This window comes from Microcebus murinus, chromosome 27 (assembly GCF_040939455.1).
Source record: "Microcebus murinus isolate Inina chromosome 27, M.murinus_Inina_mat1.0, whole genome shotgun sequence".
Taxonomy (NCBI): Eukaryota; Metazoa; Chordata; class Mammalia; order Primates; family Cheirogaleidae; genus Microcebus; species Microcebus murinus.
The window spans coordinates 7,449,272-7,554,283 of record NC_134130.1 but is presented as its reverse complement, the minus strand read 5'-3'; the positions used below and the strand labels follow the sequence as shown (position 1 = coordinate 7,554,283).

At 56.0% G+C, this 105,012-nt stretch overlaps 5 protein-coding genes, 2 non-coding genes and 1 pseudogene across 18 annotated transcripts; 5 read left to right on the top strand and 3 right to left on the bottom strand.

The window, feature by feature from the left end:
* The first annotated feature begins 29,159 nt into the window (after positions 1–29,159).
* Positions 29,160–48,158, top strand: PWWP3A (PWWP domain containing 3A, DNA repair factor). 5 transcript variants are annotated; one of them, XM_075998349.1, is made up of 14 exons: positions 29,160–29,236; positions 30,698–30,824; positions 31,379–31,464; positions 32,824–32,894; positions 34,496–35,359; positions 36,411–36,512; positions 38,626–38,696; positions 40,462–40,538; positions 40,975–41,035; positions 43,514–43,589; positions 43,996–44,046; positions 44,617–45,053; positions 46,245–46,333; positions 47,784–48,158. In XM_075998349.1, the coding sequence occupies exons 2-14, from the start codon at positions 30,768–30,770 to the stop codon at positions 47,842–47,844; spliced, it is 2,103 nt and encodes a 700-aa protein (XP_075854464.1). In that variant the 5' UTR covers positions 29,160–29,236; positions 30,698–30,767; the 3' UTR covers positions 47,845–48,158. The 5 variants fall into 5 exon arrangements, 4 of the variants coding, with proteins under 4 accessions (XP_075854464.1, XP_075854465.1, XP_020139497.2 ...); XM_020283908.2 differs by lacking the exon at positions 29,160–29,236 and adding an exon at positions 29,328–29,347; XM_012745810.2 differs by lacking the exon at positions 29,160–29,236 and adding an exon at positions 29,585–29,712.
* A 2,271-nt stretch (positions 48,159–50,429) lies between these two features.
* On the bottom strand, positions 50,430–50,502 carry TRNAF-GAA (transfer RNA phenylalanine (anticodon GAA)). Its single transcript has one exon. It is a non-coding gene; the product is annotated as a tRNA-Phe (tRNA).
* A 130-nt stretch (positions 50,503–50,632) lies between these two features.
* TRNAN-GUU (transfer RNA asparagine (anticodon GUU)) lies at positions 50,633–50,706 on the top strand. The gene has a single exon. It is a non-coding gene; the product is annotated as a tRNA-Asn (tRNA).
* Positions 50,707–50,910: 204 nt separating this feature from the next.
* On the top strand, positions 50,911–60,175 carry NDUFS7 (NADH:ubiquinone oxidoreductase core subunit S7). 2 transcript variants are annotated; one of them, XM_012745804.2, is made up of 8 exons: positions 50,911–51,016; positions 54,227–54,263; positions 54,822–54,890; positions 55,268–55,385; positions 56,501–56,680; positions 56,759–56,805; positions 58,059–58,147; positions 59,991–60,175. In XM_012745804.2, the coding sequence occupies exons 1-8, from the start codon at positions 51,001–51,003 to the stop codon at positions 60,086–60,088; spliced, it is 654 nt and encodes a 217-aa protein (XP_012601258.1). In that variant the 5' UTR covers positions 50,911–51,000; the 3' UTR covers positions 60,089–60,175. The 2 variants fall into 2 exon arrangements, with proteins under 2 accessions (XP_012601258.1, XP_012601257.1); XM_012745803.2 differs by having other exon boundaries at positions 50,915–51,016; positions 54,819–54,890.
* An 821-nt stretch (positions 60,176–60,996) lies between these two features.
* Positions 60,997–64,147, bottom strand: GAMT (guanidinoacetate N-methyltransferase). Its single transcript, XM_012745805.3, has 6 exons — positions 63,883–64,147; positions 62,829–62,974; positions 62,584–62,647; positions 62,187–62,254; positions 61,920–62,030; positions 60,997–61,331 (listed from the first exon to the last, which is right to left on the bottom strand). The coding sequence occupies exons 1-6, from the start codon at positions 64,061–64,063 to the stop codon at positions 61,191–61,193; spliced, it is 711 nt and encodes a 236-aa protein (XP_012601259.2). The 5' UTR covers positions 64,064–64,147; the 3' UTR covers positions 60,997–61,190.
* A 6,084-nt stretch (positions 64,148–70,231) lies between these two features.
* DAZAP1 (DAZ associated protein 1) lies at positions 70,232–97,520 on the top strand. Of its 7 annotated transcripts, none has more exons than XM_020284045.2 (12): positions 70,232–70,499; positions 80,335–80,375; positions 81,391–81,557; positions 81,815–81,880; positions 83,618–83,725; positions 84,973–85,021; positions 88,337–88,419; positions 91,138–91,291; positions 92,714–92,743; positions 93,084–93,224; positions 94,525–94,701; positions 96,577–97,520. In XM_020284045.2, exons 1-12 carry the CDS (start codon positions 70,471–70,473, stop codon positions 96,750–96,752), a joined length of 1,221 nt encoding a protein of 406 aa, XP_020139634.1. In that variant the 5' UTR covers positions 70,232–70,470; the 3' UTR covers positions 96,753–97,520. The 7 variants fall into 7 exon arrangements, with proteins under 7 accessions (XP_020139634.1, XP_075854250.1, XP_012601178.1 ...); XM_075998135.1 differs by having other exon boundaries at positions 70,233–70,499; positions 83,615–83,725; positions 96,580–97,520; XM_012745724.2 differs by having other exon boundaries at positions 70,234–70,499; positions 83,615–83,725.
* LOC105860766 (histone H3.3A-like) lies at positions 77,588–78,368 on the bottom strand (annotated as a pseudogene).
* Positions 97,521–100,184: 2,664 nt separating the features above from the next.
* Positions 100,185–102,160, top strand: RPS15 (ribosomal protein S15). The gene is made up of 4 exons (XM_012745725.3): positions 100,185–100,292; positions 100,621–100,706; positions 101,676–101,910; positions 102,015–102,160. The coding sequence occupies exons 1-4, from the start codon at positions 100,290–100,292 to the stop codon at positions 102,126–102,128; spliced, it is 438 nt and encodes a 145-aa protein (XP_012601179.1). The 5' UTR covers positions 100,185–100,289; the 3' UTR covers positions 102,129–102,160.
* The last annotated feature ends 2,852 nt before the right edge of the window (positions 102,161–105,012 follow it).

The window sequence follows — 105,012 nt, the reverse complement described above, 5'->3', positions numbered from 1 at the left end:
TTGGGGCGTAACAGAGAAACAGGTTCTAGGCGTGGACCCTGCGTCTCCAAGCCGGCCCCGCCACTTGCGGCACCATCAGGTGGTTACGGGGACCAAGGAGCTAATCTTTGCAAAGCGCTTGGAAGGGTGTCTGGCACAGAGTTGGTGCACATTGCGTCTGAGAATAGAATAGAATAAAATAAAATAAAGACAGAGCTGGTGCCTGTCCTCAGGGACTTGAAGTTAATCAACACGAAAGAGCCAACAGTCTCCTCGTCTGTCTGTCTCTCTCCGTGTTGGACATTTCCAAGGGAGCAGGCGAGAGGGCTTCTTGGAAGAGGTGCCGTTTGAGCTGCAATCAGCACGAAGGAGCTATGCTCCTTGTGTGGAGCAGGTGCAAAGGCCCTGAGGCAGCTGGGACAGGGAGGCTACTGAGGGCTTCACAGGCTGCTGGGGGAGCTCGGTTTTCCTCCTGAGGGCAATGGGGAGGCCACAGCAGGGTTTAGAGCAGGGGAGGGATGTGACCCCTGTGGAGAGGCAGGCAGGAAGAGCTGCCTGGAGGCAGGGACGGAGTCAGGGCAGAAATTGTACCAAAGGGAAGCTTCGGAAGAAATCTTTCTCCCTTTTTTTTTTTTCTTTCTATTTTCCCGTGACTGGCTGAGAAATCGGAAGGAAGGGCATTGACAGCTGTGTCCTGAGCCGGGCATGGGGGTCCCGGGGGCCCACAGCCCACCTCAAGTGAGTTGAGCCTGGCCGAGGGTCCAGCAATGGCCCCCGCAGGGGCAGACGCCCTGGGTTTTCCTGCCCCGTCCTGGACGTCCCCCGGGTGGGTGGGCACTGCCCTTTACGGACCCAGCCCAGCCTCGTCCTTGGGACTCAGGCCTTCTTTGGTCCCACTTTACAGATGGAGAAACTGAGGCAGGGGTCCTCATCTCCCCGTGGCCTGAGCCGGGGTGCCGGCTGGTTCCCAGGCCTTGCCCGCTCCACCACCTACATGTGGGACGCCCTGTCCCTGGACGCCGCCTCCAGGGTAGCAGAGGCTGAGCCACCGGGATTGAAATTCTCAGCCCGTGCGCTGGCGGAGAAATCCATAATGCATTGTTTAGACAGACGCCTTTAAACCAGCCGCGGCAGGGGGGGCGGCGGCGGGGAGGGGGCTGCCTTGGGAAGGTCACCCTTTTTTTCTGCACAAAGGTCAGCTGCAGAGCGTTGCCAAGGCAACGGCCGGCTTAAAGATGGAGGCTTAAGGAGAGGAGACAATTCTTCCTCCCGAAGATGCCCCATGCATCCGAGGGGCCGGCCGCAGGCACGGGGGCCGCTAGGGACTCGGGGGTGTGGAGGATATGGGGGTGCCGGGGACTCTGGAGTGGGGGTGTTCTGGTGGGGCACAGAGGGGCATGAGGGAGCATGGGGACTTGGGGTGCGAGAGGACGCGGGGGTTTGGGGGGTATGAGGGGATCAGGGTGGCAGGGGCCTCGAGGAGCTTGAGAGCACTGTGGGGGGCTCCAAGGGGCTCAGAGGGGCTGGGGGACTGGGGGGCACGAAGGGGTGCAGGGAGGGGTCTCAGGGGGCATTGGGGACTTGGGGACATGGGGGTGCAAGGGTCTTGGGGAGCTCAAAGGAAGCTTCCAAGACTGAGAGCTACAGCAGAAGGGGTGGGGAGTCAGCCCTAATTGCTTTGGGGGTCCCTGGGAGGGAATGTGGGGGGCTGGGGGGCTGATCTTGGCCCCGCCCCTGCCGGGTCTGTGGCCCTGGTGAGACCACTGTTTGCCTCTGTGTTCTTGGCTGTGAAATGGGAGGAATCTGGGACCGGACTGGTGTGTGAACCGCAGCATTAAGCATGCAAATTCCTGGGCCCTCCCAGGGGCTCAGGCTCCGCAGAGAGGGGTGGGGGTTCAGCTGATGACCCAGGTCTCACCTGACCCCAGCAAGTCCGGGCGCTGTCCCCGGAGGATGAGCTGGGACTTGGAGGAGACTGGGCTTTTCCTGCCCCCTCCTCCAGCCTGGCTGGGACCCCCTCGGCCCCTCCAAGCAGGAGGCTCAGATGTGCAGGCCCGAGGGTGGAGGTCCCCGTGGAGAGGGGACTGTCCCGGTCAGCTGGGAGCTGGACACACGCTGGCCTCGGCTCTGCGGACCGAAGCCCTTTGCTGCCGGAGCTTGTTGGTAGTTACAAAAACACGGCATCATTCCCCACATCCCGGGAGGTGGCTTTTAGGGCTGGCGAGTTCTCCGTGGAGAGCCGCACTCTCTGATCATCACTGTGCTCAGCGGCGCCGCCGCCTGCCCTCTGCAGCGCCGGGAACGGCGTTGGGAAGGTGACTTTTTCACTGAGGAGAAATTCACGCGACAGAAAACTAAACGTTTTAACGTGTACGACTCAGGGGCATCTGCATTCGCAGTGTTGGGCAGACACCACCTCTAACTCGCTGAAGAACATCCTGTCACCCCAAAAGGAGGGCCCGTCCCCATCAGCAGTCACTCCCAGCCCCTGGCGCCCAGAATCCACGTCCCGTCTCTGTGGCCCTGCCTGTTCTGGACATTTCATATAAGCAGAGTCTCACACTGTGTGTCCTTCTGTGTCTGATCTCTCACTGAGCACGACGTCCCCAAGGTCCCTCCACGCTGTGGCCTGTGTCGGAGCCTCGTCCCTGTTCATGGATGAGTGATAGTCCATGTGTGGATGGACCAGGCTGGGTTTATGTGTTCACCTGTCCACGGACACTTGGGTTGTGTCCACCTTTTGGCTGCTGTGAACATGGGTGCAAAGGCATCTAGAAGTGGAATTGCTGGGTCCTACGGTAATTCAATGGTTCTTTTCTTTTATTAGAGACAGGGTCTCTCTCTGTCACCCAGGCTGGAGGGCAGTGGTGTCATCACAGCTCACTGCAGCCTCCAACTACCGGGCTCAAGGGATCCTCCTGCCTCAGCCTCCCTAGTAGCTGGGACTAAAGGCACGGACCATCATGCCTGGCTAAGTTTTCTAATTTTTGTAGAGATGGGATCTTGCTGTGTTGCCCAGGCTGGTCTCAAACTCCTGGCTTTAAGTGATCCTCCCAACGCAGCCTCCCAAAGTGCTGGGATTACAGGCGTGAGCCACCATGCCTAGCTTCCATCATTCATTTTTTTGAGGAGCCACCAAACCGTTCTCCGCAGCAGCCACGCCATTTCCCATCCCCCCAGCAGTGCACAGGGCCCGGCTTCCCCGCCGAGCACCAGCTTCTGAGCCCAGCGTTGCCCACGTGGGGCTTGCTGAACCTTCACGTTATATTATTTTTATAACCAATGAAGAGATGGCAAACTGGCCCCTAAGGAGTGTCCCCCTGCAGGACAGCCAATTTCACAGACACTTGTCACACCTTCCAAGGGACTCCTTTTCAGGGGAGCTGCAAAGGGCCTTTTGGGAAGACGCCTCCCCTGCAGTTCGGCCAGTTTGCCCTCGTCCCTGGGCCCAGAGGCCTTCCTGGCACCCAGACTGCTCGTCTCCTGGCGCTGCCGTAGCCAACGGCCACGAACGGGGAGGCTGCGAGCAACAGCAATTCATGCCGTCAAAGTTCCCGGAGCCAGAAGCCCAGCGTCAAGGCGTGGCAGGGCTGCGCGCCCTCCACAGGCTCCAGGGCAGGGTCCCTCCTGCCGGCGGCGGCTCCTCGCGGCACCGATGGTCCTCAGCTGTGGCCGCCTCCTGCTTCCGTCCTCCTGCGGCCATGTCTCTGTATCCACACTTCCCTCTCTCTTTAGAAGGACACGCGTCACCGCATTAGCACCCACGCCACTCTGCAATGGCCTCGTCTTAACTGAGTACATCTGCAAAGATTTCCAAATAAGGTCACGTTCCCAGGTTTGAGGAGTCAGGACTTTGGAGAGGTCTTTTTATTTTTATTTATTTATTTTTTTGTGAGGAGGCACAAAATTCAAGCCACAGCACTGAGGGATGAGAAAACCTTTTAAAGATGACAAATGATTTGTGTACGTGCCACAGGGAAAAAACACCAAGCACATGCGTAGGTGACAGTAAGTTCTGGCCAGGGCAGCCGGGGGAGATGTGATAACTCAATGCCATGCGGGGGTCTGGACTGGGTCCAGGGACAGAAAGAAGACATTGGTGGAAACATGAAGTCCAGATAATGACTGAATGTTGGCCACGCGCCACGGCAGTCTCTCAGTGGCAGGGTCGGATATTAACAATAGAGGAAGCTCAGCGTTTGGGACACTTTGTGCTGTCTTTGCAACTTTTCTGTAAATCTAACACGACTCAGAAATGAAAAGCTTATTTTACAAAATGCATTCTGACGTCATTAATTGAATGATTAAAGTCCCAGAAGAAATTTCAGATACATATGTTTTTGTTTTTGTTTTTTGTTTTTGAGACAGAGTCTCACTCTGTTGCCTGGGCTAGAGTGAGTGCCGTGGCGTCAGCCTAGCTCACAGCAACCTCAAACTCCTGGGCTCAAGTGATCCTCCCGCCTCAGCCTCCCGAGTAGCTGGGACTACCGGGGCCACCACATCCGGCTAATTTTTTAAAAACAATTTTTGTAGATATGGGGTCTTGATATGTTGCCCAGGCTGCTGGTCTCAAACTCTTGGCCTTAAGCGATCATCCTGCCTTAGCCTCCCAGAGTGCTGGGACTATAGGTGTGCCCCACGAGTGGCTGATACAACGTATTTAAAAGATTTATTTATTGATTGATTCATTTGAGACAGAGTCTTGCTCTGTTGCCTGGGCTACATTGAGTGCCGTGGCATCAGCCTAGTTCACAGCAACCTCAAACTCTTGGGCTCAAGTGATCCTCCTGCCTCAGCCCCGAGTTGCTGGGACTACAGGTGTCAGCCACCACGCCTGGGTGATTTTTTGTTTCTGTTTTAAGTTAACTGGCTGATTTTTTTTTTCTATTTTCAGTAGAGATGGGGGCGGGGGGGATGTCTCACTTTTGCTCAGGCTGGTCTCGAACTCCTGAGCTCAAGTGATCCTCCTACCTCGGCCTCCCAGAGCACTGGGATTACAGGCATGAGCCACAGCGCCCGGCCTATTATCTATTTTTAAAAGTTTAAGCACACTGGAGTGGCTGTGGCCATATGCAGCTATGTGAATGTGTGTGTGTGTGTGTGTGCACGTGTTCCAGGGACCAGTGACTGCACTTCTAAGAATATATATGGTCTGAGGCCGGGTGGGGTGGCTCACGCCTGTAATCCTAGCACTCTGGGAGGCCGAGGCGGGCGGATTGCTCGAGGTCAGGAGTTCGAAACCAGCCTGAGCAAGAGCGAGACCCCGTCTCTACTATAAATAGAAAGAAATTAATTGCCCAACTAATATATATGGAAAAAATTAGCCGGGCATGGTGGCGCATGCCTGTAGTCCCAGCTACTCGGGAGGCTGAGACAGGAGGATCGCTTGAGCCCAGGAGTCTGAGGTTGCTGTGAGCTAGGCTGACGCCACGGCACTCACTCTAGCCTGGACAACAAAGCGAGACTCTGTCTCAAAAAAAAAAAAAAAAAAAGAATATATATGGCCCAAAGGTCACAGAGTTCACAGGTCCAGTCTAACGTCCCAGGAGCTGCACGCCCCTCCGGCAGGCAGCGCAGCCTGCGTCCACCCAGGGGGATGCGGAGGCAGCGAGCCCAGGAGGCCCTGAGTAGCCACTATAAATGTTAATGCATGTGCGTACCCCTGCCGGGCACGCGCTCCTAGATAAGTCAAGGGGAAAAACAGCTCGAATAACAGCGTGTAACATGCTTAGGACACGACCCCGCCACTGCCGTATTTATCCCTGGCATTTCTCCTAGAGAAATGAACACGTTTCACGTTTGCACAAAACTGGCGCACACATGTCTGTAGGGGCTTTGTGTGCGATAGCCCCAAACTGGAAACAACCCAAACGCCCCTCGGTAGGTGAACGACCGGCCAGAAATATTTTTCTGATTAGAGAGGTCAACAGGCCAGGCGTGGTGGCTCACACCTGTAGTCCCAGCATTCTGGGAGACCGACAAGGGAGGATCACTTGAGGTCAGGAGTTTGAGACCAGCCTGAGCAAGAGTGAGACCCCGTCTCTACTAAAAATAGAAAAATTAGCCGGGCAAGGTGGTGGCCCCTATAGTCCGAGCTACTGGGGAGGCTGAGGCAGGAGGATCACTTGAGCCCAGGAGTTGGAGGCTGCAGTGAGATCACACCCCCTTGCACTCCAGCCTGGGCCACAGAGAAAGACCCATCTCTAGGAAAAAAAATAAAATAAAATAAAATAAAGCAGCGTGTAAAACACCATCCCATTTGGAACTCCCTGGCAGGATGTTCACGGAACAATAATTTTGGGAAGGTCTTTCACTTTAATGTTTACCCATGCTCTAAATTAAAAAAAATTTTTTTTTTTTCCGTACAAGGATATATTTTCACAATGACAAAAAGCAGTCTTTTTTTTCTTTTTTTAAAGCAGTCTTTAATGTTTCTAAAAGAGGTGCCTACGTTTGGGGACGCGTCTGGCTGTGCCCGTGCGCGGGTGCTGCCGCCGCTTCAGTGCCCCGAGTTAATTAACCGCCGCGTCCTCGTCTCGGATTCCCTGCAGACCCCGAGGTCTGATTCCGCAGAAGTCGCAGCTGCACAGAGGAGGGTCGCGGAGGGTGGGCGCTGACCACGGTCCCGCAGGGAATTAGTGTCAGAGCCGCCCGGGGTGGCGGGCCCGGCTTGGACACCTGCCCCTTCGCCCCTCCGTGCCGACTCTGGCGACGTGCCTGCTGTCTGCCCGGCCGCTTCGGGAAGAATGTGTCGCGTTTGGCCGACCAGGACAAGGGACGTCGGGAGCCTGGAAACCTTGACAAACACCGAAAAGCACCGGAACGGAACCGACCAAGAAAGCTGTGAGTTTAAGTGTCTTCTCCCAGAACCAACACCGTTGACAAGATTCGAGGTTTTTTCTGAGTCTCATCCGTGTGTGCGTCTGTCCGTGTGTGTCCCTGTCCACACGCACCCCCATACGCTTTCTTCTCCCAAACAGATGTTTCGGCTGCTAATTTGTGATCGTTTGTTTCTTAACAATGCATTCATATCACGGCCCTTTTCCCTCGTAAACTGTGCTCAGGGGACAGACTTTTCTTTTTTCTTTCTTTCTTTCTTTTTTTTTTTTTTTTTGAGACAGAGTCACTCTCTGTTGCCCAGGCTGGAGTGCCGTGGTGTCGTCACAGCTCACACCAGCCTCAAACTCCTGGGCTCAAGCGATCCTCCTGCCTCAGCCTCCTGAGTAGCTGGGAGTATAGGGGCCACCACCATGCCCAGCTATTTTTTTTCTATTTTTGTAGAGACGGGGTCTCACTCCTGCTCAGGCTGGTCTAGAACTCCTGAGCTCAAGTGATCCTCCCACCTTGGCCTCCCAGAGTGCTGGGATCACAGGTGTGAGGCACTGTGCCTGGCCCAGGGAACAGAATTTTTGGCAACGGTCTGTCCGCTTCCTCACAAGGGCCATGGTTTAATGCCTGCAGTGGGCGCTGGCTCCTTCCCCATCTGGCTCATGTTAACCCTTCTTCCGGGAACTCCAGGTCCTCAGGATGACTCCTCCGTGGGGCAGAGTCCCCAGGGGGTAGGCTTTGGACAATTGTCCCCACGCTGCCCCTCCAGGGGAGCCACGGGCAAAAGCAAGCCCTGCACTTGACAAAGCTGGGTGTTGCTTTTGTTTTTCATCTTGTCTCACTTCAAAGGGTCCAGTGGTTGAGACCGGCCTGGGCAACATAGGGAGACTCCCGTCTCTACAAAAAGTAGAAAAATTAGCCAGGTGTGGCGGCACCTGTAGTCCCAGCTACCTGGGAGGCTGAGGCAGGAGGATCGCTTGAGCCCAGGAGCTGGAGGCTGCAGTGAGCTGTGACAATGACACTGCACTCCAGACTGGGCAACAGAGCGAGACCCTGTCTCTAAAAAATAAATGAGTAAATAAGTAAAAGGGCCCAAAGGTAGGTCATTGTTTTAACTTGCGTGTGATTATCGGCAAACGTTGTATTTTTTTCCCTCCAGGTGTTTTACTTGTTTGGGTTTCTTCCGTGGTGCCCTGTCGCCTGGTCTGTTTCTATTGTACCCGAGGTCTGGGTCTCTGTTCTCCTGGTGCGGCTCACCTGGTGCACACAGCGTGGTTCAGGCGTGCCATCTTTCCCAGTGGCTCTAGGCCCTGCCAGGTGGAGAGGGGACATCTTTGGAGAGGGAAGGGACACCTGGTCGGGGGCAGGCACAAGTCGGCAGCCTACCCGTGCCCTGCCCGGTGAGTCCCACCCAGGCTGGAGACCCCCGGCTCCTCCTCCTTCTGGCAGGAAACATGCATCTCGTTCTGAGTTTTTGTCTTTGGCTTCAAACAAGGTGCCACTTTCCTTTGCCCTTCCGGAACATTCCCCCATGGAAACAATATTAAAGTCTCCAAAAACAAAACAAAACAAAACGAAAACCTCCGAACAGTTGTCCACGGGCAGCAGGCAGAGCCGTTCCGAGTCTGCTGACGGGAGGCAGGCCCTGGTGCGTGCTGCGGGGGGAGCGGGCCGGGGCTGGGGAGGGGGCACCCGCAGGGGAGGCCGAGGCCTGCTCGTCTCCACCCATCTCTGCGCCCGGAGACGCCTTCTGGCCCCCCAGGTCTGGCCCTGTCCCAGCTGCGGGACCTTTCCCGAGACAACCGCGCATGGGGCTCGGGTGGGGGCTGGGAGGGGCCCGAAGGGAGGAGGCTGACAATGGCCGGGGCTGAACCCCCGCGCCCTCCCCCTGGTTCCGGTTCTCCCGAAATCGGGTGGACACGGCTGGGGAGAGCCCAGGCCTCTCACGAGCCCGGGAGCGGCAGGCACAATGCTGGCTGTCGGCCTGCGTTTCTGCCGGCGCAGCCTCTGTTGCCTGCCGTCCCCTGGGCGACTGTGGAAACGGGGCACTGAGCTCTCTTCCAGGAGGGCGTCTTTGTGGCCGCTCTATGCGTCCTCTTCGGGAGACAGTCGGGGACACCTTGCTTTCCACACTGTCCACAAGGCGGGTGACAGCTCTCGGCCGCCAGTGTCACGCTCCAGCCCACGGGCTCCCGCATTTGAGGGCTTCCTGGGAGGGAGGAGGGCCCGAAGGCTGGTCCCTGGTGCCCGGAAAAGGGCTGTGGACCCCCGGTGCAGCTCAGCCCTCGGAGCCGGGTGTCCTGCACTTCCAAAGCGGTGTGCAGTAGAAGCAAGGGCGGCCTCAACTTTTTTTTTTTTTTTTCTTTGAGACAGTCTCACTTTGTTGTCCAGGCTAGAGTGAGTACTGTGGCGTCAGCCTAGCTCACAGCAACCTCAAACTCCTGGGCTGAAGCGATCCTCCTGCCCCAGCCTCCCGAGTAGCTGGGACTACAGGCATGCGCCACCATGCCCGGCTAATTTTTTTTCCATATATATTAGTTGGCCAATTAATTTCTTTCTATTTATATTAGAGACGGGGGTCTTGCTCTTGCTCAGGCTGGTTTCGAACTCCTGACCTCGAGCAATCTGCCCGCCTCGGCCTCCCAGAGCGCTGGGATTACAGGCGTGAGCCACCGCGCCCGGCCGGCCTCAACTTTTGTGACTGTTCCCAGCAAAGACTCACAGGCAGCTCAATGACTTTCAAGGATTATTCAGTTGTTTTTAATAAAAATAAGAAACCTACTGCTCACTCCCATCAGCCAGTTTCTGGAAATCCCCAGGGTTTGTACATGTTTGTACAGAGTCTCATTCTCGGTGGCAGAACCGACGGCAGGGGTAGTGCCCCAGACTTGCCGATGTCAAGAAACATCTTCCTTCCTCTGACCCCCAAAGAAAGGCCTGTGCCAGACATGGTGGCTTCTGTAGTCCCAACACTTGGGGACTCAGGCAGGAGGATCACTTGAGCTTAGGAGTTGGAGACCAGTCTGGGCAACATAGCGAGATCCCATCTCTACAAAAAAATTTTAAAAATTAGCCGGGCGTGGTGCACAACTGTAGTCCCAGGTACTCGGGAGGCTGAGGTAGGAGGATCCCTTGAGCCCAGGAGTTGGAGGCTGCAGTGAGCTGTGATGATGCCACTACACTCCAGCCTGGGCAACATAGCAAGATCTCGTCTCTAAAAAAAATTGAAAAACTAAAAAGAAGGAAAGGCGAGGAGACCCCGAGCAACCTCTTGCACCTGTCAGCCACAGCTTCCCCGCTAAAACCTTGTAGTGGTTATGTGGAGGCCGGATCCGAGAATAAAACAGGAGGCCCTGCGTTAGCATCTCTTGTCCTGCCGAGAATGCGTAATCGGCGCCAAACTGTGGCGATGGGCGGTGCGTCGCGTCATGTCGGGGGTGGCCGCGCCTTAGCAGCGATCAATGATTCACGGCTCGATCTGCTAATTGCTTCTCCAGCCGGAGTCTGTGGATGCGTCCGACGGGATGAGGGGTCCCAGATGTGCATTAGGTGCCCGGCTGCCCTGCACCTCCCGGGGCGGGGGGAGTGGCGAGGCTGCTTCCCCTTCCCCGGGGGTGATCCGTCATTTGTTCTGCTAGGGGAGCAGGGCTGGGGGGCAGCAGAGATGCCTGACACGTGGCCCAGCTTGCAAACAGCATCGATTTTTGAGCTGGGGGGGGATGGCGGTGGCAGTGGGGCCAGGAGCAGGGCCGTGTTCACATCATGGCTGTGCCTGTTCCCCGCCACCTGCCTGCCAAACCGCCCGTGGCCTGGACCTCAGATGGCCCCTTCTATGCACGGCATCTTCCAGCCGGGCACAGCGGCCACTGTCCTATCTGTCACGTGGGGGCAGAGCAGGACCTGGGGACACGGCTGGTGCCCAGATTCCGCCGCAGCCTGGAGGGCCTTGGTCCTGGTGGACACTCGAGCTTCTCCCTAGAGCTCCTCCTCTGTGGACGGAGCCTGGAGCGTTTTCTGAATTGAGGTGACATTGACGAAGCACGATTGTAATCACTGCAGAGTGTACAATTCACAGGCATGTGCTGCATTCATAACGGTGCACAAGCATCATCAGCTTCTAGTTCCAGAACATTCCCACCACCCAAAAGGAAGCCCTGCCCATAGCAGCAGTCACTCCCCACCCCCTCCCCAGCCCCTGACAACCACAAATCCATGTCCTGTCTCTGTGGATCTGCCTGTTCTGGACATTTCATATAAATGGAGTCTCACACTGTGTGTCCTTCTGTGTCTGGCGTCTCTCACTGAGCACGATGTCCTCAAAGTCCCTCCACACTGTGGCCTGTGTCAGAGCCTTGTCCCTTTTCATGGCTGCGTGATACTCCACTTGTGGATGCACCACGTTGTGTTTATCCAACATCCACTGATGGACAATTGTGTTGCTTCCATCTGTTGGCTGCTGTGGACATTCGTGTGCACACTTTTATGTGGATGAAGGTTTATAATTCCTATGAGCATCTGCAGAGGAGTAGAAATGCTGGGTCTCATGTTAACTCCAGGTTTACCTTTCTTTCTTTTTTTTTTTTTTTTGAGACAGAGTCTCACTCTGTTGCCCAGGCTAGAGTGCCGTGGCGTCAGCCTAGCTCACAGCAACCTCAAACTCCTGGGCTCAAGCGATCCTCCTGCCTCAGCCTCCCAAGTAGCTGGGACTACAGGCATGAGCCACCATGCCCGGCTAATTTTGTTTCCTATATATTATTAGTTGGCCAATTAATTTCTTTCTATTTTTAGTAGAGATGGGGTCTCACTCTTGCTCAGGCTGGTCTTGTCTCGAACTCCTGACCTTGAGCGATCCTCCCACCTTGTCCTCCCAGAGTGCTAGGATTACAGGCGTGAGTCACTGTGCCCGGCCTCAGGTTTACCTTTCTAGGGTCTCCAGCCCAGTTTGCTGTAGCGGCTGCCCCGGTGCCGTCCCGCCAGGCCCAAGAGCGCTCTGCCCCTTGCTTCGCTGGGAGGTCGGTGTCTGTCCTTGCCGTGGTCCCAAGTGCAACCTCATTCCGGAGGCGCCTTCCTTGCGCAGCTGGGCTTGGCTCTCAGAGAGGTCCTGGGCTGTCTGCGCTTCCTTGTGAAGTGTCCTGGTGGCTGGGTTGGCTGTTGGGTAAGAATCCAGCTGTCGCCTGCCTACCTGCTGCCCTGGCCGCAGAGAGAGCCTCTAATGGGGGCCGAGTCCTTTCCCGGCTGGGCACCCGCCGACCACTCTGCCCGTGGGTCTGTCCAGCATCCTTGGCCTCTTGGATGTGGGGTTCGGGCAGCCCCTTCTCTGCCCCTTGTCCACACCTCCCTCCTCTCCAACGGCCCTTGTTCCTGCCTCCCATGCCCCGCTGCCTGTTTCTTCCTTGGCCGAGGTTTCTGGTGGTCCGTGGGACAGATGCAGACAGCAAACCCGGTGCCCCCGGGCACTGCCTGCCCCTCTCCCAGCCTCAGTTTCCCCGTCTGTGAAATCAGGGTGGTAGCACAACCCGATGAGCAGGGATGTTGTGAAGATAAAATGATCCAATAAAGCACATTAACGCTTGGCTTGGGGCATTTCCAGATAGATCCATGTGTGGTCCAGGCCGGTGCCAGGTCATGGCAGACCTCGGCTCTAAGCCACGCAGCCCCGCTGCCTGTTTTTGTACAGCTCGGAGCCATTTAGCATTTTTAAATGATTGGGGAGGAAACTATAAAACAGGAAGAATTTTTAAAAATAGATTGCTCCTTTTCAACCAAGGAAGAACAGTTTTTGATGTGAAAATGATATGAAAGTCAAATGTCTGTGTCCTTAAATGTGTTTTAGGTTTTGTCGGGACACAGCCACACGCATCTGTTTATGGGGTGACAGACCCGCTTGTCTGTCCAGCTGAGGACACTGGTTATCTGGCCCTTTGCAGAACAGCCTGGTGGCCATCAGTGCACAACAAGCTGTTGCTTTAACGTCTGGACATAGGGGCCAGGCGCGGTGGCCCACGCCTGTGATCCCAGCACTCTGGGAGGCTGAGGCAGGAGGATCGCTTGAGGCCAGGAGTTGGAGACCAGCCTGAGCAAAAGCTAGACCCCGTCTCTACCCAAAATAGAAAAATCAGCCAAGTGTGGTGGTGGTGCCTGTTGTCCCAGCTACTTGGGAGGCCGAGGCAGGAGGTTTGTTTGAGTTGGAGACTGCAGTGAGTTGTGATGACACCAGTGTACTCCAGCCTGGGTGACAGAGCGAGAACTTGTCTCTTTTAAAAAGAAAGCAAAAGCAGTGATAGAGGCCCCAGAGGAAAGGCTGAACCAACAGCACCCTGGAGTCACGAAACAGAAGTTCAATCGTTGGGTGGGAGGAGGTGCTGACCACGTCTGCCTGGGCCCCACCGAGCCGGAGAGATAGAGTGGGGGGTGCGGCCCAGCAAGACACCCCGACGCCCCGTGGGAGGTGCCTCGTCCACCGGTGAGACGTCACGTGGTCTCACAGAGCTGCAGGGAGAGCTGGTGCCTGGAGCCACGTGCCGGGAGTGAAGGGGAGAATGTCTCGGGTGGGGGGAGAACTGACAGCCTGCCGGGCACCTACTGTATACATGCTTGTGTCCTTGAGTTATGTCTCCATAAATTTGTATAGTGAAGCCCTGACCCCGAGGCCTGACCCCAGAATGTGAGTTTATTTGGGTTCCCAGGGTGGGTGCGGGTGGGATTAGCTAAGAGGAGGTAGCGCTGGAATCGCGATCCTAGTACCACATTCAAACTTCCGGAGACAAGGTGAGAGCTCCCGAAGTCCCCACTGCTGGCCGCACGAGGAGATGCGCTGGCCCTGGACGAGGCCAGACACACAGACGACAGAACGCACACACCACTGGGCACGGGGGACGCGGCCCCGAGAGGCCTCACCACGCAGAGCCACGGTCTCTGTCTCCACCGGTGCCCTCCGGGTGGGGCGTCCCCCTGCCCTCTGCAACGTAAACAGAAGTCCCTTCCTTATAGGGACTGAGGAAAGAAAGAGTATTCCAGTCCTCGGTCCCTTGGACATCACTCGAAGCAGCCTCACTATTTTTTGTTGCTTTTATTTTTTTGAGACAGGGTCTCGCCCTGTTGCCCAGGCTGGAGTGCGGTGGCATCATTGTAGCTCACTGCGGCCTCCAACCCCTGGGCTCAAGTGATCCTCCTGCCTCGGCCTCCCGAGTAGCTGAGACTACAGGTGTGCGCCACCACGCTGGGCTAATTCTTTTTATCTTTAGGCTGTTCTCAAACACCTGAGCTCAAGCAATCCTTCTGCCTCGGCCTCCCAGAGTGCTACGATTGCAGGCGTGGAGCCACCACACCTGGCTTTATGTACTTTTTAACTGGAAAAGGTAGAATACCAGGTGAGACACTTTTTACAGAGATCACCTGAACACAATCAGTTTGTTCCTTCCCAAATTTATTACAGCAGGGGTCATTCTATCCCCAGCGGACACTGGGCCATGTCTGGGGACATCTGTGGCTGTCATGACTGGGGGAGGGAGCTCCTGGCATGGGGCAGGTGGAGGCAGAGACACTGCTCAGCACCTGCAGTGCCAAAGATGGCCCCACCCCAGGGAAGGACCCGGCCCCAGTGTCCACAGTGCCCTGGGGGCAAACTCTCCCCTATGCCACCTGGGCACCAATGCTGCCCGGTGCCACCTGCTGCAAGCTTGGCACGGAATAGCTGGGGCAGGGCTGCTCTGAGGCATCCTGTGTTCTCGGTGAGTCCACACTGGGTCCTCCAGGGCCCTGATGCCTCATGAGCATCCCTCCACCCTGTCCCTGCGGTGGTGTCCGGGGCTGTTGTAACAGAACATCACAGACCCGGCGGCTCGGACAACAGAAACTTACCCTCTCTTGGTTGGAGGTGGCAAGTCCATGTCAAGGTGTGAGCAGGGGTGGGTCCACCTGAGGCCATGAGGGAGGTCTGTCCCAGGCCTCCCCCAGCTTCTGGGGGTGGCCACATCCCTGGCATTGCTTGGCGTGTAGAAGGATCACCCCAGTGTCTGCCTCCATCCTCCCTGTGTACTTATCTGTGACCCCATTTCCCCTTTCATTAAAGACCCCAGTCAGGGGACAAGGCCCCCCACCTCCCATACGACCTCATCTTAGCTGATCCCACCTGCAGAGACCCTATTTCCACATGAGCTCACATTCTGAGGTCCTGGGAGGTACAACCACAGCATGTGAATTTGGCAGGGAGGGGACATGGTCCCCCCAACCCTGCAGTCTCTCTGTACGTTTGAGCCCCGGGGCGCCCCTGCCATCCACCCTTGAACTTGGCAAGGTCGCCCTGGCTTTGAATCCGTCCTCCAAGGTGCGTCTGTGCATATTTACATATTACCATAGAACCATTGACCTCCAGTGGCCACAGACCAGCGGTGCTTAAAAGCTTCCTTCCCACAGGCCCCCTCTGTCCCACATTCTGACACCCGTTTTAGGAGCCGGGAAGGGCTGAGTCCCCAGAGGGCAATGTCCTGCCTGCCAGGGCTCTGAGCCACCACCTTTCATCTCCTAGAGGAGCCGAGAGCAGCGTCCTGCCTGTTCTCTGGCCCCTGCCCTGATTTTAAATAGAAGGTGTCCTGGTCGGGCAGGTGGTGTCTGGGGACAGGAGACGCTGCATCCAGCCAGATCCTTTAAAACTCCCAGACGTGGCGGCCAGCGTGGGAATGGTGGCAGCCACAGGACGCAGGTTTCCTCGCGTCTGTGCTTGCACAACCCAGTTTCTCCCTGTTGTTGCTGGCAGCCCTGGCTGCACAGTGGGATATTAATGCCCTCCTTCATGACCACAGAGGACGCCTGGCAGCGCCCTGGTAGGTGAGCCCAGCCCCGACACGGGTTTGCAAAAGACAACATGCTGGGGGGATTTTCACAAAGAGGGTGGGTTTTAAACATGTCGGACGTTCCCTTTTGGGAGGCTCTGTCCCCGCCAAGCTAGTGCCCGTGGGTCTCATGGTTCCCCAGTGACTGCCACAGTCTGGGTTTTCCCCTCACGGGTCCCTGCAGTGTCTGGTGGAGGCACATGTCCCGGGAAGGACCCGCAGGGGTGCGGCTGCTGGACATAGGGGAGCTGGTCCTGGCTTGAGTCGGGGGAGACCCAGGGTCAGGAGCGACCCGGCTTTCCTGGTGGGATGGACCTGGGGTCCCTGCCATGTCTCAGTGGCCCAAAGGCTTCCACGTAGTGCGGCCACACAGCCAGCCCATTCCCTCTGTCCACGTTACAGCCTGCTGGCTCTGGGAGAGAGCTGGTATTTACATATTGATTGATTGAGACAGGGTCTCTCTCTGTCACCCAGGCTGGAGTGCAGTGGGGTCATCACAGCTCACTGCAGCCTCCAACTCCTGGGCTCCAGTGATCCTCCTGCCTCAGCCTCCTCAGTAGCTGAAACTACAGGTGCCACCACTAGGCCCGGCTAATTTTTTTTCTTATTTTTTGTAAAGGTGGGATCTCATTATGTTGCCCAGGCTGGTCTTGAACTCCTGACCTCAAGCGATCCTCCCGCCTCAGCCTCCCAAAGTGCTGAGATCACAGGCATGAGCCACCATGCTTAGCTCTTTTAGTTTTTTTTAAATGTATATTTAAACTTTTAATTTCAAAATATTATAGAATCAAAGAAAGGTGTAAAGGAACAAACAGGGAGGGTCCACGTACCCCTCACCCAGCCTCCCGTCGTGTAACACCTTGCTAGAGCAAGTAGATCCTAGATACTCTACCAGGGTAACCAGATACTAGAGTACCCAGATGCTAGGCACTAGGGTAATTAGATACCAGAGTACCTAGATGCCAGGGTTAACTAGATAATAGTGCAATTATATACTAGAGTACCTAGAGTACCTAAACTGTATGATACTGGAGCCCCCAGATACTAAAGTAACTAGCTACTAGAGTAACCAGATATTAAAGTGCCTAGATACCAGAGTAATTAGATACCAGAGCTAAATAGATGCTAAAGTGACCATAGCGACCTTTTTGGCACGAGGGACTGGTGTCACGGAAGACAATTTTTCCACGGATGGGGTTGGGGCAAGGCGGGGCTCAGATGGTGATGCCAGCGCTGGGGAGCGGCTGTAAATACCAGGAAGCTTCTCCCGCTCACTAGCCGCTCACCTCCTGCTGTGCGGCCCCGGTTCCTCATTTTCCCCAGACAGGTGAGGGGCGTGTGTGTGGCAGAGCTCTGCGGCCTGGTCCCTAACAGGCCACAGATCTGTACCTGTCCACGGCCTGGGGGTTGGGGACCGCAGCGCTAGAGTAGCCAACCCAGGACGCCAGTACAACGCACAGAGCTCATCCAGGTGCCATTTCCCCACGCACGCATTTGTCTGGGTCTCCACTCCATCTTATCACACGTGCAGGTGTGCATCAACCCCGAGAGGGGTGACAGCAGGGCTGTGCTCGCCACCACCAAGCTCACCCTCATCCCAGGGCAACCTCTGATTGTGCAGAGACCCGGAAACCCCCTCCCGCCACGGGCGCTCAGGCGGCCGGGGGCCGCGGGGAGAGCAGACGGCGTCAGCACGGCCGTGGGTTTGGGACAGAGCGAGTGTGCCCCGCGCTGCGGAAAACACGAAGTCGGCTTTTATTATTTTCCCTTCTGTTTCCCTCTCCCCTCTCTCTTCCGATGTTCGGTGTTGTTGAAAACATGTGTCAGAGTCGGAGGTTTTCATACGAGGGAGAAAAAAAGGAGAGGTGTTTACGGAAACGTTTGCAGCTATGTTGTACCCACGGATGCTTCCGGCGTGTAAGCGGTGACTTGCAGGCAGCCCGGGCAGCCAGGCAGAAGAGCATCGGCGTTTGATGTGCTGAACTCCCTAAGGAGGACAAGAATCCCTAATGATGGGGTGTCGGCAAACCGATCAGACGGGCGGCGGGGGAGAGGCGTAGGGTGCAGACGCCTGCCTGCGCCAAGGGGTCCCCACTGTACTCGGAGGAAAACGACCAGCTCCGGCTCTTCCTGACACAGTCGCGCACGTTTGGAAACTTGCCTTGTCTCTGCAGCTTTTATCACTTTGACGTGTGGCATCTCTGTTTTCCTTTTACGGATGAATTTCATATTCATAGGATGAAATTCTGGATGGGGAGAGAGACTGATATTGCATCCTCATGTTGAATTCCACATCATTCTAGGAGGATTGTAGAGTTCATGCATCGGGTCCTCAGGAAAGTAACATAAAAGTCCAAACACATGGCGGTTTGTGGCATGGGCTGACCTGTTGACCGCAGTAGATATAAAACAGGAGTCAGCTGAAATAAGCACTTAATGTTTTAGGTGTTTTTATTTTTTATTTCATTTTATTTTATTTTTATTTATTTTTTTGAGATAGAGTCTCACTTTGTTGCACAGGCTAGAGTGAGTGCCGTGGCATCAGGCTAGCTCACAGCAACCTCAAACTCCTGGGCTCAAGCAATCCTGCTGCCTCAGCCTCCTGAGTAGCTGGGACTACAGGAATGTGCCACCATGCCCAGCTAATATATATATATATATATATATATATATATATATATATATATATTAGTTGGCCAATTAATTTCTTTCTATTTATAGTAGAGACGAGGTCTCACTCTTGCTCAGGCTGGTTTCGAACTCCTGACCTCGAGCAAGCCACCTGCCTCGGCCTCCCAGAGTGCTAGGATTACAGGCGCGAGCCACCACGCCTGGCCTTATGTTATGTATATTCTAAAAAAATTTTTAAGAGATAGGGTCTTGCTCTGTCACCCAGGCTGGAGTGCAGTGGTGTCATCACAGCTCACTGCAGCCTTCAACTCCTGAGCTCAAGCGATCCTCCTGCCTCAGCCTCCCAAGTAGCTGGGACTACAGGTGCCACCACTATGCCTGGCTCTATGTTATGTGTATTTCACCCCAATTTTAGAAAACCGTATATCCAGACAGTATCATTCAGCACTAAAAAGAAATGAACTGGCTGAGTACGGTGGCTCACGCCTGTAATCCTAGCACTCTGGGAGGCCAAGGTGGGTGGATTGCTCGAGGTCAGGAGTTCAAAACCAGCCTGAGCAAGAGCGAGACCCTGTGTCTACTATAAAAAAAAGAAATTAATTGGCCAACTAATATATAGAGAAAAAATTAGCTGGGTATGATGGCACATGCCTGTAGTCCCAGCTACTCAGGAGGCTGAGGCAGCAGGATTGCTTGAGCCCAGGAGTTTGAGGTTGCTGTAAGCTAGGCTGACACCACGGCACTCTTGCCTGGGCAACAAAGGGAGACTCTGTCTCAAAAAAAAAAAAAAAAAAAAAAGAAATGAACTATAAGAAGCCGTGACAGGGCATGGAGGAGCTGTAAATGAGTATTTCTAAGCAAAAGAAGTCAACTTGAAAAGGCCACAGACTGTATGATTCCAAATATATGACATTCTGCAAAAGACAAAACCGTAAAAAGGTCAGAGGTTGCCAGGGGTTGGGGGCAGGAAGGATGAACAGGCAGAGTGCAGGGGAGTTTTCAGGCAGCAAAACCATCCGTGTGACACGGCAAGGGTGGGTGGGTGACGTGGTGCATTTGTCAAACCCACAGAACCTGTGACACCAAAGGGACCCTCATGTAAACCGTGGACTCAGCGTGATCCACGGACTGTAACCGGCAGAGCTGTTGACGGCAGGGCAAGCTCTGTGGGCAGGGTTGGGGTCTGCACGGAACTCTGCACTTTCCCCTCGATTTTGCCATGCACCTAAAACTTCTGTAAAAAAAAAAAAAATGTCTTCAAAAGAAACAAAGAAAATTGCCCATGCGTGAGAATTAAACCTCGAAATAAGCAAGGTCCCTCTGATACACTGTTGCGATGGACGCTTTTAGGTTGCCACGTGCGCAGGGCCACCAGCACCTGCCCCAGTGAGGTGAGGACGAAGGAACATCGGTCCGTGTCATCACGGCACAGACAGTCGCAAAAGCGAAAGGAAGGGGAATTGGGCTCGGGACAGATCTGCCACCAGGGTGCCCCCCCCCAAGGGTGAGGGCTGCCGGGCTCTGTGCACACGCCTCGCAGGGTTCCCACGGGGATTTGTCCTGGAGCTGCTGGTGTCAGGCAAAGTGCTTATTGGAAGTCAGTGTGTCTTGGGGTAGAAGCAAAACAGGGTTGGGGTGACCCCGAGAGAATGTGAGGTTCCCCAGGCCAGATGCAGGGGCGGCTTGGAGACCGGGCGGCTTTTTGGGAATGGGAGGCTGTGACCGTCCGTCTGTCCGTCCGTCCGTCAGTAGGTGGGAGTTTCAGACAAAGAAGAAACTTACTGCCCGAGAACAACGTGAGATAATATGCTACAGGACCTTGCTGAAAACAAACAAAAGGCGTTGTAGATTACCCACGTCTGGGAGAAGAACAAGGAAGGAGAAAAAAGAAAGAAAACAAATCCTCGCAGGCCTGGCGCTTTTTTGAAATGCAGATGACACCGTGTAGCCTGCCCTGAAATGCCTAATAGTCAAAATGAAAGGCTTTTTTTAAAAAAAGAAAAATCAAAGGCAAATAGGGTGGAAGCCCAACTGGGGCCTAATCCTTGACTCTTTGTTGAACGGAGACTGGAGACTCCGGCGGTGCAAGGCAAGCCGTTTGTGGGGCTGGGGACAGGGTAGCACTGGGTGGACAGGGACGTTGCGGAGTCATGTTCCGAGCCAGCTCGTCCCGAACCCTCTGCCCCTTCAATCCTCCACCCATGAGCACCGCCACTGCGTTGGGAAACATCCCTCACCTCGTGGAAAATTCTAGGCTTATGGCGATGTGTTTCTGAACCGTTCCTAACAACACCAAGATGCTCAATATTTTTAGTACTAGATCAGACATTTAGTACAAATGAGGTCAGAAATACATAAAATTAGGGATTAGAAAGCGTGAATGTTTTCTTTCTTTTCCCCTCGTCCATACGGATAATTTTTTTTTAATGGCTTAAAGCGACACACACTGATTCTCTCACGGTCCCAGAGGTCAGAAGCCCACGGAGGGCCTCCCTGGGCTCACGGCCCGGTGTGGGCGGGGGTGGGGGGATCCGTGTCCTGCCTTGGCCAAGCGTCCCGAGGCCACCACATCCGCGGTCACCCCCCTTCAAGGCCAACGAGGCCTGGTGGAGACACCAGCAGGGTTTATGTATTAATGGTGCCACATTTTAAAATGTCGCAGTAAAACACACCTCATGTAGAATCGGGCGTCACTGACCATGTTTACGTGTCCGGGGCAGCAGCATTAAGGACGTTCACACTGTCGTGCAAGGAGGCCTGCCTCTGGGGGTGTTTCATCTCGTAAATCGGAAACTCCGTCGACAGGTGCGTTTTAAGGTCAGGTTTGTTTCTGCATCTGTCGTTTGCCTGGTGCAGGATCCCCTCTGGGACGCCGCTGGGGGTGCTCCCTGGGGAGGCTCATCCCCTCACCCTCAGCTCCCACCTGCCACCGTCGCCCACAGGTGTCGCGACGGGGGTGGGGGTCTCTCCCTGGGAACAAGCCCTGAGTGTTTTGTGGCCATGTGCACTTGGGGGCACCTGCTCCGCCCCGCCGTACTCGGCGTGTCTCGGGTTGGCTGCCACATAACGTCGGGGGAGTTGCGAGCAACAGAGTGAGGCTGGGTCGTTCCCTATTTTTCTTGCCCTAGCCAGACACGGGCAGAAACGACCTTGAAGGAGAGAGACATAGACACCAGCAAGAACAAAGCGGGCCTTTTGGGGAAGCTGCCAGGCTGGGGGAGGTGGCCCAGGGGGAGGCAGGGAGGCCCCTCTGTTGCCCCCAGCGGGGGTGTCCTGGGCCGGGAGCCCGAGGCCCCAGATCCAGCCGAGGGTGGACCCCGGGTCTGGCGAGCGTGTGCCGGTCCCCAGAGACCAGGGCTGTGTTCTCCGGACAACCGAGGGGGACTGATGAGGAATGAGGACCCAGGCACGAGACAGGCCTGCAGGCTGGAAGCCTGAGAGCAAGGTGCCCGCAGGGCGGGCTCCTTCCGGGGCCTCGCTCCTGGCCTTGTAGACGCCTCCTCCTCCCAGTGTCCGCAAACGGCCCCCCACAGTGTGTGTCTGTGTCCTGACACCAGGACCACCAGATTAGGGCCCACCCAAATGACCCTATTTCCCCAAAATGACCTCTGTAGAGGGCCTGTGTCAAAATACAGTCACGTTCTCAGGTACGGGCGGTGAGGCCGTCTACGTATGAATCTGAGGTCACACGACTCAGCCCGTAATAGCCGCTGTCACAAATGGCCACAAGCTGGTGATGAGGACAACAGAAATCCGTCCTCTCACAGTCTGGAGGCCAGAAGTCCGGAATCCAGGCGCCCCGACCTCCAGAGGCTCCAGGGCAGGGTCCTTCCTGCCCACTGTGGACGCTTCTATGCCTGCTTGGGGGGCAGGAAGCGAAATTAGTCTGTGGTTATCAATTAGGGAACATTATGTCCCTAGGGACCTTTAGTCACACTCAGTCACACACACATTTACATGTGTGCAGCCTCCTGGGACTGCAGCAGGCCGGGTGATCCTGGGACACAGAAACTTTTGGGCAGGGGTCCTCAAACTTTTTAAACACGGGGCCAGTTCACTGTCCCTCAGACCGTTGGAGGGCCAGACTATAGCTCACACCTGTAATCCTAGCTCTCTGGGAGGCCGAGGCGGGCGGATTGCTCAAGGTCAGGAGTCCGAAACCAGGCTGAGCAAGAGCAAGACCCCGTCTCTACTATAAATAGAAAGAAATTAATTGGCCAACTAATATATATAGAAAAAATTAGCCGGGCATGGTGGCGCATGCCTGTAGTCCCAGCTACTCGGGAGGCTGAGGCAGGAGGATTGCTTGAGCCCAGGAGTTTGAGGTTGCTGTGAGCTAGGCTGATGCCACGGCATTCACTGTAGCCTGGGCAACAAAAGTGAGACTCTGTCTCAAAACAAACAAACAAACAAAAACTATGAACAAATTCCTATGTTCACCGCACATATCATATTTTGAAATGAAAAAACAAACGGGCAAAAAACGCCCACATGTGGCCCGAGGGCCGTAGTTTGAGGACACCTGCTCTTGGGGGTCAGAGGAATCCTCCTAACCCGGGGGGTCTCACCCTGGGTGATTCTATCCCCAGGGGACACTGGGTGATGTCTGGGGACATTTGTGTTTTTCACAGCTGGGGAGGGGGATGCTCTTGACCTGGGATGGTTGGGGGCAGGGATGCTGCTCAGCACCTGCAGTGCCCAGGACGCCCCGCCCCAGAGAATGACCCGGCCCCAGTGTCCACAGCGCCCAGGGAAGGCCCCGGTCTGTGGCTTGAAAGGCCATAATGCCATGGTGGATAAATGCAGGCAGGAGGGGCCCCGGCTCCCCTGGGCCATCAGTGGGGCCCCTCCACGGTGCCCCGAGTCAAGCAGCCGCCAGGAAGAGGCGTTGGCAGGGGCAGGCCTGGGTCAGCGGCTCTGGCCCCTGGGCCCGGAGGGGTCCCTCCTAGATTAGGCAGGGGCCAGCACTGCGTAGGGGGTTGTAAATAGTTGATCTTTTTCCATTGTTTTGTACAATAACAGACGAAATGCAGGCGCCAGGAAACCTGTCAAGCCAAGCTACGGAGCATGGTGGGAGACGCACTGACCTGCCCCGACCCCAGACGGCCCCAGCACAGACCTGGACCGACACTCAGGGCACGCACAGGTGGGGTCGGGTTTTATCCTTTTAGTTTCCAGCCTGGCTCTCGCTGGGTTTCTCATGAATTCTCGGGTTTGTCCAGAATGTCTCTCCATTCCTGTGTCGCACCCCCGGACCCACAGACTCGATGCTGGAGCCGCCCCATCTGTTCTGCCCTGTCTCCCAGCTGTCTGGGTCCCAGGGGGCCCCATCTCCCAGAACCTCTCTCCCTCAGCCCTGTTTTCTCCTGCAGAGGAGACTCTCGGTCCCCTCGTGGGCCCTTTTCAGCTCCTGTCCGCCCTGCCTGTCCCCCAGCACTAATTAAGGTATTTTCCCAAACAAGCCCAGTTGCGTATCCAAGACGCATCGTGGAGCCAGCTGGTAAAATTAATTTTTTCCATCCTCTACAATGTAAGAAAGAAAGACGCGCAGTTGCTCATCTGCAGGACGCCAGCGTCCGGGGAAAGGACAGCATGCGGACCAATTACCGCAGGACAACGCACAGTGTCAAGATCAGGGCAGCCAAGCGGAGCCTCGCGGCTGCGACAAGCATCTCCCGGCCCAGGGAGGCGGAGTGGCGAAGGGCGGTTTCACGCCGGCTGCACCGGGTTAGACCGTGTCTCCGGGTTAGACCGCGTCTCCCCGAAACTCTCGTCCGCCCACAACCTCAGAATGTGACCTTATTTGGAAACAGGGTCTTTGCAGATGTCGTCAGTTAAGAGGGGGTCACACTGGTGTAGGGTGGGCCTAGTCCCACGTCCGGGGTCCCCAGAAGAAGAGGCGGCAGCAGAGACCCACAGGGAGGTGCCCCGAGAAGGTGGACACAGCCCTGGAGCAACGTGTCTACAATCCGAGGAACACAAGGAACGTTAGGGCCACCGGTGGCCAGGGCAGAGGCCGGGGATGGCTTCTCTCTCAGAGCCTCCCGAGGGAACCAGCCCTGCCCACGCCTTGATTTCAAACTTCTGGCTTCCAAACCCATGAGAAAATACTCGTCTGTGGCGTTAGGCTCTCTGCTCAGTCCCGGTTTGTGGGCTCCGCAGGGGCAGTTTAGGAATCAGGGCGGCCTTTTCCTTAGGGGTTTGTCCTCAGCCCCCCGCCTCATGGTGCCGGTCTGCCTGGCTGTTACATGTGCTACGAGCGAGCACGTCAGCATGTCACGTACTAACGTCCTGCTCTGCTCTGGCTTGCACGGGGCTTTCCAGCACGACCCGCACTGGGCAGCCCTTCAGGGAGGGATCTGACCCCTCACCTGCCTTCGGGAGCTGGCCATGGGCCCCACACACCACAGATGGCGTGGAAGGCTCCCCGCAGATGCCCCCCAGACTCCTGTGACACTCTGAGGATGGCTCCGGGGGAGATACAGTGGGGCACACGGGTGGGGAGGAATTCAGGAAATGCCTGGTGCTGTCGTCCCGGTGACAGCAGGTAAACTGAGGCATAGGTGATGTCCCCAAGGAGGAGGGCCACACTGAATGCTCAGGTCTCCTGCGCCCTGAAATCCACCCCGCAGCGACCACAAGAGCCACAGGCTCCACGACAGACGCTGCCAGGTGCGGGCTCGGTGGGTCCTCACAAACACCCGCCAGGCAGGGTGCCGGTACGTTCCGCTGCCACCGGTTTGCTAGCTGCCCTCTGACGTCCCTTCTGCCCTTTTCGGGGCAGGGAAGCCCCCTTATGAGCAGGCACGTGGCCCCGGAATAAGGACAACTTTCCCGGCCTGCCTGCAACCAGGGCTGGCTGTGTGGACACGCGTGACCCGTGGGATACAGGGCAGAAGCGATGTGTCTGGCTTCCACGTCACACCCGCATTCCCCAGGGCCCCTGTGGTGGGCAGAATGGCCCCCAAAGATGATCACACCCCAGCTCCCAGAGACTTTGTGTCTGTCTGTTCCACAGCAAAAGGGACTCTGCAGACAGAATTGGATGAGCGATTGTGGTGCCACCTGTGGCTATAACTTCGTGGTGATGGAAACGTTCTGAAATGGCCTTGGCTGTCTGCCGGTGACACGAATCTGCACATTGGATAGAAAGCACAGAGCTCTACGCCACCAGTCTGCTCTTAGCTCCTGAGGAGTTGGTCCTTCAGCTACCGCAGGGCCTTTGCACAGCTCCCTAAGCTCTGGAAGTTCTCTCTCAGCCGCCACCCCATTCAGACTCCAGGTTTCAAGGTTAAAAGTCACATCCTCGATCCCTCTCCTTCCAGATGAAGGTGTCTGTCTGTTATTCTCCCCGTTCGCCCCACTTCTCCTGTGCTGACTTATTCAGAACTTGTATGTATTTTACCGTGTAGTGGTTAGCAGCATGGGCCCCGAAGCCTGACTTCCTGTTTCAGATCTCCTCTGCCTTGGACAAGGGACTGAACCTTCTTGAGTCTCAGTTTCCTTGTCTGTAAAATGGGCGTGGCTGTCTGTGGGTGATGGCCAAGAATCACATCTCCGATATCACCCTCGCCCCTGAAATCAGCGCTGACCCTGCGACTCGCTTTAACCAAGAGGAAGCAGCAGATGCGCTCCGATGCCAGGGCTCCGCCTGAAGGGCGGCCCCGCAGTTCCCGCTGTTGGTTCCTGGGAACCTCCAGCAGCGACCCTTGACAGTCCGGGAAGACAGACACAGGCCCAGCTGTCCCACTCTTCACTGAGCCACCAGTTAAACAGGCGCATGTGACTACGCCCAAGCCCGGCAGGAGAACCACGCTGCTCAACCAAGTCCAGACTACACAATTGTGAGCAAATAAACTTTGTGGCCCTCAAAGGCGCTGGGGTGGTTAGTTATGCAGGAACAGCCAGACAACAGTGCTAATTATTAGGCCAACATTTCTGCCTTCAATAAATTAATATTTATAAAATATTTATACCCGTGCCAACGGGAGGTGCTTAAACGTTATTATTTTATTAAACATCTACTCTGTCAGTCTGCCAGTTCCCCGACAGCTATTTTTCTCACCATCGTACACCCAGTCCCTGCCACCAAGCAGCCACTCAAATATGGTTTAAAGAAAGAACGTAGATGCTCAACCACCGAGATTCGCCGTTGCCATGAAGGGTGCCCTTCTAAGGCAGCACAAAGGACTGGCAGGTCGCTGTGAGAACAGCCTTCCGTAGGATCCATCCCGCTTGCAAGCCAGTTACGGCTTTAATTAAAACATGTCCCTGTCTGCTGGAAACCTGTCACATGCATTTCTCTCTTGTTACCCAAGACGCTGCCAAAAACTGTTCCCATCACATTTTAGTTCACGAAATCGCAATGGTTGGACATTGAGGGGGCTCCTGATTTTTCCATATTAACGTAAATACAGATGCAGTTTCCAGTCCTGCATGTAAACGTTGGTGCCCATCTGATTATTATCCTTATGATAAACTCCTAGGAGTGGAAATTGCTGGGTCTGAGTATTTTCAAGGCCTCGGAAAGATAACGGCAAGTCACTTTTCGGTTCACAGCCCCCAGCGGCCCCGCATTACTCCCTTCGCCTCTCTGACGCCCTGCACGGGGGCCAAGCTTTTGTTTCTCTCATCTTCGTTAATTTGGTGATGGGTGAAAAATGTATTAAGTTTGTTCCTAAACCACGAACTAAATCAAAGATTAAAACGTAGAGACACACACCCAGTGAGCTGGCCTGAACTGGGACTGAATCTGTATTTTCTAAAGTGATTGAACTGTAACATCAAAATAGCCTCTGAACTGAAACTCTACCTGTGTTCCAACCCATTCAAGTCCCTAATTAGGCCATAAGGGGACCACACTAGAAACCCTGACCATCCTCTGACCTTGTTAACACTCGTCTACAATCAGCAGCTTAAGCTGGGCCCCACTTCTGGCCGTGTCCCCAGAAGGAGTTTTACAGACATTCAATTACCACCCCCCTTCCTTTGGCCAGGTTGACATAAGAAGCTCAGAACACAAGAGGAAGGGCTGTCTCTGGTTCCTGGAGGCCTCAGGACACCGTGGAAGAGTCCAGTATGTCTTGGTCAGCCCCAATTCCAAGCTGATAAATTGGTAGAGGCATCTCACTTTGAGGAGCTGCTTCTTCCCTCCCTCCCTGCCTGCGACTCAGTCAGCCCCAGGGCCAGGATGACAGGAACCTCCTAGGCCCCAAACTCTGGAAAGATGTAACACCCGCCCTCAGTTTTATTTTTCGGTCTGATACACCATTTCCATGCAGGGCTGGTGACATGCCTGGCTGGGCCACGCACACACCGTAAAACCACAGGGGCCTTGTTTGAATGAAAACCCCTTACAGGAACTGTTTCCATAGCAGGGGACCTGTGTTTAGGTCCAGGTCGAGGGCCACGAAACCCACCCTTCCACGTGTTGACACGGGATACTCTCCCTCTGGGTTATGTAACAAATAGCAGGGGCAGGAGTCCCCCCTTATTGGCAGGTTAGCTTCCATCAGTTTCAGTTACCCATGGTCTGAAATTATTAAATGGAAAATATTAAATGGAAAATTCCAGAAATAAGTATTTCTTAATTTTTAAATTGTACACTGCTCTGAGCCATGTGATGAAATCTCGAGATGCCTAGCATCTCAAGTAACCTTTATTTCACTTAATAATGGTCCCCAAGCCCAAAAGGAGGCTGGCAAAGTTTGGATATGCTACTGACAAGCCAGGAAGCGCTTCCTTTAAAGTGAGAAAGTGAGAAAGTTCTCAACTTAAAAAAAGAAAGGGGGGAAAAAAAAACATCGTATGCTGAGGTTGCTAAGAGCTACGGGAGAAAGGCGTCTTCCACCTGTGAAATCGTGAAGAAGCTACAAGCATCCTGGGCTTGTTTTGCTGCCACACCTCCAACTGGAAAAGTCCGGGCCCCAGCCAGACACCGGGCTCCTTGAGGTGGAGAAGGTGGACTTTAGTCTTAAAAAAGGACAGCATCAGGCAGCCGTAGTGGCTCACACCTGTGATCCCAGCACTCAGGGAGGCTGAGGCGGGAGGACGGCTTGAGGTCAGGAGTTTGAGACCAGCCTGGACAACACAGCCAGATTCCATCTCTACAAAAAAATAGAAAAATTAGCCGGGTGTCCTGACACACACCTGTAGTCCCACCTACTCCGGAGGCTGAGGCGGGAGGATCACTTGAGCCCAGGAGTTGGAGGCTGCAGTGAGCTATGATGACGCCACTGCACTGCAGCCTGGGTGACAGAGCGAGCCCATTTTAAACAGAAAAATACAAAAAAAGAAGATGGAAGAGGCATTACATCTGCGGAGGAAGAAGTGAAGGGAAGGGGCTCCGCCCGCGCACTCCCTTGGGGTCTGGGTCAGCGTTAGGGTCGCGGCGGGCCCCTCCGCGGTTCTAGGCACCGGCGGGGCGCCGGGGGATCTGGCTCCCTGAGGAGGAGAGGAACTGCAGTAACTCTCCACAGTAACATCCACAGACGGGGGCGGGAAACTCGCCCCCGTCTGTGGATGCGAGCGGGCGCCTGGCTTTGGGGCGGAAATGGGGTCATCTCCGTGAAGGGCCAGGAGACATCCCCGGAACTGAAAGGTTCTGGAAGGTTCTCTGAGTGTGTTTGTGGGTTGGGGAAGAGGGGAGTCTCAGCGAGAGAAACCAGCCCGGCCGGGTGTCTGCCCTCCCACTCGGACCCGCGGGGCTGGCGTCCGGGGCCTGACCGCAGACAAAGGGCTAAGGGCCAGGAGAAACCAGCCCGAACGCCGACTCCCCTCCGCGGGAAGACCCGGGAGGGCGGAGCCGGCGCGCGGCGGAAGGGGCGGTGCCTGGACGGTGGGCGGGACCCGCGCAAGCGAGGATGCCGTCGGGGGCGGGGCCGGCACGCGGTGGGGAGGGGCCTGGCGGCGCCGCGAGGCAGGCCCCGCCCCCGGCCCCGCGGGGAGCGGCGGCGGCGGCGGAGGCGGTGAGCGCGGGCGGCGCGGGCGGCGGTTGGCGGGCGGGCCTCTGCCGTTGGGGCCGCCGCGGACTCCTCGCCTGGGCTAGGGGCGCCGCGCTGGGCAGGGCTGGGCGCTGGGTGAGCCCGGCGGGCTGCGGCCCTCGGAGCCACCGGGCGGGGGCTGAGGCGGCCCGGCCGGGCCGGGCGGGGCCTGGGGGGAGGGGCGGCCCCGCCGCGGAGCCTCCTGCCCGGACCGCGGGCCCCGGCCCGGCCGCCTGGATCCGGGCCCGCCGCTGCCTGGGCCGCCCTGCGGCCTGGCCCAGGCCCCGGGCCCCCCCACCCCCTATGCCTGAACCCTCCGGGCACCGCAGCCGGAACCCTCCGGGCACGCAGCCTGAATCCCCACCTCTGCTGTGACCCCCATGGTGAAATCCCGTGTCCCTGCGCCCGAACCCCCACCTGTGCTGCTGTGATCTCCTCCCGTGTTGCCTGGATCCCCCATGGTGAAATGCCGGGTCTCTGAGCCTCAACCCCCATCTCTGCTGCTGTGATCCCCTTCTCTGTTGCCTGGCCCCCTCCCCCATGGTGAAATCCCCTTTCCCTGCACCTCAGTCTTCCCCTCTGCTGCTGTGACCCCCCCCCAACCCATGGTGAAATCCCCTGTCCCTGTGCCTCAAGCCCCCTTCTGCTTCTGTGACCCTGCCTCTGTTGCCTGGTCCCCTCCCCGTGGTGAAATCCCCTGTCCCTGTGCCTCAAGCCCCCTTCTGCTGCTGTGACCCTGCCTCTGTTGCCTGGAGCCCTCCCCATGGTGAAATCCCCTGTTTCTGCTGCCTGAACCCCCACTTCTGTTGTGTCCCCCTCCTCTGTTGCCTGGCCCCTCCCCCATGGTGAAATCCCCCCCCATCTCTGCCACAAAAACCCTCTTCCCAGCTGCAGTGACACCTTCTGCTATGAGCCCCCTTATTCTGCCTGAACTCCCCCACTTCCCCTGCTGCTCTCGTTAACCCCCCCATTGCCATGACCACCGGTCTGCAGCTGTCCCTGTCCTTTCAGGGGCATGGCAGCCGAGAGAGCAGTCATTTTCCTCTCTTAGTTTTCTGTGCCATAGTCAACTGTTAACTCCCCAAATAGGGGAGGGTTGTAAGCTTTGATTGTTTAAAATGTCTCTCCTGCCGAGGTCGCAGGCAGGCCTTCAGCGCAGAGATGATTTATTCAGGAGCCTTTTAAAAATAATCCAGACGGAACCTTTGGGAGGGACTCCGCTGTATTTTATTTATGAAAAAAAACGCAGGCCCCTCCCTGGGTGCTGCGGCCAGTCACTTCTGTTTGTCAGTCTGCTTTTTGGGCGATGGGCATCTCAGTGCAACATTGCAGAATTGAACCATCTACTTGAGGATGAGCCGGGCTAACCTTTGCCCGTGAGGGTTGCGTCTGTGTGAACGCGGCAAGCGAGCAATTTTATAAACCACCGTGCAAATTTTGTTGCAGGGCACATCGGCCGTCAGACCTTGAAGTACTTTGTGCCAAATCATTACCACTTGCCACATGAGTCTAAATCATGGAGGATGCCAAGTACGTCCTCTGCAGATGGGAAAAGCGATTATGGCCTGCAAAGGTGACAGCCGTTATTCTGTAATTTCAGGAATTAGAAATGACTTTCCGGTGACAAGTAAAATCTTTATCAGGAGATACCTAGGAGTTGGCTTCAGTGAAATAATTGAGCTGGAATGGTTGGCACTGATTCTCAGTCCCCGCGTAATGGGGTTTTGGTCTAGTGCTTACAAGGTTACACTTCCGGAAGTGCCTTTTTTTTCACACTAAAAAAAAAAAAATTAACAGTCTTAGCTATAAAAAGGCATGTCGGGCTTTAACTCAAGGAAATATCTGGCAGAGAGCCCTGGGATAGTAAATAATGGTAGTATTTCGGGGAATCTTTCCAGCAATTGGGTAGAAAGTGCACTGCAAGGCAGAAGCCCAGGTCCTTGTCTTGCACTGTCTTGTGCCTCGGTTTCCCCATCTGTGCAGTGAGGGGGTTGGACTGAGTAGCTATGAAATCCCGTGGTTGGATACCTTAAGAATTATTTGCTGCGTTTGCATTTATATATTGCCACTGATTCGGTTCTTGTCAACTGTTGTATCTTAATAACAAGGATTTTTTTTTAAACATAGGTGTTGGCCAGAACTGAGACTTCAACAAAAAATAAGAGAAAAAAGGAATTTTTTCTGGATGTTCAAATACTCTCCCTAGAGGAAAAGTTAAGTGTTATTTTTTTTGATACTGTTTTTTTTTCTGTGTGGATTTCTGATACTAAGCTCCCTATACCCCCCCCCAAGCAAAGCCCACTCTCAAGGGCTTATTACCTGCTTAGTTATTCTAACTCAGGAGTCCTCAAACTTTTTAAACAGGGGGCCAGTTCACTGTCCCTCAGACCGTTGGAGGGCTGGATTATAATTTTAAAAAAACTATGAACAAATTCCTATGCACGCTGCACATATCTTATTTTGAAGTAAAAAAACAAACGGGCAAAAACACCCGCATGTGGCCCGTGGGCCGTAGTTTGAGGATGCCTGTTCTAGCTCATTAGTGGTCATAATAACTTTAGGAGGGAAACCATTGATTTAATTTTATGTGAGTTTGGAAATTGAAGATCTAAACAAGGTATTCTGTGCTACAGAGAGATCTGTGCCAAAACTGAGAACACATGTAAATTATACACAGGGTGAACTCTCTTTGGGGTTAAAATAGGGATATTTCCTTCCCAGGGACATGTGTGTCTTTGTTAGGGAAACCTGTGTGACAGGTCCATCCATTGTGAAATATTTGGATTTCAAACCTGTCAAATTATTGAGCATTCAGAAGGCAGATAATCGATCATCAGGCAGCGAGTTATTGTTCTCCTGGCGAGTATCTGGTGGTGGGAAGGTGTAGATCATCCGGGGTGGTGGTGGCGGCGATTGGAAGGCGCTGACCGGGTGCGGTGTGGCAGGGGCAGGTCTGGTGGGATAACTCCCAGTTCTGGAGGGAGCCGTGGGTAGGAGCCGCCTGGTGGGTAGGAGCCGCCTGGCTCCCTTGCGGCTCTTCCTTGGGAGCTCTTTGAGCCCCACTCCTTCCTGCTCGGGATCTTCAGAGCTGCCTCCTAAGCTTGCTTGGCCCCAGCTCACACTTTCCCTGCGGCTGGGAAGGTAATTGAATACTCGAGTTTAAAAGGAAAGCACATCCTTTTAAACTAAAACACACCTGCTGGGCTGTAAACAGCTTTTAGTGACATTATCATCTACTCTGAAAATCTAACAAAGGAGTTATTTGTGCAGTTGAAAGTCGGATTTGCCTCATAAAAGTCACAATTTGAATTCATTTTTACTCTTAAATCCAGCCAACCTTTTCTGTCTTAAAAGGAAAAAGGAAAAAAAAAAAAAAGCCACATTCACCAGGGTCCTTGCTGCCTATAACCTCAGGCGTGTGAATTCCTAGTTGGCTGTGACTTTTGGTTTAAGTGGAAGGTTGAGGAGGAAAATGAATTTAATTCTTTTGTCATCTAAAGAAAAACATGTTTGAAAACGTCTCGGTGGTGGTGCTGGCTGGTGGCGTGTAACAGTCGATTCTGTCTCTGCAGAATTAAGGTGAAAAGCACAGACGTAGAGGTCCTGAGGAAGTCTCAGATTGAAGCCATTGCCGCCTCGTTAGGTAAGGGCACGTTTCCAGGTGACCATTGGGTTTCACAAGGTGAGAGTTTGGGAGAGTGGAGAGACTCAGCTTTCTAGGTGAAAATTCTCCGTGTTCACCACTTTTTTTCCATACAAGGGAACGTGAACCCCCTGAGCGGAAGGAGAAGAAAAAAGGGATCTGCTTCCTTAAACCTTCCCACAATCTGCCCCTAGAACCAGTCCTGTTCTTGGCCCCCAGCGTGGTCAGAGTGAGCATCGAGGTCATGTCCTCGCGTCCGTGGTCTCCAGTGTGCGCAGGAAGTGGGCCACACTGGCTCTGTGAGCAGGGGCAGTCTTTCCTTTTTTCTTTGCCATCCTACAGTGAGACTTCTAGGTGGTTCTTTTGCTGCCTGGCCAGTCTGGGCTCAGCCTGAGCTTTAAGAAGCAGCTGATTGTGTTTTTGCCATTCGAGAGTGGAGCCCAGGGGAGGAGGGGTTGGTGGCCCTGGAGTTGGTGGCTGCCTGTGGTGTGTAGGTCCTGTCATAGGTGGGCACCAGGCAGAGCCTATGTGGGACTCTCTGCTTCCCACGCCCTCTGCATTTTGTGGGTGGACAGACCTTGCTGAAATCAGGCTGGGGACGTGCCACCCCCATGCCCTGGGAGCAGCAGCGACTACACCCACCTATTCACAGTTTAGCAAACCCAGATGTAGCCATTCCTTCCCCTTCTCAAAGTGGGAGCATTTATTCCAATTGCCAAGAATTATTTGTCTTGTGAAAAGGTGGACCAGAACTCTTCCCGATGGTGCTTATAAAATAAGGCCTATTTTCCCATGCCTCTGAGAAAAGCAGTTCTTTAGGGTGGGTTGCCCCTCTGCACACCTCAGACCAGGCTGACTGTCCTCTTGCTTGGCGTCTTCCTCGTTGGCCCAGGTGGTGTTGGGGGGGCTGGTTGTTCGTGGGTGCCTTTAATATTAAGCAGGGGATACTGTTTGCGGTATTGTGCCTGCTGAGTCGTGATACTGCATCCATCATCTTGTTCAAATAAATAGCTCCATATCTACGTGTCGGAATGAATAAATAAAACTATTGCATCAGGGAGGTTGGGCTGCAAACCAAGGGCCCACGATGCTCTTTTCTGGCTTTGAAATGCCCTTGCAAAGAAGTATTGAAAACTTACCAGCCCACAATGAGTCTTTTTAATCGGCTATTCCTTGCCACCCTCCCCCCAGACCAGGAATACATTGCCGGCAGAGTTCTTTATGTAGTTGGCATTGGTTTTTATTGACCCTGATTGAATTTGAAATTGTAAGGCGGAGAGAGGATTTGCAAAACATTTGAATACATTTTGCTCATGGTATTGTTTTGTAACTTGGAGGAATTTATCTTTTTAGCCAATCAGGTTAAGGTCAGTAAATTTGTGTTTTAAAAAAAATGAAGCCTTGAAGGCCTGAGTGAATAGCTGCTGTTTTGTGGCCTTGTCTCCTTTCTGGGGAAATGTAGGTGAGAAATGTGAGTCTCCCCCTCACCCATCCAAGCTCAAAATCCAGGGGTCAAAGTTAGACAAGCGTGCTGTCAAAGCCATGCCGTGACAGCGACACCCGCGCGTATCTGGACGTAACCGGGCATTATTTATTTTCAGTCTGTGCGGCCTCACAGAACGAGGTTCCCGCCGCGCCTCTGGAGGAGCTGACCTACAGACGGTCACTTCGGGTGGCTCTGGACGTTCTGAGCGAGAGAGCCAGTTTGAGCCAAGAAGGCTCTTCGAGGACAGGAGGAACGGCCCCGTCTCAGTGGAGGAAGCCGCCCACAGAGCCGGCCCCCTCGCTCTGCGATGCGGACTGTCCCCCACCTCAGGGGAGGAGGGAGTGTGCACTACAAAGCCTGTCAGGTCCGTCCCCTTGTAAAAAGGACCCCCAGTGCAGCGCGAACCACAAGAAGGGGCTCGGGAAAAGTGCACACCCCGGAGGCCTGCCGGCCCCTGCAGCCCGAGATGGGTCTCGGGCCGGCAGCGGGGCCAGAGTGCACGGCAGAGACCGGACTCTCGCAAGTAAGAGGGGAAGAAATACTGTGCAGAAGCCCAGCCTGTGCCAGAAGGTACCTTCGCCGTCAGAGGGAGAAAATGGCAAAGAGAGTGAGAGAAAGGCGGGCAGCTGGACAGCCCCGTCCCCGCCCTGCAGGGTCAGGGAGGACGATCCCTGTGCCAGGGCCGAGGGCCGGGACCCCGGCCTGCCGTCGGGCAGCCTCACGGTGCCCCCAGCCCCTGCTCGCTCGGCCTGCTCCGAGACAGAACATCCCGCCAAGAGGCCGTGCCTGGATGGCAGCCAGAGGCCGCCCGCCACTCCGCTGGAGATGGGGACCACAGGGCCTGAGCTGTCCCCCAGGCAGGGGCCGAGGGAGCGCATGACCCTGCGCAGCGCCGCCAGGCCCGGCCAGCCTGCCCCACACGCTCCCGCTGAGGACGCGAGAAGTCTCCGTCTCCCGGATTCCAGGAAGCTGGAGGAAGGTAAAGTTTGTTGGGGGAGGCCGAGGCGCGCTGGGAGAGCCGGCGGGGTGGAGTCGTGGTCCCCCCACGGCCACGTTCCAGCAGGCGCTTGTGTATTTTTAACCAGGTCTTGATGAGATCGTTACCAGAATAGACTCAGAGCAGAGATTTCCTCATTCCTTCTTGTTCGTCTCCCCACTGGGCTATAATTACTTCAACTTCTCCCAAATATTTGTGTTTTTATTTTTGTTGGAAGCACAGGGCGGGGTGGGGAGGCTGGGGTGGAGGGTGGCAGCCGACTGCTGGCGCCGGCAGGGAAGCGTGCGGCTGTGTCTGCGCCCCGGGGATTAACTCTTTCATTCTTAACTCTTGCTGAAGCAGTAGCGCATTCCCTCTAAATGGGGCAGGAATCTCAAAAGTGATTAACTCATTTAAAAGGCTCCTGACGTTTTAGGATTCCTGTGTTGATGTGTTTTTGTGTGGTGGCCGTCACGCACCGAGCTAGCACTGTAGCGTCCCACTATTTCTGAAATGCTGGCTCGGAAATGTTAATGCCCGCACGGTCAGCCGTCCCGGGGTCTGTTCTCGGCAAACTCGTGATTAGATCTGTCTTCAGCGCACACCCCTCTCCTGAGGCCACCTCCTTAGCGGGACTGAAGGCTGCAGAGACTGTCTTTTCGCGCCTGTGAAGACGCAGCGGCTGCACCCCTGCCCTGCCCTGCCCTGCCCTGCCCTGCCCTGCCCTGCCTGCCCTGCTCCCAGCATCCATGGAGCGCTGCAGACCGGAGGAGTAAGCCGTGGGGACAAAAGGAAGCCCACCCAGAATGCACGCAGCGTCCAGGCCTCTAGCCTGCCTCCTGCGCTTTCTTTCACTTGCGACATGAAAGGCGCCCTCCCTCTCCCCTGTCGCGCATCTTTCTCTGAAGCGACTTTCGCGAAGTGCCCTGTTTGAATTTGGCAGTGTGGGATCTTTTCTTTATGCGTTGGTGATCATGTGTCACGGAGAGTTTTCTTGGAATGAGTCATTGAGACTGTGCGGTGACAGTGAGAGTCTCCCATGACATTGTTGCAGACCTTCAGTCTTCCGAGGAGTCCATGGAGTTCAGTTCCATCAATTCCATCCTGGAGGAAGATGAGGAAGATGAGGAGCCGCCGAGAATCCTTTTATATCATGGTAAGGAGTGACCACGGAGCGGCCTTCGTCGGTAGCGCTGCAGTCAGCAGCAGCGTGGCTAGTGTTCTGAGACCGTCCCCGACACCTGCCACCGCAGGTCTCTTGCTATTTAATTTTTCTCCTATTGAACTGAGACCTGGAAGGGACCTTAAGAAGTGCCACATTGTCGGTCCTCTGCTCAGGAGTAAGGCACACAAAGGGGGAGTGCAGGGCTCCTGAGAAGAGACGGCCCGGCCCTCCCTGTTAGACGCTGCTCCTCTGCTGCCCTCAGCCCCGTCCTCACGTCCCCACGGTGGGAAGAAGGGATGGCTGGTGGGGAGACGGTTGTCGCCATTGCTGGGGTGTGGCCGCCGTCGGCCTCCTTTGGCCATGGCGTCCAGGCATCTGACCAGGGAGGCAGGGTCTCCAGCCCCTCCCACAAGCAGCTGTCTGCAGCAGAGGGAAACCCGCCTTTAGGTGCCACGAGCCTCTGTGGAAGGGGTTTGAAATGAGACCCAAAGGTCCCGACCAGCAATGAGCAGAAAGTCAGTTTCCTTCATGAGTGAAGTAATTTAAAACCAGTGACATTTTTAGACTTGCCCATTACCCATCTATCTTAACCTAGTCTAGCCTTCTTTTTTGTTTGAACTTTTTTGTTAAAAATTATAGATTCCCAGGCTGTTGCAGACATAGTGCAGGGGGTCTGGAGGGCCTTGCACCTGCTTCCCCCACGACAGCACTCGATGAGACTGCAGGGCAGTCACACAGCCGGGAAGCAGCCTGCTCCACGCACGCTCCTGTGCCGTGTGCGTGCACGCGCGTGTGCGTGCAGTCTTGCTATGTAGTTCTTTTTTTGTCCAAAGTGCTTGAATGGTTTTCCATCATTGAGTGAACTTAGTTACAATTTTGCATTTTCCCTTTTTTCACCTGATCTTCTAATCCTTGTTATTATTTTCTAAGGGTGGCAAGTTGTCACTCAGAGTCCTGCCCCACCCGTTGGGTGTGTCCGGGCTCCTGGACCACGGGTGCTGCAGGGCCCCCGTCCTGGGCTCCAGGAGACCATTTCTGTGGAATCTGTTCCCAGAGTGGGGTTTGGCCGCAGGGGAGGGCACAGTGCCTTCCCCAGGGCCTTTCCGTCCCCACTGCCCCCAGCTGGGGTCCGGTCGTCACAGCCCAGGTGTTTGCTCTTTTGTCTGTCGGTGGCTTGGGCTGGTTTGCATCTGGCCTTGTTTTTCACCTGGCAGCCGAGCATGGTCTGAGGAGTCACAGATGGGCCTCTGACTTGGCCGTCTGTCTGCACGGCCCCGCTCGGTGGAGCCCACTCGGGTCATGTGGGTAGCAGGCGTCTTCCCCAGTCTGTCTCCCCTTTTATTTGGTCTTATTTTTTTACCTTATAGGCCTTTTGATTTTTATAGACTTAAATATTGCAGCGTTTCCTTTCTCCTGCAGTGTCAGCCGGGAACCTTTGTTCCGTGTGTTTAACAACAGCCTCTTTTCTACTAGCGTTTCTGCTACTTGATTTTTTATAATTTAATTCATTCATTTTGGGTTTTTTTTTTTTGGCATAGAAAATGTAGTTAAATTTCATTCATAAATAGTTTTGTAGTTATCTCATGATTTAAATAATTTTTTCCCTATTTTTCAAACTAGTTTTTCAGATAAGCCTCATAGAAACTTGGAAATTAAGTTCATAGGTTTGGATGTTTATTGTGTGCCGTTACCTCATTTCTGTTTAGTACACGCTCTTTCTTGACAGTGTCTTATTTCGGAATAATTTTAGATTTACAGAGCTGCACATAGAGGACAGAGAGTCCCGCCTGCCCTGGCAGCTTCCCTCCTGCTACCCCATACGTTTGTCCCAGCTGAGAAGCCAGTACCGCACCACACTCCAAACTGTTGTCGTTCTGTTTTGTGGTCTTGGAATTGGCAGCTGGTCTTAAGAGACACGAGTTACAAATCTGCCTTTCAGATTCTCTTGATCTTTTAAGTGAATTATGTTAAAATCAGATCTAAATAATATCACAATAATCGTGTTTTCTCAAGCTGTTGCACTTGGTGCTTGATGTGGATCTGACTTGTCTATTCTATCTTTTTTCTTTTTTCTTTCTTTCTTTCTTTCTTTTTTTAATTCTAGAACCACGTTCGTTTGAAGTAGGAATGCTAGTCTGGCTTAAATACCAAAAATACCCCTTCTGGCCAGCAGTGGTAAGAACAATCTCCTCCGTCTTTTAAGAGCAGTTAGTCAAATCCCATGAATTTTATTCCACTCATCCTCAATTCTTGATAATTTGACCTGAGCGAATGTTTTCATTAATTTGTCATTGCTGGGGAAAACGGTGGGTTTATAAAAAAGATTTCTAGGGACGTATTTACCTAAAAAAGGAATCTGGTCACTTTGGCACGATCTCGTGTAGGACATGCAGGTCACATTTCTGCCAGGCAGGCTTAGAGAAACCTGCCTGAGAAAAGTGTTAGCGATTTGTTCATCTTAATACTGTACGTTTCAATTTTTTTTCCCCATGAAAGCTCAATTAATTTAGATTTTATGGTTGGGATGGGTGGGATGGATAGAAACGGATATCCGGCACCCCGTCACGGTTCCCGGTGCGGCTGGTGAGGTTGGGTGTGGGCAGCCCTCGGCTGCACTGCCTGCGCGCCTAGCTGTGGTTTGAGTGGTGCCATAGGGAGGCGCCTCCCGGCCCTGCCTCCCCTCCGGCATGGACAGGGTTCTGATCGTTGTAGCTAGAGTTCTTTAATTTTCTTTTAGAAACAATGCCAAAAGGCATCTGCTCTGTGATAATGAAGAGATGCTTTTGCTGTTTTAAAGACACTTACCTCACCAGAGCCACCAACGCTTTCGTATGACTCTGGTCACAGAAAACAGACTTGAACTTGGTACAGTGTTTGCCGGACACGATAGGGGGGCTAAACACATTCACAGCAGAACCAGGCACCTCCTGGCCGAGTCCATGGGAGCCCATTTGTCTGTGCTCAGCACCCACACGGCCTCCCTCCTGCACCTTTCTAGCCTTTCCTTATTTCTGTCAGTTCACTGGGTCCCTGCCAGGCAAATAGGTCACTAATGTGACAGGTTCCTGGGGTATGAGAGCAGGAGGGCTGGAGGGCCCAAGACCCGGCACTCCATGGCCTTGTTTTCCCACGTAGCCCTGGGAGGCCACGGGAGGCTGGACCCATGGCCCCTCCTGTGTGGCCTGGGCTTCTTCCTGGGCCTGAGTTCACTTCACTCCTCCAAAAAATGAGGAGAGGCGTGCATGGTGGCTCATGCCTGTAATCCTAGCTCTCTGAGAGGCCGAGGCAGGCAGATTGCTTGAGGTCAGGAGTTCAAAACCAGCCTGAGCAAGACCCCATCCCTACTAAAAATAGAAACAAATTAATTGACCAACTTAAAAAAAATATATATATATATATATATACACACACACACACACACAAAATAAAATTAGCCGGGCATGGTGGCGCATGCCTATAGTCCCAGCTACTCGGTAGGCTGAGGCAGGAGGATCTCTTGAGCCCAGGAGTTTGAGGTTGCTGTGAGCTAGGTGACACCACGGCACTCACTCTAGCCTGGGCAACAAAGTGAGACTCTGTCTCAAAAAAAAAAAAAAAAAAATTAGAATCAACCTGCCTTGCTGAGCCGCTGGGAGAATCAGTGGGGACGTTATTTAAGGAGGCAGCTGGCAGTGGCAGGTGTGGTTCCTTTCACTGAGAAACCAGAACAGACCGAGCCGGCTGTGCGCAGAAGTGGAAGCACTTAGAGTGAGGCGTGCACAGAGCTTGGGGTGTTTCCTTGCTGTGGCCTATGCCGGGGTCGCCCCGGATGCCGTGGCATTGCTTGTGGCTGCATTTCAGCCACTTACCACGAAGCCCCGTGAGATGATGTCAGAGAAACAGTCACAGCCCACCAACTCTTCTTTGTGTTGACACTTTGTTTCCTTGGATTTGCCCACAGGTCAAGAGCGTCAGGCGGCGAGACAAGAAAGCCAGCGTGCTTTTCATTGAAGGAGACATGGACCCAAAGGGGCGGGGGTAAGGCCACTGCTCCTTGCTCCCTGTGGTGGTCCCCGGCGGGGCCTCGTGGCTCTCGGGGCAGCAGACGGGCCTCAGCCCCCGTCCCGAGCCCGGGCAGGTGCCTTCCTGCGACCTCCCCCTTGCCTGGCAGGGAAGCCCGCAGAGGCAGTGTGCGCGGGACCCGGCCAACGCTCCGGTTCCAACTGGGACCCAACACCTGCAGCAAACCTGCTCTGTGCGGGGGCTGTGAAGACAGCGTCCCTGTCCCCTCAGTTTGGCCGTTTTGTTAGTTGGTGGGTCATTTGCCAGTCGTTCCCTGCTCGGTCCGTGATGCTGGGACGTGCAGCCGGCGTAGGGATGCGCCCTCACAGCTGAGGGACCGTCACCCTCGACAAAGAAGCACATTGGGTGAAGTCCCTGCCCGTTAACGTTTCTCTCTCTCTGCCTCCTCGAGGATCACGGTGTCTCTGAGAAGACTGAAGCACTTCGACTGTAAAGAGAAACAGGCGCTTCTGGTAGGTGGATTACTGCTTGCGCTTGCCTCTTTGAGTGGTTTATTTTGTGACCGGTGAATGTGGACAGTCGGGAGTGGCACTTGGAGCTGGTGCTGCACCCACTCTGGCAGCGACTTTGGGCATGGGTCACGACCCCCTGGGAAGTTCCTGCCCCATTTCCCCGTTTACAGGGAAGGAAACTGAGGCCTGGGATGGCGGGCGAGGCTGCAGTGGAGAGGTGGGTGCGAGGCCAGCTCCTCCTTCAGCTGGTTGTCCCCAGCGTGCCCAGGCGGGAGCCCCTTGAGGCAGGGGCGCAGGAGGCCCAGGCGCTGGATATGAGCCTGACGGTCTGCGGGTGTCATGTGGCAGGCGGTTCCCCAGAGTGACTTCCCGCGCCTGTGCGTCTGTGCTCTGCTTTTTTCATGCACCCTGCTGACAAGCTACACAGTTTGTCCAAGTCAAAATAGTCTGTTTCAAGTTTGGAAACATTGATTTTGTTGTAGCAGCTTTAAAAAAACAACAAAAACCTGAACACTGGGGCAGGTGGATGAGGGGTTCATCCCCCAGCAGCTCTGTGCAGTTATTTTCGATTTTCGGGACTCGGGGTTTGGCCTCCGGTGGGCCTGTGGGTGGGGGTCTGTCCTGCTCTGCTGACTGACTGCAGCCCCAGGCCACCCTGGGGGTGGTGGGTGTAGGTGGGCTTTTCCCCTCCTGACGCGCGCCCCTGCAGGAGGCTGGCGCCCACGTCACATCCCGCCAAGCCTGTGCCTCCAAGGGAACCCGGCTCCCTGCCGGCTGCTGGTTTGTTCCCTGTAGCTGAGACACTGACCAGTGGCCTGGCCATGCTGAGGCCTCTCTAGAAAGTGTCCCTTTTTCTCTCGGGGCACTGAGATGCGTCCAAGACTGGAGGGACAGGTGGGGCGGGAGGAGAGCAGGCTCCTTGTCGTAGCTGTGTGTGTCTGAACACGTGGAGGGTGGGTCGTCTCACAACAGGGTGCGGGTCACCAGGACACAGGATTGTCCTTGGTGCCCCAGGACGCCAGCAGGGTGCCCGCGGCTACTGGAGCAGTCAGGCATGTAGGTCCCAAAGACTGGTTCATGTCAGTGGTATTAGTGTGGCCCCCAAGGACTGGTTTGGGGAAAGCAGTTTGGTAGGTAAGCGCTGGGGGCTGCCTGGCCGGCAGAGATCTTGGGGTGCCAATAGGGTGCCCCTGAGCCCCTGGGATCCATGGGCCGGTTACCCACCTGGGAATCTGTGGGGCTGCTCTGTCGCCTTCCCTAAGGAGCCACCCGGCTGCCGTCCCAGGTGCCAGCCTGAGCCTGGCCAGAGCCACAGCTGCTCGCAGCCGCCTGCTGAGGGATGGGTGCCCCAAGCGCCCTGGCGCCGCAGGTGGTGTTGGGAAAGCCGGGCTGGGGCAGCTGTCTCGATGGCGGGCGGGGTTGACCCAGATGCATCATTCTGTCCTGGCTCCCTGATTTCACTTCCACCCCCTGCCCTTTGGCTGATGGTATCTTGGGTCCAAGTCACAGCTGCCAGTGGTGGATGGACAGGGGTGTCATCCTCATTTTGCTGGTGAAGATGGGGAGGACTGGGTGCGTCCTTGTGCTGACACCTGTCCTTGCCCCAGGCTGGCCCTCCTTGTTCCAGGCGGTGCAAGCAGGCACAGGCACCTCTTAGGACAAGGTGTTTCATAACATGTTTTATTTTTATTTCTTTCTTTCTTATTTATTTAGAGACAGGGCATCCACTCTGCCACCCAGGGTAGAGTGCAGTGGCATCATCACACTGACCGCAGCCTCCAACTCCTGGCTCAAGTGATCTTCCTGCCTTGGCCTCCTGAGTACCTGAGACCATAGGCGTGAGCCACTGCACCCTGCCCATAAGACTTTTTTTATTTCTTTTGAGACAGAGTCTCATTTTGTTGCTCAGGTAGAGTGAGTGCTGTGGCGTCAGCCTAGCTCACAGCAACCTCAAACTCCTGGGCTTGATCAATCCTACTGCCTCAGCCCCCGAATAGCTGGGACTACAGGCATGCGCCACCATGCCCGGCTTATTTTTTCTATGTATATTAGTTGGCCAATTTATTTCTATTTATAGTAGAGATGGGGTCTTGCTCTTGCTCAGGCTGGTTTCGGACTCCTGACCTTGAGCAATCTGCCCGCCTTGGCCTCCCAGAGTGCTAGGATTACAGGCGTGAGCCACCGCGCCCGGCCTCATAAGACTTTTTATGTCTTCTCTGTCTGATAACATGTTGGCCACATCTGAGGTGTTTTCTGCCGTCCACGCCTTAGGACTGGCCCGGCGCAATGGGCCACTGGTGGCCATATTTTGAGCAGTTTGGGGCCAAGACCTGAGTCTGGTGCGTTTCTGCTGGGCCCTTAACAAGAGAGGAAACGGGGGCTCTGAAGTCAGGGCCAGGGCTCTGCGAGCGGCCTCTGGAGCAGGCGCCTGTTGCCCTGCACCGCCGCACTGATGCCTGCTGTGGGCTCTCGTTGCAGAACAAGGCCAGGGAGGACTTCGACCAGGCCATCGGCTGGTGCGTGTCCCTCATCACCGACTACAGGGTCCGGTTAGGTGCGTGGGGGCTCCTCAGGGCCCGGAGCAGGGGGGTGTCCATTCCCCGTGGCGGGCAGAGGGCAGGCCCCTGGGCGAAGTGGACGCGGCTGGCAGACACAGAAGACGGGGCTTCTTTTCAGTGAGAGTGGGTGTCCGTCCGCTGCAGGTCTGCGGCCGGGAATTTACAAAACGTGGCCTTGTTAGTAAAATATGTTGGCGGCCTCTGGTCCTCCTGGGAGACTCGTGCTGCCAATCTTTCCTGGGGTGGTGGGAGCAGCGACCATGACCCTGACACCCTCGTGGGAAGAGGTGTCTGGGTCAGGCTTAGCCTGAAAGTCCTCCAAGGAGGCGTTTTGGTCCCAGAGCCTGGAGGACGTCTCCGGAGTCTCCTCTGTGTCTGAACGCGGCCCCTCCTCCCCCGCAGGCTGTGGGTCCTTCGCCGGCTCTTTCCTGGAGTATTACGCCGCCCACATAAGTAAGTCGCGGCCGTCTGTGGAAGTACGAGCTGCTTCTCAGCCCCAGAGAAGACGGTTTCGGCATCCCGGGCTGTGGCAGGGGTGTAGTGGGCCTTGGGCCGTCCACATCCACACAGAACTGGGCCCCCCAGGATGCGGCGGGGCTGCTCCCCGAGTCACTGAACACTAAAGCTTTGACCCTCACTTCTCCTTGCCTGCGCCACGTGTGTGTGACTGTGCACAGGGTTGTCCCCCACCCCTCCACCGCCCGTTAGAGGAGCGGAAATAACGGCGTTGATTCCTCGTCATTGGGGGGGTTGGTGCTCTTCAGGGTTAAACTTGGCTGAAGGGCCCAGTTATCGGGGAGATACCAGGATCTTCCCAAAGGCAGAGCCTTCAGGACGTGGAAATTCCTCTCCAGCGGCTCTCTGGGGAACCTGAGGCCCTCAGGGCCACCCCTGGGTCCTGGATCCCCAGCCTCGGGCAATCCGAGTGTGGCTGGGGAGGGTGTGACGTTTGCTCAGTGGCGGCAGAAAGGTGGCAGAGACCCGTCTGCCCAGTGCCGGCCCCCAGTGGTGCGTCCTTTGCAGGCTACCCTGTGCGGAAGTCCATCCAGCAGGATGCCCTGGGGACCAGGTTCCCGCAGCTGAGCCGAGGGGACCCCAAGGAGCCGGAGGTGGACAGCGCCCTGGGGTGGAGGCAGCCCTGCAGAAAAGTGCTTCCCGACCGCTCTCGGGCCGCCCGCGACCGGGCCAACCAGAAGCTGGTGGAGTACATCGTGAAGGCCCGGGGCGCCGAGAGCCACCTGCGCGCTGTGCTTAAGAGCAGGCGGCCGTCGCGCTGGCTGGAGACCTTCCTGAGCTCCAGCCAGCCCGTGACCTGCGTGGAGACGTACCTGGAGGACGAGGAGCAGCTGGACCTGGTGGTGAAGTACCTGCAGGGCGTCTGCCAGGAGATGGGTAGCACCGTGCTGACACGCACCCATGGCGACAGGATCCGGTTCGTCCTGGACGTGCTTCTGCCCGAGGTGACTGCTGGGCGCGTGGGGGGGGGCTCGGGGAGCACGTGCCGAGTGTGAGGATGGGAGCTGTGTGGGGTACAGGTGACTCGGGCTGGAGGAGCCTTGGTTTTGTCAGCATACACAGGGCACTAGGGCAGTGTCCTGCGACACCTGGTGAAAGCTGCAAAGCCATGGTTAGGATGGTCCGTGGTCTTGGACTTCAGCCGGGCTGAGGATGGCCAGGTTCACGGCTGGAGTGTCAGGGAGGCCCCGTTGGGCGTCTGCATGAGAGAGACATTATCAGACTCAAAACCATTCACTTCCATAACCGGAAACTTCCACGCAGATACAGAAAGAAAACGCACAGTCAGCCCTCGTGAGCGCATGGCCCCCCTGGGATGACTTCTCTGGGCAAAAAAAACCTCAAACATGTTTCACCCACAAACACTGTAGTGTGTTTCTTTAAAATGGGGCATTTCTCCCCTGAAGGGATCCTGGGTGAGGTCTGGGGACATTTGTGGTTATGACTGGGGTGGTGGAGGCACCTGCAGGGCCCAAGACGGCCCACCCCAGAGAATGCCCCGGGAGCGCCGGCTCTGCACCGGGGCACAGCACCGTTACTCACCCTCAAGGTTAGCAGCGACTCCCTCACGTCAGGAATCTGTCGTGTACTCGGTTCTTTTCCTCGTGTCTTCTTTTTCTTTTGAGACAGGGTCTCACTCTGTGGCACAGGCTGGAGTGCAGTGGTGGCATCACAGCTCACTGCAGCCTCCAACTCCAGGGCTCAATCGATCCTCCTGCCTCAGCCTTCTGAGTAGCTGGGACTACAGGTGCCAACACTATGCCCGGCTAATTTTTACTTTTTTTGTACAGACAGGATCTTATTCAGGCTGGTCTTGAGCTCCTGGCCTCAAGTGATCCTCCTGCTTTGGCCTCCCAGAATGCTAGACATGACCGCTGCACCCGGCCTTAAATTTTTTTTTTGCAGTAACCTTACAGATTTTTAAAAATGCACTTGTGTATTCGGGTCTTACGTTTTATTCTCTGGTTTTAGTGAGTGAACACGTCTCTAGCCCACATGGTAGCATTGTGGGTTTTGATTCAGAGCCTTCATCACGAGCAGAGGCCGAGCTGGCCCCTCGCGGTGTCCCAGGCACGTGCACCCCACGGACCGGCTGGGCATCGCCAGCCACAGCTGAGCTGCTGCCCCTCTTGCAGGCCATCATCTGCGCCATCTCTGCGGTGGACGCGGTGGACTACAAGACGGCCGAGGAGAAGTACATAAAGGGACCTTCGCTGAGCTACCGGTAGGCCGCTCCGAGCGCCGCTCCCAGACTGCTGTCAGTTCCCGTCTTCAGGGCTTTTGTTTCTGTGCCGCTGGCAGTTCTGGCAGCACTCATCCTCAAAATGCACGTTAGCGCGGGGCCAGGGAACAGCCACAGGACCCGCAGAGGCAGTGCTGGGCATTCCTGTCCTGCAGATGGGTTTGGCAGTGGCCCAGAGTCCCCGAGCTGGTCAGTGGTGGGCAGAGTTGGACACACATCCAAGGCCTGCAGCTCGGCCACGGCCTTCCCTGGGGTTGCTGGCTTCGGGGTGATCCTGCAGCAGCCGCACATGCGGAGCGTTGGTCGCGTGCCCGGGCGTGTCTGCCCTAATCTCTCTGCAGGGCCGATGTTTGTATTTTGAACTTTTTTCACTCCTGATCCAGCCCATGGCTGCGAGGGCCGTGCAGCAAGATTAGGAGGCAGCAGTCACCCCGGACGGTGTCTGGCCAGGCAGAAGAATGCTGTGATCAAGATGTTTATCTCACATCGGTGTGTTTAGCCGCCTTGGCTGTTTGGCCCCAGAGCCCCTAATCCCCTCTGGGCTCAGTGCCAGGCCCTGCGGAGCCAGGCGGGGCCTGCGGGCAGCGGCAGGCCGAGGGTCTCGGTCCAGGCCAGCGGGGCCAGGACTCCTGCCATTGCGGGCACACAGTCACAGGGGCTCCTGGGAGAGCTGTGAGTCCCCCGTGCGGCAGGAGGAGGTGTGGCCTCAGGGCCACTTGCGGAACCATCCAGAGAAGAGCAGAGCAGCAAGTGGCGTCCACTGTTTACCTGGGGCCTCAGTCAGCTTCTGGGAGCATGTCAGCGTCCTGGCACTGGGATTGGTGGCTCCAGCAGCCAGATGGAACATGACCCACACGATGGCGTCGTGGAGGGAGGTCCCCTCCCTGCTGGTGTCCTTTTCACCTGGGAGTCACGGCTAAGGAGTCGTGCCCAGGCCGGCTGTGTAACCGTGCGGCCAAGGTCGTGGTGTGGACGGTCCTCACTCCTCCTGCCGTCTCCATGGCTGCTCTTTCCAGCTGCTGACGTGGCTCCCGGTGGAACATTGAAACCAATGTCCCGGTTTCCCAGTGTCCTGCACAGCCTGTTCCTGCGGGGCTGCTGGGCACGGGTGATCGTCAATGTGATTTTTCTTTACAAGGAAGTCACATAGTAGTAACAATTTGATGTTTCATACGCTTCCTGAAAATACCTTTTCAAAAAATTGTACTAAAATACACATAACAAAATTTGCCATCCTAACTCTTTTTAAGTGCACAGCTCGGTGGCATTGGGCACATGCGCGTAGCTGTGCAGCGGTCCCCAGCCTCCATCTCCAGAACTTTCTCATCGTCCCAGACTGAAGCTCTGTCCCCATAAACAAGAACCTCCCTGTTTTGTACTCTTTAAAACACAATGATGAATGACTAAATGAAGTATCTTTTGTTTTCTGAAGGGAAAAAGAAATATTTGACAACCAGCTCTTAGAAGAACGGAGCCGGCGCTGTCGGTGGTGAGGAGGCGGCTCCGCGGCGGAGGGTCCTGGCCAGCCGCGCCGTCGGGCCCGACGTGGGGCCCGGGGCTTGCGTTTGTGCCGAATCTGTCTGGGTTGTCCTGGTTTCCATGCTTCGGAAAAGTGTGTTCGTTAACGTACCGAAAGCTGGTTCTGTTTTCCTGGCACTTTGTGCAAGATGCATTTCCTGAAAGGTTTTAAAAGGACAAAAATAGATGGATGGCGTTTCCGTTCTCGTGACTGTACTGTGTGATTAACACGAAGTGGCGTTTGTTTTCTATGCATCTGGTCTGATAGTAAATGACAGTTTTAAAAAGGTGTCTGGTGTGAATACATTGCTGCAGAAACGTCAGCGTGTTTCTCTGGTTTTTTTTTTTCCCCCTTTGTGTGATTTCCACTTACCGTGGCTCCTGAACGTGCTCCTGTGTTTCTGAGGAAACGGCTTTGTTGGAGGGGGAGCGAGGCGGGCAGCTTCCCCGAGTGTCGCTGTGGCTTGCTCGGGAGAAGAAGCCGGACAGGCGCCTTTCCAGCGGCCTCTGCGCCCGGCCCCGGGTGGGGAGGGAACCAGGCTGGAGGGTCACGGTGCAGGCAAACTAGCTGTGTCCTGTCCTCTGTCGGAGGCGATGGCTTTGCTGGTTCCAGCCCCAGGCAGTGCTCCAGAGAATCCCATTTCCCGAGTGAAGTAGCCACTCCCACGGGTGGAGGCCTCCCCGAGGCACTGTGGCACCTCTTCAAAGCGTCACTTAAAAAAGACGTGCACAGGGTGAGAATTCAAAAACACAGAAAATCGAGTTGGTGTGGCCAGAGTCCACCTTTCCCGGCCTCCTCCCCGCCTCCCTGTGTGCCCCTTGCCCTCCGGCCAGCCTCACCCAGCCCACTCGCCCCACAGACCTGGCCCTGTGGTCCCCATTTCAGGGGTGTCTTAGGGCCCTGAGTGCTGGAGCCCATCTCTGCCTTCCATGCAGTCAGTCCACCCACCAGCCCTACATGCTGGTCACACTTGGCCTTGGAACGTAGCCCTAAACCTAGTGGCGGAAATGTTCTCTCTCACGGCCTATGCGGGTCAGGACTCCCCGAGGCAGCTGGGCCAGGTGGTCCAGGTGTCCCGTGAGGCTGCAGTCGCCTGCTGGCTGGAGCTGTGTCATCTGAAGGCTTGACCAGGTCTGGGCCTCCCAGGAGCCTCCCTCAGGGCACCATGTTGGTGGAGGCCCCTCCTCGTGCCACCAGCATGTCCCTGACCCTAGTGGCTGGCTCCCCTGACAGCAACACTGTCTGCCGCTGGTCACATGGGGCAGTCCTGCTGGAACATGAATTGATGTGTGGGCGGCAGAGGTGAGACCAGGAGGCCCTGTCGGCCCCAGCCCTCCCTCCACACCAGCCACAGCCAGGGACCAAGCACCCTGCCACCCCAGCCACCAGCGCTAAGGCTGAGAGCCCCCCAAACCCTCGATGGCCAGGCTCCTGTTCCTTCAGGAAAGAGACCATGGAGCTGGCCGGCGTGATCTAAACGTGGCAAGCCAGGAACACAGCACATTGCTGTCCCCGACCCTGTAAAAAAAAAAGAAATCTAACCAAAAATCCACAAGAAACAAATCCCAATGGAGAGCGCTCCACTTGGCCAGAGATCCTGGCCAGCCCAGGCCTTCCAGGACATCGGGAACAACGTCCTGCAGGGGCCCAGATGGTGCCCTGGGGCAGGAGAGGACATTAGGGGAAACTGAGGAAACCTGAAAAAAGTGTGGATTTCAGCTAATAACAATGTACCAACATTGGTGTGTTAATGGTGGCAAACATACTGCACTCACATGGAATGTTAATAATGGGAAACTGGGTGCGGGGTAAACCAAACTCTCGGAACTATCTGTAACTTTTCTGTACATCTAAAGTTACCCTGATATAAAAAGGCTACGTAAATATATTTAAAAGCCACACAGCCGGGGCAGCTGCGTGAACCGCAGAGGGAGAGGGCTTTGTGCACCCGACAGCTCTTCAGATTCTGTCAACTCTCCAGTCCTCTCCCTGCAGGTTTCCCAGCCCAGATCTGACATCCTCCCCTCTCCTGGCAGATGCCCCCTCGGGTGTAGCGGCCTTGGGTCCCAGCCTCCTTCCTGCCTCATTCCTCTGGAGGCAGATGAGAGATTCCTGAGGACAGGGCCCTGGTTTGGCCTGGCCCAGCACCCCACGTGGTCCTGTGTTTGTCTACTTGGCCTCAGTTTACCAGTCTTTAAAATGAGTGGATTGTCCAAGTCAAAGGACCTGCAAGCAAAAAGCATTCTGCAAACTCTATTGTGCTAATTTGGGTGTTTAGTGTTAGTGTTTATCCTGAACACTGGCTCTAACTCACCAGTTTAGAAAAGATTGAAAATCAGGGTTTGTGGTGGGGGTACATGGAGGTAGATCCTAACATCTTTGGGGCGGGAAGAGGGGTTTGGGGTTGCCTGTCATGTCTGAGCCCTCCCTGGTTTGAGTCAGCCAACATCCTGGTCCCTCACGTGCAGCGTGACTTTCAGGGAAAGGGACTCCGGGGCCCAGAGGAACTGGACCAGCCCCGCGCAAAGGAATGATGCTCATTCGGGGCGCCAAAACTCCTGCCGAAACCCGGGATCGAACCAGGGACCTTTAGATCTTCAGTCTAACGCTCTCCCAACTGAGCTATTTCGGCGGGGTGGCAGGGGTCGCTCTCGCCCGGACTCCGCCCCGCGTCGCGCCGCTGGCGCGCAGGTGCGGCTCGCTCCCCTGCCGTGGGGCGCGCATGCCTCGTAGGGCCGCGCGGGGAACCCAGCTACAGCGCCGTCTCTGTGGCGCAATCGGTTAGCGCGTTCGGCTGTTAACCGAAAGGTTGGTGGTTCGAGCCCACCCAGGGACGTGCCAGTGTTTTTGCCATACCGCGGGGATGAGGAAGCGGACGTAGCCTCTGATTTTGCCCAGGCGCCGCAACCTTCACGCGCACCGGGATGTCACGCTTTACACCCCTTGACTGGAGTAGGGGCCCCGGGGCCGCGCGGCGCGGGTGCGAGCACTGGGGCCGAAATGCGGCGGAACGTCATGGGCGTGGGTTCCGGTTTCCGCACGCGCTCCAGGCCTCTTTGGAAGACGGCCTGGAGGACTCGGAGGGTTTAAGGGGACGGACCGCAGAGGTTGTCTGAAGGCCGAGGCCAAGATGGCGGCGCTAGCGGGTGAGCGAGGCTTGCGGGTTCGGGGGACGCTGGGGTCAGGGGGTCGCGGGACGCCGGGGTCGGGGGCATGGGACGTCGGGGTCTGGGCCCGGTCGCCGCAGCGGTTCGCTCTCCATGCCGGCCGCTCCTCAGGCTCCAGCCCTGCCTGCTGCGAATGGTCTCTGTTACTGCGTCCATGTTACAGCCGGGGAAACTGAGGTTCGGCGGGTCGAGACGCAGGCCCCTCGCCTCTGGGGGACGCTCGCGGGGGAGGTTGGAGGAACGCCCGCTCAGTGCCCTTGGCGTGCCCTGGAGATTGCCGGGTGAGGATTGCACCCACCTGACAAGCTGGGAAACTGAGGCCCGGAGAGGGTCTGTGACGCCTCAGGGTCCTGGGGCCGGTTCTGGGCGCAGGGCGCTCAGGTCGCTCTGCCTAATCTTCCACCTGCCTCAACATCCCTGGGACGGTAATGATCTCTCGCAGCAGAGCAGGAGTCTCAGCCTGTCCTTCCCATGGGACCTTTTCAGTATCAGGTGAAGCCCGAGGACCCCTGCTCCGATAAAATCATTAACTGCCTAGATTTGAATCCATAGGATTGCAGGGAAATCAGTTATACTAGAGACAGTGACCAAAATACTGTTTTAATGGCTGACTTAGCAATCTAGTGCTTATATTATCAAGGCATGGAATGCCGAGGTCTAGTGGGGGTCCAATTAGGACTGTAAGTTTTGAAGCATTGAGGAGCTGGAAATGTGGCTTCCATGTGTGGGAACACCTGCAGCCCGGTAGCATGGGTAGGAAACGTCTGTGATTTCCCCTGGTGAGAAGTTCCAGGTTTAGCTAACAATGGCTTGTTTTGTTGCTGGCACTCAGAATGAAACGAAAAGGTTAACTTTCAGATTTTCAGTAAAATGTTGGTGACAATGAAGAGATTGTTTTGTTTTGTTTTTCCATGCAAGTTCATGGTTCTTCTGAATTCTCACCAGCGGGCAGCTTGTTAAGAATGTGCCTGGTCCGTTGGCAAGACCACCCTGTAGGTATAAAAGGAAAAATAAAAATAAAATAAGAATAGGCCGGGCACGGTGGCTCATGCCTATAATCCTAGCACTCTGGGAGGCTGAGGCGGGCGGATTGCTTGAGATCAAGAGTTCTAAACCAGCCTGAGCAAGAGCAAGACACCATCTCTACTATAAATAGAAATAAATTAATTGGCCAACTAATATATATAGAAAAAATTAGCCAGGCATGGTGGTGCATGCCTGTAGTCCCAGCTACTTGGGAGGCTGAGGCAGAAGGATCGCTTGAGCCCAGGAGTTTGAGGTTGCTGTGAGCTCGGCTGACGCCACGGCACTCACTCTAGCCTGGGCAACAAAGCGAAACTGTCTAAGAAAAAAAATAAGAATGCTTGGTCCAGAGGTGTAGAATCTGGTCACCTTAGAGACACTCACTCAAAGGAACATTTATGGCTGGGCACGGTGGCTTATGCCTGTAATCTTAGCATTCTAGGAGGCCCAGGCGGGAGGATCACTCAAGGTCAGGAGTTTGAAACCAGCCTGAGCAAGAGCAAGACCCCATCTCTACTAAAAAAAAATAGAAAGAAATTAACTGGCCAACTAAAAATATATAGAAAAAATGAGCCAGGTATGGTGGCGCATGCCTGTAGTCCCAGCTACTCAGGAGGCTGAGGTAGGAGGATCGCTTGAGCCCAGGAATTTGAGGTTGCTGTGAGCTAGGCTGACGCCACGGCACTCTACCCTGGGCAACAAAGATAGACTCTGTCTCAAAAAAAAAAAAAAAAAAAAGGAGCATTTACTTTGCTGTGAGCTTATCCAAAACCCTAAATTTTCACGTGGGGAAACTGAGGCACAGAGACGGGCGGCTTATGCAGGTCTCTGGGGTTGGGCAGTTAGCCTGTCTCCTGTGCCCAGCCTCAAGCATGCCAAGAAGTAGGTGGGTCACAGTCTTGTGTCCTTCGGACTGTTGCAGCCTGGATGGGGTCCAGGGACATAGCCTGGATGAGGTTAAGGCTGGGGTAAGGGAGGGGTGCAGAGGAGGAGAAGGCTGTGCAGGGGTGCAGGGCTGGGGTGCAGGGCTGGGGTCTGACTGCCCCATGGGGCAGTCAGACCCCAGCCCTGCACCCCAGAAGCTGCCCTCAGCCTCACCTCCCTGTCATGCACTAGGTTAATCTGCTAGGATTGCTGTGCAGAGTGCCACAGACCGAGCAGCTGGCACAGCAAAGAGTATTTTCTCACAGTTCTGGGGGCTGGAAGACAAGATGAGAGTGTAGGCAGAGCTGTTTCCTCAACCTTTGGCCCTTTTTTTTAAAGAGGGTCTTGCTCCATTGCCCAGGCCGGAGTGCAGTAATGATATCATAGCTCACTGCAGCCTCGAACTTCTGGGCTCAAGCAATCCTCTTGCCTCAGCCTCCCGAGTAACTGGGTCTAGAGGAGTGCACCACCATGCCTGACTAATTTTTTTATTTTTTAAATTTTTTGTAGAGAGAGGGATCTTGCTATGTTGCTCAGGCTAGTCTCAAACTCCTGACCTCGAGTGATCTCCCCTCAGCCAGGCACATACCCCGCACCCAGCGCTAATTGCCTCTTCCTATAGGACATAAGTCACGTTGTATGAAGTCGCATCCTAATGACCTCATTGTACCTTAATGACCTTGTTAATGAACCCACAAGGGGGGTTCACTGTTGCACCCCGCACAGAAAGCCAGTTACTGAGATGAAGATTGTCAAGGAAGAAAGGATTTATTGCAGGGGACCCATCTACTGGGAGGGAGACGCTAGGCACAACCAAGGCACAGCCCATGGTGGCTGTAGCATCTTGGGAAGCTCTTGGAGACAGGTAGGACCAGACACCAGATGCCCCAGGAGAAGAGCAGCCCTGGCAGGTGTGGGGCCCCTGTCAGGCAGAGGGAACAGCTGGTGTGAAGGCCCTGGGGCAGGAACGGAACAGGCGCGGTGAATGTCGCCAGGGCGGGCAGCCCCAGTGCCAGTGCGTGGCCTGTGCAGGGGAGCGCAGCTCGCTCATGTTCCAGAAGCATCCTCTTTACCAGACGTTTGTTAGACACGATGTGGGACAGACTGGGACAGACCAAGGGTGGGGGGGGGCTCACCGGGAAACGCCTGGCGGCTCCACCCCGGAGCCACATGGGCACCTGAGCCTGCGGCCTCTGGGGTGCCCGGCGCTCACCACTGCGCACTCCTGTGGTTCCCCCGCAGCTCCTGGCCTGCTCTGCTCCCGGATCCTAGGTGCACGGTGAGTGCCTGTCTCCACCCCCGAGCTGGGAGGGCCCTTACGGAAGGTCACAGGGCGAGTTAACGGCAGGACTGGGGCTGGCGGCCTGTGCGCAGTGCCTGGTGTGCTAGGGCCTCCCTGCGGGGACAGTCTGTCGTGGCAAAGCCTGGCAGAGTCGGGACTTACCACTTCTGTCCACCCAGTGCCCACAGAGCTCACTTGTTACACGTCACTGGAAGGTGTCCTCTGAGCTCCTGCTCAGACGCAGCTGTGTGCAGCCTCTTGCCCAGGGGACCTGCCGACATCCCCTTGGTCCCGTGTGGAGGGCTTGGTCCCAGAGCTTCCCTCCCTACATATTCCTAGGACCGTCCTTGCTCGGACACTGTCACTCAGGGGGTCAGGCGGGGGCCACTTGGCCCTGAGTTCTGTCCACAGGCCTGGACAGAGAGACAAGGGGTCTCTGGGCAGAGGCGTGAGAGGTTCCTCAGCAAAGAGGGGACGGAGGGGAGGGACTCGGCCAGAGCTCTGGGGCAGCCAGTGGGGCCTCGGTGGCGACTGACCCACCGTCTGTCCCAGCAGCTCCAGCGTGGGCACCGCTGTGCTGGCCCGAGACGTCCATCAGAGCGCGGCTGCTGACGGCCCGAGCAGGTGAGGCTTGGGGGGAGGCTGCCCGCCCACAGCGCCCTCCCACCGCTCCGTCTTCTGCGGCCTCCGCTGCCACATCTCCGGCCTGCCCTGTCCCGGTCCAGGCCTCCAGCGCACGTCCCCAAAGCCCCCGAGAATGGCCACCTTTCATTCCTTTTCCCCTCAGGTGTGTCCCCAGCCAGCCCTGCCAGGCCCTGTGGGCTTCAGGGTTCCACCTGGTGCTGCCCTGGGACCCTGCCCACTCACGGCCACAGCCTTGTCCCTCCCTCGGAGGAGCTGCTGTGCACCAGGTCCCTGGGCAGGGGCTGTGGGGTGGCAGCATCGCCTCTTGGGGATGCCTGGTGGGCTGACACATCCCTGGGCCCCTGTGTCCACGTTAGTTCCCAGCCCACCGTGACGAAGGCCGGATCTGTGTTACCGAAACGAACTGCGCTTCCCAGCAGCCGGGGCGAGTATGTGGTGGCCAAGCTGGATGACCTCATCAACTGGGCCCGCCGGGTGAGCCCCCCGGGTGCCAGCAGACCCTCCTCTGTCCTGAGGACCTCCCTCTGCACGCATTCACACACATATACACACGTGCACACATGCAAGCACATGGCTCATTCCATCTGGGGATTCACCCTCCTCTGCACCCCCGCCCTGTCAGCTGAGACTGGATGTCCACCCATGTGCTGAGGCCTCACTGGGGGCCCGTCCCTTCCTGTCATTTCTCTCGTTTTTTAATGTAAAGCAAATTATTTCAAGTTAGGAAAGTCACACGTGCTGAAAGCAGCAGATCCCTCTCAGTGAAAATCTAAACCTGCCCCGCCCCACGGCAGGGTCCACGCGTGCAGCAGGCGCGTGTCCGGCCGGCCAGCCGCTCTGTCCTCTGTCCAGGGCCCGTTGTGTTTGGCCGTGCCAGGCCCGGCCCTCACAATCCCCCATTGACAGGCCTGTGCGCCTGCTTCTCTTCTCTGTTTTCTCCATCACAAACGATGCCACAGGGAACATCCTGCCGGGGACAGATGCCCATTGCGGGGCTGTGATGGAGGAAACCTGGGCCCCATTGGGGCTCATCCAGCTGTGGGCTCCGGTCAGGTGGACCTGGCCACCCCTCTCTGCTCTGTAGCCTGGGTCTGTCACCCACATCAGCACATCTGCTGGGGCAGCAGGGGCCACTTCCAGGTCTCAGAACCTGGCACAGAGCGGGGACAGTGGAAGAAGTGGCAGGGGGGCGGCCAGGGGATTCAGGTGGGCTTCCCAGAGGCCCCGGTCCACGTGGTGTCGGGAACAAGCCCTGGGGAGTGTTGCGTGTGGAACGGCCCCAGAAGCCAGAGCAGGCCCCCACCAGCTTCCACGAGCAGATGGATCTGGATCCAGTTAGCCCTGAGTCGCAGGGTTTAGACCCGTGTGGCTGGTGCCCCACATTGAAACGATAGGATTTAGGAAAAACAAGGTTGAATGACTAAGTTATTAAGACTAATTTCACTTGATTATTTTTATTTATTAATGAGGCTGGTGGGAAGCGTTGGCCAGGAAGGCGGGAATTCTAGGTTCCTCCACAGGGCAGTTCATGGTGCCTCTCGCAGTGACAGCCGCTGCTGCCTCTGACCCGTGCCTGGCCCCTCTCCCAGAGCTCGCTGTGGCCCATGACCTTCGGCCTGGCCTGCTGCGCTGTGGAGATGATGCATATGGCCGCACCCCGCTACGACATGGACCGCTTCGGCGTGGTCTTCCGGGCCAGCCCTCGCCAGTCTGACGTGATGATTGTGGCTGGCACGCTCACGAACAAGATGGCCCCGGCGCTCCGAAAGGTAGCCCTCCTCCCTGCCGCCCGCCACCCCGCCACCTGGGTGCTGAGCTGCACACAGACCCTTCTCCGTGTCTTCCAGGTCTATGACCAGATGCCAGAGCCCCGCTACGTCGTGTCCATGGGGAGGTGAGTGCTGCCCCAGCCGTTCCCTGATGGTGTTTATCCAGGGGTGACTTGGTCGGTGGAACCCCAGGTGGCAGTGAGCAGGGCACTGCCCACCCCCCACCCACAGCCCAGTCCACTCACAGGCCAGCCCAGGCCGTTCTTGGCTTTGTGGACACACAAGTGATGTCGTGCACTCGAGGTGGACAGTTTTGTGTTCTCCTGTCTTTAACTTCCCATGCTTTCTTTAAAAAGTCTTTAGTCTCTTAGCTTTTTGTTGAAATAATAATTCACATACCATAAAGTTCACCCTTCTGGAGTAATTCAGTGGTTTTTATAGTATTTATAGACAGTGTGCAGAGGCCATTTCTAATTCCAGAACATTCCATCACCCCAAAGGAAGCCCCGTCCCCATCAGTAGTCACCACCCCTCTCCCCAGCCCCTGACACCCACAAATCCACGTCCCATCTCTGTGGATCTGACTTCTGGACGTTTCATATAAACAGTCTCACACTGTGTGTTCTTCTGTGTCTGGCGTCTCTCACTGAGCACGATGTCCTCAAGGTCCATCCTCGCTGTGGCCTGTGTCAGAGCCTCGTCCCTTTTCGTGGCTGGATGATATTCCAATGTGTGGATATGCTAGTGATCTCATTCTAAACAGCTGTAGAATATTCCAGACTTTACACAGTTGGTCCCCAGATGCCGAGCACTCAGGCTGTTCCCACTTTCGTGGTGTGAGAATTAACACGGGTGAGCTGCCCCAGGTGAAGCCCTGTGGTATCTCCGGTTCTCTCCCTGGTGACCCCAGCAGCCTCACTGGAGCAGAGCTGGGAACGGGGCGCAGGTCTCCGGCGTGAGGCCCAGTTGCTATATAGATAGGCGTGGGCTGGTCGAAGCCTGGCAGTCTCTGTTACCCAAAGGAGTGCTTTGTCACAGGTCTTCTCACCCCCAGCGTGGTCCCCAGGGATGGTCGGAAGCCCCTCTTAGCGGGTGAACACTTTTCTGTGCGTGTGTCAGCCCTGCCTTTGCTCCCAACCCACCTGGTCCCATGCGAGGTTTTATAAGCCCAGTTCGTCTTTGTTCGTTGCTTATCTGTGACATCCTGTCAGTTTCTGGCCTTTTCTGATAGCCAGGACCTGGCTTGCAGTTGAAGGCAGGAGGGGGTATGGGGGTTAGGGCACAGCCTGGAGGTGGGAGGGTGGGCAGGGCTGGCTGCCACCCCCCCCCGTGGGTCCTCTTGGCCAGAGCTGCCCTCATGGTGCCTTCTGTCCCCCAGCTGTGCCAACGGAGGTGGGTACTACCACTATTCCTACTCGGTCGTGAGGGGCTGCGACCGCATCGTGCCGGTGGACATCTATGTCCCAGGTAAGGCAGCTCTGGAGGACCCCAGCTCATCCCCTCTGGAGGAGCCCACACCCCTGGGAGAGCGCAGATTCTGCCAATTTTATGCATGAGCACACGCAGGTTCAAGAGGAAAAGCGACTCCACACACCTTTCCCCTTTGCCGGGGGAGGATGAAACTTGTCATTCTGTTCAGACATTGGGCCAGTCCTAGTGTCTCAGGATCAGATTGAGCTATGCAGAATTCCAGTTTCAAACTACAGTTTTAGGCCAGGTGGGGTGGTGGTGGCACCTGTAGTCCCAGCCACTTAGGAGGCTGAGTAAGGAGGATCACTTGAGCCCAGGAGTTAGAGGCTGTAGTGAGCTGTGACGACACCACTGCACTCCAACCTGGGTGACAAAGCGAGACCCTGAGGCCGGGCACGGTGGATTGCTCACGCCTGTAATCCTAGCACTCTGGGAGGCCGAGGCGGGTGGATTGCTCGAGGTCAGGAGTTCGAGACCAGCCTGAGCAAGAGCGAGACCCCGTCTCTACTATAAATACAAAGAAATTAATTGGCCAACTAAAAATATATATACAAAAAATTAGCCGGACGTGGTGGCACATGCTTGTAGTCCCAGCTACTCAGGAGGCTGAGGCAGGAGGATCACTTGAGCCCAGGAGTTTGAGGTTGCTGTGAGCCAGGCTGACGCCACGGCACTCACTCTAGCCTGGGCAACAAAGCAAGACTCTGTCTCAAAAAAAAAAAAAAAAAGCGAGCCCCTGTCTCTAAAAGAATATATAAAAAATAAACTATAGCTTCATATGGTTCTGCCTAATAGAAACAAAACCAAAAAAGTAAAAAAAAAAAAAAAGCAATTAAAAGTGCAGACAAGATGCTCCTGGAGGCTGCAAACGCCGTCCTCAGTCTTCACCCTCACAGAGGGCACTCAAGACACCAAGGTCCCTAGGACAGGCAGATTTAGCACGTACAATTTTGCAAAAGGCTAAGTTAACTTTGTCAGAAAAACTATGCATAGTAGTTTTTTAGTATAGATATATCCAATATAATACTTGGGATGTACTTACAAAAAATGTGGTTTGTATCTGAAGCTCACATTGAACTTATTTTAGGCGACAATCCCGTGGAACTCCACACCTCACAGGGTCGGAGAGGGGCATCCCGCAGGGGCATCTGCCCTGGCGGTCGGTGGCGGCAGGTCAGGAAGCGGCACTTACATGGGGACGGGGCAGAGACGCCCGATTCTTGGCTGTCCTGTGCTGTGGCCTTAGTATGGGCACAGAACCCCCAACCCTGCCCCAAGCCATGTCCCAGCACCTCTCAGAAGGCAGAGAAACAGGTTTTGACGTCGGATTAGAGTTAATTGGAAAACTGCATTGATTTGTTTAGCATTCTGCAAATATTTATGGAGTGCCTTTTCCAGGCCCATACCTGCCCCGGGCCTGACGCTGGGCGTCCCCAGGCAGGGTAAGAGGGGGAGATAGAGCCTGACACAGACATGCCCAGCCCCATTTGTGGGGTCAGGGAGGGTACAGTGGAATGAGGTTTTGAAGGATGCATAGGAGTTCACCCTGTGGGTTTGTTTGTCTTGACCAGGAGCCAAACCCCTGGTCGGTTGCTGCTTGTTTGAGGTGTGACCTTGGGCAAGTCCCCTCTCAGAGCCTCAGTTACCCCACCCATCAGATGTGCCTGTTGTGCCGCAGGCTCCACCTCCAAAGGCCGGCTGGGGACCCTATAGACGTCCTTCAGGCTGCACTTTGCAAGCGTTTGTGAGGGGCTTGGCCTGCAGAGGAAGGGGATGGGCCCCAGACTGGCCGGGGCTGGAGAGTGTGGGGAGGGAAACTGAGGCACGGTCCTGCCCACAGGCTGCCCGCCCACGGCCGAGGCGCTGCTGTACGGCATCCTGCAGCTGCAGAGGAAGATCAAGCGGGAGCAGCGGCTCCAGATCTGGTACCGCAGGTAGTGCCGGCGCCGAGGGAGCTGCCGGAACCCAGTCTGTGTCGTCCCTGGAGATTGTCAATAAACCTGCCCTCGGGCCCACTGCCTGGCAGCGTTTGCATCAGGGCGCCCTCTTTGCTGGCATCTGAGCTGCCCTGGACCTGAGGGCTTGTGGGGAGAGCCCGGGCTCTGCCTCCTCCCCACCCATCACCCATGGAGTCTGTATCCTCATCAGGGGTGTGTATTTACTCAACAAACGTTTGGTCCTCCCAACTTCAGGGCCTGACATCCCGATTCTGCAGATCGGTGGCTGCACGTTACGGATGTGACCAACATTTACCACTGATCAGGCTGGGCAGGCGCACCCAGGACACTGGTGGGGGCACAGGTGCCATGCCCACCCCTAGAAGGGCAGCCTTGAGGGGATGCTCAGGGAACAGTGTGTGTGGCGGAGGGAACAGCCCATGCCAGGGACCAGGGCCTGAGGGCCCTGAATGCAGAGCCACAGGGCAAGGGCGGGTCAGTGGAGGTGCAGAGCTCGGGGCAGGTGGCAGCCAGGGTGTTCCCTGGGGTAGGGCCACACTGCGCCCAGCTCCCGTGGGCGAGGAGAGGAAGTGACTTTGAAGTAGGTGGTGCCCTGGCTGTGGGGGCTCAGATGGTGCCCTGCTGCTCCGGTGCCGAGGGTCCCGGTGGATCATGACTCCCACTCGCCTTGGTGCTGCTGCCCCCAGACCCTCCCTGCACACCGGCTGCGGGCAGGCAAGTAGTTTCATCTCCGACTCCATCAGCGGGTCACAGCTACCCAGGAGGAGGTGGCCATCATGTGGCCATGTTCGCCATGGCAGGATGGGGTGGCCAAGGCCCAGAACAAGCTGCTCTGACAGATTTCTGTTTGTCTGAGCAGAGGGAGGAGTGACTAGCAGCAGTTGCACATTCACTACTGACGGGCCACACCCAGTGGCAGCGTTTATTTCACCCTTGAGGCCCCGGGAGGGTGGCGGCAGCATTCCCTGCAGTGACACGGCCTGGGGCTGCAAGAGGCCAGGTCCCAGGTGCCTGACCACCAAGGCACTGAGTGGGGGTGACACGGGGTTGTCCAGAAGTCCAGAGACCTCAGGGTGGTGAGCTCAGTGCTTGGTGACCAGGGGCGTGATCATCTCGGGGAAGGCGTAGTAGCGGCAGTCGGCTGGTGGTACCAGCGCCATCACCTCAGTGCGGATGTTCTCCCTCCGGAAGCCCGCATCCAGCAGCGAGGGCACCTGCGTCTCCTGGCGGGAGGGCAGCCAGGTCACCTCTGAGGGCCGGGGGTGCTCACACTGCACCCAGTGCCCACCCCTCATCAGAGAGCGTTTGCGAGAACCAAGACCCTCGGGCAGGCCGGGTGTGGATGGGAATGTCCCAGCTGTCCAGGAGCCCCAGCCCCGGATCAGGGCCCTAGGACTCAAGCCCACCACGGGCACCTGTGTTTCTCTACATCCTCACCAGGGCAACGGGCAGAGCAGAGGGTCATGATGGGAAATAACGCATGGGCTCCGCATGGCACAGGCCTCTGCACCGAGCTTGGCTTCGGAGGGGGGCTCCCTGCACCTCCTTGCCGGGCAGAGGGCAGGGTATGCAGAGGCCCTGGGAGAGGCACAGCTCAGCCAGTGAGGGCACGTCCTGGGTACAGGGGGCCAGAGGGAAGGCCCTAGGGAGCCATGGGAAGTGGGTGACCTGGAGAGGGCCCTGCCCGATTCCTAAGTGGAGACTCTCCCACGGTCCAGCCCAGCCAAGGGACCAGCCCCCAAGGCCTGTGGTCCCTCCCCAGCTGGTCCCAGGTCACTGTGAGGTGGGGGGAGGACCCCGGGAGGTGGCACCTGGAACATGGTGGTGATGTCCGAGTACTTGGACTTCATCAGCTGCCCCCAGGAGGTGAGGTTGCAGTAGGTGAGGACACCCCCTGGCTTGAGCAGGCGAAAGGCGTGGTTCTGGGGGAACAGACGCTGGTCAGGCGGGAGGCCGGGGTTGAGGGGTGGGCCTCCTGCCTCCCAGCAAGTCAGGGACAAAAGAGGGAGGACGGCACGTGTCCCACTCGGTGCCCCACCCCACTCAGGGTCAGGGCCACAGCACTGACCAAGCCCCACCTTGATGAAGCTGAACTGGTGTGTGTGCCAGGTCTCCTCCGACAGCGGGTATGTGTCATACAGGATCCCTGCACAGGGGTGGAAGCCACCAGGTCAGGGCTGGGCCAGGAGGCCTGGCCTCAGTGGCTGCCCCCTCACCCAGGACGGGCAAAGGCAGCACAGGCTGGAGAACCCTAGAGGCTGTACTTTGAGGTCTACGCATTGTGTCCATCACCTGTCATGTGCCAGGCCCTCAACATGCGTCCTCACGTGTCCTCACCCACCTGGGCTCTGTCCCCCCTACCCCTCTGAGGACAGATCAGAGAGGAACATTCTTTAGAAGGTTCCTCTGCGAGCAAAGGAGGGGACGGGATGAGAGTGGAAGGGCCAGCATATCCCTGTGATAGGTGCCCCTTACCATCAAAGTGACCGTCTGGCAGGGTGGGTGCCACCTCCTCCCACAGGCCTTTCAAAGGGACAACCTTGGAGAAGAGAGGAAGAAAAGAGAAGACTGAGGGTCAGAGTGGTCCCCAGGATCCCCCGCCTGCAGAAAGGGAGGGGCAGAGACTCCCCAGGGAGGAAACTATGTCTCCCAAGTCTGTGGCTGCCCCAGACCCCCAACCTGGTCTGGGGTGCAGGGCCTTGGGCCCAAGGAGGGGGCACCTTGTGTGGCTGCTGCCGGGCCCAGTCCTGGAGCCGCTGGAAGACGCCGTCATTGCATTCGATGATCCAGTGCTCCTCCACGGGGGCCTCCTGCACCTTCGAGGCTGCGATGGCCATGCCGAAGCCCACCTCGAGGACGCGGCCCCCTGCCAGACAGAGGGTGCCAGCATCACATGCTAGGCCTGGGACAGGAGGCTGCCTGGAGATGGGGGCCCAGGCCTGGGCCCTGGCTGTGAGTCACATTTGCCACAAGGACCCGAGGGTGGCTGGGTCAGCACGGGCAGAGGCGGGCAGAACACAACAGCGCCAGGCAGGAGTGAGTGGGCCCTGGGCAGCAGCCAGCCAGGGCTGCCAGAGGATAGTAGCGTTTGGTCCCAGCTCTTGGGGGGGGGCAGAGCCTTGGACTTTGAGCCCTGGCCCGTGCTGTTTGTGCTGGTGGCCCTTATCTCTTGATTTGGTTACTTTTCTGTCCCCTCCATCCCAGCCGGTCCAGGCAAGCCTTGAAAAAGTCTGGGGGAGGGGCGGGTCCTCCCTGGACCACAGACGGGGACTTTCTCAGCCCCAGTTTGCACCTGACCCTGGATGTCCCCGTTTGCCAGGTGGGAATGCTTTAGGCCCGGCCCAGAGAGGGGTCTGTTTGGCGCTGGGGAGCCCCTGCACCCCTTGGACTCGGGCCACCCTGGGGACAAACGTCTCCCTGCGCTCAGCTTTCACGGGTCTATTCTTAGCGCGGGAGGGACGGGGCCGGCCGGCGCGGGACAGGCTGGGCATGCTCCCACCGCTGGCCCTGCCCCTGCCCCGACCTCAGACGGAGTGCTTGCGGCTGATTCCACCAGGGACTGGCGTCTGAGCACCCAGGCGGTCCCATCTGGAGCGCGGGTCCTCGCTCCCCCGAGAGGAGGTTCCCGGTGCTTAGGGGTCGTCTAATGTGTGCAGGCCCCGCGCCCGCAGCCCTCCCTCCGGGGCCGCGCTGCCTCCCGGGCGAGGAGCACAGGCTGGTGCGCGCCGGCTGCAGGGCGCGCTGGAGACCCCGGCCCGCCGCCCAGCAGGCTACCTCGGGAGGCGGCGGCGGCCGCCAGCGCGTGCATGTAGGGGGCTTCCCAGCGCTCCATCACGGGCTTGCCCAGGATGTGTAGGTGCGTGTCCGCCGCGTCGTAGGCCGCGGGCGCCGCCTGCCACGCGGGGCTGCAGTTCTCGCCCGGCACGAAGATGGGGGTCGCGGTGGGGTCGCTCATGGTGCGGCTGGACTGCGCGCCCCGACTCGGATGGGCGCGCGGGCAGGTCCTGCAGGGCCTTCTGGGCCGGGGGCGGGGCTGGACCGGGCCAGGGGACGGGCCGCGCCGGGGGCGGGGCTGGACCAGGCCGGGGGCGGGGCTGGGCGAGGGCGGACCCGGAGGAGGGCAGGTCGGGCCGGGGCGGACCTGTGCTGGGGGACCGTAGACCTCTGGTTCCCCGCCGAGGCTCCCTCTTTTCTGGGCCCTGAAACGAGCACAGCTGCCCAGCGCCGTGGGAAGCGAGCCGGCAGAGTGCTTGCGACATAGGGACTATTGAAGGCCACTCTAATTGCCGCTGACCACACGGACCCTGAGAGGAAAGGACCTTTCCTCCACCTCGTGGTGCCCTGAGCCGGAGGCCTCCTCTGTAACTCCGGTGCCCCAGGAGATAAGGGGCCTCCCAGTTTCTGGCCAAGCTGTGGCCTCGCAGTAGTCACCTAGGTGTAACCTGGGCTCCATCCCCAAAAGTGGCCAAGGGCACAGTGCCATCAGGTGGGCAGTGCAGCCATGGGATTTACCTTCCAGCCTCAGCTTCCTCCTCTAAGGGGTGGCCACTCCCACCCCTACACATGTCAGCTAATTGATGAAGCAAAACATCCCTTGGCTCTGCCTGTGTGAGCCAAGCACTTGCTGTTATTGCTGGTACTTCAGAGCCTGCAGACCGGGCCTCAGAGAGGGCAAGTGTCTTCCTCAAGGGCGCACAGCAAATCAGTGGCGCAGGGGATGGGGATGGGGAGTGTCTGACACCAGAATTACACACACTGCTGGACTGCAGCAGTGCAGTCAGAGCTCACCATGGCCTTGAAATCCTGGGGTCAAGTGATCCTCCTGCCTCGGCTTCCCAAAGTGCTAGGATGACAGGTGTGAGCCACTGGTCCAAGCCCAGGATCACAGTCTTTAAGAAAAAAAGTAAAGGAAATATTTTTCTGATTGGAAAGGTAACAGGCCGGGCATGGTGGCTCACGCCTGTAGTCCCAGCCACTCGGGAGGATGAGTCAGGAGGATCTCTTGAGCCCAGGAGTTTGAGGTTGCTGTGAGCTATGATGATGCCAGTACACTCTAGCCTGAGTGACAGAGTGAGACCCTGTCTTAAGAAAAGACAAGAAAAGAAAATGGAACTGCAAATGTCTGCCTCAGCCTCCTGAGTAGCTGAGACTACAGGCACACACTGCCATGCCCAGCTAATTTTTAAATTTTTTTTGGTAGAGATCAGGATGTCGCTATATTGACAAGATTGGTCTTGAACTCCCAGCCTAAAGGGAACCTTCCACTCTAGGCTTCCAAAGTGCTGGGATTACAGGTATGAGCCACCAAGCATGGCCAGTTCCTTGTTTTTAAATAAAGTTTTATTGGCACATGGCCATGCCCACTTGTCTACATACACTGTCTGGTGCTCTCCAGCTACAAGAACACCATGGAGCAGTTGTCACAGCAACCTTACAGTCAGGAAAGCCAAAAATATTTACATCCTGACCCTTTACAGAGGAAGTTTGCCAGCCTCTGTTACCGAGCAGTGGATCGTGGGAAGTGAAAATCGTGCATTCATCAAACACACACTGGGCACCGTCCTTCCAGCAGGCCTCGAGCTTTGTACCGTCCCAGCAATGACCAAGAGAGATGCACCCCCAACCCTCCTGGAGCTCAGAGTCTGCTGGGCACCTGTACACTAAATAATAACCCAACAACAGAATGCAGGTGGCTGTGGTGGCTGTGACAGAACAATGTCCCTGTGATCCCCATCCCATGCCCAGATATCCATTTTATCAATGACAATGTTGCTGTATTTTTTCTGTGCATATAGTAATAGTATATGTAGTTATAATTTTTTTTATTAAAAAGAAGACAGGATCTCACTATCTTGCTCTGGCTGGTCTCCAACTCCTAGCCTCAAGTGATCCTCCTGCCTCAGCCTCCTCAGACTAAAGGCACGAGCCACCATGCCCAGCTATAATTTTTAAATATAAAGGGTACAAACAGGAATTAATATTTAGACATCCATGTTCATAGCAGCATGATTCACAACAGTCAAAAGGTGGAAGCAGCGCAGGTGTCTGTCTTTGGGTCAATGAGTAAACACCATGGGGTCCGTCCACACAGTGGGATACACTCAACCCCGAGCAAACTTGGGTTTCAACTGTGCAGGTTCACTTCTATTTGGATTTTCTTCCTCCTCTGCCACACAGGAGACAGCAAGATCCACCCTCCTCTTCCTCCTCAAAGTGAAGACCACGAGGACAGTGACCTTTAGGACAACCCACTTCCACTTTTGAACAGTAAATCTATTTTCTCTGCCTTTTGGTTTTCTTAATAGCATTTTTTTTTTTTTGAGACAGAGTCTCACTCCATTGCTGGGCTACTAGAGTGCCATGGCGTCAGCCTAGCTCACAATAACCTCAAACTCCTAGGCTTAAGCAATCCTTCTGCCTCAGCCTCCCGAGTAGCTGGGGCTACTGGGAGGAATGGAGCCAGGAATGCCTGGCTAATTTTTTTCTATATATTTTTAATTGGCCAATTAATTTCTTTCTATTTTTAGTAGAGACAGGGTCTTGCTCTTGCTCAGGCTGGTTTCGAACTCCTGACCTTGAGTGATCCACCTGCCTAGGCCTCCCAGTGTGCTAGGATTACAAGCGTGAGCCACCGCGCCTGGCCCTTAATAGCATTTTCTTTTCTGCAGTTTACTTTGCTGTAACAGCACAGTAGATAACACATATAACACGCAAAATCTGTGTTCACCAACTATTTACATTGTGAGTAGGGCTTACGGTCACCAGGAGGCTGCTAGTAGTTAAATTTGGGGGCAGTGAAAAGATACATGTGGATTTTTTTTTTTACTATGTTGTCTACAAGATATATGTGTGTGGATTATTCATTTATTTATTGGTAACTAATTTTTTTTTTGGAGATAGAGTCTTGCTCTATTGCCAGACTGGTGTGTGATGGTGTGACCATATCTCACCGAAGCCTCAAACTCCTGGGCTGAAGCGATCCTCCTGCCTCAGCCTCCCAAGTAGCTGGGACTACAGGGTTCACCACGCCCAGCTAATTTTTCTTTCTTTCTTTTTTGGTAGAGAGGAGGTCTCAAACTCCTGAGCTCAAGTGATCCTCCTGCCTCAGCCTCCCAGAGTGCTTAGGATTACAGGTGGATTTTTTTTTTTTTTTTGAGACAGAGTCTTGATTTGTTGCCCAGGCTAGAGTGAGTGCTGTGACGTCAGCCTAGCTCACAGCAACCTCAAACTCCTGGGCTCAAGCGATCCTCCTGCCTCAGCCTCCCAAGTAGCTGGGACTACAGGCATGCGCCACCATGCCCAGCTGATTTTTTGCATATATTTTTAGTTGGCCAATTAATTTTTTTCCATTTTTATAGTAGAGACGGGGTCTCGCTCTTGCTCAGGCTGGTTTCGAACTCCTGAACTCGAGCAATCCACCCGCCTCGGCCTCCCAGAGAGCTAGGACTACAGGCGTGAGCCACCATGCCCGGCCTGTATATGGATTTTTGACTGCACAGGGTCACTGCCTCAACTCCTGTGTTGTTCGGGGGTCAACTATATTATTCAGCCTTAAGAAGGAAAGGAATTCTGACACAGGCTACAGCATGGACGGACCTTGAGGACATTGTGCTCAGTGAGAGACACCAGACACAGAAGGACAAGTCCTGTGTGATTCCACTCACCTGAGGTCCCTGGAGGCGTCAGATCCACAGAGACAGGAAGTAGAATGTTGGGTGCCAGGGGCTGGGAAGGGGGTGAGGAGTGAGTGTTTCATGGGGATAGAGCGTCAGTTTGGAAAGACGAGAAAGTTCTGGCAATGAAGGGTGGTAATGGTTGCACAATAGTGTGAATGTGTTTAATGCCTCCCATCTGAACACTTAAAAATGGTTGAAATGGTAAGTTTTGTGTTATGTATATATTTTACTACAATAAGCAAAGGGACCAGTTGTGCATTAAGTATGGGTATATTCATGTTGGGAGTAAATTCAGGAAAGTGTCCGAATACCTGTTTTCTTGTCAGAGCATCTGCCCTGGGGCAGAAGGGAGGATGTGTATGAGGAGGAGGGAAAACAGGCTCTTCTGTTTCATCTTTTTAAAAAGCTCCTGAAGCAAATGTAACAAAATGCAGACATGTGTTCATCTCAGTGGCAGGTACATGGCTGTTTGTTATTTCATCCCTTGCAGGTGTCTGTATTTTAAAAAATATATTATTTTAAGCAGCGTGCCCCCGGCTTCCTTCTTTGGACCACATCTTGTGCTTCTCATCCACCCCTTGTTGTTTGTTTGTCCAGTCTTCGGCACGTGGATATGTGGTGGTGTCAGAGTTTCTGCTCTTCTATAAGAGGGATGGCAGTTGTCCCAGGATGTCTCTGTGCAAACGCTGGGCAGCGTTTGCGTGATCAGCTCCTCAGCGTGGGTGGCTGAGCACCCATAGTCTGGAAGGTCAATGCTAAGGTGCCCTGCGCTGTGCTCACCTCATCCCAATGCCCAGATCAACCCCATCCTGCAGGCTGTACCCCACTCCTTTCACCTTCCACTCCCGAAGTCAGACACCCCCTCCCCAAATTGTTACTGATTCATTTTGGCCTCCAAAACGTGACAGAGCAGTGAGGACAGCCTCTGAATGGATTCCAGATGCCACCCACTGGGGATGGCTCATTTCTGCCCGGCTGGGCCTCCGTTTCTCATGTGTAAATGGGGACTAAGGACAAGAACTCTCCTCTTGAGGGACAGCAAAGTGCTCTGCAAACTGGAAAGTGGGTGACTTTCATTTTAAATGTGTTTTGTTTTGGGCCGGGCGCGGTGGCTCACGCCTGTAATCCTAGCTCTCTGGGAGGCTGAGGCGGGCGGATTGCTCGAGGTCAGGAGTTCGAAACCAGCCTGAGCAAGAGCGAGACCCTGTCTCTACTATAAATAGAAAGAAATTAATTGGCCAACTGATATATATATAAAAAAATTAGCCGGGCATGGTGGCGCATGCCTGTAGTCCCAGCTACCCGGGAGGCTGAGGCAGAAGGATCACTTGAGCCCAGGAGTGTGAGGTTGCTGTGAGCTAGGCTGACGCCACGGCACTCACTCTAGCCTGACAACAAAGCGAGACTCTGTCTCAAAAAAAAAAAAAATGTGTTTTGTTTTGAACTATTTGTGACCTAGTTCCTTATACTTATTTGATTTTATAAAGAGAAATAAATCATCAGATTTCAACGGGGCTGTGAGATCGGAGGGGAAGTGAGGAGGCGGCAGGGACCTCTCTCCGACAAAACCTCATGGATCATCCCGGTCATCCACTCATTACTGTCAGCGTAGAAGCGGGCTTCTGCACTTCCCACCATTGACGAGGGGTAGGGGGTATCATTCTGTGTGTGGGGGGCCATCCTGTGCACTGGACGGTGTTGAGAAGCATCTCTGGTCTCCACCCACTTGATGGCAGTAGCATCCCCTCCCTCAAGTTGTGACAACCGAAACTGTGTCTTCAGACTGCCAAGTATGCCCGGGCTGGGGTAGGGTGGGGGTCCAAAATCACCAGGAATGGGAACCACTGACATATGCAATTAAGGGAAGGAACTAAAATAGTGTTTGGCTATTAATAGTCATAGTACTTGCTTGGCGGGATCAATGATATTTTCCCATAGTCATTGAATTTAGTTAACTGATTAAAATTCAGTTAATTTGATGAGATTCTAGCCCGGCCTTTGTGTGACCTTGGTCAAGTGACTCAGCCACTCTGACCCTCGGGATCTTCGTCTGTGAAATGGGGACACGGGGAGGAGCCAGCGCGCGGGACCCGAGCGCCGGGCCCAAGCTGAGCCAGCGCCCCCAGCGGCCCCCGCGCGCCTGCGCCACAGCCTGGGGAGATTTAAAAAGGAAGCCACAGCCGAGACTGCACCCCCAGTGCCTAGACTCGAGCGCCGGACGCGCCCGCGCCCGCAGGCCGGCCAGCACACGCACGCACGCACGTGGCTTGGCCCGCGCGCACCCTCCACCGCGGGGGGCGGGGCCGGCGCAGGGACTTCACTTCCCAGGGTGCCCCGCGGCCACGCCGGGAGCCGCTGACGAGGAAGCACGACTCGCGACGGTAGCGACTGCGCCGGCGTGGACCCCGGCGCACGCACGCACGCACGCAGGGCGCGCCCCTGGCCCCGCCCCCGGAGGCCCCGTGCGGGAGCGCGCCCGGGCGTGCGCAGGGGCGGCGGCGCGGCGGCGCGGGGACGCGCGGTGACCGTTGGCGCTGAGGGGAGGAGGCAGCAGCCGCCGCCGCCGCCGCCGTTGCGCAGATCCGGGCCGCGGCTGTGGGGAGGGCGACGGCGCGGGTGACCTTCCGGAGGCGGGAGCGAGCGAGGAGGCCCGGGAACGCCGAGCGCCGCCGCCGCCGCCGCCGCCATGAACAACTCAGGCGCCGACGAGATCGGGTGAGGACGGGCGGGCGCGGGCCTGCACCGCCAACCGGGCCCCGCCGCCCGCCCCGCTGCAGACGCCGCCCCGGGGGCGGGCCGAGCCGGGGGCCGCCCCGTCAAGGTCACGCCGGCCGGGGGGCGGACTTGGGCCCGGACGGGCCGCCACTTCCCGCCGGGACCGGGGCGGGAGCCGAGGGGCGTCTGGAGCGCCGCCGCGTCCGACTTCCTGGCTGGGGAACCGCGAATATGAGGCGGGGAGTGGGCAGGATCCCTCTGCCGCCGCTTCCCGACTTCCTGGCTGGGGGGATCCCGAATGGGCGCCTGGTGGGGGTCCGGGCGCTCCCGCCGCCGCTCCCCGACTTCCTGGTCTGGGGAACCCGGAATGGGAACCCGGAGTGCCCTGGGCGTCCCCGATGCCGCTTCCCGACTTCGTGGCCGGGAGTACCCCAATGTGAGGCGGGGGACAGGTGGGGGGCGGGCTGGACCCCAGGCGGGCGGCGGACCGGACCCCTCTGCCGCCGCTTTCCGTCTTCCTGTCTCGGGGTACCCCAGTGTGAGGCGGGCGGGGAGCGGATGGGACCCGGGCGGGTGGGACCCCTCTGTCGCCGCTTCCCAACTTCGTGGCTCGAGGTACACCGAATATGAGGCAGGGGGTGGACGAGACTCCTCTGCCGCCGTTTGCCAACTCGTGGCCTGAGATACCCCGAATATGAGGCGGGGGACGGGCAGGATCCCTCTGCCTCTGCTCCCTGACTTTGTGGCCCGAAATACCCCGAATTGGAGCCCGGGGGTGCCGGAGTCTCCTGGCCTGCGCCCCAGCTTGGCGGGTCGGTGCACGTGGTGGGCGCAGCGGTGGATTCTGGTTCTGCTGCCGCCCAAATCCTCCCAGCCGGGCGAGGGCCGGCAGGCCAGGGTGGTGAGGGCAGCGGGGCAGGGGCTGAGGTAAAGGGGGGGAGGGGGCCTGGGGGCCCGGCCGAGTACGCAGCCTGGAGCCCCCTCCCTGCACTGCTCCTCGCCCCCCACGGCGGGCGTGTCTGGACGCAGGAAGGGGACACTGGTGTCAGGAAGAGGCTGGAGCACCCAACTTTCCTCACGTTTCTCTCTGCTCGAGGGTGCTGAGTCCGCTGGTGCGTCCCATTTTTTTATTCAAGGACCGGCTTCTGCAGCGTCGATGTAATTTTATAGTTAAATTCTTCCGGTAGAACAGCCTGGGTCGGTGTCCTCGTGGTCGCGTGTGAATTTTTCGGCGCCCCCAGCCCTGCGCTGCGCGTGGTTTGCGTGCTTGGGGTGGTGGGAGAACAATCACTTGGTGGAGGGGGCCTCATTAGGCCCCCGTCTGGCACCGGCTACGTTTGAGGACCTGAGACACTTTGTGGGGGTTCTCCCCTCCCGAAGCACAACAAAGCACACCTGCCTTTGGGGAACCGGGGCAGCACTGAGCCCCAGCCTCGTGCATTCGTTAGGCTGTGCAGATGCCTGTGCCGGTAGTGGGCAGGGGCTGGGAGCTGACTTAACAGCCTGCGGGGGCCTTGGGGGCAGCGGGTTCCCTTTCCTCCTGGCCTGGGACAGCACAGACTGGTGAGAGAAGGAAGAGGCTTGGGGATGAATTAGTGCAGCTTGTCCAGCGAGGGGAGGCAGCCCAGGGCCCCGGGAAGTTCCTCAAGGCCTGGTGAGCTGGAGCCTGGAGCCTGGAGCCGGGTGCCCTTTCAGCTCAGCAGTAGTTCTGGGCAGGGGAGGTGTGGGGGTCCCTCCCCTCCCACATGCCCACTCTTGGCGGTGGCTGAGGAGCCACCAGCCAGGAGGACCAGGCCTCTCTGAGTCCCCTAAATGTTAAAGTTCTGAATCACAGGTAACCCCACAGCTTTTTTACTACTTTGCAAGTAAAAATCTTGCCAAGAAGTATTGACAAGTTTACATCTAATATAGGAAACTTGCTTTCATTTTAGGTAGAAAGTCCAGTCTACGTTTGAACTCTTTGCTTGGTGTCGTGCCAAACGTTAGTGAAGCACTAGTGGTCCTGTTGAGTTCCCCTTGTGATTTCCTGTGAGGAGACCACAGTTGTGGCTCACATGTGGGAGCGTGTCCTACTTGGACTGAAGCATGTCTTCTTTTTTAGGCGGGTGGCAGACCCATCCTGTGAAGGGTCCACTGTGATATCTAGTGACATACACTGTCCGCTCACACCTCACCGACAGCCAGCTGCATGGATCCCCCTCCTGAGGGCTCAGCAGGCTAGAGGAACTGCTCCTCTTCCTGATGTGGAACTTTTGGCCACAGCCACCGAGGAGGAGGTGGGAGTGTTCGAGATCCACCGTGGAGGGCCCGGCCGAGCACACAGCTGTGGGGTGCAGGGGTCAGAGCCTTGGACACCTGCGTCCAAGTCTGCACCTGCTGGAGCTCAGCAGGTGTCTGTGTCCTAGGAAGTGTGTCGACACCCAGGATCACTCCTAGGAAGTAGGCTCTCGAGTCATCCTCTGGGCAAGCTCTGCCTTTGCCTTTGAACCTGGGGAGAGAGCGACTCGAGTCATGACCGTGCAGCCCGACAGGAGAACAGAAGTTTGGGCAGCTGTACTGGTCTTTCGTATGTTTTCTGCAGCCCATGGCAGCCTAGGAAGGGAGAGGGCTGGATCTTCAGGATGGGCAGGACCATCTGAGCAGTAGCAGTTATGGTCTGTGTGGCCCACACTTGGGAGCGAGGCCTCTTCTGGTCCTCTTGTGTGCAGGATGGGGACAGGCACTCACCTGCTGGCTGGATTTAGAGGACTGGGCGCTGAGTGGGGAGTCTGGAGGGCTGATGAGCTGGGGGGGCTGCTGTCTGTCCTGCCCCTCCCTGGGCCCCAGGAAGTAAAGTCTCTGGGTTTTAGGCCCCTCTGTCTTAGGCTCTGGGAGCTGCCACGACCTCCGAGACCAGCAGGCTCTTGGCCCACACGAGTGGCTGCTGATGTCTGGCCCCAGGGCTCACTCCTGGGTTGGCATGGAAGGAGAGGCTCTAAGCGGCTGCCTCGAGTGACCATTTTGTTCTGCTGGCCTCTGAGGCAGTAGACTGTCATGGAGCTGGACAGAGGTTCATGGAAGATTTTATCTGGTACACTTGGTTCTGTCTGCGTCAGCTTGGGAGTGGCAAGACAGGGACACCTGGACGTATTTGAGGAAAGTCGCAGAGGAAGGAAGCACTCATCCGAGGGAAGAGAAGGCAGCATCTGGTGGCTTAGAGAAAAGACCTACGCCCGTGGCATGAGTCTACAGCTGCCCAGAGCCAGGAAGGCCGACAGTGGTTCCTGCAGCCGGGCTGAGCAATGGTGCAGGGCGGGGGATGGGCCGAGGGCTTGGGTCCTTTGTGGTCATGGTTACTTCTAAAGTGGGTTTGGAAACAGACACCCCTGAGTTGGGCTCCTGACGGGTCCTGGAAAGGTGATTAGACACCCGGCCAGGGTGAGCAGAGCAGAGTGGGAGGGCTTGTTATTGGTCAGGTCGGAGGCGGGCCTGACTTAGGGAGGAGGCTGTTTCTTGCAGTGTAGGGGCTGTGGGGACCTAATGGGGGTAGGGGCAGAGATGGTCCTTTCTAGGGCTCTTGCATCGCATTTGGGAGTTATTCCCAGGGGTGTCGTTCTACCTTGGCACTATCAATATTCCAGCCTGGATCGTCCTTTGGGGTGGAGTGTCCTGGGCACTGCAGGTGCTGAGCAGAGACCCTGTCTCCACCCACCCCATGCCAGGAGCTCCCCCCAGTGTGGCAACCGCAGATGTCCCCAGACATGGCTCAGTGCCCCCCGGGGGACAGAATTGCCTGAGTGAGAGCCACTGTCTGGGAATGTCTTTGCTCTTTTTGGCCTGGTTCCCACTGTGTTCCTGCCATTTGCTCCTGTGGTTCTGGACTTGCGTCTTGCGGCGGGGGCTGGTTCGGAGCCTGTGTGATGGGCTGTGAAGGCAGCACGTGTTCCCGAGCAACTTGCCTCCGACTTAAGTGGTCTGCAGCAGGCCGTGCGTTTAGATAGGCAGCATCATGGCAAACCACGCCTGCCCTCCCCACATGGGGACACTCCCAAGAGTGACTTAGCGCTGACACCCACCTCCTGGGAGCCCCTGCGGCATGCTGGCTACCTACTGGTGCTTGCAGTCCAGACTCTGACCATTCCCTTTGCCAGAGAGACAGTTCAGAGGACCTGCCCAGGGTCACCCCAGGAAATGGGCAGGTCAGACCTGGGAGTCCACACTCCTTTCACTGTCCACGTGGCACAGAGGATGCTTGTGGTCAGCCAGCTCTGTTCGTTACTCGGACTGCTAACTAGAGATTTTCTTCTGTCAACTGAGGCCTTTTTCTCATCTGAGCCTGTCTCCCACGACAGCACCGTTTCTGTGGAGGGTATCACGGAGTAGCCGCATCCCGTTGTGATGTCAGGATCACTTACGAGTTGTGAGGACAGTGTTAGGCAGCAGGTCACTTACTTGGCAAATGCTCATGACCAAGGTTCCTTCCTGGCTCTGAGGTTGTCCGGGAGGACCCTGGTCTGTCTGGGAGGGCGGGATGTGGAGCCTCTTGGGAGGTTGTATGTGTAAGTAGTTAGTACCAGGTACAAGGGTGCTCGGGGGCTCCTTCACATGACAGCATGTTACTGTTCATGATGCTTCTCATGTGACCTGTGGGCCCTGAGGTGGGGCTGGGGAATCTTACCCTGTTGGCCAGAGGGAAGCCTGAGTGTCAGAAGGCCTGGGCTGGCCTGGGCTCACAGGCCAAGAGGTGGGCTATGGGTGAGGTGGTCCTGGTTCTGACCCGCCAGGGGAGCTTCCTCTCTGGCAGGAGGGCTGGGAAGTGGGGTGACCGCCCTGGCTTCTGGGTCTGCTGCATCCTTGCAGGGAGCCGAGGCTGCCTGGGGTGGTGCTGGGCTCCCAGGCTCCATTCAAGGGGGGCTGTGCTCTGGGGGGGGTGAGGTCTCAGCGTGACCCACCCTGGGAGGCAGGAAAGTCCATGCATAGGCTGTGGTTTTATTTTCTTGAAGAAGTAAAAGGCCTGTTTACAGAACGGCCGGCACTCGGCCTGGGCCGCCTCCTTCCTTTGTGGGCTGAGCTCACGAGGGTGATGGTGACGCCACCCAGGCGCGTCAGTGGAAGGCAGGCTCCGGCTGGGTCCCGGGCCCTGCAAGAAGGCACCGGTGGTGCCCACTGCATGGGGCGGCTGTTTGCCCAGGGTGCCAGGCCAGGCTGTCACTTTGCAAAGCCCCTTAGGGTGCTGCCAGGAGGCCGGCGGCCTTGGCGCTCAGCCGGGGCCAGGGGAAGCCTCTGGAGAGTTACTTTCTGGCATAAATGCCACGCGGCTGCCCTAAAGTACACAGAGCACAAGCAGGTCGTCATCCAAAAACATGTTTTGGTTTCAACAGGTGGAAGAGGGTGAATATTAACCTGTCTGGTGGCCCCAGGTTGCTTCTGCAGAGTTCTCTCCGAAAGGAAGCCTCCAGCAGCCACGGACTGAGCACCCACTGTGTTGCGCGTGCAGGTTCTGGGGTACAGGGCCAAGTGGAGGCTCGAGATTGGGTCTTGGTGCCCCAGGTACCAAGTGTGCAGATCCCAGAGGACATCTGTCAGGACCTCTGGGGGGCAGATAGCACACCTGACTCTGGGTTACGTGGGCAGGGGGAGCTGAGCAGGTGGTAGCTCCATGTGGGAGTTGCCTACCCCTGTGGGTTTGTGGGGTGCAGGGTCTGTAGGAGCCCCTGAGTCCCTGCTCTAGACATGCTGCCAGCCGATGGACCAGCGTGACAGCCACATTTTAGCTAATCTCTTAATCTGCATAGTCCAGCGTTAACTGGCCAGTTAACACGTTAAGTCCACACACTGCCAAGTGAGTGGCAGTCCAAGCAAGGCCAGGCTGTTAGTACTACAAAGGGACTGCCAGCCCCAGTGAGCGGGTAAGGTCTGCAGACCCTTGGACACTGGCATAGCCCCTTCTGTGGCGGAGTCACGGGAAGTCTGAACATCAGCGTGTGTCAGGTTGGTCACACCACCTGAGGTGGCGGCGGGGTGGGGTAGAAAGTGGCCGGTTTACGTTCACTGAGGGCCAGGCCCAGCCGTGTGTTTCTGGGGTCTGGGCCCTCGAATCCTGCTGCTGGCTTCTTGCTGCCTGGCCGGGTTGGAAGCCAGGAGCATTCTTGCTCTATTGATCGGAAACACCTGAACCTCTGAAATGGGGACTTTGTGCTGGGGCCCTGGAGCTGGTCCCTGCCTTCAAGGAGGCAAGACCTGCCTCCTGGGACCTCCTGGAACCTCCTGGAACCTTCTGTCTGTAGACTGGGGAGAATGTGCCAGTCTCGCCTTAGGAGCATGGCAGATACACACGGCAGCCACGGCACAGGCTCGAGGTTTTCCTCCTCCGGAGCAGACACACTGTGTAAAATGAAAGATCTCTTGCCATCCAGCCCAGATTTCATAAGTGATAAGCCTGTTGTTCCAAAGGAAACTTAAATTCTGTCATTTCCTCAGTAATGAAAATTTTTTATAACATAGTTGTGTATAACTTCAGACTTCGGAAAAATAAAAAACAGGAGCAAAAATTTCTATATAGTCTTTACCCAACCAGGCTCACCACAGGCTAACATCTTGCCCCTTGGCACGTGCTGCTCCTGCCATGACACATGTGTATTTTTATTGAAATATCTGGGAGTGAGCTGGAGACTCGGTGTCCCTTCATGTGGACACTGAGGTCAGTGCTGTTTTCCAAGAACACAGACTTTCATTCTCCTTTATGGACACAGCGCAGCGGTAGAAGTGGAGAAGTGCAGTGTTGACACTGTTACCTGACCACGGGCCTCTGCCAGGGTTGTCAGCTGTGCCAATAATGGCTACCTCGCCTTCCCCCTCAGTGCTGGCTTTCTGAAATGTAAATGGGGCTCAACCTGGACTGGTCTGACAAGTTCCTTCCTCCCAGGGCAGGCAGGGATGGGTGCTTGGAGAAATGACACCTGCTCATTGCCTTACTGTTTGTTTGAGTTGGGTGCAGCGCTAAACAAAGGCTGGTCCAAGTGACTTGGGTTTGATTTTATTTTATTTTATTTTATTTTTTGCTGTCAATAAGAAATTTACTTGTTTTAAAAAAAATCCAAATGCTGGCATTGTCCAGAAAAATTTAACAGGTTTATTTATAATTGTTATAAAGTTGAACTGCTGAAACTTGTTCACTGAAACATTTGACTTGCATTAATGCTTCATATCCTGCATTTATATTAAAAAGTCACACACAAATGAAAATGGAAAAACTGCCAATACCTAATTTCTGTCCCCTATTTTTCCACTTGAAATCAAATACTTAGGTACCTTTTGACCCCATGGGGAAAAAAAAATCTAACGTTCAGAACTACCAATAACAGGAAGAAGAGAATCTTTTTTTTGAGAGTGAAATGTTTTCCCATCATAGTGGATTCTTAAGCACATTCTCCACATATGCGGCCTGCTAGCTGGATGTCTTTTGGCATAATTGTTACACGTTTGGCATGGATAGCACACAGATTGGTGTCTTCAAAAAGGCCAACCAGATAGGCCTCACTTGCCTCCTGCAAAGCACCAATAGCTGCGCTCTGGAAGCGCAGATCTGTTTTGAAGTCCTGAGCAATTTCTTGCACCAGATGCTGGAAGGAAGTTTTCGAATCAGAAGTTCAGTGGACTTCTGATAACTTCTAATTTCACGGAGTGCCACTGTACCAGGCCTGTAGCGATGAGGTTTCTTCACCCCTCCAGTAGAGGGCGCACTCTTGCGAGCGGCTTTTGTAGCCAGTTGCTTCCTGGGTGCTTTACCACCGGTTGATTTGCGGGCAGTCTGCTTTGTACGAGCCATGGTATATAAAGACCTCCTTACTTACCCCCCTTCTCCTTCGGCTGGAGCTCGGCGAGCAAGAGGCGGCACTGGCGCTTGAGAATGATGGCTCTTTATTTTTTATTTTTTTGAGAATGCTTGAACTCCCCTCCCAAAGGACTGTGCAAACCCACAGTTTCTCGAAGTTCCAGACAGCTTTGAGGGCCCTTCACTCATTCATTCATGGAGGTCGCCTGGCACTCCTGCTGTGTGCCGGCCCTGCTGGCCAGGGACGTGGGAGGTGCTGGGCTGAGTCAGCAGTGCCTGCCTGGCGCAGCCTGTGGGATCGCTGGGCCTGACCTCCGTGTTCCCTGGCCCAGCTCTGAAGGGTGCGTGGGAGACGCAGGAGTTTGAGTTAATGAGGCCTAAATCTGAACCTCCCGCACTGCTTGCTCAGCACGTTTCCCCTGAAACTTGTCTACACAGATCTCGTCTCTAAAGGACACGCAACACAGGGCAGCTGCTGTGCCCTGTAGCCCAGCCTGCGTCCTTACCCTCCCCACGACAGAACTGGGAATGGGTGCTGGCCTTGTGACATTTTGAAGATGGCAGTGGGTACCTTTTTGGTGATGGGACAATTATTTTTCACATACTAAGTTGAAAATTACCCTTATGGAGAAAGAAAGAGTAGGAGCAAGCATCTTTGCAAGGGCTGACTCCGTGAGGCTGGGGTTTGTGGCCAGGCAGTCACAGAGTGGAGGCAATGGGAGCGACGGCCACCTCGCAGGGGTCTCTACAGACGAGCTGGCAGGGACTGGAGAGGGACATCCATGTCCTGGCACACACCTCCCTTGACTGCTGATGGGCCAGTAATGCCTTGAACCTGGCAGGGGCCTTTTTGTCTCAAAGCTGTTGGGGACATGTGTTGGACTGGTAGTATCAGGGCAGTGGCAGGGTTCTGTGTCTCAGGTGGTCACTTGAGCCTGGAGGATGCTCTGGTTTCGAAAGACCCCCACAGAGCGTCTGGGTCCAGTTCCGAGGGTGAGAATTCTGTTGCTACATAGCACACAGCCCTCAGTTGTCCTCTTGCCTGGGTTGGCCAGCAGGAGGGGACACTCCCCTTTTCCTGGTCTCAATTATGCCTCCTGGGCTTGGGGGAAATCTGAGTGACACCTGAGGCCCCTTGAGTGGGTGAGCGCCCTGAGTGTGTCAGCTGTGCTGAGTGGTGCTGCAAGGTGAGCACAGTTCCTGTTGGGAGGCGCGACAGCCAAGGCCCACGGGGGCGCCTGGTGCCAGCTCAGGGCCTGCTCCCAGCTGGCCTGTGTGGCTATGGGGTGGACAGTGGGATTCCTGGGGAGAGCTCTAGTGTCTCTGCCCAAAAAGACAGCCCAGGCCACCCAGGGATAGGAGTGTGGACGTGGAACTCCTGTTCTCAGCCTGGAGCTTCAAAGACCCTCCCCATTATTTGTGGGACCCTCTTCATGAAAGCAAGACCCATAGCTGAAGCTTTGGCTAGACCCCTCCGCAGGCTGTAATTCAGAGGCTGTGTGGCATGGGTGTCTTTGGTGTCTGTTTTTCGTCTCATTATTGTGTGTCATCTCAAAACTGGACTTCTCCCATCCACGTACTAACCAGGCCTGACCCTTCTTAGTTTCCGAGATCAGGCGCTTTCAGGGTGGTATGGCCGTAGACCAAAACCAGACTTCTAAGTTCCTTTTCCCTATGATAAAATACTTGCAAAAACAGTAGGAAGGCATGCCCTGAATCCCCCTTGGAATCCATGTGGGCCTGTGTGGTCACTGCTGCCTGTGTCACTGGAACTCCTTTCCTGCTGTCCTCGTGGTTGGTGTGTCCTCTCTCTGGGTGTTGGCAGGGCTCAGGATAATGTTTCATGTCTGTAGACAGCATGGAGGCTGACATGCCTACTGCTGTGAGCTCTGGGTGTTGACATAATTGAGCACGTTTGCATAAACTTCTTCCATGTTTAAAACTAAGACCTCAGGATGGGTCAGATGTGGGCATTTCTGAGGCAGAGCCTCTTGATCCTGAATGTTTCTCCTTGAATTGCAGGAAGCTCTTCGTGGGTGGTCTTGACTGGAGCACAACCCAAGGTAGGTGGGGGGGGGGGTTGCAGGCTGTGTGGCCTTGGCCTTTAGGTGGTGTCAGCCTTTTGCTGCCATCTTGGGCTTGATAAGGTCCTTTTGATGTTATCTTGCTTTCTGGGCAGGGAACATTTGATTGGAAGTTGGCTGGGTGCAGAGGGGTGTGTTTGCTTCAAAACTGTTCATTTGGGCCTGTAATTCTAGCACTCTGGGAGGCCAAGGCGGGGGGGGGGGGGGGGGGGGGGCGCTCAAGGTCAGGAGTTTGAAACCAGTCTGAGCAAGAGTGAGACCCCATCCCTATAAATAGAAAGAAATTAATTGGCCAACTAAAATTATATATAGAAAAAATTAGCCAGGCATGGTGGCGCATGCCTGTAGTCCCAACTATTCAGGAGGCTGAGGCGGGAGGATTGCTTGAGCCCAGGAGTTTGAGGTTGCTGTGAGCTAGGCTGACGCCCAGACAACAGAGTGAGACTCTGTCTCAAAAAAAAGAATTAAAAAAGAAAAACCACCTGTAAATTTGGTCCTGATGTGTCAGTGTTCTAGGCAATACTTCAGACGGCAGGTCCTAGCTCAGTCTGAGGAAGGTTCTAGAGGCAGAATGTTTTAGAGGCTGTGGAATGCAGAGGGCTAGGGTCCTGCCAGGGCAGTCATTGAGATCAGAAGGGCAGGAAAAAGTTTGTGAAGTCGGAGTTCCACAGTTACTGGTCGGCATTCAGAGTTGCCATGTTTGCATTTCCTTAAACTCTGCTCTTTTGGGTGCCATGGGCCTGAGTGCCAGTGCTGTGTGGCCACTGGCAGCTGCTCTGATATACCCGAGGACAGAATGCACGTGTTGGGCAGAATTCCCTTTATGCTCAACCCACTCCCACCCCCAGTTAGTGGATGAGCCTGTTAAATGTTGCTAGTTGCTGACATTTTCAGGCATAGCTGATGAGCCAGAAGAGAGAGTTTACACCCCATTCATGAGACTTGCGCCTAATACTCTGGTGGTGTTTGTGTTTTGTTCCCAATCTCTGAGCAGAGACCCTGCGCAGCTACTTTTCCCAATATGGAGAAGTTGTAGACTGTGTTATCATGAAAGATAAAACAACCAACCAGTCTCGAGGTTTTGGGTTTGTCAAATTTAAAGACCCAAACTGTGTGGGAACGGTGCTGGCCAGCAGACCACACACGCTGGACGGCCGAAATGTAAGTGTCCTTCCTGGAGGTTCTCGCTGTCTCATTTGTTGGTCCTTTGGGTTAATTGCATGCTGCACCGTGATTGCTGTTTGCAGCTGAGAACGTTATAATGTGGGGTTGATTTAAAAGGATTAAGCCTTGGTGTTTAGATGGGATGTTGGAGCAGGGTAAATGGAGCCTGTGGGTGGGGGCTGCTGTGGCAACACCTTCTTTCCTAAAGGAAATGGCCTCACATTCACAACTGGTTGGTTTGAAACTTTCTGCAGATCGACCCAAAGCCATGCACACCCCGGGGGATGCAGCCGGAGAGAACACGGCCAAAGGAAGGATGGGTAAGGGACCGCAGCTGGGCGACCTTGTCAGTCAGGCAGAGTGTGAGGAAAACACGTGCTCTGTGAGATGGAGAGATGGAGAGGGCTTCTGGGTGAACCCTGAACAGTTGAGAATCACTCAGGTTCATGCAGTGGCATGAGTGATTTATCTTGTGGCTAAGAGAATTCTTATTAGTTTGCCTTAAGGAAAACAATGACAGCTTATGGCATTCATTGTTCAGAGGCTTTGGTTTGATCCCACAGCCCCCACCTGCCCCACTGCTCAGCTTCTGCCCGCCCAGGCCCTGTCTGGAGGCTTGGTGGTGGTCACTTTTACAGCTGCACTTGAGGTCCCCTCTGGCGCCTCTGTGGGGTTCTCTGTGCACCTGGCTCTGATGCTCACGTGGCTGGACCAGCACGGGCCTTAGCTTCTGGGCCCAGCCATCACCCACGCACACCTTACCTTCCCCCAGCCCAGCGGTCCTCAGGCCGCCATCTGGGCTCACATGCGATGGTGCATATGGAGAGCGCTCTGTCCTCAAAGAACATTCCAGCCCCACTGACCCGCAGGCGTTTGCAGCACTAAGCATGGCCTCCCGAGTGGGCGGCAGGGCCAAGCCTGAGAAAACCTCAGTTGCTGCTAGTGGACGGACCACAGACCCTGGGGACAGGTTTTATTTTTCCAGCATTTTATTAGGAAGCTTTCCAAGTACAGAAAAATTGGAAGACTAGTACCACAGACACCTAAATACACCATCTAGATTCATCAGTTGTCGCTGTTTTGCCAGGTTTATCTATATGTGTGTATTTATGTCCGTCCCTGCCTACACATCCTGCTCTGGAGGATTGGAGAGTGCACCTCCGCCCACAGACCCACCAGCAGCCAAGACACGCCTGCAGTTGTTCCCGGTGTCACCTTAGGTCCAGTTCATGCCCCATTTCTGGAATAATTTCACAGATAATTTTCACAGAGGTTCTTTCCAGACTGGAATCCAGTCAGGGTTTGTATTTCACCTGATCATCACAGCAGCCTTATCGAGATACGATGTGTGTAAAGCAAACTGACCAACTGACTGTGACCCAAGTATATGCTCGGGAAGCTGCCCCCACAGTCACGGCAATGGACACGCACCCCCAAAGTGTTTAGGACCCCTTAAAACATGCCCTTGGATAGGAAGAAAGGGCTGGGTGGGAGTGGGGTGAGGGAGGGCAGCCTGAGCCCGCCTGGCCATTACTGGGTCCCGTGAGTGGTATCCATGGCAGATGCCCTTAGCCCCACAGGGTTGGCACACGGAGCTCTGGGGTTGGGGTTGGGGTTGGGGAGGTGGGAGATGAGGGCAGGTCTTACTTGGCTCTTCAGTTGCTGGAGAGTTCCGTAGTCATCTCTGTCACCAGCTGAAGAACTGTAGTGTGAAAGGCAGTGTCGTCTCTGGAAGCTGCCTCTTTCCCGTCATTCTGCAGTCTCTGGCTTCGTGTTGCAGAGCTTCCTGGTGGCAGGACACTGGTGCTACGCTCACATTTATTTGAAACAGAGGCCCTGCAAAAGTGCCAGATTCCTGTCTCCTCATCTCCCTGTGGAACGTGGAAACAGCCTGTCGTATAGCTCCGTGTTGCGGTTGCTCTCTGGACTGCGGATTGTGGAGTGCTTCTGTCTGGCTCTCAGCTGCCTCTAAAGCCAGCGCAGTCATGCACAGCTTACGGGAAGTATTTTGAGGATTCCCGTGTGAACTGACTGTCTTTTCCTTTTTGAAACAGCAGAAAGGGTCCAGGAGTGACAGCAGCAAATCCAATAAGATATTTGTTGGTGGAATTCCTCACAACTGTGGTGAGACCGAGCTCAGGGAATACTTCAAGAAATTCGGAGTGGTGAGTTCTCCACCCCAGCAGCACTGGCAGGGCTGGGCGGCTTCTGCTCAGCCCTCAGCCTTCTCCGGGCGGCGTGGTGGACCTGTGGGTTTACGGGGCTCAGCTGGGAGCTTTCTCTATGTTCTGTAACCCACCACCCACAACCCCCCCAAAAGACTAAAAACCCAGCCTTTCTTTTCACGGCCGTTTAATACCCCAGTGGAGGGTTCCTATGGCTTTTCCAGGCCAGTGTGGACCAGCTGGGTGAACCTCTGGGTGGCCCTTCTGAGTCTGTCATGCCCACTGTGGTGAAATGTTAGATGGTTACAGGGGCACGGGGCCAGCTTGGCTGTGGAGCCAGCTGGGCTTCTGAGGCTGTGCTGTCCCTTGGTGGCAGGAGGAATAGTCCTAGACCAGGTCCACACTAAGCCTGGTCCTGGGAGCTCAGTTAGCTCCTTTTCCTCCACAAGGCCCTGAGATGGGTCCACCAGCTGGGGCACTGCCACCGCAGATGAGCACAGGCCCAGGCTGGGGTAGGATGCACCCGAGTCTGGAAGGAGCTCACCCTGTCCTCCGTGCTGCCCTGCACATTGCAAGAAGTGTTTTTACCTGTTTCCTACTTGGTGCTTTTTTCAGGAACAGCAGAGCTCCCCCTGAGTGTGGTTTATTTTCTGGAAAAGACAAAAATGCTATAGAGTCATTAGGGGAATTTAGGAGGGGAAGGATTTTCAAGGAAGTTGGTGCCCTCCCTGCACCTGAGGCAGAGGCACATCATCACCTGCAGCTCCATGGGAGTCGTGTTGTGTCCAGCAGGTCGCCCACGCCTGGCCCCATCAACTGGGGCAGCCCCACTTGCACTGGGTGCAGCGTGTTTATCAGACGGTGCCTGAGGGTGCTGTGCACGGAGCCAGGAGTCAGGAGTCCGGGCAGAGAGGAGGCACCAGCACCTGTCACCTCTCCAGACTCGCTGCCCATCACTGAGCACAGAGGGCTTCCGTGGGGTCTCCCGGCTCTCACATCACCTGCTGGCACATGTGCCCAGGACTGTTGTCCATCTGGTGGCCCTCAGCCTGTGTCTAGCCCTTGCCGGTCCGGCCTCTGGTCTACTCTCAGACGTCACAGCTGTACGCTAGCCTTTTGCCTCAGGACGTCCCAGGCTGGAGTCAGATGCTCCCAGTGGTAGTTACTGGGGTTTGCGGGAAGGAGATGTGTCCTCTGAAATTGCCCCAGTGCCCCTGGCCAGGACCTTACACCCCCCTTCCTTGCAGGTCACCGAGGTGGTCATGATCTACGACGCGGAGAAGCAGAGGCCACGAGGTAAAGGCAGATCTAGTTTGTCCTCAACCTTCTTTTCCTGCTCTCCCCTCAGATGGCAAACTATTTCCCCCGCCAGTCAGTTAGGTGGTGGCTGTAGCAACCCCTGCCTCAGTGAGGGCGATTGGAGATGATGACTAGAGCGTAGGCCTCCACGCAGTCCCTCAGCCTGTCCATGCTCCCCAGGTCAGATGTCATACCGTGTTTTTGGCTCATCCTTTTGAAGTTTTTACAACTTGATGTGAATCTCAACATGGTTTCTGTTTTTAAATGTGTACTGAGAGTGTGGTTCTTTTACATTTTGACCTTCTTGCTTACGGCGTCTCTTGTTAGTCCTCGCCAGTGTGGTCGAGTGTCACCTCCTGTCGTCAGCCAGATGCTCAGCTCGGCTGGCGCATAGACTCTGTTATCCATCCCATGCCGCTTCCTTTTTTCTTGTTCCCTCTCAGGTCAGCGGGGCAGGCGGGCGGAGGGGTGAGGAGTCACCTCAGGGCCTCCTACATTGTGTCTCGCAGCTTCCCACGCCTGCTTGTCCACGTTGGTCTGTGGAGCTGGGGCCACGGGCACCCGACTTCCGGACCCTTTTTTGTGGCTGCTGCTGTTTGTCCCTGCCCGTATGTTTTTGGTTCATCAGCCGCTTGTGGGCTGGCCACATGAGCAGCTCTGCCAATCTGGGTCTGCTTGCGGTGTCCCCACCGCCACCAGCCCCAGCGCCCCAGGTCAGTCAAGGCAGCCCCATAGCGCGCCGAGCGGCGTCGCCTACAGCATGCGCCCGCCATGCTGGAGAATAGTTTGCCATTTGAACTTTCACCCACCTCCTCTCCATGATTAAGGAACGTTCCTCACTTCATGTCAATTAAGCTGTTAAGTCTTAGTCTTAATTTAATTTAGACATACATGCTTAGTGACGTACTTAAGTGTTTCATAGTAAAGTACAGTAATGTTAAGTAAGTTGTTTTTCCTTTTCTCTCTGTGAATTGTTTGTGATTAACGATATCTCTTTAGATTTCTCTTCTCCAGGTGCTAAATTATATCACACAGGTACAGGCCAGTCCCGCAGTCAGAGGAGGGAGCGGCTTTGCTCCAGTGGGGTGTAAACGAAGTTTCGGGTGTTTCTGTCCCGCTCCTCAGCGGTGACGCCGCCTCTTGACAGACGCATTCCTAGACAGCCCGCTCCGGGGCTCCTTAGCCACGACTCACCGCCTCTTGCGCTATAAACGGACCAAGCGAGCCCTGTGGTTTCAGATACTCCTGCAGTTTGAGAAAATGTCAACTTTTAAATATGTTGTTTCATCTCCTATGTTGTGTTCCCAATATTGCCTCCAATCTTGTGACACTTCGAGTGCGTGGGAATCTGAGGGCTGCTCCTAGACCCCCTCCCCCGTCCTCTGCGGCTGCCCGAGCCACTGCCCTTTTCCTCGCTGTCCTTGTCCAGCATGGCCTGGACGCAGCTCGCGTTGCTGAGCCCATGTTGCAGGCGGGGGCAGGAGGAGCTGGCGTAGAGCTTCAGGGATGCCATTGGGGTTTGGCAGCGTCCCTGGGGGTACCAGTGAAGGAGGGCAGAGAGATGCCGCGGTGCTGCTCAGCGGGTCCTCCCAGACAGCACGCTCTGTTTCCTTGACCTTTCCACATCTTCCGAGATCTGTCTCTCCCTCCACATCTCCTCCCTCTTTCTTGATTGACTGAAGGTAGCGGATATGTCCCCATATGTGGATCCGAGTATGTCTCGGGCTCCAGGTGTCTGTGTGTCGAAGACCCCGCTATGCTGGGACCCCTGACCCTAGCCTCCCTGCTCCGGCCTGTCCCGCTCACCTCCCACGTCCGCCGTTCTTGGGTCTGGCCCTTTGGCTTCGTCTCCTGTGTGCTTTGCCCTCGTGGTCCACTCCCCTCCTGTCATGTTGCAGACTCACGCAGTCCCGCTTGGGCTCACGCGTGTACACAGAGCAGGTCTGCAGGTTCCCAACCCCATTGTCCTTGGCTGATGACCTTTGTCTCCTTGGTTCCTAAGCTGCCTTTTCCTCCATTTCCATCCTTTTCCTGCCACCTGGTCCCAGCTGACTGCAGCCCCGGCTCCCGTTCTTTGGCTTTCAGGCCCCAGGGTGTCTGCTCCTTCTGGGGCCTCCCACCTCTCTGACCCCACACCCTTCTAGGCCACACTCATGCCTCTGTCCGAGCACGGTGCGTGCCATCCCTGCTGTGTGGTGCTCTAGGGCGTGCCCACCTTCAGCCAGTTCCCAGCTCTTCCTCGTCCCTCTTTGTCCTTCCGAGGTCTTCAGGCAGCTGTCTGCCGCCCGCTTCCTTTTGTCTCGAGCAGATGGGCCATCTGGGGAGGTGCTGGTGCTCCTAGGGGTCCTCCCGCCCGGGGGACGGCCTGCTCAGCGGGTCTCTCGGGCCATCAGACTGGCGGGGCCTGGAGGCCCCAGCGCACTCCTGCATGTAGAAGATGAGATATGCTCCACTAGTGGGGATGCGCTTACCCCAGACCAACCAAACTTCGTTTATACTGCCACTTTCTTGTGTTTGGGAAATGCTAAATTTTTTTTTTCCTTTAAAATTTTCTTTTTTGATTACATGGTGCCTCTTGCTCTTGCTGCTGACAGCAGAATTTGACCTGCTGGAACCCGTTGTGGCCTGTATCTCTGTGTACTTTTTATTTATACACATATATATGCATATATGCCTACGTATAGTACCTCCGATAGGACTCCTTGGGCTTACCCAACGACGTTGGATAAGCTTGGCGAGGCACTAACTGTGATAGATACCGTACTCTGTTTAACGCTTAGACGATATATGGCTGCTGTCAGCACTAGCTGCAAAGCAAATTGCCAGCCAAGGGGGAGAGCCCTGGGTTTCAGAAAAGCAGAAACACATCCACGCACACACCCTTCCTGAGGCGGGGCTCTCCACGGGACCTCCACATGCAGGGCCCTTGCTGCTGACTCGCTCGGGTGAGAGCCCAGGAAGCCTGGCATGGCCCGTGACACAGTGGGCACCTTACCACCTACCGCCCTGGCTGCTGCCTCTTAAGATGTGCCCCTTTGTTCTTCCAAATTTATCCATGACGTTCGTTTTCAGGCCCTCCAAGTGCCTCAGTCAGCAGAGCCGTGGCAGGAGTGGGGATGTCACTGTCCATCCACTCTGTCCAGCTGAGCCGGCGGTTTGCGGGAGGGAGAGCCTCGGCCCAGGCCGTGCACCTCCACATGCAGCTTAGCTGAAACCCTTGGTCGATCCCTTGGCCTGTCCCTAATACTGTTCATCATCCTGTTTTGTGTCACAACACCCTGCTACCTTGATTCACTCTTCGTCGTTGGCTAGGTTTTGGATTTATTACTTTCGAGGACGAACAATCAGTGGACCAGGCTGTCAACATGCATTTTCACGACATCATGGGCAAAAAAGTGTGTAGTTGTAGTTTTATTTTACCTTAAGACCAAACCAAGTCTTAGGCAACTTGGGGATTTCACTGGAAAGGAAAATTCCGTGAGGGAGAAGAGGTTGGGCAAGTTCATCCTCCGCTGTGAGGTGGACCCAGGTCCACAGAGCGAGGCGGGTTCCATCCTTCCTGAATGGCTCTTTGCGCAGGGTGGGTGTGTCCCAGCTCTGCTCCTGGAGCCCCTCCCTCCGGATGACCTGGCACTGGGGTGGGTGGTGGCACTGGGTTGGCCCTGGTAGGGTGGGCTGGCTCCAGTGAGGTCACAGCGTTGCCTCAGGCTTGGTTTCAGTGACCTCTCCTTCAGATGTCTGTCCCAATCCCTCCTGGCTAATGCCGACCTGTGATGCGATGCGCAGTGGACCTCTGAGCAACGAGGTTCCGCTTAAAACTGAAAGATGGAAAAACATCATGAAGGATTGGTTTTTTTAAATTGGGTCACTTACTGTGGAACTCCGGTACCAGCCACATGCTCTCGATAGTACTTAACCACCATGCAGTCAAGTGACCTCTGGTTGTTTCATCTTCATACTGTGTTGCCCCACAGAGGTGAGCAGGGATGGAGGCCGAGCCCCCGGGCCAGCCCCTGCCAGGTGTGTGTCAGAAAGGGGTCCCCAGATTGCCATTTCCCCTGGACCCTTGGAGCTTTTTGAGAAGTTAACTCTGAAATGAATAACTGGTAGAAATTCTGCAGTGTGGAATTTCTTGCAGTTAGCAAAAGCTTAGGGGTCCATTTTCCCGGAATTCCTGTCTGGGTCCTTCTGAACCCTGTCGGCACCCCCGGGCAGCAGCTGGCCTCTCCCAGCGTGCAGTTCTGATCTGGCCCTCACCGGTTGGGTCAGCCATGCAGTCCAGTTCCCGGCCTTCCCACAAAGCCAGGGCCACTTGTGTCCAGTAAAGTACTGTGGTGGGAATGCTACACCCACCCTCCACCCCTCTCTCCACCCCAGCCCCACTTCTCCATGCCAGGATGTTTAGAAACTGGAGTTTGTATAGTTATTTTTGTATACAGGTGGCTTAGATTTTGTTACAGACTTCATTAATTCTATTTGAACCCAGCTAAAACAGGAGACACACTCCCTGTTCTGACATTCACTGCAGCTTGTAGTTTAAAATTAGCATGCAGGTTGCAAGGATGCATGACAGTTATGAACAAAGTTCAAAGAAGTCTGTGTTCAGTGTTTAAAGGCACTATGACATTGAAAATTTGGAAGAAGCATGGTCTTGATATGTGGGGCAGAAAAGGTTCTGTGCAGAGCACGTACCTGCTCCTGTCCTTGGGCAGCCTCCCCTGCCCCCCCAGCCGCCTCTGACTGGTCTGAGGCGACCTTGATGTGTAGGTTGTCTCCTAGGCAGGACACACAGGTGCCCGGCTTGCCCATTGCTGACCTTCACTGGTCAGCTGCCAAGTGACTTTGCACTGGTATGTTCAGATAGGAAAGGGTAAAAGAAATTTTTTTTAATTACAAGGACTGCTTTGCTTTGTAAGCAGGAACCAGAGTCCCCCAAGGAGAGTGTGCGAAGACTCACTAATTTTAGTTCTTTGAAATGGGTCCCTTGGTCCTGCTGTCGCATTGCCTTGAGCTAACGGGATTCTGTTCCCATCCTGGGAGCGTCCTTGGGGCAGCGGGCAGGTGGGGGCTTTGTGCCTCTGCAGCCGCTTCCTGTCTGTTCTCTAACAGCAGAGCTGAGGAATTCTCCAGACTGAGACCCCCAGGGTGACTCTGGGTGGACTCATTGTCTCTTTATTCTCATTAAAATTTATCACAAAAATAAGAAAAATTTAGGATTCATGAATGCTGAGGCAGCCTTCAAGCTGGGGAATCTTTTTGTTGTTGTCATCCTGCCCGAGTTTTAAGGGCTGCTCTGAGGATAAGTAGGTCAGGCTTTGTTCCGAGCCCCTCCGGCCTTACTCTTCCGAACAGGGTGGCTCTGACACGGTCAAAGGGAAGTGTCCGGGTTGCTGACCTAACACAGTATGAAGATTGCTTACTGATTCAAATGTCCATTTTATTGCATGTTTGTTTACTTTTTTTGTTAGATGTAATGTAAGATTCTCTTATCACATCCATTCCCTCTGACATTATTTTGAGTTAATTGAGATTCTTTAAGCATTAGCCTGGGGAAGGTAAGTCTTTATCTTCCATTAGACATTTTAAATAAAAATCTAAGTTAAAACACCAACTGTGTTTCTCAGGTATGAGCTAAAGCACAGGTGGGCGGGCTGTAAGTGGTCCCGAGGGTGCCACGGTGGCGGGCGGGGTCCTGAGAGGCCTTCGATGAAGGTGCCAATTGCGGGGGAGATACTTGTCCCTTTTTGTCCTGTGATTTCAAGAGGCCATTGAAGGAGGACGCTGCCATTTAACGTGAGCAAAGATCCCTCGTCACACACGACATCCTGTCTCCTGAGGGTTCTCAGCCCTGTCCCACGTCCACAGTGGATGGGGCCCAGTATGTCTTACAGTTGCATCTGTTGTACCTGAGAAACATTTTTTAAACAAAAAAGTTAAACAAAAAAAATTTTTTAAGAAAAAAATGCTACTGGCCTAAATAAGGTTTATAGTTAAGTATTTAGTCTTAAGTCTTAAGATGCTAAGTGTAGTCGTAAGTTACCCAAGGGTGTGTCTGAAGGGAAGGGGTGCTGGGGCCCGTGGTGTCTTCCTAAACCAGATCTCGATTTGTTTAGGTGGAAGTTAAACGGGCCGAACCTCGGGACAGCAAAAGCCAAGCGCCGGGACAGCCAGGTGCCAGCCAGTGGGGGAGCCGAGTCGTGCCCAATGCTGCCAATGGCTGGGCAGGCCAGCCCCCACCGACGTGGCAGCAAGGCTACGGGCCCCAAGGTAAGGCTTCCTGAGCCCTGGCAGACCAGATGGGGCTCCGCACTGACACTCGGCCTCTGCGCAGGCTCCCTCGCTTTGGAGCCTGGAGACCCCCAGGGGTGTGGCCTGCAGCCCCTGTCCACAGAGGTTTGGGTTGCAAGAAGCCACCACTGAGGCACAACATGCTCACCGGGTACTACCAGGAGGGGTTCAGGAAGGCTTTCCCAATAGGACTCCCCGTGGAGCACCTGGAAGGCATCCTGCTTCTCCCTGGCCCTCGGGAGTGGGATGGCCTCAGGCGCCGGTCTGCAGTCTGGGCCACCCAGTCTTGCTGTCACGGGAGGGCTTTGTGCCTGGTGATACGATGTCTCACTGCCACGCTCCAAGGTTTCAGGAAGAGACGTGGCACGTCTAGCTGTGAAATGATGTGAAGTGATTCGAGGTCTGATGTTGCCAGGTTGTCCTGCAAAGTCCTTTTCCCTTGCTTCCTGCAGTGTCTATGTGTGGGGAGGGAGGTGCCTCCAGGGGCCATGAGGACCTGGCAGGTTTTGGATCTTTGTCACTTGCTGTCACCTTTGTTAAGTGATGTGCCCTCCATGGCCAGGGCCTACATGTGTTCGTTTCTGCCCTGACGTTGATAATCTGGAAAATGCTGAACCAGCAGGCTTGGAGCTGGCCACCTGGAGGCCCATAGGGCTCCCCCTCCTGGCCCCAGCTCCTGCCTGACGCCGAGGCTGGTGGCAGGGTTCCACTGTTCCTGATCTGCACCTTCCCTGCTCCTACTCTTTTTTTCTTTGAGACTTGGTCTCTGTCACCAAGGCTGGAATGCAGTGATGTCACCACAGCTCACGGCAGCCACCAACTCAGACTGCTAGGCTCAAGTGATCTTCTGCCTCAGCCTCCCAAGTAGCTGGGACTACAGTCACCACCGCGCCCAGCCCCCCCACTCCTAAAATGTTTGTTTGACCTGACAGTTTCTCTCTGGTGCCTTCCTATGTTGGAAATAAGGAAACAAACAGGCAAACTATTTTCTGCATCCTAGATGTTTGGGGACATGTGAGGATTGTCCCTGTGTTCTTAGTGCTTAGAACTCAGGCTTAGAACTCAGGCTGCTCTGGTGTCCTGTGGAGCTGGGACTGTGCCCTGTTCCTGGTCAGCCCACAGAGTGCCCACCGTGTGGTGGGGTGCCACGGCACTTCCAAGGCAGGCTCTGGGAGTGGAGGAGTGTCCCCTGCTCAGGCTGGGTGAAGGGAGGGCCTTCCCTGCAGAGTGGGTTCCTGCTGGTGCCACCCCAAGGACGAGGCTGCTGTGCCCCTGGGCTCGGAGCACCAGGAGAGTCCTGGGTGGGGCCCGTCCTTGGTGTCCACGCTTTGCAGCTGCTGCTTGGTGTTGAGTGCCTGAGCAGATGTTGCACTAACCCTCCTCTTCTGTTTCCTCGTCTAGGAATGTGGGTGCCAGCAGGACAGGCGATTGGTGAGTCCTTGTGTGTGGAGGGAAGGGGAGGGACAGCACCCAACAGGCACGGTCTGACACAAGCCTCAGTGGCAGCTGGCCCCTCTGCTGTTGATAAAGCCATTGTTAGTGTCTTTCCCAGGGCTTAAGAAACAAAAAAAGTGACAGGGTCTCGCTCTGTCACCTACGCTGGAGCATAGTGGCACCACCCAGCTCACTGCAGCCTCCAACTCCGGGCTCTTTCCTGCTCTCGCTAGAGGGGGGAGGGTGAAGGCCGCACAGGGCCCTTGGCACTGGGTCTGGTTGGGGCGGGGTTGTCATCTTATGCCCTCTGCCCCTCATCCTGCTTTGTGTGTTCCAGGTGGCTACGGACCGCCCCCTGCGGGCAGAGGAGCCCCCCCGCCACCCCCACCATTCACATCCTACATTGTGTCCACCCCTCCCGGAGGCTTCCCTCCTCCTCAGGGCTTCCCGCAGGGCTACGGTGCCCCACCGCAGTTCAGTAAGTCTCGGCGGCTCGTCTGCTCCTGCCGAGGGACGAGGGCCAGGCGCATGGGCCAGGTTTACGCTGCAGTGTTGACATGCACCTATGTGGCTCTGATGTCAGCCACGAGAAGGCCACAAGCAGAGTGCTGACTGATCAGTGGTCATCTGCCACCAGACGCCTCTGCCTGTGGTCCCCGTGGTTCCTGCAGGTCCCACGAGCTTGAAGCACAAGCATGTGCACCTGACTAGCCCTCCCTCACGTTAGCACTTCGGGAGACCGGCATCTGGCCTCCTCACCAACCGTGACCGACCTCCCGTGCACCTGTCCTTCTAGTCGGAGAGCAGGATGTGCAGAGTCAGCCTTGGGCCCAGGATGTCGCCTGCCCTGTGCACAGCCCCAGGTGTGGGGCCTCAGCGCTCTCGGTAGAAAGGCCCACCGGGTGACTGCAGGTTTTCCAGTAGCCCCATTTCAAAAGTAAAGAGAAACAAGAATTACCTTGTGTCACCTCACCCAGTGTTGCCAGAGACTCAGCCTGTGACCAATGTCATATGTCTGACAGTCCTGCTTCACATCAAGTCCTTGGCCCCTGGGATGTGTCTCACAGTTGGGGCACATGGCAGTTTGGATCAGTCATATTGGGGGATCCAGAGGCCACATGGAGCCAGTGTCTACGGACTGGGCAGTTCAGCACCCTGGTCCTGGCTAGGGCTCACCATACTGCAGCCGTCCGGCCCAGTGACTGACTGGCAGCCTTATATGGAAAAGGCTTGTGGTCTCCTGTCTTCTCTGATCTTGTTTCTAACAAGACAGGTCAGGCGCAGCCTGAGGCTGAGGTCTGGCAGGTGGGGGTGTGGTGGCCGCTGCTTCCAGCAGTTCGGTCAGTTTGGAAAGCTGGTGGGTGGCCTCCACATGTATAGACGATTTATCTCCCATAGCTATGGTCTGGGCTCTGCTTGGTGGTAGATCTTTGTCCCTTTTAAAGAACTGTTTCGCTGTGGAATCACTTGCTACTTAAATACGCTCCAGTGCTCCACAGGGTGGATGCGCCATGAGCCGCACCACGATTCTGGGTTCCGGTTCTGCTCAGCCGCACTATTTCCGCCTGTAGGCTCCTCAGCGAGGGCTGTGTCCTTGGCGTAGCAGCCCAGGAGTGTGGCTCCATAGTCTGTTATGTGGCTTCTTTAAGGCCTGTCCACTCTGTGGGTTTCAGATGAAAATCCATCTGGGCAGCTCCTGCCAGGCCGGGCCCCAGGTCTGCCCCTCCCCGCCCAGCCCCGCAGCTGCATACCGAGTCCTGTCTGTCCTGTGTCTGTAGGTTTTGGCTACGGGCCTCCGCCTCCACCGCCAGATCAGTTTGCCCCCCCTGGGGTTCCTCCTCCACCGGCTACCCCGGGGGCAGCACCTCTGGCCTTCCCACCACCTCCATCTCAGGCCGCCCCCGACATGAGCAAACCCCCGACGGCTCAGCCAGACTTTCCCTACGGTCAATATGGTAAGTGGCTTCCTGCCTTCGTCCCTCAGGTGGGCCCCCCAGCGTTTACCTGCATTGGCGGGTGGCAGGGAGGACAGCTGGTGATGCTGGGTGGCTGGAGAGAACTCGTGCCACTCAGGTACCAGCTGCGAGTCAGCAGGACCTGCCAGGCACAGAACACTCATTCTATAGCAGGTGCCCCAGGTCCCTGGGTTTGGGGACCTGAGCCAGGACTGGGTCAAGGGAAGTGGGTCAAGGGGAGGTTCCTGGGGTCATGGCAGATGGTGTGGCAGCCACCATCACCCTGTCAGGCTCAAGGTGCTCTGTGTTCGAGGTTGAAGCCCTCGATGAGGCTGGGGCCCCAGGTGCTCATGTGGTTTCAGGGTGGGGCTTATTGGAGGACAGGGTCAGGATGGAGTGTAGTTCTGCACAAGTGTGCTTGCCCTGCACAGAACCAGCCTCGGTCAGGGCGGATGCAGTGACCCCAGCAAGGAGGGCTGGAAACCAGGGGACCCTGCTCCTTGCAGTGGCAGTTCCTCCTAGCACCTGGGGACGCTTCCACGGGCAGGGCCTGAGAACATGGGGTGCCTGCGCGAGGTGGCCTGAGCTCCTGCCCCAAGGATGGCCCCGGGCTCCACAGTGCCTGTGAAAGCAGTTCCTGTGCTCCACGTTGCCCACCGGGAGGTCATCTGGCCTTGGTTGTTGGAACTGTTCACCTGAGGCATCCGTGCCCGTCAGCCAACACACCACCCAGGTTCCCCAGGCCCTCACCCAAGCCCAGCCTGGGTCACTGTGCACATTGGTTCTTGTCCCCCTGCAAAGCCCTGACCTGTCCAGCTGGCAGGGGTGCTGAAGCGCCCGTGCAGGGTGTATACATCTGCCCGCTGCTTTCTGTCATTGCTGCTTAGGGTTAGTCGCTTTGGTCTCGTGTCTGGCGGGACCTCGGTCCCTGTTCTCCAGACCCACTGGGCTCTGGCCGATGGTTTGTTTACACCTCGTGGGCAGGCTACGCAGTGATGCCGCCTCTGCAGGTTCTGCAGCTGCCACCGCCCTCCCGCCTGCCTGTACCAGAAAGCGGACAAAGTGTCTTCCACCGTCCCGAGTTGGGGTAGACTCCGGGGGTGCTCTGTGGGCAGGGGCCCTTACTGGTGCCAGGATCTTGACTGGCCACAAGCCTCCAGCGGGCCCACCTATACCCATGTACATCCTGACTGGGAACCCCAAGGGCCTAGGATGGGGCTTCCTCCAAAGTGTGTGCATTCAGTGGGCAGGAGCCAGGGCCGTCTCCATCTGAGGACAGTGCTGTCCACATGGCCAGAAGCACCTCCCATGCCACTGAGGTCAGCGGTGGGAACAGACTAACTGTGCAGGGCTGGGTGGCCCCTCTGCTGAGGGAGCCATAGGGAAGTTGGGTTGGGCCCAAAGGCCTGGTTCCCCACATGCCTGTCAGTGGACATGCCCCTGCAGGGGGACCAGTGTGGGGCCCCAGAGCAGTGGTGAAGGAGGGAAGGTCAGGGCTGTGCCCCGAAGCAAGGGCTGGTGGGGTTTTCTCAGAGCCTGGGAGTGGTACATTCCATGTGAGAGCCAACTGTCTGGATGCCCTTGGCCTGCCTGGGCTGGTCCATGAGCTGCTCCTGTGTGGGTCCTGCTCATGTGGCTTTGGCAGGGACAAAAACTCCCTGAGCTCATTTCCCTGGGAAAGGCAGTAGGTGCCTGGCCGTTGCAGGGCACTTGGCTGGCCCACCCGCCACCCCCCCTATCCCCCCACCCCGTGGGAGTGAGGACTCTGAGGCGGGACAACAAATGGCCCAACTGCTCAGAGGTCGGTGCCCACCATGTGGGGCTGCTGCTTGGGGACTACCACCTGCTCGGAGCTCACTGAACTCTCTCCCCCAGCAGGTTACGGGCAGGACTTGAGTGGCTTTGGACAGGGCTTCTCGGACCCCAGCCAGCAGCCCCCCTCCTACGGGGGCCCCTCGGTGCCAGGGTCTGGGGGGCCCCCCGCTGGTGGCAGTGGTTTTGGACGAGGTCAGAACCATAATGTGCAAGGATTCCACCCCTACCGACGCTAGCCTGCAGCGCGTGGACGTCTGCACGGCTGAGACCCAGGATTCGAAACTTGTGAACTTGTGACAATCACAAACTTGGCGGAAAAGTAGCGACTCAACCTTGGGGGAGGGGGGAGGGGCGCGAGGCTTTTGGAGGCGGCTGTGGGTGTCTGGACTGAGGTTTTTAAATATATTTCTTTCTCTAACCCATCAGCACAATAAAAAAAAGTCACTGGTTCAACAACAGGGTTTAAAAAAAATGTCTTCAGCTTTAATTCAAAACTTCAGGTTTCTTTTTCTTCCTTTTTTTTGAAATTATTTTCCTGAGCCTTTTGTTTTACCGTATATTGTAACTTTTATGTTAAAGAAAAAATATACATTTACAAATTGTGAGATTTTTAAGAGAAATTTTCTACGATGTATACTGGCTTATTTTTTAATTTAAAACAGGGTTTCCGTCGGCACTGGTGGAAGTGGGGCATGTTTTTAATCCCCTCACTCCTGGCTTAGGGGGTTGGGACTCGTTAGTCCAGAAACTCTGGGAGCTTAAAGAAGAAATCTACTGAGTGTGTTTTTGTTTTTTGTTTAATTCTTTGCTTTTGTCGACTGACCTGCCTGGTAGTGTTTGCAGGTGCACTGTGGGGGTTGCGCACAGCCGGCCGCGAGAACAACGCGGTGCCAAGGCAGCAGCCTTGTTGGAAGCGATCTCCCTCGGGCACGTGGCTTCAGGGCAATTCCCATTGACCACTTTGACCCTGGTTTGAATAAAGAGAAGTGCGTTTGGATTAGAAACCCACGTTGTGTCTGTGTCTTCCCTCCGTCTCAGCTGGAGCTTACGCTTCCTGGGCCTGGGAAAGGTCTGGAACCCAGACATGCCCTCGCTCTGGCCTCTGCTCTTCGTGGTCGCAGTTCTCCGGGGGCTCTCCTGGAGTTGTCACCCAAGGCAGCAGCCTGATTGGGGTGCCAGGGCCTGCCCCCAGTGTGTCTTGGGGTTCTGGCAGATGTGAATTTTAGGGTGCCCGTTGGCACTTGTCTCTGGGAATATGGGCTTCCGGGCTGTCCCACCCACCTGTTCCAGTGCCTAAGGGTGGGAGTGCGGCTATAGTGCAGGTTCCTGGCTCGGTGGCCCTCTCCCATCTCAAGCCTCTTAGTCACATTTAGCTACAGAAGGTGACACCCACAGGTTCTTGGAATCAGGTAGGATGGCTTGGCGGGTAGCGAACGAGACTGTCAGAAACCCCGTCCCCAGCTCACTCTGAGGCAGAGAAGGGTTGACCCAGCTCAGAGACAACCAAGAAGACTCATGGCCCCCACATGCACCTTGGGCTTGGCCACACAACCAGCCCTGCGCTCTGTTCTCAGAGCTCTTTGCCATCTCCTCCAGAGCTGCTGCTGCCCCGGGTTACAGAGGCGTGGGGGTCAGGCGGGAGGGGCCCTCTCCACACCACGGAATCATAGCCCTCAGAACTCCCAGTCATGAGGTCGATTCTCTGCAAAATGAATTCCCCTGGCAAAGAAGCATCATGAAAAAATTCACAGGTTTTCAGCTAACCTGGGAGCGCCCGGGATGGTGTTTGTTACGTGAAAATGGGCAGACACCTGGTGGGCAACACCACAACGCCTACAGGTCCTTGTGCTCCTCAGGGACAGGGAGAGTCTGCCCACTTTTGGGCAGAGTTTGATTGGCTTCCCCTGGGACTGTGAGCACAACTGAAGATGGCTCAGCTTCCTTGTCTCTTGACTGCCCCTGGCTGTCCTCAGCACCACAGCTAAGCTCAGGGCCTGACCGTCCCCACCAGGTTCTGGGAAGGTACGCATAAACTGAAAGCTTTTGAGCCACGATCTGGAGCCACGTCCTCCACCTACCCTGAGGATCCTCTGACTACAGGTGGGGCTTGGACTCCCTCAATTCCTTGTCCCCTGCCCTGGGCATTTGCTTCTCTTTGACTTGCCCCTAAACATTAGAGTCCCACCATGTACAGCAGACAGTCCCAGGTAGGGAAGCTGAGGCACAGCAGAATGAGAGGTAGGAGCACAGGCCTTTGTTTCAGCAGCTCCCAGGTAATCGGGCCTCCTGGCCTTTGCACTGGTCCCTCTAGCAGAACTGAGGGCCTCTCACCCCTCTGATGTCACTGCTAACAAACAGCCAGGTGTTGCTTAGGAACGGGGGATACGTTCTGCGAACGGCCTCGGTGATTTCATGGTGCAGATGTCACGGTACTCATCCAGACCCAGGCCCTGCTGTGCACCCTGCCGTCCCTACTGAATAGTGCAGGCAACTGTGACACAACGGTAAGTGTGTGTGTCTCTAAACCTATCTAAACACAGAAAAGGCACAGCAAAAATATAGTAGTATAATCTTATGGGCCCACCGTCGCAGGTGTGTTCTGTTATCAGCTGTACCTCAGTTCTCATCTGCCGTGCCCCATTTTGCTTTCTGTGAGTTGCCCGACTTTTACCTGTAATCCTCTGTTATGTTTTCTTTTGCATTAAATAATATTCTTTATTTTTTTGAGTAATTTTTTTTAGTGCTTGTTCTCTATTTTTTAAAATTATGGTAAGATACACATCAACTTCACCGTTTTTAAGTGTATGATTCAGTGGCTAAAGCACATTCACATTGTGCAACCATCACCACCTCCATCCCTGCAAGACACTCCCCACCCCCTCCCCAGCCCCTGGCACCGCCATCCTACTTCCTGTCTGGATCTGAGGACTCCAGGGACCCCTGTGAGTGGAACCACACAGAACTTGTCCTTCTGTGTCTGGCATCTGTCACTGGGTACGATGTCCTCAAGGTCCATCCACACTGCAGCCTGTGTCAGGCTGAGTACTGTGTGGATGGACCATGTTCTGTGTCCGCTCAGTGTGGGTACACGCTGGGTTGTGTCCACCTTCCGTCCCCTGTGATAGCGTTGCTGTGAGCATGGGTTTGCATGTACCTGTGCTCCCCGTCCTTTTGGGCATGAGCCCAGAAGTGAGACTGCTGGGTCACCCTCAGACTTATGCTTAGTGCCAGCGAGATACAGACACAGAGACGTCACTCTCAGGACCTGGTCCCCTATGTGAGCGACGGGTTGCACTCGCACATCTGCGTATGTTCCAGGCCCAGCTGCTGACTTTATGTCCCTTAAAACCTGGCCAGTGTTCCCTCTCCCTGGTGCCCCAACATCTGTAAGCAGCCTTGCTCCTTGTGTGTCCATGTGCCTCCACCACTGGTGCCCGAACCCCTAAACCACACCTGCTTGCAAACAGTAGGCGCTCCATAAGTGCTTGTTGAGGAGGGTGCCATCGTGTAGGGCACAGCACAAGCCCGAGGCCCAGAAAAGAGCAGCAACACGTCCCAAGGGCCTTCCCTGGTGGCCAGGGCTCCGCAGACCCTGGGCTGTCCCTTTGGTCACTGCGGCCTGTGTTCTGCCCTCCGGACCGCAGGGGGCGTGTGTCCGCAGCAACAGAGACGGAAACGCGAGCGCGCGCACGGCCGAGGGGCGGGGCACGTCATTGGTCTCGCGATAATTGCGCAGCGCAGGCAGGGGCGGTCCTTTCTGAAGATCCGGCAAGATGGTGAGTGCTGAACTTTGTGTTTCGCGGCTGGGCCTATCCGGCTCCATCCGAGACCTGGCCACACCGTGGGGGCCCGGATCGGGCCCCGCGGCTGTGGCGGCCCGCTCCTAGGCTCCGGGGCTGCGGGATGGGGGCGAGGGCGGGCCCGCTGGGTGTCAGGACGCCGCGGGGCGGGGGAGGCCGGACGGGCTCCCAAAGCCTGGAGCGTGCGCGCCTCCTCGGAAGGTCTCGAGGCGCGGCGTCCCCGTGAGGACCTCGGCCCCTGGGACCTCGCTGTGCGGCCGCGGGAGGGGGGTGTCGGGCTCCGGCTGACCCCTGGCTCACGCAGGCGGAAGTGGAGCAGAAGAAGAAGCGGACCTTCCGCAAGTTCACCTACCGCGGCGTGGACCTGGACCAGCTGCTGGATATGTCCTAGTAAGGCCGGGCTGGGCGGGGAGCTTTACGGGCCAGGGTCCCCGGGCAGTGTCCTCGGCGTCCCGGGCCAGCCCGTCCCTGCGCGACGATGCCGCGGTGGGGTGAGCGCGGTTAACCCCGACGTATCTACACTGGGCTCTTTTCCAGCGGGTTGGAAGTGTAAACGGTGCATGAGGCCCACGTGTCCTAACAACGGGCCACGGGTAGGAGTTGGAGGGCGCCGTGGGCTCTCCAGGCGGCGGAGTGGTGGTGGTCTGCCCCAGGTGCAGGGGGGAGGGAGGCTTGTGACGCCTGCGGGGTACCTGGTACGGAGGAGCCTGCTCCCTGGCTGGGGTTTCTTCAGTCGCACCCTCACTTGGATTTTTTTTTTTTTTTTTTTTTTTTGAGACAGTCTCGCTTTGTTGCCCAGGCTAGAGTGAGTGCCGTGGCGTCAGCCTCCCGGGTAGCTGGGACTACAGGCATGCGCCACCATGCCTGGCTAATTTTTTCTGTATATATTTGGCCAATTAATTTATTTCTGTTTATAGTAGAGACGGGGTCTCTCTTGCTCAGGCTGGTTTCAAACTCCTGATCTTGAGCGATCCGCCCACCTCAGCCTCCCAGAGAGCTAGGATTACAGGCGTGAGCCACCACGCCCGGCCAGCAAGTAGCTGGGTCTGTAGATGTACTCCACCACACTCTGATTTTTTCTATTTTTGCAGAGGTGGGGTCTCGCTGTGTTGTCCAGGTTGATCTGAACCCCTTGGCTCTAGTGATCCTCTTGTCTCAGCCTCCCCAAATGCTGGGATTGCAGGCCCTCCTTATTTTTAGTCTGTGAACAGTTACGTGTTGTTTTTTGTATTTGAAGGGTTCATCCCTAGGTAGGGGGTGTTGTCAGTGTGACCCTGCCCTAGGCATGTTCCCTGCAGGACTCAGGGCAGGATGGGGGGTCTCAGGATTTAGTCCCTCCACCTTGCCCCTCCTCTCCAGTGAGCAGCTGATGCAACTGTACAGTGCGCGCCAGCGGCGGCGGCTGAACCGGGGCCTGCGCCGCAAGCAGCACTCGCTGTTGAAGCGCCTGCGCAAGGCCAAGAAGGAGGCGCCACCCATGGAGAAGCCCGAGGTGGTGAAGACACACCTGCGGGACATGATCATCCTGCCCGAGATGGTGGGCAGCATGGTGGGCGTCTACAATGGCAAGACCTTCAACCAGGTGGAGATCAAGGTGCGTGCGGCCTGTCCCTGAAAATGGTACTGGGCCTGGGGCGGGTGTGTCGCCTGTCCACCTGTGGTCACCTGACACCCACCTCTGCTCTTGGCCTCTCACAGCCCGAGATGATTGGCCACTACCTGGGGGAGTTCTCCATCACCTACAAGCCGGTGAAGCACGGCCGGCCTGGCATCGGCGCCACCCACTCCTCGCGCTTCATCCCCCTCAAGTAGCCTGCTCAGCCAATAAAGACACTTCTCTAGTCCCGAGTGACCTGTCCTTCAGAGCGTCCGGGGTGGGCGTGTTCATTATGCCTTTTAGGAGGGGCCTGGTGCACAGTCTGGGGCTGTGTGGAAGTGCCAGGCAGTGTCACCCCTCCAGGCCCTGCCCTCCTGGTGGCCCTCAGGCTCCAGTTGCGGGTTCTTCCCACGGGGGGGGGCATGTGAGCTGCTGGAACCTTTGGGTGACCTGAGCCTGTGCCCCTCGCAGCTGTGTGCATATGCCCGGGGGCCTCTGAGTGTCCTGGCACCGAGCTGCTCTGTTCCTCTCCTCGGGGGCCTCTGTGCTCCTACAAGCTCCTGGGAGGCTCCAGCTGGCCCCTGTCCCCCCAGCCTTGGGTTGAGACTTCCTGGGCCTCATCTCCCAGGACAGCATGTGTCCAGTGGTGGGGGCATTGTCCCTGTCAGCACAGCGCTGAAGGGCCCCAGCTATGCTCCCTGACACACTGCTGAGTGGATCTGTCCCCTTCATAAGTGGAAGCTACAGGGTGCTTGAAAGAACAAGCAGAGGTGGCAGTGCCTTTGGACAGGAGCTGAGCAGGTGTCCGGGCTGTGTTGGGGCTCCCAGATAGGGGAACATGGCAGGGAAGCCCAGGTCTGGGTCTGAGCAAGTGAAAGGTTGGAGTTGCTATCCATGGAGGTGGAATGAGGGGACAGGGAGACATTAGCTTTGGTGCCTACTTAGTGTCCAGTGGAACAGTCCAGGTGGGCTGTTAGGTGCTACACCTCAGGCAGGTCCCCCAGAGAGTGTGGCTGGGGTGGGAGCAGCAGTGAGGCAGAAGGGGGGGGGGTCAGGAGGAGACGGGCTGAGAGCCCACACCCCACCCCTGTCCGTGAGGTCTTTTCTCTACGACGCTTCTCCACATTTCAGCATCATTCGTTAATGCTGTTATATCTTGATTGAAATCGAAGGTTGCAGAGAAAAAGCAGGGGTCACCGTGTCTCTAATCTCTGGGTGGGAAGCAGGTTGATGGAGTGGAAGGAAGGCAGGCTCGGCTGAGGTTAGTAACTTGGTCCAGTTCAGCAGAGGGACCACAGTGGACAGACGCGATCAAGGAGTGTCTGATGGCCTGGTTAATGCAGAGTGCCCTAGACCAGAGGGCCAAGCACGGGGCTCTGGAGTGAACTAGGTACTCCTGGGGCTCCAGGCCTGGGGAACCCCTGCCTGGAAGTAAAGAGCCCAGAGCCTGCTGACTTGGGCGTGTGGGTGATCAATGCTGAAGTATTTTATATGTGTATATATATATATAAAATCAAAGTTCTTTTCTGGGCTGTCCTTGAACCTGATTGGGCTTAAGACCAACTGTAAAAATTTTTTTTTTGAGATGAGTTTCGAGCTAGAGTGCAGTGGCATCATCAATTTCAAACTCCTGGGTTCATGCCATCCTCCTGCCTCGGCCTCCCAAAGTGCTGGGATTACAGGTGCCACCACCACGCCCAACCCAACTATAAAAATTTGTCCACAGCGGCTGCACCCTTTCACATCCCTACCTGTCTTTTTGTATTTTTTGAGAAACCAAAAATATGCAGCAAAACACGTGGAAGAGCTGGGTGCGCTCGCTGGCTGATCTGTCTCTGCACTTCAGGAGGCGAGAGGATCGCTGAGCCCAGGAGTGAGAACCCAGGCTGGGCAGGACGTCTCTAGAAAAAGGAAATGGCTGGACCTTTTGAGCCACCAGGTCCACCTACAGGAGCAAGATACGCGTTTGTGCGTGTGTGCGGACTGCAGCACCGTGGTGGGTGGAGTAGGCAAACTGGGAACGGGCCGAGTGTGAGGTGGGAGCGCGCTGCCTGCTGCTGCCTTCGCCTGGGCCGTGTGCAGCATCTTTAATCTGTGTGCTGTCACACCAGGAGGCGCAGACACTCGTGAACATATTTACTGTCCTGCCCAGAAGTGTCTTGTCTATAAGATCGCTCCTAGGGACCCTGCGGGTCATGAGTTACCTTTCCAGCCTTCACTGGACATGTTCCAACTGGTCACCACGTGTCCCCTGCTCAGGGCAGGGGTGGCCAAGGGATTGTTACTTTAGCTTTCTGCAGTTTGAATCAATTATGTATGATCAGGGGAAATATGTTAGTATTTCAAGTGAAATATCCATGTTGGGGATAGGATGTCCTGGGGCCAGCTCAGGCCGCCCCAGCAGACAGGTGGGCCCCTCCTTCCAGGAGCAGTTTCATGGCTTACTGGGGGAGGGGTGGGAGCCTTTGAGACCAACCCCATGTGTCTCACTACCCAGCCCGTCTCTGGACTCAAGGCCAAGGCTGGGCTCTGTTTTCGGACCTCACCGGCCTCATCACGCCTGTGTTCTGCTCCTCTGCTCCCACCCCCCTGGGTGAGGGCACAGTGGACTTCCAGACCTGCCCGGCCCCATCATACCTTCTGGTCAGGCAACTCGGGGCTCAGGTCCCATACCCACTGTCCTGGATCAGGCCCCTTCTCGCCGCAGACTGCTGCTACCAGCCTGGCCAGGCTCCCTCTGTCTCCCGCCTGGATGGCCATTTATTAAACACAGACGTGCCCCCCACGGACCAGCCTGCCCACCCCATCCCTCCACTCCACCTCCAGCCTTGCCAGGTCCCTCCGAGGTACCAGTTGGTGAGGGCCTGTCCTGTCCTCGCCATCCCCTTTCTGGCCTGGCCCACTGGTCCTCTGCCTCCCCAGGTCACACTAATACACACACACCCCGCGGGGGCACCCGCACCAGCCCTGATCAGCTGGCCCTGATCAGTGCAGTCACCTCTGCCTTGGTCTCCAGGCGCTGCCCACGGTCTGTTCTCCCCGCAGCTGCTAGAGGGCGTCTGTGAGCACTTGGTTGGGGCGTCCCAGCTCTGCCTACAG

What these genes read in the sequence shown, in the direction of transcription:
- PWWP3A (XM_075998349.1), top strand. Translation starts at nt 30,768, where the DNA reads ATGGAGGATGCCAAGTACGTCCTCTGCAGATGGGAAAAGCGATTATGG. An exon ending in AGCGATTATGGCCTGCAAAG is followed by an intron (nt 30,825 to 31,378) that starts GTGACAGCCGTT and finishes TTTTAAACATAG; the next exon opens with GTGTTGGCCAGAACTGAGAC. An exon ending in ATACTCTCCCTAGAGGAAAA is followed by an intron (nt 31,465 to 32,823) that starts GTTAAGTGTTAT and finishes CTGTCTCTGCAG; the next exon opens with AATTAAGGTGAAAAGCACAG.
- NDUFS7 (XM_012745803.2), top strand. An exon ending in TCATCAACTGGGCCCGCCGG is followed by an intron (nt 55,386 to 56,500) that starts GTGAGCCCCCCG and finishes CCCCTCTCCCAG; the next exon opens with AGCTCGCTGTGGCCCATGAC. An exon ending in TGGCCCCGGCGCTCCGAAAG is followed by an intron (nt 56,681 to 56,758) that starts GTAGCCCTCCTC and finishes CGTGTCTTCCAG; the next exon opens with GTCTATGACCAGATGCCAGA.
- DAZAP1 (XM_020284043.2), top strand. Translation starts at nt 70,898, where the DNA reads ATGCCGCTTCCCGACTTCGTGGCCGGGAGTACCCCAAT. An exon ending in CACGGCCAAAGGAAGGATGG is followed by an intron (nt 81,881 to 83,614) that starts GTAAGGGACCGC and finishes TTTTTGAAACAG; the next exon opens with CAGAAAGGGTCCAGGAGTGA. An exon ending in GGAGAAGCAGAGGCCACGAG is followed by an intron (nt 85,022 to 88,336) that starts GTAAAGGCAGAT and finishes GTCGTTGGCTAG; the next exon opens with GTTTTGGATTTATTACTTTC.
- RPS15 (XM_012745725.3), top strand. An exon ending in CAGCTGCTGGATATGTCCTA is followed by an intron (nt 100,707 to 101,675) that starts GTAAGGCCGGGC and finishes CCTCCTCTCCAG; the next exon opens with TGAGCAGCTGATGCAACTGT. An exon ending in TCAACCAGGTGGAGATCAAG is followed by an intron (nt 101,911 to 102,014) that starts GTGCGTGCGGCC and finishes GGCCTCTCACAG; the next exon opens with CCCGAGATGATTGGCCACTA.
- GAMT (XM_012745805.3), bottom strand. Translation starts at nt 64,063, where the DNA reads ATGAGCGACCCCACCGCGACCCCCATCTTCGTGCCGGGCGAGAACTGC. An exon ending in GCCAGACGGTCACTTTGATG is followed by an intron (nt 62,255 to 62,583) that starts GTAAGGGGCACC and finishes ACCCCTGTGCAG; the next exon opens with GGATCCTGTATGACACATAC. An exon ending in ACATCACCACCATGTTCCAG is followed by an intron (nt 61,332 to 61,919) that starts GTGCCACCTCCC and finishes CCCTCCCGCCAG; the next exon opens with GAGACGCAGGTGCCCTCGCT.